Genomic DNA, 144,179 nt, shown 5'->3' with positions numbered 1-144,179 from the left:
ACAAAAGTTTGAGGTAATTTTTATTTTGGGTTTAATTAGATCACGTGATATTTTTGGCCAATAATATTGCATACAAATTTTTTTTAAAAAAATAAAAAATTTCAAATCGAAAAATAATTGATGTGTTTGAACCGCACAGGTCCAATTACCGTGTTTACAAAATATTTTTCGAAAATATTAATATTCATAAAAGTTATGAAACTTTTATTAAAAATTTATGAAATCTCAAAACCTAAAATTTTGTATTTTATTACACGCGCATTGGCCTAACTAACATTCAAGATAAAACATTTCGCTAAAATTTTCAGTAAAACAAAATTTTGAGGTAATTTTTATTTTGGTTTTCATTAGGTCACGTGATATTTTTGGCTAATGATATTGCATACAAATTTTTTGAAAATAAATAAAAAATTTAGATCGAAAAATAATTGTTGTGTTAGAACCGCACAGGTCCAATTACAGTGTTTACAAAATATTTTTCGAAAATATTAATATTCATAAAAGTTATGAAAGTTGTATTAAAAATTTATAAAATCTCAAAACCTAAAATTTTGTATTTTATTAGACGCGCATTGGCCTAACTAACATTCAAGAAAAAACATTTCGCTAAAATTTTCAGTAAAACAAAAGTTTGAGGTAATTTTTATTTTGGGTTTAATTAGGTCACGTGATATTTTTGGCCAATAATATTGCATACAAATTTTTTGAAAAAAATAAAATTTTAAATCGAAAAATAATTGTTGTGTTAGAACTGCACAGGTCCAATTACCGTGTTTACAAAATATTTTTCGAAAATATTAATATTCATAAAAGTTATGAAACTTTTATTAAAAATTTATGAAATCTCAAAACCTAAAATTTTGTATTTTATTACACGCGCATTGGCCTAACTAACATTCAAGATAAAACGTTTCGCTAAAATTTTCAGTAAAACAAAAGTTTGAGGTAATTTTTATTTTGGGTTTAATTAGATCACGTGATATTTTTGGCCAATAATATTGCATACAAATTTTTTTTAAAAAAATAAAAAATTTTAAATCGAAAAATAATTGATGTGTTTGAACCGCACAGGTCCAATTACCGTGTTTACAAAATATTTTTCGAAATTATTAATATTCATAAAAGTTATGAAACTTTTATTAAAAATTTATGAAATCTCAAAACCTAAAATTTTGTATTTTATTACACGCGCATTGGCCTAACTAACATTCAAGATAAAACATTTCGCTAAAATTTTCAGTAAAACAAAAGTTTGAGGTAATTTTTATTTTGGGTTTAATTAGATCACGTGATATTTTTGGCCAATAATATTGTATACAAATTTTTTTTAAAAAAATAAAAAATTTTAAATCGAAAAATAATTGTTGTGTTTGAACCGCACAGGTCCAATTACCGTGTTTACAAAATATTTTTCAAAAATATTAATATTCATAAAAGTTATGAAACTTTTATTAAAAATTTATGAAATCTCAAAACCTAAAATTTTGTATTTTATTACACGCGCATTGGCCTAACTAACATTCAAGATAAAACATTTCGGTAAAATTTTCAGTAAAACAAAATTTTGAGGTAATTTTTATTTTGGTTTTCATTAGGTCACGTGATATTTTTGGCTAATGATATTGCATACAAAATTTTAGAAAATAAATAAAAAATTTAGATCGAAAAATAATTGTTGTGTTAGAACCGCACAGGTCCAATTACAGTGTTTACAAAATATTTTTTAAAAATATTAATATTCATAAAAGTTATGAAAGTTTTATTAAAAATTTATAAAATCTCAAAACCTAAAATTTTGTATTTTATTAGACGCGCATTGGCCTAACTAACATTCAAGAAGATACATTTCGCTAAAATTTTCAGTAAAACAAAAGTTTGAGGTAATTTTTATGTTGGGTTTAATTAGGTCACGTGATATTTTTGGCCAATAATATTGCATACAAATTTTTTGAAAAAAATAAAATTTTAAATCGAAAAATAATTGTTGTGTTAGAACTGCACAGGTCCAATTACCGTGTTTACAAAATATTTTTCGAAAATATTAATATTCATAAAAGTTATGAAACTTTTATTAAAAATTTATGAAATCTCAAAACCTAAAATTTTGTATTTTATTACACGCGCATTGGCCTAACTAACATTCAAGGTAAAACGTTTCGCTAAAATTTTCAGTAAAACAATAGTTTGAGGTAATTTTTATTTTGGGTTTAATTAGGTCACTTGATATTTTTGGCCAATAATATTGCATACAAATTTTTTTTAAAAAAATAAAAAATTTTAAATCGAAAAATAATTGATGTGTTTGAACCGCACAGGTCCAATTACCGTGTTTACAAAATATTTTTCGAAAATCTTAATATTCATAAAAGTTATGAAACTTTTATTAAAAATTTATGAAATCTCAAAATCTAAAATTCTATATTTAATTAGGCGCGCATTGGCCTAACTAACATTTAAGATAAAACATTTTGCAAAAATTTTGAATAGAACAAAAGTTTGAGATAATTTTTATTTTGGGTTTAATTAGGTCACGTGATATTTTTGGCCAATGAGTTTACATACAAATTTTTTGAAAAAAAATAAAAACTTTTAAATCGGGAAATAATTGTTGTGTTAGAACCGCACAGGTCCAATTACCGTGCTTACAAAATATTTTTCGAAATTATTAATATTCATAAAAGTTATGAAACTTTTATTAAAAATTTATGAAATCTCAAAACCTAAAATTTTGTATTTTATTAGACGCACATTGGCCTAACTAACATTCAAGATAAGACATTTTGCGAAAATTTTTAGTAAAACAAAAGTTTGAGGTAATTTTTATTTTGGGTTTAATTAAGTCACGTGATATTTTTGGCCAATGAGATTGCATACAAATTTTTTGAAAAAAAATTAAAAATTTTAAATCGAAAAATAATTGTTGTGTTAGAACCGCACAGGTCCAATTAGCGTGTTTACAAAATATTTTTCGAAAATATTAATATTCATAAAAGTTATGAAACTTTTATTAAAAATTTATGAAATCTCTAAACTTAAAATTTTGTATTTTATTGGACGCGCATTGGTCTAACTAACATTCAACATAAAACATTTGGAGATATTTTTCAGTAAAACAAAAGTTTGAGGTAATTTTTATTTTGGTTTTCATTAGGTCACGTGATATTTTTGGCCAAATGATATTGCATACAAATTTTTTGAAAAAAAATAAAAAATTTTAAATCGAAAAGTAATTGTTGTGTTAGAACCGCACAGGTCCAATTACCGTGTTTACAAAATATTTTTTAAAAATATTAATATTCATAAAAGTTATGAAACTTTTATTAAAATTTATGAAACATCAAAACCTAAATTTTTGTATTTTATTAGACACGCATTGGCCTAACTAACATTCAAGATAAAACATTTCGCAAAAAGTTTCAGTAAAACAAAAGTTTGAGGTAATTTTTATTTTGGTTTTCATTAGGTCACGTGATATTTTTGGCCAAATGATATTGCATACAAATTTTTTGAAAAAAAATAAAAAATTTTAAATCGAAAAATAATTGTTGTGTTAGAACCGCACAGGTCCAATTACCGTGTTTACAAAATATTTTTCGAAAATATTAATATTCATAAAAGTTATGAAACTTTTATTAAAAATTTATGAAATCTCAAAATCTGAAATTTTATATTTAATATGGCGCGCATTGGCCTAACTAACATTCAAGATAAAACATTTTGCAAAAATTTTGAGTAGAACAAAAGTTTGAGATAATTTTTATTTCGGGTTTAATTAGGTCACGTGATATTTTTGGCCAATGATATTGAATAAAAATTTTTTGAAAACAAATTAAAAATTTTAAATCAAAAAATAATTGTTGTGTTAGATCCGCACAGGTCCAATTACCGTGTTTACAAAATATTTTTCGAAAATATTAATATTTATGAAAGTTATGAAACTTTTATTAAAAATTTTTGAAATCTCAAAACCTAAAATTTTGTATTTTATTAGACGCGCATTGGCCTAACTTACATTCAAGATAAGACATTTTGCGAAAATTTTTAGTAAAACAAAAGTTTGAGGTAATTTTTATTTTGGGTTTAATTAAGTCACGTGATATTTTTGGCCAATGAGATTGCATACAAATTTTTTGAAAAAAAATTAAAAATTTTAAATCGAAAAATAATTGTTGTGTTAGAACCGCACAGGTCCAATTAGCGTGTTTACAAAATATTTTTCGAAAATATTAATATTCATAAAAGTTATGAAACTTTTATTAAAAATTTATGAAATCTCAAAACCTAAAATTTTGTATTTTATTAGACGCGCATTGGCCTAACTAACATTCAAGATAAAACATTTCGCGAAAATTTTCAGTAAAACAAAAGTTTGAGGTAATTTTTATTTTGGGTTTAATTAGGTCACGTGATATTTTTGGTCAATGATATTGCATACAAATTTAAAAAAATAAAAATTTCAAATCAAAAAATAATTGTTGTGTTAGAACCGCACAGGTCCAATTAGCGTGTTTACAAAATATTTTTCGAAAATATTAATATTCATAAAAGTTATGAAACTTTTATTAAAAATTTATGAAATCTCAAAACCTAAAATTTTGTATTTTATTAGACGCACATTGGCCTAACTAACATTCAAGATAAGACATTTTGCGAAAATTTTTAGTAAAACAAAAGTTTGAGGTAATTTTTATTTTGGGTTTAATTAAGTCACGTGATATTTTTGGCCAATGAGATTGCATACAAATTTTTTGAAAAAAAATTAAAAATTTTAAATCGAAAAATAATTGTTGTGTTAGAACCGCACAGGTCCAATTAGCGTGTTTACAAAATATTTTTCGAAAATATTAATATTCATAAAAGTTATGAAACTTTTATTAAAAATTTATGAAATCTCTAAACTTAAAATTTTGTATTTTATTGGACGCGCATTGGTCTAACTAACATTCAAGATAAAACATTTGGAGATATTTTTCAGTAAAACAAAAGTTTGAGGTAATTTTTATTTTGGTTTTCATTAGGTCACGTGATATTTTTGGCCAAATGATATTGCATACAAATTTTTTGAAAAAAAATAAAAAATTTTAAATCGAAAAGTAATTGTTGTGTTAGAACCGCACAGGTCCAATTACCGTGTTTACAAAATATTTTTTAAAAATATTAATATTCATAAAAGTTATGAAACTTTTATTAAAATTTATGAAACATCAAAACCTAAAATTTTGTATTTTATTAGACACGCATTGGCCTAACTAACATTCAAGATAAAACATTTCGCAAAAAGTTTCAGTAAAACAAAAGTTTGAGGTAATTTTTATTTTGGTTTTCATTAGGTCACGTGATATTTTTGGCCAAATGATATTGCATACAAATTTTTTGAAAAAAAATAAAAAATTTTAAATCGAAAAATAATTGTTGTGTTAGAACCGCACAGGTCCAATTACCGTGTTTACAAAATATTTTTCGAAAATATTAATATTCATAAAAGTTATGAAACTTTTATTAAAAATTTATGAAATCTCAAAATCTGAAATTTTATATTTAATATGGCGCGCATTGGCCTAACTAACATTCAAGATAAAACATTTTGCAAAAATTTTGAGTAGAACAAAAGTTTGAGATAATTTTTATTTCGGGTTTAATTAGGTCACGTGATATTTTTGGCCAATGATATTGAATAAAAATTTTTTGAAAACAAATTAAAAATTTTAAATCAAAAAATAATTGTTGTGTTAGATCCGCACAGGTCCAATTACCGTGTTTACAAAATATTTTTCGAAAATATTAATATTTATGAAAGTTATGAAACTTTTATTAAAAATTTTTGAAATCTCAAAACCTAAAATTTTGTATTTTATTAGACGCGCATTGGCCTAACTTACATTCAAGATAAGACATTTTGCGAAAATTTTTAGTAAAACAAAAGTTTGAGGTAATTTTTATTTTGGGTTTAATTAAGTCACGTGATATTTTTGGCCAATGAGATTGCATACAAATTTTTTGAAAAAAAATTAAAAATTTTAAATCGAAAAATAATTGTTGTGTTAGAACCGCACAGGTCCAATTAGCGTGTTTACAAAATATTTTTCGAAAATATTAATATTCATAAAAGTTATGAAACTTTTATTAAAAATTTATGAAATCTCAAAACCTAAAATTTTGTATTTTATTAGACGCGCATTGGCCTAACTAACATTCAAGATAAAACATTTCGCGAAAATTTTCAGTAAAACAAAAGTTTGAGGTAATTTTTATTTTGGGTTTAATTAGGTCACGTGATATTTTTGGTCAATGATATTGCATACAAATTTAAAAAAATAAAAATTTCAAATCAAAAAATAATTGTTGTGTTAGAACCGCACAGGTCCAATTAGCGTGTTTACAAAATATTTTTCGAAAATATTAATATTCATAAAAGTTATGAAACTTTTATTAAAAATTTATGAAATCTCTAAACTTAAAATTTTGTATTTTATTGGACGCGCATTGGTCTAACTAACATTCAAGATAAAACATTTGGAGATATTTTTCAGTAAAACAAAAGTTTGAGGTAATTTTTATTTTGGTTTTCATTAGGTCACGTGATATTTTTGGCCAAATGATATTGCATACAAATTTTTTGAAAAAAAATAAAAAATTTTAAATCGAAAAGTAATTGTTGTGTTAGAACCGCACGGGTCCAATTACCGTGTTTACAAAATATTTTTTAAAAATATTAATATTCATAAAAGTTATGAAACTTTTATTAAAATTTATGAAACATCAAAACCTAAAATTTTGTATTTTATTAGACACGCATTGGCCTAACTAACATTCAAGATAAAACATTTCGCAAAAAGTTTCAGTAAAACAAAAGTTTGAGGTAGTTTTTATTTTGGTTTTCATTAGGTCACGTGATATTTTTGGCCAAATGATATTGCATAAAAATTTTTTGAAAAAAAATAAAAAATTTTAAATCGAAAAATAATTGTTGTGTTAGAACCGCACATGTCCAATTACCGTGTTTACAAAATATTTTTCGAAAATATAAATATTCATAAAAGTTATGAAACTTTTATTAAAAATTTATGAAATCTCAAAATCTGAAATTTTATATTTAATATGGCGCGCATTGGCCTAACTAACCTTCAAGATAAAACATTTTGCAAAAATTTTGAGTAGAACAAAAGTTTGAGATAATTTTTATTTCGGGTTTAATTAGGTCACGTGATATTTTTGGCCAATGATATTGAATAAAAATTTTTTGAAAACAAATTAAAAATTTTAAATCAAAAAATAATTGTTGTGTTAGATCCGCACAGGTCCAATTACCGTGTTTACAAAATATTTTTCGAAAATATTAATATTTATGAAAGTTATGAAACTTTTATTAAAAATTTTTGAAATCTCAAAACCTAAAATTTTGTATTTTATTAGACGCGCATTGGCCTAACTTACATTCAAGATAATACATTCGCGAAAATTTTCAGTAAAACAAAAGTTTGAGGTAATTTTTATTTTGGGTTTAATTAGGTCACGTGATATTTTTGGCCAATGATATTGCATAAAAATTTTTTGAAAAAAAATTAAAAATTTTAAATCAAAAAATAAGTGTTGCGTTAGAACCGCACAGGTCCAATTACCGTGCTTACAAAATATTTTTCGAAAATATTAATATTTATAAAAGTTATGAAACTTTTATTAAAAATTTATGAAATCGCTAAACCTAAATTTTTTATTTTATTAGACGCGCATTGGCTTAACTAACATTCAAGATAAAACATTTCGCAAAAATTTTCAGTAAAACAAAAGTTTGAGGTAATTTTTATTTTGGGTTTAATTAGGTCAGGTGATATTTTTGGCCAATGATATTGCATAAAAATTTTTTGAAAAAAAATTTTAAATTTTAAATCGAAAAATAATTGTTGTGTTAGAACCGCACAGGTCCAATTACCGTGTTTAAAACAAAAGTTTGAGGTAATTTTTATTTTGGTTTTCATTAGGTCACGTGATATTTTTGGCCAAATGATATTGCATAAAAATTTTTTGAAAAAAAATAAAAAATTTTAAATCGAAAAATAATTGTTGTGTTAGAACCGCACAGGTCCAATTACCGTGTTTACAAAATATTTTTCGAAAATATAAATATTCATAAAAGTTATGAAACTTTTATTAAAAATTTATGAAATCTCAAAATCTGAAATTTTATATTTAATATGGCGCGCATTGGCCTAACTAACATTCAAGATAAAACATTTTGCAAAAATTTTGAGTAGAACAAAAGTTTGAGATAATTTTTATTTCGGGTTTAATTAGGTCACGTGATATTTTTGGCCAATGATATTGAATAAAAATTTTTTGAAAACAAATTAAAAATTTTAAATCAAAAAATAATTGTTGTGTTAGATCCGCACAGGTCCAATTACCGTGTTTACAAAATATTTTTCGAAAATATTAATATTTATGAAAGTTATGAAACTTTTATTAAAAATTTTTGAAATCTCAAAACCTAAAATTTTGTATTTTATTAGACGCGCATTGGCCTAACTTACATTCAAGATAATACATTCGCGAAAATTTTCAGTAAAACAAAAGTTTGAGGTAATTTTTATTTTGGGTTTAATTAGGTCACGTGATATTTTTGGCCAATGATATTGCATAAAAATTTTTTGAAAAAAAATTAAAAATTTTAAATCGAAAAATAAGTGTTGCGTTAGAACCGCACAGGTCCAATTACCGTGCTTACAAAATATTTTTCGAAAATATTAATATTTATAAAAGTTATGAAACTTTTATTAAAAATTTATGAAATCGCTAAACCTAAATTTTTTATTTTATTAGACGCGCATTGGCTTAACTAACATTCAAGATAAAACATTTCGCAAAAATTTTCAGTAAAACAAAAGTTTGAGATAATTTTTATTTTGGGTTTAATTAGGTCAGGTGATATTTTTGGCCAATGATATTGCATAAAAATTTTTTGAAAAAAAATTTTAAATTTTAAATCGAAAAATAATTGTTGTGTTAGAACCGCACAGGTCCAATTACCGTGTTTACAAAATATTTTTTGAAAATATTAATATTTATAAAAGTTATAAAACTTTTATTAAAAATTTATGAAATCTCAAAACCTAAAATTTTGTATTTTATTAAACGCACATTGGCCTAACTAACATTCAAGATAAGACATTTTGCGAAAATTTTTAGTAAAACAAAAGTTTGAGGTAATTTTTATTTTGGGTTTAATTAAGTCACGTGATATTTTTGGCCAATGAGATTGCATACAAATTTTTTGAAAAAAAATTAAAAATTTTAAATCGAAAAATAATTGTTGTGTTAGAACCGCACAGGTCCAATTAGCGTGTTTACAAAATATTTTTCGAAAATATTAATATTCATAAAAGTTATGAAACTTTTATTAAAAATTTATGAAATCTCTAAACTTAAAATTTTGTATTTTATTGGACGCGCATTGGTCTAACTAACATTCAAGATAAAACATTTGGAGATATTTTTCAGTAAAACAAAAGTTTGAGGTAATTTTTATTTTGGTTTTCATTAGGTCACGTGATATTTTTGGCCAAATGATATTGCATACAAATTTTTTGAAAAAAAATAAAAAATTTTAAATCGAAAAGTAATTGTTGTGTTAGAACCGCACAGGTCCAATTACCGTGTTTACAAAATATTTTTTAAAAATATTAATATTCATAAAAGTTATGAAACTTTTATTAAAATTTATGAAACATCAAAACCTAAAATTTTGTATTTTATTAGACACGCATTGGCCTAACTAACATTCAAGATAAAACATTTCGCAAAAAGTTTCAGTAAAACAAAAGTTTGAGGTAATTTTTATTTTGGTTTTCATTAGGTCACGTGATATTTTTGGCCAAATGATATTGCATACAAATTTTTTGAAAAAAAATAAAAAATTTTAAATCGAAAAATAATTGTTGTGTTAGAACCGCACAGGTCCAATTACCGTGTTTACAAAATATTTTTCGAAAATATTAATATTCATAAAAGTTATGAAACTTTTATTAAAAATTTATGAAATCTCAAAATCTGAAATTTTATATTTAATAAGGCGCGCATTGGCCTAACTAACATTCAAGATAAAACATTTTGCAAAAATTTTGAGTAGAACAAAAGTTTGAGATAATTTTTATTTCGGGTTTAATTAGGTCACGTGATATTTTTGGGCAATGATATTGAATAAAAATTTTTTGAAAACAAATTAAAAGTTTTAAATCAAAAAATAATTGTTGTGTTAGATTCGCACAGGTCCAATTACCGTGTTTACAAAATATTTTTCGAAAATATTAATATTTATAAAAGTTATGAAACTTTTATTAAAAATTTTTGAAATCTCAAAACCTAAAATTTTGTATTTTATTAGACGCGCATTGGCCTAACTAACATTCAAGATAATACATTCGCGAAAATTTTCAGTAAAACAAAAGTTTGAGGTAATTTTTATTTTGGGTTTAATTAGGTCACGTGATATTTTTGGCCAATGATATTGCATAAAAATTTTTTGAAAAAAAAATAAAAATTTTAAATCGAAAAATAAGTGTTGCGTTAGAACCGCACAGGTCCAATTACCGTGTTTACAAAATATTTTTCGAAAATATTAATATTTATAAAAGTTATGAAACTTTTATTAAAAATTTATGAAATCTCAAAACCTAAAATTTTGTATTTTATTAGACGCGCATTGGCCTAACTAACATTCAAGATAAAACATTTCGCTAAAATTTTCAGTAAAACAAAAGTTTGAGGTAATTTTTATGTTGGGTTTAATTAGGTCACGTGATATTTTTGGCCAATGATATTGAATAAAAATTTTTTGAAAACAAATTAAAAATTTTAAATCGAAAAATAATTGTTGTGTTAGATCCGCACAGGTCCAATTACCGTGTTTACAAAATATTTTTCGAAAATATTAATATTTATAAAAGTTATGAAACTTTTATTAAAAATTTTTGAAATCTCAAAACCTAAAATTTTGTATTTTATTAGACGCGCATTGGCCTAACTAACATTCAAGATAAAACATTCGCGAAAATTTTCAGTAAAACAAAAGTTTGAGGTAATTTTTATTTTGGGTTTAATTAGGTCACGTGATATTTTTGGCCAATGATATTGCATAAAAATTTTTTGAAAAAAAATTAAAAATTTTAAATCGAAAAATAAGTGTTGTGTTAGAACCGCACAGGTTCAATTACCGTGTTTACAAAATATTTTTCGAAAATATTAATATTTATAAAAGTTATGAAACTTTTATTAAAAATTTATGAAATCTCAAAACCTAAAATTTTGTATTTTATTAGACGCGCATTGGCCTAACTAACATTCAAGATAAAACATTTCGCGAAAATTTTCAGTAAAACAAAAGTTTGAAATAATTTTTATGTTGGGTTTAATTAGGTCACGTGATATTTTTGTTTTCATTAGGTCACGTGATATTTTTACCCAATGATATTGCATACAAATTTTTTTTAAAAAAATAAAAAATTTTAAATCGAAAAATAATTGTTGTGTTAGAACCGCACAGGTTCAATTACCGTGTTTACAAAATATTTTTCAAAAATATTAATATTCATAAAAGTTATGAAACTTTTATTAAAAATTTATGAAATCTCAAAACCTAAAATTTTGTATTTTATTAGACGCGCATTGGCCTAACTAACATTCAAGATAAAACATTTTGCGAAAATTTTCAGTAAAACAAAAGTTTGAGGTAATTTTTATTTTGGTTTTCATTAGGTCACGTGATATTTTTGGCCAATGATATTGAATAAAAATTTTTTGAAACCAAATTAAAAACTTTAAATCGAAAAATAATTGTTGTGTTAGATCCGCACAGGTCCAATTACCGTGTTTACAAAATATTTTTCAAAAATATTAATATTTATAAAAGTTATGAAACTTTTATTAAAAATTTATGAAATCTCAAAACCTAAAATTTTGTATTTTATTAGACGCGCATTGGCCTAACTAACATTCAAGATAAAACATTTCGCGAAAATTTTCAGTAAAACAAACAAAAGTTTGAGGTAATTTTTATTTTGGGTTTAATTAGGTCACGTGATATTTTTGGCCAATGAAATTGCATACAAATTTTAAAAAAAAAAATAAAAAATTTTAAATCGAAAAATAATTGTTGTGTTAGAACCGCACAGGCCCAACTACCGTGTTTACAAAATATTTTTTGAAAATATTAATATTCATAAAAGTTATGAAACTTTTATTAAAAATTTATGAAATCTCAAAACCTAAAATTTTGTATTTTATTAGACGCGCATTGGCCTAACTAACATTCAAGATAAAACATTTCGCGAAAATTTTTAGTAAAACAAAAGTTTGAGGTAATTTTTATGTTGGGTTTAATTAGGTCACGTGATATTTTTGGCCAATGATATTGAATAAAAATTTTTTGAAAACAAATTAAAAATTTTAAATCGAAAAATAAATGTTGTGTTAGATCCGCACAGGTCCAATTACCGTTTTTACAAAATATTTTTCGAAAATATTAATATTTATAAAAGTTATGAAACTTTTATTAAAAATTTTTGAAATCTCAAAACCTAAAATTTTGTATTTTATTAGACGCGCATTGGCCTAACTAACATTCAAGATAAAACATTCGCGAAAATTTTCAGTAAAACAAAAGTTTGAGGTAATTTTTATTTTGGTTTTCATTAGGTCACGTGATATTTTTACCCAATGATATTGCATACAAATTTTTTTTAAAAAAATAAAAAATTTTAAATCGAAAAATAATTGTTGTGTTAGAACCGCACAGGTTCAATTACCGTGTTTACAAAATATTTTTCAAAAATATTAATATTCATAAAAGTTATGAAACTTTTATTAAAAATTTATGAAATCTCAAAACCTAAAATTTTGTATTTTATTAGACGCGCATTGGCCTAACTAACATTCAAGATAAAACATTTCGCGAAAATTTTCAGTAAAACAAAAGTTTGAGGTAATTTTTATTTTGGTTTTCATTAGGTCACGTGATATTTTTGGCCAAATGATATTGCATACAAATTTTTTAAAAAAAAATAAAAAATTTTAAATCGAAAAGTAATTGTTGTGTTAGAACCGCACAGGTCCAATTACCGTGTTTACAAAATATTTTTTAAAAATATTAATATTCATAAAAGTTATGAAACTTTTATTAAAATTTATGAAACATTAAAACCTAAAATTTTGTATTTTATTAGACACGCATTGGCCTAACTAACATTCAAGATAAAACATTTCGCTAAAATTTTCAGTAAAACAAAAGTTTGAGGTAATTTTTATTTTGGTTTTCATTAGGTCACGTGATATTTTTGGCCAATGATATTGAATAAAAATTTTTTGAAACCAAATTAAAAATTTTAAATCGAAAAATAATTGTTGTGTTAGATCCGCACAGGTCCAATTACCGTGTTTACAAAATATTTTTCGAAAATATTAATATTTATAAAAGTTATAAAACTTTTATTAAAAATTTATGAAATCTCAAAACCTAAAATTTTGTATTTTATTAGACGCGCATTGGCCTAACTAACATTCAAGATAAAACGTTTCGCGAAAATTTTCAGTAAAACAAACAAAAGTTTGAGGTAATTTTTATTTCGGGTTTAATTAGGTCACGTGATATTTTTGGCCAATGAGATTGCATACAAATTTAAAAAAAAAAATTAAAAAATTTTAAATCGAAAAATAATTGTTGTGTTAGAACCGCACAGGCCCAACTACCGTGTTTACAAAATATTTTTTGAAAATATTAATATTCATAAAAGTTATGAAACTTTTATTAAAAATTTATGAAATCTCAAAACCTAAAATTTTGTATTTTATTAGACGCGCATTGGCCTAACTAACATTCAAGATAAAACATTTCGCGAAAATTTTCAGTAAAACAAACAAAAGTTTGAGGTAATTTTTATTTTGGGTTTAATTAGGTCACGTGATATTTTTGGCCAATGAAATTGCATACAAATTTAAAAAAAAAAAATAAAAAATTTTAAATCGAAAAATAATTGTTGTGTTAGAACCGCACAGGCCCAACTACCGTGTTTACAAAATATTTTTTGAAAATATTAATATTCATAAAAGTTATGAAACTTTTATTAAAAATTTATGAAATCTCAAAACCTAAAATTTTGTATTTTATTAGACGCGCATTGGCCTAACTAACATTCAAGATAAAACATTTCGCGAAAATTTTTAGTAAAACAAAAGTTTGAGGTAATTTTTATGTTGGGTTTAATTAGGTCACGTGATATTTTTGGCCAATGATATTGAATAAAAATTTTTTGAAAACAAATTAAAAATTTTAAATCGAAAAATAAATGTTGTGTTAGATCCGCACAGGTCCAATTACCGTTTTTACAAAATATTTTTCGAAAATATTAATATTTATAAAAGTTATGAAACTTTTATTAAAAATTTTTGAAATCTCAAAACCTAAAATTTTGTATTTTATTAGACGTGCATTGGCCTAACTAACATTCAAGATAAAACATTCGCGAAAATTTTCAGTAAAACAAAAGTTTGAGGTAATTTTTATTTTGGTTTTCATTAGGTCACGTGATATTTTTACCCAATGATATTGCATACAAATTTTTTTTAAAAAAATAAAAAATTTTAAATCGAAAAATAATTGTTGTGTTAGAACCGCACAGGTTCAATTACCGTGTTTACAAAATATTTTTCAAAAATATTAATATTCATAAAAGTTATGAAACTTTTATTAAAAATTTATGAAATCTCAAAACCTAAAATTTTGTATTTTATTAGACGCGCATTGGCCTAACTAACATTCAAGATAAAACATTTCGCGAAAATTTTCAGTAAAACAAAAGTTTGAGGTAATTTTTATTTTGGTTTTCATTAGGTCACGTGATATTTTTGGCCAAATGATATTGCATACAAATTTTTTGAAAAAAAATAAAAAATTTTAAATCGAAAAGTAATTGTTGTGTTAGAACCGCACAGGTCCAATTACCGTGTTTACAAAATATTTTTTAAAAATATTAATATTCATAAAAGTTATGAAACTTTTATTAAAATTTATGAAACATTAAAACCTAAAATTTTGTATTTTATTAGACACGCATTGGCCTAACTAACATTCAAGATAAAACATTTCGCTAAAATTTTCAGTAAAACAAAAGTTTGAGGTAATTTTTATTTTGGTTTTCATTAGGTCACGTGATATTTTTGGCCAATGATATTGAATAAAAATTTTTTGAAACCAAATTAAAAATTTTAAATCGAAAAATAATTGTTGTGTTAGATCCGCACAGGTCCAATTACCGTGTTTACAAAATATTTTTCGAAAATATTAATATTTATAAAAGTTATAAAACTTTTATTAAAAATTTATGAAATCTCAAAACCTAAAATTTTGTATTTTATTAGACGCGCATTGGCCTAACTAACATTCAAGATAAAACGTTTCGCGAAAATTTTCAGTAAAACAAACAAAAGTTTGAGGTAATTTTTATTTCGGGTTTAATTAGGTCACGTGATATTTTTGGCCAATGAGATTGCATACAAATTTAAAAAAAAAAATTAAAAAATTTTAAATTGAAAAATAATTGTTGTGTTAGAACCGCACAGGCCCAACTACCGTGTTTACAAAATATTTTTTGAAAATATTAATATTCATAAAAGTTATGAAACTTTTATTAAAAATTTATGAAATCTCAAAACCTAAAATTTTGTATTTTATTAGACGCGCATTGGCCTAACTAACATTCAAGATAAAACATTTCGCGAAAATTTTCAGTAAAACAAACAAAAGTTTGAGGTAATTTTTATTTTGGGTTTAATTAGGTCACGTGATATTTTTGGCCAATGAAATTGCATACAAATTTAAAAAAAAAAAATAAAAAATTTTAAATCGAAAAATAATTGTTGTGTTAGAACCGCACAGGCCCAACTACCGTGTTTACAAAATATTTTTTGAAAATATTAATATTCATAAAAGTTATGAAACTTTTATTAAAAATTTATGAAATCTCAAAACCTAAAATTTTGTATTTTATTAGACGCGCATTGGCCTAACTAACATTCAAGATAAAACATTTCGCGAAAATTTTTAGTAAAACAAAAGTTTGAGGTAATTTTTATGTTGGGTTTAATTAGGTCACGTGATATTTTTGGCCAATGATATTGAATAAAAATTTTTTGAAAACAAATTAAAAATTTTAAATCGAAAAATAAATGTTGTGTTAGATCCGCACAGGTCCAATTACCGTTTTTACAAAATATTTTTCGAAAATATTAATATTTATAAAAGTTATGAAACTTTTATTAAAAATTTTTGAAATCTCAAAACCTAAAATTTTGTATTTTATTAGACGTGCATTGGCCTAACTAACATTCAAGATAAAACATTCGCGAAAATTTTCAGTAAAACAAAAGTTTGAGGTAATTTTTATTTTGGTTTTCATTAGGTCACGTGATATTTTTACCCAATGATATTGCATACAAATTTTTTTTAAAAAAATAAAAAATTTTAAATCGAAAAATAATTGTTGTGTTAGAACCGCACAGGTTCAATTACCGTGTTTACAAAATATTTTTCAAAAATATTAATATTCATAAAAGTTATGAAACTTTTATTAAAAATTTATGAAATCTCAAAACCTAAAATTTTGTATTTTATTAGACGCGCATTGGCCTAACTAACATTCAAGATAAAACATTTCGCGAAAATTTTCAGTAAAACAAAAGTTTGAGGTAATTTTTATTTTGGTTTTCATTAGGTCACGTGATATTTTTGGCCAAATGATATTGCATACAAATTTTTTGAAAAAAAATAAAAAATTTTAAATCGAAAAGTAATTGTTGTGTTAGAACCGCACAGGTCCAATTACCGTGTTTACAAAATATTTTTTAAAAATATTAATATTCATAAAAGTTATGAAACTTTTATTAAAATTTATGAAACATTAAAACCTAAAATTTTGTATTTTATTAGACACGCATTGGCCTAACTAACATTCAAGATAAAACATTTCGCTAAAATTTTCAGTAAAACAAAAGTTTGAGGTAATTTTTATTTTGGTTTTCATTAGGTCACGTGATATTTTTGGCCAATGATATTGAATAAAAATTTTTTGAAACCAAATTAAAAACTTTAAATCGAAAAATAATTGTTGTGTTAGATCCGCACAGGTCCAATTACCGTGTTTACAAAATATTTTTCGAAAATATTAATATTTATAAAAGTTATGAAACTTTTATTAAAAATTTATGAAATCTCAAAACCTAAAATTTTGTATTTTATTAGACGCGCATTGGCCTAACTAACATTCAAGATAAAACATTTCGCGAAAATTTTCAGTAAAACAAACAAAAGTTTGAGGTAATTTTTATTTTGGGTTTAATTAGGTCACGTGATATTTTTGGCCAATGAAATTGCATACAAATTTAAAAAAAAAAAATAAAAAATTTTAAATCGAAAAATAATTGTTGTGTTAGAACCGCACAGGTCCAATTACAGTGTTTACAAAATATTTTTCGAAAATATTAATATTCATAAAAGTTATGAAAGTTGTATTAAAAATTTATAAAATCTCAAAACCTAAAATTTTGTATTTTATTAGACGCGCATTGGCCTAACTAACATTCAAGAAAAAACATTTCGCTAAAATTTTCAGTAAAACAAAAGTTTGAGGTAATTTTTATTTTGGGTTTAATTAGGTCACGTGATATTTTTGGCCAATAATATTGCATACAAATTTTTTGAAAAAAATAAAATTTTAAATCGAAAAATAATTGTTGTGTTAGAACTGCACAGGTCCAATTACCGTGTTTACAAAATATTTTTCAAAAATATTAATATTCATAAAAGTTATGAAAGTTTTATTAAAAATTTATAAAATCTCAAAACCTAAAATTTTGTATTTTATTAGACGCGCATTGGCCTAACTAACATTCAAGAAAAAACATTTCGCTAAAATTTTCAGTAAAACAAAAGTTTGAGGTAATTTTTATTTTGGGTTTAATTAGGTCACGTGATATTTTTGGCCAATAATATTGCATACAAATTTTTTGAAAAAAATAAAATTTTAAATCGAAAAATAATTGTTGTGTTAGAACTGCACAGGTCCAATTACCGTGTTTACAAAATATTTTTCGAAAATATTAATATTCATAAAAGTTATGAAACTTTTATTAAAAATTTATGAAATCTCAAAACCTAAAATTTTGTATTTTATTACACGCGCATTGGCCTAACTAACATTCAAGATAAAACGTTTCGCTAAAATTTTCAGTAAAACAAAAGTTTGAGGTAATTTTTATTTTGGGTTTAATTAGATCACGTGATATTTTTGGCCAATAATATTGCATACAAATTTTTTTTAAAAAAATAAAAAATTTTAAATCGAAAAATAATTGATGTGTTTGAACCGCCTAGGTCCAATTACCGTGTTTACAAAATATTTTTCGAAAATATTAATATTCATAAAAGTTATGAAACTTTTATTAAAAATTTATGAAATCTCAAAACCTAAAATTTTGTATTTTATTACACGCGCATTGGCCTAACTAACATTCAAGATAAAACGTTTCGCTAAAATTTTCAGTAAAACAAAAGTTTGAGGTAATTTTTATTTTGGGTTTAATTAGATCACGTGATATTTTTGGCCAATAATATTGCATACAAATTTTTTTTAAAAAAATAAAAAATTTTAAATCGAAAAATAATTGATGTGTTTGAACCGCACAGGTCCAATTACCGTGTTTACAAAATATTTTTCGAAAATATTAATATTCATAAAAGTTATGAAACTTTTATTAAAAATTTATGAAATCTCAAAACCTAAAATTTTGTATTTTATTACACGCGCATTGGCCTAACTAACATTCAAGATAAAACGTTTCGCTAAAATTTTCAGTAAAACAAAAGTTTGAGGTAATTTTTATTTTGGGTTTAATTAGATCACGTGATATTTTTGGCCAATAATATTGCATACAAATTTTTTTTAAAAAAATAAAAAATTTCAAATCGAAAAATAATTGATGTGTTTGAACCGCACAGGCCCAACTACCGTGTTTACAAAATATTTTTTGAAAATATTAATATTCATAAAAGTTATGAAACTTTTATTAAAAATTTATGAAATCTCAAAACCTAAAATTTTGTATTTTATTACACGCGCATTGGCCTAACTAACATTCAAGATAAAACATTTCGCTAAAATTTTCAGTAAAACAAAAGTTTGAGGTAATTTTTATTTTGGTTTTCATTAGGTCACGTGATATTTTTGGCCAATGATATTGAATAAAAATTTTTTGAAACCAAATTAAAAACTTTAAATCGAAAAATAATTGTTGTGTTAGATCCGCACAGGTCCAATTACCGTGTTTACAAAATATTTTTCGAAAATATTAATATTTATAAAAGTTATGAAACTTTTATTAAAAATTTATGAAATCTCAAAACCTAAAATTTTGTATTTTATTAGACGCGCATTGGCCTAACTAACATTCAAGATAAAACATTTCGCGAAAATTTTCAGTAAAACAAACAAAAGTTTGAGGTAATTTTTATTTTGGGTTTAATTAGGTCACGTGATATTTTTGGCCAATGAAATTGCATACAAATTTAAAAAAAAAAAATAAAAAATTTTAAATCGAAAAATAATTGTTGTGTTAGAACCGCACAGGTCCAATTACAGTGTTTACAAAATATTTTTCGAAAATATTAATATTCATAAAAGTTATGAAAGTTGTATTAAAAATTTATAAAATCTCAAAACCTAAAATTTTGTATTTTATTAGACGCGCATTGGCCTAACTAACATTCAAGAAAAAACATTTCGCTAAAATTTTCAGTAAAACAAAAGTTTGAGGTAATTTTTATTTTGGGTTTAATTAGGTCACGTGATATTTTTGGCCAATAATATTGCATACAAATTTTTTGAAAAAAATAAAATTTTAAATCGAAAAATAATTGTTGTGTTAGAACTGCACAGGTCCAATTACCGTGTTTACAAAATATTTTTCAAAAATATTAATATTCATAAAAGTTATGAAAGTTTTATTAAAAATTTATAAAATCTCAAAACCTAAAATTTTGTATTTTATTAGACGCGCATTGGCCTAACTAACATTCAAGAAAAAACATTTCGCTAAAATTTTCAGTAAAACAAAAGTTTGAGGTAATTTTTATTTTGGGTTTAATTAGGTCACGTGATATTTTTGGCCAATAATATTGCATACAAATTTTTTGAAAAAAATAAAATTTTAAATCGAAAAATAATTGTTGTGTTAGAACTGCACAGGTCCAATTACCGTGTTTACAAAATATTTTTCGAAAATATTAATATTCATAAAAGTTATGAAACTTTTATTAAAAATTTATGAAATCTCAAAACCTAAAATTTTGTATTTTATTACACGCGCATTGGCCTAACTAACATTCAAGATAAAACGTTTCGCTAAAATTTTCAGTAAAACAAAAGTTTGAGGTAATTTTTATTTTGGGTTTAATTAGATCACGTGATATTTTTGGCCAATAATATTGCATACAAATTTTTTTTAAAAAAATAAAAAATTTTAAATCGAAAAATAATTGATGTGTTTGAACCGCCTAGGTCCAATTACCGTGTTTACAAAATATTTTTCGAAAATATTAATATTCATAAAAGTTATGAAACTTTTATTAAAAATTTATGAAATCTCAAAACCTAAAATTTTGTATTTTATTACACGCGCATTGGCCTAACTAACATTCAAGATAAAACGTTTCGCTAAAATTTTCAGTAAAACAAAAGTTTGAGGTAATTTTTATTTTGGGTTTAATTAGATCACGTGATATTTTTGGCCAATAATATTGCATACAAATTTTTTTTAAAAAAATAAAAAATTTTAAATCGAAAAATAATTGATGTGTTTGAACCGCACAGGTCCAATTACCGTGTTTACAAAATATTTTTCGAAAATATTAATATTCATAAAAGTTATGAAACTTTTATTAAAAATTTATGAAATCTCAAAACCTAAAATTTTGTATTTTATTACACGCGCATTGGCCTAACTAACATTCAAGATAAAACGTTTCGCTAAAATTTTCAGTAAAACAAAAGTTTGAGGTAATTTTTATTTTGGGTTTAATTAGATCACGTGATATTTTTGGCCAATAATATTGCATACAAATTTTTTTTAAAAAAATAAAAAATTTCAAATCGAAAAATAATTGATGTGTTTGAACCGCACAGGTCCAATTACCGTGTTTACAAAATATTTTTCGAAAATATTAATATTCATAAAAGTTATGAAACTTTTATTAAAAATTTATGAAATCTCAAAACCTAAAATTTTGTATTTTATTACACGCGCATTGGCCTAACTAACATTCAAGATAAAACATTTCGCTAAAATTTTCAGTAAAACAAAATTTTGAGGTAATTTTTATTTTGGTTTTCATTAGGTCACGTGATATTTTTGGCTAATGATATTGCATACAAATTTTTTGAAAATAAATAAAAAATTTAGATCAAAAAATAATTGTTGTGTTAGAACCGCACAGGTCCAATTACAGTGTTTACAAAATATTTTTCGAAAATATTAATATTCATAAAAGTTATGAAAGTTGTATTAAAAATTTATAAAATCTCAAAACCTAAAATTTTGTATTTTATTAGACGCGCATTGGCCTAACTAACATTCAAGAAAAAACATTTCGCTAAAATTTTCAGTAAAACAAAAGTTTGAGGTAATTTTTATTTTGGGTTTAATTAGGTCACGTGATATTTTTGGCCAATAATATTGCATACAAATTTTTTGAAAAAAATAAAATTTTAAATCGAAAAATAATTGTTGTGTTAGAACTGCACAGGTCCAATTACCGTGTTTACAAAATATTTTTCGAAAATATTAATATTCATAAAAGTTATGAAACTTTTATTAAAAATTTATGAAATCTCAAAACCTAAAATTTTGTATTTTATTACACGCGCATTGGCCTAACTAACATTCAAGATAAAACGTTTCGCTAAAATTTTCAGTAAAACAAAAGTTTGAGGTAATTTTTATTTTGGGTTTAATTAGATCACGTGATATTTTTGGCCAATAATATTGCATACAAATTTTTTTTAAAAAAATAAAAAATTTTAAATCGAAAAATAATTGATGTGTTTGAACCGCACAGGTCCAATTACCGTGTTTACAAAATATTTTTCGAAATTATTAATATTCATAAAAGTTATGAAACTTTTATTAAAAATTTATGAAATCTCAAAACCTAAAATTTTGTATTTTATTACACGCGCATTGGCCTAACTAACATTCAAGATAAAATGTTTTGCTAAAATTTTCAGTAAAACAAAAGTTTGAGGTAATTTTTATTTTGGGTTTAATTAGATCACGTGATATTTTTAGCCAATAATATTGTATACAAATTTTTTTTAAAAAAATAAAAAATTTTAAATCGAAAAATAATTGATGTGTTTGAACCGCACAGGTCCAATTACCGTGTTTACAAAATATTTTTCAAAAATATTAATATTCATAAAAGTTATGAAACTTTTATTAAAAATTTATGAAATCTCAAAACCTAAAATTTTGTATTTTATTACACGCGCATTGGCCTAACTAACATTCAAGATAAAACATTTCGGTAAAATTTTCAGTAAAACAAAATTTTGAGGTAATTTTTATTTTGGTTTTCATTAGGTCACGTGATATTTTTGGCTAATGATATTGCATACAAAATTTTAGAAAATAAATAAAAAATTTAGATCGAAAAATAATTGTTGTGTTAGAACCGCACAGGTCCAATTACAGTGTTTACAAAATATTTTTTAAAAATATTAATATTCATAAAAGTTATGAAAGTTTTATTAAAAATTTATAAAATCTCAAAACCTAAAATTTTGTATTTTATTAGACGCGCATTGGCCTAACTAACATTCAAGAAAAAACATTTCGCTAAAATTTTCAGTAAAACAAAAGTTTGAGGTAATTTTTATGTTGGGTTTAATTAGGTCACGTGATATTTTTGGCCAATAATATTGCATACAAATTTTTTAAAAAAAATAAAATTTTAAATCGAAAAATAATTGTTGTGTTAGAACTGCACAGGTCCAATTACCGTGTTTACAAAATATTTTTCGAAAATATTAATATTCATAAAAGTTATGAAACTTTTATTAAAAATTTATGAAATCTCAAAACCTAAAATTTTGTATTTTATTACACGCGCATTGGCCTAACTAACATTCAAGGTAAAACGTTTCGCTAAAATTTTCAGTAAAACAATAGTTTGAGGTAATTTTTATTTTGGGTTTAATTAGGTCACTTGATATTTTTGGCCAATAATATTGCATACAAATTTTTTTTAAAAAAATAAAAAATTTTAAATCGAAAAATAATTGATGTGTTTGAACCGCACAGGTCCAATTACCGTGTTTACAAAATATTTTTCGAAAATCTTAATATTCATAAAAGTTATGAAACTTTTATTAAAAATTTATGAAATCTCAAAATCTAAAATTCTATATTTAATTAGGCGCGCATTGGCCTAACTAACATTTAAGATAAAACATTTTGCAAAAATTTTGAATAGAACAAAAGTTTGAGATAATTTTTATTTTGGGTTTAATTAGGTCACGTGATATTTTTGGCCAATGAGTTTACATACAAATTTTTTGAAAAAAAATAAAAACTTTTAAATCGAGAAATAATTGTTGTGTTAGAACCGCACAGATCCAATTACCGTGCTTACAAAATATTTTTCGAAATTATTAATATTCATAAAAGTTATGAAACTTTTATTAAAAATTTATGAAATCTCAAAACCTAAAATTTTGTATTTTATTAGACGCACATTGGCCTAACTAACATTCAAGATAAGACATTTTGCAAAAATTTTTAGTAAAACAAAAGTTTGAGGTAATTTTTATTTTGGGTTTAATTAAGTCACGTGATATTTTTGGCCAATGAGATTGCATACAAATTTTTTGAAAAAAAATTAAAAATTTTAAATCGAAAAATAATTGTTGTGTTAGAACCGCACAGGTCCAATTAGCGTGTTTACAAAATATTTTTCGAAAATATTAATATTCATAAAAGTTATGAAACTTTTATTAAAAATTTATGAAATCTCTAAACTTAAAATTTTGTATTTTATTGGACGCGCATTGGTCTAACTAACATTCAAGATAAAACATTTGGAGATATTTTTCAGTAAAACAAAAGTTTGAGGTAATTTTTATTTTGGTTTTCATTAGGTCACGTGATATTTTTGGCCAAATGATATTGCATACAAATTTTTTGAAAAAAAATAAAAAATTTTAAATCGAAAAGTAATTGTTGTGTTAGAACCGCACAGGTCCAATTACCGTGTTTACAAAATATTTTTTAAAAATATTAATATTCATAAAAGTTATGAAACTTTTATTAAAATTTATGAAACATCAAAACCTAAAATTTTGTATTTTATTAGACACGCATTGGCCTAACTAACATTCAAGATAAAACATTTCGCAAAAAGTTTCAGTAAAACAAAAGTTTGAGGTAATTTTTATTTTGGTTTTCATTAGGTCACGTGATATTTTTGGCCAAATGATATTGCATACAAATTTTTTGAAAAAAAATAAAAAATTTTAAATCGAAAAATAATTGTTGTGTTAGAACCGCACAGGTCCAATTACCGTGTTTACAAAATATTTTTCGAAAATATTAATATTCATAAAAGTTATGAAACTTTTATTAAAAATTTATGAAATCTCAAAATCTGAAATTTTATATTTAATATGGCGCGCATTGGCCTAACTAACATTCAAGATAAAACATTTTGCAAAAATTTTGAGTAGAACAAAAGTTTGAGATAATTTTTATTTCGGGTTTAATTAGGTCACGTGATATTTTTGGCCAATGATATTGAATAAAAATTTTTTGAAAACAAATTAAAAATTTTAAATCAAAAAATAATTGTTGTGTTAGATCCGCACAGGTCCAATTACCGTGTTTACAAAATATTTTTCGAAAATATTAATATTTATGAAAGTTATGAAACTTTTATTAAAAATTTTTGAAATCTCAAAACCTAAAATTTTGTATTTTATTAGACGCGCATTGGCCTAACTTACATTCAAGATAAGACATTTTGCGAAAATTTTTAGTAAAACAAAAGTTTGAGGTAATTTTTATTTTGGGTTTAATTAAGTCACGTGATATTTTTGGCCAATGAGATTGCATACAAATTTTTTGAAAAAAAATTAAAAATTTTAAATCGAAAAATAATTGTTGTGTTAGAACCGCACAGGTCCAATTAGCGTGTTTACAAAATATTTTTCGAAAATATTAATATTCATAAAAGTTATGAAACTTTTATTAAAAATTTATGAAATCTCAAAACCTAAAATTTTGTATTTTATTAGACGCGCATTGGCCTAACTAACATTCAAGATAAAACATTTCGCGAAAATTTTCAGTAAAACAAAAGTTTGAGGTAATTTTTATTTTGGGTTTAATTAGGTCACGTGATATTTTTGGTCAATGATATTGCATACAAATTTAAAAAAATAAAAATTTCAAATCAAAAAATAATTGTTGTGTTAGAACCGCACAGGTCCAATTAGCGTGTTTACAAAATATTTTTCGAAAATATTAATATTCATAAAAGTTATGAAACTTTTATTAAAAATTTATGAAATCTCTAAACTTAAAATTTTGTATTTTATTGGACGCGCATTGGTCTAACTAACATTCAAGATAAAACATTTGGAGATATTTTTCAGTAAAACAAAAGTTTGAGGTAATTTTTATTTTGGTTTTCATTAGGTCACGTGATATTTTTGGCCAAATGATATTGCATACAAATTTTTTGAAAAAAAATAAAAAATTTTAAATCGAAAAGTAATTGTTGTGTTAGAACCGCACGGGTCCAATTACCGTGTTTACAAAATATTTTTTAAAAATATTAATATTCATAAAAGTTATGAAACTTTTATTAAAATTTATGAAACATCAAAACCTAAAATTTTGTATTTTATTAGACACGCATTGGCCTAACTAACATTCAAGATAAAACATTTCGCAAAAAGTTTCAGTAAAACAAAAGTTTGAGGTAGTTTTTATTTTGGTTTTCATTAGGTCACGTGATATTTTTGGCCAAATGATATTGCATAAAAATTTTTTGAAAAAAAATAAAAAATTTTAAATCGAAAAATAATTGTTGTGTTAGAACCGCACAGGTCCAATTACCGTGTTTACAAAATATTTTTCGAAAATATAAATATTCATAAAAGTTATGAAACTTTTATTAAAAATTTATGAAATCTCAAAATCTGAAATTTTATATTTAATATGGCGCGCATTGGCCTAACTAACCTTCAAGATAAAACATTTTGCAAAAATTTTGAGTAGAACAAAAGTTTGAGATAATTTTTATTTCGGGTTTAATTAGGTCACGTGATATTTTTGGCCAATGATATTGAATAAAAATTTTTTGAAAACAAATTAAAAATTTTAAATCAAAAAATAATTGTTGTGTTAGATCCGCACAGGTCCAATTACCGTGTTTACAAAATATTTTTCGAAAATATTAATATTTATGAAAGTTATGAAACTTTTATTAAAAATTTTTGAAATCTCAAAACCTAAAATTTTGTATTTTATTAGACGCGCATTGGCCTAACTTACATTCAAGATAATACATTCGCGAAAATTTTCAGTAAAACAAAAGTTTGAGGTAATTTTTATTTTGGGTTTAATTAGGTCACGTGATATTTTTGGCCAATGATATTGCATAAAAATTTTTTGAAAAAAAATTAAAAATTTTAAATCAAAAAATAAGTGTTGCGTTAGAACCGCACAGGTCCAATTACCGTGCTTACAAAATATTTTTCGAAAATATTAATATTTATAAAAGTTATGAAACTTTTATTAAAAATTTATGAAATCGCTAAACCTAAATTTTTTATTTTATTAGACGCGCATTGGCTTAACTAACATTCAAGATAAAACATTTCGCAAAAATTTTCAGTAAAACAAAAGTTTGAGGTAATTTTTATTTTGGGTTTAATTAGGTCAGGTGATATTTTTGGCCAATGATATTGCATAAAAATTTTTTGAAAAAAAATTTTAAATTTTAAATCGAAAAATAATTGTTGTGTTAGAACCGCACAGGTCCAATTACCGTGTTTAAAACAAAAGTTTGAGGTAATTTTTATTTTGGTTTTCATTAGGTCACGTGATATTTTTGGCCAAATGATATTGCATAAAAATTTTTTGAAAAAAAATAAAAAATTTTAAATCGAAAAATAATTGTTGTGTTAGAACCGCACAGGTCCAATTACCGTGTTTACAAAATATTTTTCGAAAATATAAATATTCATAAAAGTTATGAAACTTTTATTAAAAATTTATGAAATCTCAAAATCTGAAATTTTATATTTAATATGGCGCGCATTGGCCTAACTAACATTCAAGATAAAACATTTTGCAAAAATTTTGAGTAGAACAAAAGTTTGAGATAATTTTTATTTCGGGTTTAATTAGGTCACGTGATATTTTTGGCCAATGATATTGAATAAAAATTTTTTGAAAACAAATTAAAAATTTTAAATCAAAAAATAATTGTTGTGTTAGATCCGCACAGGTCCAATTACCGTGTTTACAAAATATTTTTCGAAAATATTAATATTTATGAAAGTTATGAAACTTTTATTAAAAATTTTTGAAATCTCAAAACCTAAAATTTTGTATTTTATTAGACGCGCATTGGCCTAACTTACATTCAAGATAATACATTCGCGAAAATTTTCAGTAAAACAAAAGTTTGAGGTAATTTTTATTTTGGGTTTAATTAGGTCACGTGATATTTTTGGCCAATGATATTGCATAAAAATTTTTTGAAAAAAAATTAAAAATTTTAAATCGAAAAATAATTGTTGCGTTAGAACCGCACAGGTCCAATTACCGTGCTTACAAAATATTTTTCGAAAATATTAATATTTATAAAAGTTATGAAACTTTTATTAAAAATTTATGAAATCGCTAAACCTAAATTTTTTATTTTATTAGACGCGCATTGGCTTAACTAACATTCAAGATAAAACATTTCGCAAAAATTTTCAGTAAAACAAAAGTTTGAGATAATTTTTATTTTGGGTTTAATTAGGTCAGGTGATATTTTTGGCCAATGATATTGCATAAAAATTTTTTGAAAAAAAATTTTAAATTTTAAATCGAAAAATAATTGTTGTGTTAGAACCGCACAGGTCCAATTACCGTGTTTACAAAATATTTTTCGAAAATATTAATATTTATAAAAGTTATAAAACTTTTATTAAAAATTTATGAAATCTCAAAACCTAAAATTTTGTATTTTATTAGACGCACATTGGCCTAACTAACATTCAAGATAAGACATTTTGCGAAAATTTTTAGTAAAACAAAAGTTTGAGGTAATTTTTATTTTGGGTTTAATTAAGTCACGTGATATTTTTGGCCAATGAGATTGCATACAAATTTTTTGAAAAAAAATTAAAAATTTTAAATCGAAAAATAATTGTTGTGTTAGAACCGCACAGGTCCAATTAGCGTGTTTACAAAATATTTTTCGAAAATATTAATATTCATAAAAGTTATGAAACTTTTATTAAAAATTTATGAAATCTCTAAACTTAAAATTTTGTATTTTATTGGACGCGCATTGGTCTAACTAACATTCAAGATAAAACATTTGGAGATATTTTTCAGTAAAACAAAAGTTTGAGGTAATTTTTATTTTGGTTTTCATTAGGTCACGTGATATTTTTGGCCAAATGATATTGCATACAAATTTTTTGAAAAAAAATAAAAAATTTTAAATCGAAAAGTAATTGTTGTGTTAGAACCGCACAGGTCCAATTACCGTGTTTACAAAATATTTTTTAAAAATATTAATATTCATAAAAGTTATGAAACTTTTATTAAAATTTATGAAACATCAAAACCTAAAATTTTGTATTTTATTAGACACGCATTGGCCTAACTAACATTCAAGATAAAACATTTCGCAAAAAGTTTTAGTAAAACAAAAGTTTGAGGTAATTTTTATTTTGGTTTTCATTAGGTCACGTGATATTTTTGGCCAAATGATATTGCATACAAATTTTTTGAAAAAAAATAAAAAATTTTAAATCGAAAAATAATTGTTGTGTTAGAACCGCACAGGTCCAATTACCGTGTTTACAAAATATTTTTCGAAAATATTAATATTCATAAAAGTTATGAAACTTTTATTAAAAATTTATGAAATCTCAAAATCTGAAATTTTATATTTAATAAGGCGCGCATTGGCCTAACTAACATTCAAGATAAAACATTTTGCAAAAATTTTGAGTAGAACAAAAGTTTGAGATAATTTTTATTTCGGGTTTAATTAGGTCACGTGATATTTTTGGCCAATGATATTGAATAAAAATTTTTTGAAAACAAATTAAAAGTTTTAAATCAAAAAATAATTGTTGTGTTAGATTCGCACAGGTCCAATTACCGTGTTTACAAAATATTTTTCGAAAATATTAATATTTATAAAAGTTATGAAACTTTTATTAAAAATTTTTGAAATCTCAAAACCTAAAATTTTGTATTTTATTAGACGCGCATTGGCCTAACTAACATTCAAGATAATACATTCGCGAAAATTTTCAGTAAAACAAAAGTTTGAGGTAATTTTTATTTTGGGTTTAATTAGGTCACGTGATATTTTTGGCCAATGATATTGCATAAAAATTTTTTGAAAAAAAAATAAAAATTTTAAATCGAAAAATAAGTGTTGCGTTAGAACCGCACAGGTCCAATTACCGTGTTTACAAAATATTTTTCGAAAATATTAATATTTATAAAAGTTATGAAACTTTTATTAAAAATTTATGAAATCTCAAAACCTAAAATTTTGTATTTTATTAGACGCGCATTGGCCTAACTAACATTCAAGATAAAACATTTCGCGAAAATTTTCAGTAAAACAAAAGTTTGAGGTAATTTTTATGTTGGGTTTAATTAGGTCACGTGATATTTTTGGCCAATGATATTGAATAAAAATTTTTTGAAAACAAATTAAAAATTTTAAATCAAAAAATAATTGTTGTGTTAGATCCGCACAGGTCCAATTACCGTGTTTACAAAATATTTTTCGAAAATATTAATATTTATAAAAATTATGAAACTTTTATTAAAAATTTTTGAAATCTCAAAACCTAAAATTTTGTATTTTATTAGACGCGCATTGGCCTAACTAACATTCAAGATAAAACATTCGCGAAAATTTTCAGTAAAACAAAAGTTTGAGGTAATTTTTATTTTGGGTTTAATTAGGTCACGTGATATTTTTGGCCAATGATATTGCATAAAAATTTTTTGAAAAAAAATTAAAAATTTTAAATCGAAAAATAAGTGTTGTGTTAGAACCGCACAGGTTCAATTACCGTGTTTACAAAATATTTTTCGAAAATATTAATATTTATAAAAGTTATGAAACTTTTATTAAAAATTTATGAAATCTCAAAACCTAAAATTTTGTATTTTATTAGACGCGCATTGGCCTAACTAACATTCAAGATAAAACATTTCGCGAAAATTTTCAGTAAAACAAAAGTTTGAGATAATTTTTATGTTGGGTTTAATTAGGTCACGTGATATTTTTGGCCAATGAGATTGCATACAAATTTCTTAAAAAAAAAAAATAAATTTTAAATCAAAAAATAATTGTTGTGTTAGAACCGCACAGGTCCAATTACCGTGTTTACAAAATATTTTTCGAAAATATTAATATTCATAAAAGTTATGAAACTTTTATTAAAAATTTATGAAATCTCAAAACCTAAAATTTTGTATTTTATTAGACGCGCATTGGCCTAACTAACATTCAACATAAAACATTTGGAAAAATTTTTCAGTAAAACAAAAGTTTGAGGTAATTTTTATTTTGGTTTTCATTAGGTCACGTGATATTTTTGGCCAATGATATTGCATACAAATTTTTTAAAAAAAAATAAAAAATTTTAAATCGAAAAGTAATTGTTGTGTTAGAACCGCACAGGTCCAATTACCGTGTTTACAAAATATTTTTTAAAAATATTAATATTCATAAAAGTTATGAAACTTTTATTAAAATTTATGAAACATTAAAACCTAAAATTTTGTATTTTATTAGACACGCATTGGCCTAACTAACATTCAAGATAAAACATTTCGCTAAAATTTTCAGTAAAACAAAAGTTTGAGGTAATTTTTATTTTGGTTTTCATTAGGTCACGTGATATTTTTGGCCAATGATATTGAATAAAAATTTTTTGAAACCAAATTAAAAATTTTAAATCGAAAAATAATTGTTGTGTTAGATCCGCACAGGTCCAATTACCGTGTTTACAAAATATTTTTCGAAAATATTAATATTTATAAAAGTTATAAAACTTTTATTAAAAATTTATGAAATCTCAAAACCTAAAATTTTGTATTTTATTAGACGCGCATTGGCCTAACTAACATTCAAGATCAAACGTTTCGCGAAAATTTTCAGTAAAACAAACAAAAGTTTGAGGTAATTTTTATTTTGGGTTTAATTAGGTCACGTGATATTTTTGGCCAATGAGATTGCATACAAATTTAAAAAAAAAAATTAAAAAATTTTAAATCGAAAAATAATTGTTGTGTTAGAACCGCACAGGCCCAACTACCGTGTTTACAAAATATTTTTTGAAAATATTAATATTCATAAAAGTTATGAAACTTTTATTAAAAATTTATGAAATCTCAAAACCTAAAATTTTGTATTTTATTAGACGCGCATTGGCCTAACTAACATTCAAGATAAAACATTTCGCGAAAATTTTCAGTAAAACAAACAAAAGTTTGAGGTAATTTTTATTTTGGGTTTAATTAGGTCACGTGATATTTTTGGCCAATGAAATTGCATACAAATTTAAAAAAAAAAAATAAAAAATTTTAAATCGAAAAATAATTGTTGTGTTAGAACCGCACAGGCCCAACTACCGTGTTTACAAAATATTTTTTGAAAATATTAATATTCATAAAAGTTATGAAACTTTTATTAAAAATTTATGAAATCTCAAAACCTAAAATTTTGTATTTTATTAGACGCGCATTGGCCTAACTAACATTCAAGATAAAACATTTCGCGAAAATTTTTAGTAAAACAAAAGTTTGAGGTAATTTTTATGTTGGGTTTAATTAGGTCACGTGATATTTTTGGCCAATGATATTGAATAAAAATTTTTTGAAAACAAATTAAAAATTTTAAATCGAAAAATAAATGTTGTGTTAGATCCGCACAGGTCCAATTACCGTTTTTACAAAATATTTTTCGAAAATATTAATATTTATAAAAGTTATGAAACTTTTATTAAAAATTTATGAAATCGCTAAACCTAAATTTTTTATTTTATTAGACGCGCATTGGCTTAACTAACATTCAAGATAAAACATTTCGCAAAAATTTTCAGTAAAACAAAAGTTTGAGGTAATTTTTATTTTGGGTTTAATTAGGTCAGGTGATATTTTTGGCCAATGATATTGCATAAAAATTTTTTGAAAAAAAATTTTAAATTTTAAATCGAAAAATAATTGTTGTGTTAGAACCGCACAGGTCCAATTACCGTGTTTAAAACAAAAGTTTGAGGTAATTTTTATTTTGGTTTTCATTAGGTCACGTGATATTTTTGGCCAAATGATATTGCATAAAAATTTTTTGAAAAAAAATAAAAAATTTTAAATCGAAAAATAATTGTTGTGTTAGAACCGCACAGGTCCAATTACCGTGTTTACAAAATATTTTTCGAAAATATAAATATTCATAAAAGTTATGAAACTTTTATTAAAAATTTATGAAATCTCAAAATCTGAAATTTTATATTTAATATGGCGCGCATTGGCCTAACTAACATTTAAGATAAAACATTTTGCAAAAATTTTGAGTAGAACAAAAGTTTGAGATAATTTTTATTTCGGGTTTAATTAGGTCACGTGATATTTTTGGCCAATGATATTGAATAAAAATTTTTTGAAAACAAATTAAAAATTTTAAATCAAAAAATAATTGTTGTGTTAGATCCGCACAGGTCCAATTACCGTGTTTACAAAATATTTTTCGAAAATATTAATATTTATGAAAGTTATGAAACTTTTATTAAAAATTTTTGAAATCTCAAAACCTAAAATTTTGTATTTTATTAGACGCGCATTGGCCTAACTTACATTCAAGATAATACATTCGCGAAAATTTTCAGTAAAACAAAAGTTTGAGGTAATTTTTATTTTGGGTTTAATTAGGTCACGTGATATTTTTGGCCAATGATATTGCATAAAAATTTTTTGAAAAAAAATTAAAAATTTTAAATCGAAAAATAAGTGTTGCGTTAGAACCGCACAGGTCCAATTACCGTGCTTACAAAATATTTTTCGAAAATATTAATATTTATAAAAGTTATGAAACTTTTATTAAAAATTTATGAAATCGCTAAACCTAAATTTTTTATTTTATTAGACGCGCATTGGCTTAACTAACATTCAAGATAAAACATTTCGCAAAAATTTTCAGTAAAACAAAAGTTTGAGATAATTTTTATTTTGGGTTTAATTAGGTCAGGTGATATTTTTGGCCAATGATATTGCATAAAAATTTTTTGAAAAAAAATTTTAAATTTTAAATCGAAAAATAATTGTTGTGTTAGAACCGCACAGGTCCAATTACCGTGTTTACAAAATATTTTTTGAAAATATTAATATTTATAAAAGTTATAAAACTTTTATTAAAAATTTATGAAATCTCAAAACCTAAAATTTTGTATTTTATTAAACGCACATTGGCCTAACTAACATTCAAGATAAGACATTTTGCGAAAATTTTTAGTAAAACAAAAGTTTGAGGTAATTTTTATTTTGGGTTTAATTAAGTCACGTGATATTTTTGGCCAATGAGATTGCATACAAATTTTTTGAAAAAAAATTAAAAATTTTAAATCGAAAAATAATTGTTGTGTTAGAACCGCACAGGTCCAATTAGCGTGTTTACAAAATATTTTTCGAAAATATTAATATTCATAAAAGTTATGAAACTTTTATTAAAAATTTATGAAATCTCTAAACTTAAAATTTTGTATTTTATTGGACGCGCATTGGTCTAACTAACATTCAAGATAAAACATTTGGAGATATTTTTCAGTAAAACAAAAGTTTGAGGTAATTTTTATTTTGGTTTTCATTAGGTCACGTGATATTTTTGGCCAAATGATATTGCATACAAATTTTTTGAAAAAAAATAAAAAATTTTAAATCGAAAAGTAATTGTTGTGTTAGAACCGCACAGGTCCAATTACCGTGTTTACAAAATATTTTTTAAAAATATTAATATTCATAAAAGTTATGAAACTTTTATTAAAATTTATGAAACATCAAAACCTAAAATTTTGTATTTTATTAGACACGCATTGGCCTAACTAACATTCAAGATAAAACATTTCGCAAAAAGTTTTAGTAAAACAAAAGTTTGAGGTAATTTTTATTTTGGTTTTCATTAGGTCACGTGATATTTTTGGCCAAATGATATTGCATACAAACTTTTTGAAAAAAAATAAAAAATTTTAAATCGAAAAATAATTGTTGTGTTAGAACCGCACAGGTCCAATTACCGTGTTTACAAAATATTTTTCGAAAATATTAATATTCATAAAAGTTATGAAACTTTTATTAAAAATTTATGAAATCTCAAAATCTGAAATTTTATATTTAATAAGGCGCGCATTGGCCTAACTAACATTCAAGATAAAACATTTTGCAAAAATTTTGAGTAGAACAAAAGTTTGAGATAATTTTTATTTCGGGTTTAATTAGGTCACGTGATATTTTTGGCCAATGATATTGAATAAAAATTTTTTGAAAACAAATTAAAAGTTTTAAATCAAAAAATAATTGTTGTGTTAGATTCGCACAGGTCCAATTACCGTGTTTACAAAATATTTTTCGAAAATATTAATATTTATAAAAGTTATGAAACTTTTATTAAAAATTTTTGAAATCTCAAAACCTAAAATTTTGTATTTTATTAGACGCGCATTGGCCTAACTAACATTCAAGATAATACATTCGCGAAAATTTTCAGTAAAACAAAAGTTTGAGGTAATTTTTATTTTGGGTTTAATTAGGTCACGTGATATTTTTGGCCAATGATATTGCATAAAAATTTTTTGAAAAAAAAATAAAAATTTTAAATCGAAAAATAAGTGTTGCGTTAGAACCGCACAGGTCCAATTACCGTGTTTACAAAATATTTTTCGAAAATATTAATATTTATAAAAGTTATGAAACTTTTATTAAAAATTTATGAAATCTCAAAACCTAAAATTTTGTATTTTATTAGACGCGCATTGGCCTAACTAACATTCAAGATAAAACATTTCGCGAAAATTTTCAGTAAAACAAAAGTTTGAGGTAATTTTTATGTTGGGTTTAATTAGGTCACGTGATATTTTTGGCCAATGATATTGAATAAAAATTTTTTGAAAACAAATTAAAAATTTTAAATCGAAAAATAATTGTTGTGTTAGATCCGCACAGGTCCAATTACCGTGTTTACAAAATATTTTTCGAAAATATTAATATTTATAAAAGTTATGAAACTTTTATTAAAAATTTTTGAAATCTCAAAACCTAAAATTTTGTATTTTATTAGACGCGCATTGGCCTAACTAACATTCAAGATAAAACATTCGCGAAAATTTTCAGTAAAACAAAAGTTTGAGGTAATTTTTATTTTGGGTTTAATTAGGTCACGTGATATTTTTGGCCAATGATATTGCATAAAAATTTTTTGAAAAAAAATTAAAAATTTTAAATCGAAAAATAAGTGTTGTGTTAGAACCGCACAGGTTCAATTACCGTGTTTACAAAATATTTTTCGAAAATATTAATATTTATAAAAGTTATGAAACTTTTATTAAAAATTTATGAAATCTCAAAACCTAAAATTTTGTATTTTATTAGACGCGCATTGGCCTAACTAACATTCAAGATAAAACATTTCGCGAAAATTTTCAGTAAAACAAAAGTTTGAGATAATTTTTATGTTGGGTTTAATTAGGTCACGTGATATTTTTGGCCAATGAGATTGCATACAAATTTCTTAAAAAAAAAAAATAAATTTTAAATCAAAAAATAATTGTTGTGTTAGAACCGCACAGGTCCAATTACCGTGTTTACAAAATATTTTTCGAAAATATTAATATTCATAAAAGTTATGAAACTTTTATTAAAAATTTATGAAATCTCAAAACCTAAAATTTTGTATTTTATTAGACGCGCATTGGCCTAACTAACATTCAACATAAAACATTTGGAAAAATTTTTCAGTAAAACAAAAGTTTGAGGTAATTTTTATTTTGGTTTTCATTAGGTCACGTGATATTTTTGGCCAATGATATTGCATACAAATTTTTTAAAAAAAAATAAAAAATTTTAAATCGAAAAGTAATTGTTGTGTTAGAACCGCACAGGTCCAATTACCGTGTTTACAAAATATTTTTTAAAAATATTAATATTCATAAAAGTTATGAAACTTTTATTAAAATTTATGAAACATTAAAACCTAAAATTTTGTATTTTATTAGACACGCATTGGCCTAACTAACATTCAAGATAAAACATTTCGCTAAAATTTTCAGTAAAACAAAAGTTTGAGGTAATTTTTATTTTGGTTTTCATTAGGTCACGTGATATTTTTGGCCAATGATATTGAATAAAAATTTTTTGAAACCAAATTAAAAATTTTAAATCGAAAAATAATTGTTGTGTTAGATCCGCACAGGTCCAATTACCGTGTTTACAAAATATTTTTCGAAAATATTAATATTTATAAAAGTTATAAAACTTTTATTAAAAATTTATGAAATCTCAAAACCTAAAATTTTGTATTTTATTAGACGCGCATTGGCCTAACTAACATTCAAGATAAAACGTTTCGCGAAAATTTTCAGTAAAACAAACAAAAGTTTGAGGTAATTTTTATTTTGGGTTTAATTAGGTCACGTGATATTTTTGGCCAATGAGATTGCATACAAATTTAAAAAAAAAAATTAAAAAATTTTAAATCGAAAAATAATTGTTGTGTTAGAACCGCACAGGCCCAACTACCGTGTTTACAAAATATTTTTTGAAAATATTAATATTCATAAAAGTTATGAAACTTTTATTAAAAATTTATGAAATCTCAAAACCTAAAATTTTGTATTTTATTAGACGCGCATTGGCCTAACTAACATTCAAGATAAAACATTTCGCGAAAATTTTCAGTAAAACAAACAAAAGTTTGAGGTAATTTTTATTTTGGGTTTAATTAGGTCACGTGATATTTTTGGCCAATGAAATTGCATACAAATTTAAAAAAAAAAAATAAAAAATTTTAAATCGAAAAATAATTGTTGTGTTAGAACCGCACAGGCCCAACTACCGTGTTTACAAAATATTTTTTGAAAATATTAATATTCATAAAAGTTATGAAACTTTTATTAAAAATTTATGAAATCTCAAAACCTAAAATTTTGTATTTTATTAGACGCGCATTGGCCTAACTAACATTCAAGATAAAACATTTCGCGAAAATTTTTAGTAAAACAAAAGTTTGAGGTAATTTTTATGTTGGGTTTAATTAGGTCACGTGATATTTTTGGCCAATGATATTGAATAAAAATTTTTTGAAAACAAATTAAAAATTTTAAATCGAAAAATAAATGTTGTGTTAGATCCGCACAGGTCCAATTACCGTTTTTACAAAATATTTTTCGAAAATATTAATATTTATAAAAGTTATGAAACTTTTATTAAAAATTTTTGAAATCTCAAAACCTAAAATTTTGTATTTTATTAGACGCGCATTGGCCTAACTAACATTCAAGATAAAACATTTGCGAAAATTTTCAGTAAAACAAAAGTTTGAGGTAATTTTTATTTTGGTTTTCATTAGGTCACGTGATATTTTTACCCAATGATATTGCATACAAATTTTTTTTAAAAAAATAAAAAATTTTAAATCGAAAAATAATTGTTGTGTTAGAACCGCACAGGTTCAATTACCGTGTTTACAAAATATTTTTCAAAAATATTAATATTCATAAAAGTTATGAAACTTTTATTAAAAATTTATGAAATCTCAAAACCTAAAATTTTGTATTTTATTAGACGCGCATTGGCCTAACTAACATTCAAGATAAAACATTTCGCGAAAATTTTCAGTAAAACAAAAGTTTGAGGTAATTTTTATTTTGGTTTTCATTAGGTCACGTGATATTTTTGGCCAAATGATATTGCATACAAATTTTTTAAAAAAAAATAAAAAATTTTAAATCGAAAAGTAATTGTTGTGTTAGAACCGCACAGGTCCAATTACCGTGTTTACAAAATATTTTTTAAAAATATTAATATTCATAAAAGTTATGAAACTTTTATTAAAATTTATGAAACATTAAAACCTAAAATTTTGTATTTTATTAGACACGCATTGGCCTAACTAACATTCAAGATAAAACATTTCGCTAAAATTTTCAGTAAAACAAAAGTTTGAGGTAATTTTTATTTTGGTTTTCATTAGGTCACGTGATATTTTTGGCCAATGATATTGAATAAAAATTTTTTGAAACCAAATTAAAAATTTTAAATCGAAAAATAATTGTTGTGTTAGATCCGCACAGGTCCAATTACCGTGTTTACAAAATATTTTTCGAAAATATTAATATTTATAAAAGTTATAAAACTTTTATTAAAAATTTATGAAATCTCAAAACCTAAAATTTTGTATTTTATTAGACGCGCATTGGCCTAACTAACATTCAAGATAAAACGTTTCGCGAAAATTTTCAGTAAAACAAACAAAAGTTTGAGGTAATTTTTATTTTGGGTTTAATTAGGTCACGTGATATTTTTGGCCAATGAGATTGCATACAAATTTAAAAAAAAAAATTAAAAAATTTTAAATCGAAAAATAATTGTTGTGTTAGAACCGCACAGGCCCAACTACCGTGTTTACAAAATATTTTTTGAAAATATTAATATTCATAAAAGTTATGAAACTTTTATTAAAAATTTATGAAATCTCAAAACCTAAAATTTTGTATTTTATTAGACGCGCATTGGCCTAACTAACATTCAAGATAAAACATTTCGCGAAAATTTTCAGTAAAACAAACAAAAGTTTGAGGTAATTTTTATTTTGGGTTTAATTAGGTCACGTGATATTTTTGGCCAATGAAATTGCATACAAATTTAAAAAAAAAAAATAAAAAATTTTAAATCGAAAAATAATTGTTGTGTTAGAACCGCACAGGCCCAACTACCGTGTTTACAAAATATTTTTTGAAAATATTAATATTCATAAAAGTTATGAAACTTTTATTAAAAATTTATGAAATCTCAAAACCTAAAATTTTGTATTTTATTAGACGCGCATTGGCCTAACTAACATTCAAGATAAAACATTTCGCGAAAATTTTTAGTAAAACAAAAGTTTGAGGTAATTTTTATGTTGGGTTTAATTAGGTCACGTGATATTTTTGGCCAATGATATTGAATAAAAATTTTTTGAAAACAAATTAAAAATTTTAAATCGAAAAATAAATGTTGTGTTAGATCCGCACAGGTCCAATTACCGTTTTTACAAAATATTTTTCGAAAATATTAATATTTATAAAAGTTATGAAACTTTTATTAAAAATTTTTGAAATCTCAAAACCTAAAATTTTGTATTTTATTAGACGCGCATTGGCCTAACTAACATTCAAGATAAAACATTCGCGAAAATTTTCAGTAAAACAAAAGTTTGAGGTAATTTTTATTTTGGTTTTCATTAGGTCACGTGATATTTTTACCCAATGATATTGCATACAAATTTTTTTTAAAAAAATAAAAAATTTTAAATCGAAAAATAATTGTTGTGTTAGAACCGCACAGGTTCAATTACCGTGTTTACAAAATATTTTTCAAAAATATTAATATTCATAAAAGTTATGAAACTTTTATTAAAAATTTATGAAATCTCAAAACCTAAAATTTTGTATTTTATTAGACGCGCATTGGCCTAACTAACATTCAAGATAAAACATTTCGCGAAAATTTTCAGTAAAACAAAAGTTTGAGGTAATTTTTATTTTGGTTTTCATTAGGTCACGTGATATTTTTGGCCAAATGATATTGCATACAAATTTTTTGAAAAAAAATAAAAAATTTTAAATCGAAAAGTAATTGTTGTGTTAGAACCGCACAGGTCCAATTACCGTGTTTACAAAATATTTTTTTAAAATATTAATATTCATAAAAGTTATGAAACTTTTATTAAAATTTATGAAACATTAAAACCTAAAATTTTGTATTTTATTAGACACGCATTGGCCTAACTAACATTCAAGATAAAACATTTCGCTAAAATTTTCAGTAAAACAAAAGTTTGAGGTAATTTTTATTTTGGTTTTCATTAGGTCACGTGATATTTTTGGCCAATGATATTGAATAAAAATTTTTTGAAACCAAATTAAAAACTTTAAATCGAAAAATAATTGTTGTGTTAGATCCGCACAGGTCCAATTACCGTGTTTACAAAATATTTTTCGAAAATATTAATATTTATAAAAGTTATGAAACTTTTATTAAAAATTTATGAAATCTCAAAACCTAAAATTTTGTATTTTATTAGACGCGCATTGGCCTAACTAACATTCAAGATAAAACATTTCGCGAAAATTTTCAGTAAAACAAACAAAAGTTTGAGGTAATTTTTATTTTGGGTTTAATTAGGTCACGTGATATTTTTGGCCAATGAGATTGCATACAAATTTAAAAAAAAAAATTAAAAAATTTTAAATCGAAAAATAATTGTTGTGTTAGAACCGCACAGGCCCAACTACCGTGTTTACAAAATATTTTTTGAAAATATTAATATTCATAAAAGTTATGAAACTTTTATTAAAAATTTATGAAATCTCAAAACCTAAAATTTTGTATTTTATTAGACGCGCATTGGCCTAACTAACATTCAAGATAAAACATTTCGCGAAAATTTTCAGTAAAACAAACAAAAGTTTGAGGTAATTTTTATTTTGGGTTTAATTAGGTCACGTGATATTTTTGGCCAATGAAATTGCATACAAATTTAAAAAAAAAAAATAAAAAATTTTAAATCGAAAAATAATTGTTGTGTTAGAACCGCACAGGCCCAACTACCGTGTTTACAAAATATTTTTTGAAAATATTAATATTCATAAAAGTTATGAAACTTTTATTAAAAATTTATGAAATCTCAAAACCTAAAATTTTGTATTTTATTAGACGCGCATTGGCCTAACTAACATTCAAGATAAAACATTTCGCGAAAATTTTTAGTAAAACAAAAGTTTGAGGTAATTTTTATGTTGGGTTTAATTAGGTCACGTGATATTTTTGGCCAATGATATTGAATAAAAATTTTTTGAAAACAAATTAAAAATTTTAAATCGAAAAATAAATGTTGTGTTAGATCCGCACAGGTCCAATTACCGTTTTTACAAAATATTTTTCGAAAATATTAATATTTATAAAAGTTATGAAACTTTTATTAAAAATTTTTGAAATCTCAAAACCTAAAATTTTGTATTTTATTAGACGCGCATTGGCCTAACTAACATTCAAGATAAAACATTCGCGAAAATTTTCAGTAAAACAAAAGTTTGAGGTAATTTTTATTTTGGTTTTCATTAGGTCACGTGATATTTTTACCCAATGATATTGCATACAAATTTTTTTTAAAAAAATAAAAAATTTTAAATCGAAAAATAATTGTTGTGTTAGAACCGCACAGGTTCAATTACCGTGTTTACAAAATATTTTTCAAAAATATTAATATTCATAAAAGTTATGAAACTTTTATTAAAAATTTATGAAATCTCAAAACCTAAAATTTTGTATTTTATTAGACGCGCATTGGCCTAACTAACATTCAAGATAAAACATTTCGCGAAAATTTTCAGTAAAACAAAAGTTTGAGGTAATTTTTATTTTGGTTTTCATTAGGTCACGTGATATTTTTGGCCAAATGATATTGCATACAAATTTTTTGAAAAAAAATAAAAAATTTTAAATCGAAAAGTAATTGTTGTGTTAGAACCGCACAGGTCCAATTACCGTGTTTACAAAATATTTTTTTAAAATATTAATATTCATAAAAGTTATGAAACTTTTATTAAAATTTATGAAACATTAAAACCTAAAATTTTGTATTTTATTAGACACGCATTGGCCTAACTAACATTCAAGATAAAACATTTCGCTAAAATTTTCAGTAAAACAAAAGTTTGAGGTAATTTTTATTTTGGTTTTCATTAGGTCACGTGATATTTTTGGCCAATGATATTGAATAAAAATTTTTTGAAACCAAATTAAAAACTTTAAATCGAAAAATAATTGTTGTGTTAGATCCGCACAGGTCCAATTACCGTGTTTACAAAATATTTTTCGAAAATATTAATATTTATAAAAGTTATGAAACTTTTATTAAAAATTTATGAAATCTCAAAACCTAAAATTTTGTATTTTATTAGACGCGCATTGGCCTAACTAACATTCAAGATAAAACATTTCGCGAAAATTTTCAGTAAAACAAACAAAAGTTTGAGGTAATTTTTATTTTGGGTTTAATTAGGTCACGTGATATTTTTGGCCAATGAAATTGCATACAAATTTAAAAAAAAAAAATAAAAAATTTTAAATCGAAAAATAATTGTTGTGTTAGAACCGCACAGGCCCAACTACCGTGTTTACAAAATATTTTTTGAAAATATTAATATTCATAAAAGTTATGAAACTTTTATTAAAAATTTATGAAATCTCAAAACCTAAAATTTTGTATTTTATTAGACGCGCATTGGCCTAACTAACATTCAAGATAAAACATTTCGCGAAAATTTTTAGTAAAACAAAAGTTTGAGGTAATTTTTATGTTGGGTTTAATTAGGTCACGTGATATTTTTGGCCAATGATATTGAATAAAAATTTTTTGAAAACAAATTAAAAATTTTAAATCGAAAAATAAATGTTGTGTTAGATCCGCACAGGTCCAATTACCGTTTTTACAAAATATTTTTCGAAAATATTAATATTTATAAAAGTTATGAAACTTTTATTAAAAATTTTTGAAATCTCAAAACCTAAAATTTTGTATTTTATTAGACGCGCATTGGCCTAACTAACATTCAAGATAAAACATTCGCGAAAATTTTCAGTAAAACAAAAGTTTGAGGTAATTTTTATTTTGGTTTTCATTAGGTCACGTGATATTTTTACCCAATGATATTGCATACAAATTTTTTTTAAAAAAATAAAAAATTTTAAATCGAAAAATAATTGTTGTGTTAGAACCGCACAGGTTCAATTACCGTGTTTACAAAATATTTTTCAAAAATATTAATATTCATAAAAGTTATGAAACTTTTATTAAAAATTTATGAAATCTCAAAACCTAAAATTTTGTATTTTATTAGACGCGCATTGGCCTAACTAACATTCAAGATAAAACATTTCGCGAAAATTTTCAGTAAAACAAAAGTTTGAGGTAATTTTTATTTTGGTTTTCATTAGGTCACGTGATATTTTTGGCCAAATGATATTGCATACAAATTTTTTAAAAAAAAATAAAAAATTTTAAATCGAAAAGTAATTGTTGTGTTAGAACCGCACAGGTCCAATTACCGTGTTTACAAAATATTTTTTAAAAATATTAATATTCATAAAAGTTATGAAACTTTTATTAAAATTTATGAAACATTAAAACCTAAAATTTTGTATTTTATTAGACACGCATTGGCCTAACTAACATTCAAGATAAAACATTTCGCTAAAATTTTCAGTAAAACAAAAGTTTGAGGTAATTTTTATTTTGGTTTTCATTAGGTCACGTGATATTTTTGGCCAATGATATTGCATACAAATTTTTTGAAACCAAATTAAAAATTTTAAATCGAAAAATAATTGTTGTGTTAGATCCGCACAGGTCCAATTACCGTGTTTACAAAATATTTTTCGAAAATATTAATATTTATAAAAGTTATAAAACTTTTATTAAAAATTTATGAAATCTCAAAACCTAAAATTTTGTATTTTATTAGACGCGCATTGGCCTAACTAACATTCAAGATAAAACGTTTCGCGAAAATTTTCAGTAAAACAAACAAAAGTTTGAGGTAATTTTTATTTTGGGTTTAATTAGGTCACGTGATATTTTTGGCCAATGAGATTGCATACAAATTTAAAAAAAAAAATTAAAAAATTTTAAATCGAAAAATAATTGTTGTGTTAGAACCGCACAGGCCCAACTACCGTGTTTACAAAATATTTTTCGAAAAAATTAATATTCATAAAAATTATGAAACTTTTATTAAAAATTTATGAAATCTCAAAACCTAAAATTTTGTATTTTATTAGACGCGCATTGGCCTAACTAACATTCAAGATAAAACGTTTCGCGAAAATTTTCAGTAAAACAAACAAAAGTTTGAGGTAATTTTTATTTTGGGTTTAATTAGGTCACGTGATATTTTTGGCCAATGAGATTGCATACAAATTTAAAAAAAAAAATTAAAAAATTTTAAATCGAAAAATAATTGTTGTGTTAGAGCCGCACAGGCCCAACTACCGTGTTTACAAAATATTTTTTGAAAATATTAATATTCATAAAAGTTATGAAACTTTTATTAAAAATTTATGAAATCTCAAAACCTAAAATTTTGTATTTTATTAGACGCGCATTGGCCTAACTAACATTCAAGATAAAACATTTCGCGAAAATTTTCAGTAAAACAAACAAAAGTTTGAGGTAATTTTTATTTTGGGTTTAATTAGGTCACGTGATATTTTTGGCCAATGAAATTACATACAAATTTAAAAAAAAAAAATAAAAAATTTTAAATCGAAAAATAATTGTTGTGTTAGAACCGCACAGGCCCAACTACCGTGTTTACAAAATATTTTTTGAAAATATTAATATTCATAAAAGTTATGAAACTTTTATTAAAAATTTATGAAATCTCAAAACCTAAAATTTTGTATTTTATTAGACGCGCATTGGCCTAACTAACATTCAAGATAAAACATTTCGCGAAAATTTTTAGTAAAACAAAAGTTTGAGGTAATTTTTATGTTGGGTTTAATTAGGTCACGTGATATTTTTGGCCAATGATATTGAATAAAAATTTTTTGAAAACAAATTAAAAATTTTAAATCGAAAAATAAATGTTGTGTTAGATCCGCACAGGTCCAATTACCGTTTTTACAAAATATTTTTCGAAAATATTAATATTTATAAAAGTTATGAAACTTTTATTAAAAATTTTTGAAATCTCAAAACCTAAAATTTTGTATTTTATTAGACGCGCATTGGCCTAACTAACATTCAAGATAAAACATTCGCGAAAATTTTCAGTAAAACAAAAGTTTGAGGTAATTTTTATTTTGGTTTTCATTAGGTCACGTGATATTTTTACCCAATGATATTGCATACAAATTTTTTTTAAAAAAATAAAAAATTTTAAATCGAAAAATAATTGTTGTGTTAGAACCGCACAGGTTCAATTACCGTGTTTACAAAATATTTTTCAAAAATATTAATATTCATAAAAGTTATGAAACTTTTATTAAAAATTTATGAAATCTCAAAACCTAAAATTTTGTATTTTATTAGACGCGCATTGGCCTAACTAACATTCAAGATAAAACATTTCGCGAAAATTTTCAGTAAAACAAAAGTTTGAGGTAATTTTTATTTTGGTTTTCATTAGGTCACGTGATATTTTTGGCCAAATGATATTGCATACAAATTTTTTAAAAAAAAATAAAAAATTTTAAATCGAAAAGTAATTGTTGTGTTAGAACCGCACAGGTCCAATTACCGTGTTTACAAAATATTTTTTAAAAATATTAATATTCATAAAAGTTATGAAACTTTTATTAAAATTTATGAAACATTAAAACCTAAAATTTTGTATTTTATTAGACACGCATTGGCCTAACTAACATTCAAGATAAAACATTTCGCTAAAATTTTCAGTAAAACAAAAGTTTGAGGTAATTTTTATTTTGGTTTTCATTAGGTCACGTGATATTTTTGGCCAATGATATTGAATAAAAATTTTTTGAAACCAAATTAAAAATTTTAAATCGAAAAATAATTGTTGTGTTAGATCCGCACAGGTCCAATTACCGTGTTTACAAAATATTTTTCGAAAATATTAATATTTATAAAAGTTATAAAACTTTTATTAAAAATTTATGAAATCTCAAAACCTAAAATTTTGTATTTTATTAGACGCGCATTGGCCTAACTAACATTCAAGATAAAACGTTTCGCGAAAATTTTCAGTAAAACAAACAAAAGTTTGAGGTAATTTTTATTTTGGGTTTAATTAGGTCACGTGATATTTTTGGCCAATGAGATTGCATACAAATTTAAAAAAAAAAATTAAAAAATTTTAAATCGAAAAATAATTGTTGTGTTAGAACCGCACAGGCCCAACTACCGTGTTTACAAAATATTTTTTGAAAATATTAATATTCATAAAAGTTATGAAACTTTTATTAAAAATTTATGAAATCTCAAAACCTAAAATTTTGTATTTTATTAGACGCGCATTGGCCTAACTAACATTCAAGATAAAACATTTCGCGAAAATTTTCAGTAAAACAAACAAAAGTTTGAGGTAATTTTTATTTTGGGTTTAATTAGGTCACGTGATATTTTTGGCCAATGATATTGCATAAAAATTTTTTGAAAAAAAATTAAAAATTTTAAATCAAAAAATAATTGTTGTGTTAGAACCGCACAGGTCCAATTACCGTGTTTACAAAATATTTTTCGAAAATATTAATATTCATAAAAGTTATGAAACTTTTATTAAAAATTTATGAAATCTCAAAACCTAAAATTTTGTATTTTATTAGACGCGCATTGGCCTAACTAACATTCAACATAAAACATTTGGGAAAATTTTTCAGTAAAACAAAAGTTTGAGGTAATTTTTATTTTGGTTTTCATTAGGTCACGTGATATTTTTACCCAATGATATTGCATACAAATTTTTTTTAAAAAAATAAAAAATTTTAAAACGAAAAATAATTGTTGTGTTAGAACCGCACAGGTCCAATTACCGTGTTTACAAAATATTTTTCAAAAATACTAATATTCATAAAAGTTATGAAACTTTTATTAAAAATTTATGAAATCTCAAAACCTAAAATTTTGTATTTTATTAGACGCGCATTGGCCTAACTAACATTCAAGATAAAATATTTCGCGAAAATTTTCAGTAAAACAAAAGTTTGAGGTAATTTTCATTTTGGGTTTAATTAGGTCAAAGTGTCGCGCGAACAATTCAATGTACGCAAAATAAAAAAATGTATTTTTGTTCTTTTAATTATTTTCGAAAATTTCTTTATCTTGAGCATTATTTATACGAAAACAGTTCTAAAAAAATTTAAAAATCAATGTCATAAATTTGTCATAATTCTCGGAAATATTAATGTTTGCTAAAAAAATTTTGCAAGCACGGCTGTTAGAACAGTGCGGTTTTATTGGTATAGTTATCTTTTGATTTAAAAAAAAAAAAAAAAAATTTTTACTTGTGTGCTCGGTCACGTGATCATATGACCGGCCCTATGTACGCAAAATACAAAAAATTGGTAAGTTGATTATTTTGAGGAGTCTAAGTTGGGAACCAAACCTGGGAACTCAGTACTGAGAGTTGTATCGCACTGAGCTAACTGCCACGACCTTTCAATGATGCATAATTGTATATATAGCTTAAGTAAGCACATGTAATAATAAAAAAAAACTGGATTTATTTGATAAATAAAATATGGTTCGAAAATATTTGATTATTTTTAACATAAATTTTTATAAATAAAAAAGATATGCATAAACATTAACTAAGAATATTACAAACCTTTGATTCTTAATAAACAAACAAGCATTTGTATATATAATACAAACAAAAACTAATATTTAATCCAGTTTTAAGTTGGTGATATTAGGATATAAATTATAGTAAATTTTTAATTCTTAAAATTGATTTTTATTAAATAAACAAGCATTTAAATATGATAAATAAACAAAAAGTATTTTTCTAATAGGTTTTTTATTTACTTATATTATAAAATACATCATACTAAATTTTTAATGCTTAATGTCGAACTTTAATTTTTAATGAACAAACCAGCATTTAAATATAAAAAACAAACAAGAATTATTTTTTAATTTATTTTTTAATTATAAATATTATAAGATAAAACCGACCAAAATTTAAAAACCTAATAACAATCTTTAAATTTAAATAAACAAACACCTATTAATTAGTAATTAGTGACAAAAATTAAATTTGTTTTTGAGTTACTAATATCATGATATGCAATTGACAAAAATTTTAAAAATTAATAACAACCTTTAAATTTTAATAAACAAACACCCATTATTAAGTAATTAGTGATAAAAATTAAAATTTTAATTTATTTTTGAGTTGGTAATATCATAATATACAATTGACCAAGATTTAAAAAACTAATAACAACCTTTAAATTTTAATAAAGAAACACCCTTTAATTAGTAATTAGTTATAAAAATTAAAATTTTAATTCATTTTTAAGTTACTGATATCATGATATACAATTGACCAAAATTTAAAAAATAAATAACAAACTTTAAATTTTAATAAATAAACGCTTATTAATTAGTAATTAGTGATAATTAAATGTTGTAAATAGAAGAATGAAAACATAATCTGATAATAAACAACATACTAAAATTTCAGATTTTTAAATTCTAAGGAACTAAAGATATCTTCTTTCAAAATTGGGACTAGAAAGAATAAAAATAATAATAATAATAAAAATAATATTAAGTATAATGACAATAACAATATTGTTCGAAATCTAAGATTTCGAACCATAATAATAACTAGATTTATTTGATAAATAAAATATGGTTCGAAATAATTTGATTATGTTTAGCATAAATTTTATTAAATGAAAAAAGATATGCGTAAACATTTACTAAGACTATTTCATATCTTTGATTTTTCACAGATAATTTCACATTTGATCTTACATCTTATAAATAAATATCTTACTATTTGTGGTGCGTAATATTTTTAAACGAATAATTTTAAAAATTTAACTTTTAAGAAAATTTTAAAAATTATTAACGTATCATATTATCAAATGTAATATGACACTACCCCTTCAAGTTAAAGTCATAAGACATTAGCTTAAATTGTTGGTGAGGGGTGAAGAGTGCACAGATAATTGCACATTTGTTCATACATAATATAAATAAATATCTTACTATTTGTGGTGCGTAATAATTTTAAAGAAAATAATTTAAAAAATTTAACTTTTAAGGAAACTTTAAAAATTTTTATCGAACCTGTTAAATTTTGTTAAATTGTTCTTCCGTTGATACAAGTTCGTTATCTAAATGTTTTTTAATCTAAGTTTATAAATGTTTGGAATTACCTCATTTTTACCATATCACAATATAACACGTCCCTTTTAAGCTAAAGTGATAAAACATTAGTTTAAATTGTTTTTGGGGATCCCACAGATGATTGCACATTTGCTCTTACATCTTATAAATAAATATCTTACTATTTGTGGTGCGTAATAATTTTAAAGAAAATAATTTTAAAAATTTAACTTTTAAGGAAATTTTAAATATTTTTACAGTATCATATTATCAAATGTAATATGAAACGTCCCCTTCAAGCTAAAGTCATAAGACATTGGATTACATTGTTGAGTGAGGGGGACCCCACAGATAATTGCACATTTGCTCTTACATTTTATAAATAAATATTTTACCATTTGTGGTGCGTAATAATTTTAAAGAAAATAATTTTAAAAATTGAACTTTTAGGGAAACTTTAAAAATTATTATCGAACCTGTTAACTTTTGTTAAATTGTTTTTCCGTTGAAATAAGTTCGTTATCTAAATATTTTTAAATCTAAGTTTATAAATGTTATAAGTTCCCGCATTTTTACCATATCACAATATCATATGTAATACTAGATTTATTTGATAAATAAAATATGGTTTGAAAATATTTAATTATTTTTAACATAAAATTTTATAAATAAAAAATATATGCATAAACATTAACCAAGAATATTTTATAACTTTGATTTTTAATAAACAAACCAGCATTTAAATATAACAAACAAACAAAAATTATTTTTTAAATCCTAATAACAATCATTAAATTTGAATAAACAAACACCTATTAATTAGTGATTAGTGACAAAAATTAAAATTTTAATTTATTTTTGAGTTACTAATATTATGATATACAATTGACCAAGATTAAAAAAATTACCAACAACCTTTAAATTTTAATAAACAAATACCTATTAATAAGTAATTAGTATTAAAAATTTTAATTTTAATTCATTTTTGAGTTGGTAATATCATGATATACAATTGACCAAGATTTAAAAAATTAATAACAACCTTTAAATTATAATAAATAAACACCTAATAATTAGTAATTAGTGATAAAAATAAAAATTTTAATTTATTTTTGAGTTACCAATATCATGATATACAATTGACCAAGATTTAAAAAATTAATAACAACCTTTAAATTTTAATAAATAAACACTTATTAATTAGTAATTAGTGATAATTAAATGTTGTAAATAGGAGAATGAAAACATAATCTGATAACATCAATCCGGTATAATGGTACAATTAAAATTTAATTCAAACTTTTTTCTAATTTTTTATTTTGTGAAACCACTACACTACACAATGTGAAAATGAGCGCCAACTTTTTTAATTTTTGGTTTTATGTTGTTCCACAGTAAAATAGGAAATAGGTTTGTCACAAACCTAATTAAAATGTTTTACTAAAAATAAAAATATTTTCCTTATGTTTTAAGGATTTTCCACATTTTTGTGCTGATTATGCGAATTTATCACGTAAACTAAAAAAAAAATCAGAGCATTATTGATTTTAACAAATCTATAACCAAAACATTATTTCTTTGGAAAACCAAAAACACTTTCCTAGTGATCATTAAAAAAATATAACACATTGTTTTGCTTACAGAGTTTATGAATTTTAAAATCGTCTATTTATATTTGTTATATCCACTCCCTGTATGTTTGTCAAGTTGCGATTACTATTGCAGATGACGGTTACTGAAATAAGAGTTAAGCAAAAAAGTAATCTTGTGCACAAGAATTTTATTTTCTACGATTTGAGCTTTTTTCTGTGATCTATTAACCCTAAGGAAATAAAACATGATTTAAAATCATATTAAACTAAATTATTCAAGATACATATTATATATTCTATTTAACTATTTGAATATATATATATATATATATTTAATATAAAAAGTCTTAAATATTTATTAGTTTAAAAATAGCTTTTAAACCAATTTTTCTTAACTAGTTTTAAGCTTTAACAACCTACCTTTTATAGGTTATTTACTTATTATATTAAAATAAATTCAATTTATTTTTGCTTTGCATGTGATAGCAAAACAATTAATATTATAAAAATAACAAAATTAAAAAAAAAATAAACGTTGTGTGATATGTTACTGCACATTTATTTTAATATATAGTGCGCTTAATCTAGAATTGTTATTTACACAAAAAAATAAAACAAATTGGGACACTAAAAACCTTTCTATTTCAAAAACAGTCATTATCAATTATTAATTGAAAGTTGAATATGAAAATAACATTACATCGTGTCTCGTTCGAAATATCAAAAAATTTTCAAAATGTCATATACATTTGGCATAAAATAACATTGTTATGATCGAAATAACACTGCCTACAAAAATTCTACAATTTTAGAGAATCGCCAAATAATATAAATAATTTCAAAAGTTTTAAATAGTTGTATAAATAACATTTACAAATAACCACACTAGCTATGTATGCATATAACACAATAGACATATTATTATCATTTCTATCAGCACCGTGTTGTGCTTTAATATTAAGTAAATACATGCATGAGTAGTTAAAAATGTTAGTACATAAGTCTATGTAACAATTTTGTTTTATTCCAACTGTGCAATTTAACGCATGAATCAATACCGGCACATTGTGGTATGAACTTTAATGTTAAGAATATAATATTGCTCAAAATAATGTAAAATTGTGATTTTTTTATTTATTTATAAACAATAAGTAACATATGGTTAAAAGAAGGCAAAACGTTTAGTGTGAATTATTTAACAATATCCATACTGCCAAAAATCATGCTTACAAGAAATAATAATTAATTTAATATGATATTTATATTTATACATTACTCACATAAAAAATACATACCATTTTACAATAAGGCAAATAAAAATGAAGTTAACATTTATATACTTCACTAAAAACACAAAATATTTAAAAAATGATTACATATTACCTATCGGTAGTAAATTTTATCTATAAGCAGTACCTTAAACATAGTAAATGAAGTTCTGGCACTTTTATCTAAAAGCAGCTGAAATAAATATCGTAAGCCCTACTAAATCTATATTGCTCAGCCCAAGCAAAAATGTAACACAAAATGACTAAATAAATAAAAAAGATTTTTAACACATGAATATTTTTCTAATAAGTAAAACATGCTAAATGGAAAACAAAAATTAAGTTTGTACAATTAATTTAAAGTTTTCTTGAAAAGTTTTTTTTTGAATTTTTAATGTTAATATCACCATTTTGCTACCACTATGTTTTTTCTTATTCATACTGTGTTAATAAAAATAACTTGATTTTATATTTTTATTGGTTTTAAAGCAAAAAAATGATGAGTGGTGTAGAATTTCTGTAAAACTTGTTGGAAATTTTGATGATAAATTTGTTTGGTTTTTCGTTTTTAGGTTTCTGGTCTTTACAGAATACATTATTCGTCAGTTTCTGAAATAAAAAAAAAATATATTAGATAATTTTTTTAAAGTGTAAAAGTTTTTTCAATATAAAATTTATAACCTATAATAGTTGCAGTTTAATAACCTATACAAGCTTTGGTTTAAAATTTCATAATATTTATAACACCATTTTTTTTAATTCTATACTTTTTAAAAATAGTGAACCATAATGCTAGCCTAACATGCCAAGTAAACAATAACATGCAATATATATAACACCCACCTTTAGTTTTGTTAGTAAGTTTCACTGTTAAAATCATCTGATCCTAGTAAATAAAAAGCAGGCAATAAGGAAGATTATTTTAAAGACATGCATTTTAACAAAAGAAATGTAAGTTTTTCATGCTTTTAAGAATTTCGCATTATAGTGGAAAATTTATAAGTTTAAGAAATTTCAATAGAGTTCAAAATAAATCTCACATTTGCATATATCGTATATTTCATCGGTATCATCACTTTCTATTTAATATATCTGATATTTTATTTAAAATTTTTTGCAAAATAATATTTGATATCAAAAAATAAAATCCCAAAAAAAACTTAAAAAAAAACAATTTTATGAAGAAACTTACATCTAAATATGCTGGTAACCAAAAATTTTTATTCTAAATAACAAGTTTAAAATTATTTGACATGTTGAGTCAGATGAATAATATAATGTAATGATAATATAATCATAATCAAATAATTTAATTAAAATGTTATAGTTTTCTGTTTTAATATGTGTAACCTACTTATTTATAGCATTATTGCATTAAACATTAAAATGCCACCCATATTTCAAAAATATTTTATGTTTTATTTTTTATCCAGACTTACTTCTTTGCGATGGAGGTATAAGATGATCGGGAAGGTGATCTGGAAGACCTTTTCCTTGAAGTCGTATATTGATAAGATGAAGAGCGAGGCCAAATTCCTCCTCTGTAAGTTGGCCATCCTGATCGTAGTCTGCCAATCTCCAAACTTTAACCAACGCAGTGTTTGGAAGTTTGCTCTTTAACATTTCCTGAAAAAAGAATTTTTGTTAATTTTTATTGTTAAATGTTTTTGTTAAAATATTGCAATTTGCATATAATTAATGAGTTTTCGTAATAGCCTTATCCTTACAAAAGACTAAAAATTATTTATCCATTTTTTTATTAATATAAGTAGCTATTTGAACTAAAATTGATTTAAATTCAAACCACAAAAAAATATGGGGACTTTAAAGTGTAATGTATTAAATCACAGCGTCAAAAACTAACAGATAAAATACCAGAATTAAAACTAAAGATTCAATATTTTCAAACTTTTTTAAAAATGTTTACCTTCTTGGCTTCGCTTCCCTTTATCTTTCCATTTTGAGGAGAAAGAGTCATGAAGATTTCACTGTACTCCGGCATCTTCTTTCCAACAACCCAGTCGTCCACACAGTCAATACCCTCGTTTACCCCCTCACCCCATGTATTTGTAAAGGGGTTGTCACTACTTTGTGTAAATGCACCCCCTAAAAAATTGATTAGTTTTATTTAGAAAATTTTAAATGCATTAGTTAAAAAACTTACATTTATTCACATTTTGCCAAATTCTTAAAATAAAAAACTAAAACAATCATAAAATTTAATAAATCTAATACTAATATAAATAATGAAACAAAATACCTAGTAGGTAAATTAACTTAAATTTAAAATTATATTTAATGAATACTTAAAGACCACACCCTAAAAATTTTATATAAAATTAACATAAAACAAAAACTCTGCCAATCTTGCTTAAATATTACCTTTAACAGCAGGGCCATCAACCTTAATTTTCTGAGTAGTTTTTGCTTCTTCTCTTTGGATAAGTTTCATTAGTTCAGCAATGTCTTTTGATAACATTTCATCAACCTAAAAACAAAAAAAAAATATTAGAACAACACACAAAATATAGTTGACCAACCAAATAAGAACAGAAAGCCATTTATTTGCTTTTAGTTAAAGAAATTGGAAATAAAATTTCCAACACAAAGTCATAGTTATTTATAAACACACTTCCAGTATCAAAGAACAGTACATTTTGTAAGGAAGCCAAGTTTAATAATAATTAAATAGTTATCAACCAGTAACCATTTTGGCCTAGAGGGACCTCATATTAATAATATTATCATCTGTCAACTATCAGTGACTGCACACACTTAAGACCCAAGCAAAAAATGACACTTATCTCTTTAACTGTTTATACTATTGACCACTCAATATAGTTATACATATGCTAAAAGGGTTGTTTTCATTTATTTGAAGGAGAATAAAATCTTTAGAAACATCTATTTTTACATAAAGTTTAAAAAATCTGAAGTTGCAAAACACAAAATGCTTTGTTTCTATATATTAAAGAGTATATAATAAATTATGTATAAAACTTGGACTTATTAACAATAAAAAATTACATAATTATAAATAATGGAACAATAAAATTACCTTTTTAATCATGCCGTCACTCAGTCCCCGCAACTTAGTAAAATCAGCAAGTTTCAATTTCCTTCTCATTTCATCAACATTTGGAAAATCACCTTTTAACAAAAAAATATAATAATTTAATTTTGGAGAAAATATACTAAATTTGTAAAAGAAGAAATCTTAACTCGCTAAAAAGTAAAGGTCAACAATATTTTAAAATCGAATATGTATTAGTGATATGTCAGATAGCAGTTGCTGTATGGAAACAAAAAACTAATAGCTGTTGCTTTAAATTTATACTAGAGATCAGCAATATAGCTAACCGTTACAAATTTCAATTTAGGTACAATTTTTTATCTAAAAACATAAATTATATAAATTTAAAATATTAATCCTACTAAACAAATTAAGATTTAATACATTAAATTTATAGTATAAATTTTAATAAGAAGTTATTTTCGTAGTAAATGTGTTAAACTAGTTTAGATTATTTTTTTAATAATTTTCAATGGCTTTATTTTTCTGTATTTAAGTCTAAACAAGATGTGCAAATTTGTAAGCTGGTTGTCAACTGTATAAACACTGGACAAAGCTCTTTTATTAACATTTGTATAATGACAACTAAACTGTTTGTGTGGTAGAGACTCACAGAGGACAAACGTAAATTACACATATTGATATCAGAAACTAATAAAAATAAAATCCACCTACCAAGAGAAGTGTTGTATTTGTTAGCTAACTCCACATAAATTTTGTCCAGGTCATTTATAAGTTTGTTTTTGGCTTTTTCCTTTCCAAACATGGAAGGCATGTTGTCGTGCAGATGGCTAATAATGTAAGCGTGAACCTGGTATAATAAAAACAAAATGTATATAAACAATTTTTAAAAAAATTTTCCACTTAGGAAATGGACAGCACTAAAAACAGGAAATCTAAAATGGACTATAAACTTTAACTTTAATTTTTACAGCTGTTATTTCGAACATTTATCTTTTAGCACTTTAACCATTAACACAATGTAATAAAAGTGTGTGTACATGACTAGTAGGTTATAAAATCAACACTTAGCAAGTAAGTGAAAACAAGCTTAGTATAAACAATTAACACATCCATTACAACATCATAAAACAAGCCAAATATTTATTTTTCTAATTAATTAACTGAAACATCGTTTAACGTATTCACAGAAATTTCCCTTAAAAGGTGACAACAAACTTTAACACGTGACCTAACTTAATTAGCTGTCATTTTCAAATAACAATTAGCTACCTGGTGCATAATTAAGTCATAAATTAAAATTACCACCTTTTGACTAAAAAGTTTAAAGTCATAAAAAGGCCATTACACAAAATTGTTTTTTAACACACATTTTCATATATATATAAATTATATTTTGTTATTAAATATATACCAAAAGTTTCAAGTTTTTTACCTTAGCAAGTCTAGCTCTTTTGATAAGATCGTTCAATTTTCTTAAAGCTGCATTTCTAGGTAAACTCTGAATATCTTCAAACAAATCGTTTCTCTCTGCTTCAAATAAGATTCGATTTTCGTCGAACAACAACGGTTGATCCCAAAATGAACCAATATACACTCTTACAACTTCAGGTGTGGTAATTACCTATAGGTAAAATAAAGTTTAACAAAATTGAATATTAACTTTATAATTTTTTTGGAAGACAAAAACTGTAAAAAGTAACAGTATATATACCAGAAATGTCAATGGATATTGAATATTTTTACTTATCTTTGTACTGATTTAAAAAAAATTGTGTCTACATTTATTAAAATAAACACAATCACAATTTTGGTTACAATATGTTAAAATATTTAAAATAAATTACTTTTCCTAGAGACCACATCAGAGCTCCGTACACCCTCATAAGTTGTTGAGTGTTCACTTGGTCAGCTTTGTTTAGAACAACTCTAATCTTTGAGTCATATGTTTTCACTGCATTTAAAGCTTCGTGAAACTCATCAGAGATATCGAGTTTGTGGGCATCAAATAGCAAAATAATGCGGTCCACTCGCTCAGCTAACCATGTCAAAACCTGGCAAAAAAAACTTTTTTTGGTTAGTTTATAGTTACTAGATCACTACAATAATAATATACCTTTAAGGCCAATCATACCAAAAAATTAGCAATATTCGTCTTGCAAAAAATATTGATATCATAAACCATATTTAAATGTAAAAAATAGAAACAAATTTGTCCAGTACACCGGTTTAAAAATGATTTAGCGTAAGTCTTTTGGCAATTGCAAGCTTCTGTTGTAGCAACCAAATTATTTTTAAATTTACAAACCTGAGAAAAGTTATATCCTCGATTAACTCTTTGCTTCTCGCCAGACAAAATACCAGGAGTGTCAATGATGCTGATGCTTTGCAACACTTCGTTTTCCATTTGCGAGCATTGTAACCTTGACAAAAATGCATTTCCAAAAGAAGACAAAGCAGTGAATGGCTTCGATTTATCAATAACCAAAGCATTTCCAGGGATCACGCCTTCGTTGATCACACCAGTAGCCTTGTCTTTATCTCCATGCATGATTGCAATAAAACAGTCAGTAGTCGGCTCCGGCCCGATTCTCATCCCAGGAAAGTCTTTCTCCAAGAGATAACGGATAAAAGTGGTTTTACCGGTTGAATATTGCCCAACTAACAAAATCATTGGCTTGGAATCAAAGTCAGCTTCAGACAGGGGAGGAGAGTGATAATCATGAAATTTGTAAGCGTCTTCCAAAGGCTTCAGTCTGTTTTTGTACAACTTTTTTAACCCAAATGCAACATTTTCAAATATTTCCGGCTCCCTTTCCTTCTGATCCCCTTTGATCCATCGCAACATTTTTGTTTTTGAATGCTTTTTGAAGTCAAAATTTAAAAACTATAACTTATTTATTTAGATTCTAAAAACTAATTTAAATAAAAATAAATAGTTAAATAACATGAGACATTTTCAAGATAAAGTAATATTGAATATAAATTTTAATATACAACCTTCACTATCAACAACAAATTTTCTACCTTATAAAAGACATATTTATTTAAACTAAGTCTTTTAAATGTACAATCTAAAGTTGTAACATGTTAAACAAAAAAAAACAGCTGGAACTGACAACTGCATGACACTTCTTTAATATTAAGTTTGACTGATCTTGTAAGTGGATTGCCAGAATGGGCACACAAAACTCTGTACTGCTGAACAACCAGCTGACCAGTTTGCCATTGAGCAGTAATAAGTATCAAAATAAAATAACAAACCTTTATTTATTGCTAGTCAGTTAGAGTGTAGTCACCTGACTTTATAAAAACATTAATATGACGTAATTTTTTCCACAACATTTTACCAGTTTTAATAAACAGACGTCAGTACCTAGTCGCTCATACAAAAACATGTATTACACCATACTGTCAAAGGCTATACTAAAAAAACAAACTAAAAATATAAAATTACACACTTTTAAACAATATATTGGTCAGTTGCCAGCTGGTTAAACCATTACCCAACCCAGTAAATGACATGTAATAAAATAACGCAAACGTCACGAGTATCTGATGTTATCAACATTGCAGCAGGGAAGCTTACTGCTTTGAAACGCATTAACCGAGTTGTGGCAGCTTATGATTAAATTAGATAGGGCGTGGTTTAAATATTTGATTCTTGCCCACTAAATTTTATCAACACAAAAAATCATTAATAAAAAGCAAAAAAATACTAAAATTTAAAAAAAGTGAAAAAAATTATGATCGTTTGGCTGATAAATTGTTATGAGATAGCAAAAAAACAAAAAAATATTGCGACATAACGAGCACAATCTTTTAGTTTCAAGTTACTAGTAAGTTTTTAATTGTTAGGCAGGTAACCCATATTAAAATATTCGTTTTGCCTCTAAGTTAAATTACATAATCTTAAAGCCCCTGGGACATGCATTTTGCAAACGTTAGTAAAAGTATATTTTTGCATTTACGACAAAAGTTTATATTTTTTTGTAATTTATTTACAAAAAATATCTTAATTTTTTTTCAGTTTTGGAAAGTTACAGTAATTTAAAAATAAATACTGTTAAAATCCCACGAACCGTTGTGAATTTACTTGTGACGTCAGAAGTGGCCTAACGTGGCCATTTTGGGAAGAAAATAAATTTTTGATTTAAGCGCGTGTACAGAAAAATTTTTATTTTATCGGCGTTAATATGTTTTGCCAAGAAGAAAGCAAATATGATTCAGTTTTTTTTAATGAATCTCTTTTGGAAAATATAACTTTTTTCGAATATATGTTATATTCCAAGTATTTTGAGGCCAAGTTGGAAAAGGTAAACAAATCTGATATTGTTAGCACACACGTGTTTGAGAATTTTAAATCAAGTTTGCGTGAAAGCAGGCTGTAAAATATGAACTAGTAAGATGTTTATAATATCTGTGAACTTATTTAAAATACTTAAATCAGTTAAAATAAATACATATTATAAGTAGCTTCTGCTTTTTAAGAAACAATTTAAAAAATATTTAGTATCACTTAGCCTTACTGCTAAACAGCGAAGCTAAGCCGTCTTTTTTGTTTTTTTATTTATTTAATAATAAGTTTTTATGTAAATAAAGTGCCATGTGACAACTGTGTTTTTGTATAAGTTCAGTTTTCCAATCAGTATGCTGTAGAAAAATCAGAAAACTGAACAGTAAAACAAAAGTGCTTGCTTGCAAAACTGCTCACACCTAGGCTTTAAAGGTGTTTTCCTTAATCCATGGGTTTTAGAAACAGCCTATTTCGTTTAGAACAAAAAATTATGGTGTCATGCAATTAAGGAATCTTATCACAAGTTAGTTTTTAATTTAGATTTATTTAAAAGAATGCTTTATCCTTTTTTTACTAATTATTAGAAGTATAGGCATGTGGTCTACTGACAACTTATGCGATGGGGTTAGGGCTATTTAAAAAAAATCTTAGAGTTATTAAAAGAAATAATAAAACATGAGGATGTTTGAAATATTAACATAAATATTTAGAAAAAAGGGAATTTTACAACGTGATGATGTTTGCCACTCTTTTAAAATCGTATCGTTTGCACAAACTGAATCATTTGACGCACAATTTTTGATTCCCGGGAATTCGTGGAAACTAAACATTTTGCCTAATGCATCAGCATTCTTACGGCCCCCGACCAGATATGTTTTCACTGTAATTTTTTAGTTTTTATTAAATACAAAATATTTAAACGAAACTTTTTAAATTTAGACTAAATAAGGTACTTTTCTTGCCATGACTCTTAATATTTTGTCCTCTGCGTATTTCTTTGTAATTATTGTTAACGTCACAAAGGATTTGTTGTGACAATTTTAATATTTTCATATTTTAACGTCATAACAAAATTTTTTTTCTAAATTTTTTTTTCGAAGACCCAACGATTTTATCAAAGTCAAGTTACTTTACGATGTCCCAGGCGCTTTAAGTAGTTGTAATTGCTATAATATAAAATGAATTATTTATTTTAAAAAACAGTGAGGTTGGGAAAATAGGCATGAAAACACCCTACTAATCAGTTTATTTATATTTTCTTAAAATAGAGTTGAATTCAAACCTCATTTAAATGGCTGCGATAGAGATAAACGCATAAAACGCTATTATTACATTATTTTATAAATAAACTAATAACAGAATTGGCTTTGCCGCCTTTTTTTGTATTCAACCAATTAGCAATTTTACGTTATAACTTGTCCAATAAAAATGCATTCTACCAAAGCTAAAATAAAGCATTGTTCTATTGGATTACAATTTGCATAAAATTGGCTATAAAAGGGCTTGATATTTTCAGATCATTCACATCATCTTTTGAATCTTACAAATATCTTCAAGAAAGCTTAAAGACTTCCACGAAAATGGCTGCAAGCAAAGGACCAAAGAAGGCAATCGCTAAGACTCAGCCTCAGAAAGCCGAACTAAAGAAGAAGCGAAGAAAGAGATCAAAGCAAAGCTTTGGAATCTACATTTACAAAGTTCTCAAGCAAGTTCATCCCGACACTGGGATTTCCAGCAAGGCAATGAAAATTATGAACTCGTTTGTGAACGATTTGTTCGAGCGAGTAGCTGGCGAATCTTCCCGCTTATGCCACTACAACAAACGTCGAACCATCAGCAGTCGTGAAGTCCAAACTGCAGTTCGTTTACTTCTTCCTGGTGAACTTGCCAAGCACGCTGTTTCTGAAGGAACTAAAGCAGTTACAAAGTACACAAGTTCTAAGTAGATTTCTGCTCTTAGATAACAATCAAACGGCTCTTTTCAGAGCCACCCGAATGGAAAATAAAAAGAGTTAAAAAAAAAAAAAATTTAAAAATAAAAACGTTGTTGAAACAAAATTTTAAATATTAAGAGTTAAATTTATAATATTGTAAACCGCCTTGTCAAACTTTGTTATTTTTTAGTTAAAATGGTGGACAACATTAATGTCTGTTTAACCGCCAAAATAATTTAACCATTGTAAGTGGTTAAGCAAAAATGTCGTCACAATGCCTTAACTGTATTGTTACGTTCAATTTTTACAATGGAAATTTTAAAATGTCAGACTAATACGAAACACAACATTTATTTTTTTAATGTATTCAGCTTAAAAAAACATGCTAGCCTACAAGTCTTGCAAAATGATACAGTCCTATGTAATTGCACTATTTCCGTGTAATGACCAAGCAAAATTAAAAAAACACGACTTTTTATCATTTTTCAATAATGAACAAAAATTGTCAATACAAGTCTTGCAAAAATGATACAGTCCCATGTAATTGCACTATTTCCGTGTAATGACTAAGCAAAATTAAAAAAACACGACTTTTTATCATTTTTCAATAATGAAGAAAAATTGTCAATACAAGTCTTGCAAAAATGATACAGTCCCATGTGATTGCACTATTTCCGTGTAATGACTAAGCAAAATTAAAAAAACACGACTTTTTATCATTTTTCAATAATGAACAAAAATTGTCAATTTTAAATCATACCAAATTATTTTCTATGTTATAATTATGTACATACCCATTGAATTTTGGTCTAGTAAAGTGAAATAGCTATCTCGAAAAGCTTTAAGTAATATTTAAACTTGCAGTTTAGTTGTAACTATGCACTTGCATAACATATAATTATGCATCTGTGCATAGACTAAAAAGTACCAAAGACAAGAGTTTTAAAATTAAAAAAATATTATTTAAATGAAGAGTTGCTTACTGTAATGAAGACGATAATATATTTTAACAAAACAGCAATAAAAATTATCTAGCATTTACGTAATAACTAACTAAAATAGAAAAAATATAGCGTTTTATGCTAATGTTATCCAGAAAGTACACTTAATGAAGCAAAAAAAGGGTACTAAATTTTGCATGGTTTTATTTGCAAACGTTTACAGGCAATTCACGCCTATTTTATTTCCTGGGAATCAAAACTAGTTAAAATTTGGTGTAAATTGCTAATGTTAACTGCGTACATAGATTTTTAAATATTGTGACTGTGGTAATACAGATATTTACTTGAAACCAACTATAAAAAAGTAATTTTAAGGGCATTTAAGTAAGAAGCTTATAGTGTACGAGTTTTTGTTAGAGTTCGAGTATTCTATCAACGATGAAAGGTAATGTCTCATAGTTAATTAATTAGATTTTTTATTTTATATCATTAAACTAATTTAAATTTTATAACTTTGTCGCAGACTTAACTTCAAGCAAAGAAAAAGCAAAAAGGGAAAAAAATAAATTTCTCAACAATAACCCTGAACTAAAAGGTAACAAAAAACGCGACACTATTTTCAAAATCATTTTGAAAGTATGCAAAAAAATACATAGCATTGCAAAATTTTACAGAAACGCTCGAGACAGTTAAAAACTCTGTGCAAGGATTAAAGATACAGCTGGTAATAGATTCAACCAAAAATGAAGCAAGCTTGTCATCGAAAAGGACTCTACAAAACTTGTTAAAATACTATTTTGAGTTTGACCAAAAAGTAAATTTGTCTAAAATACTTAGCTATAAGCGCTGTTAAAACGAAATGCCTTAGTTATTACTATTAATATACTCTAACTTAAAGCAGATTCTATATTGGTTTATATTGCTTACAGCTACCACAAAGATATATTGGAGATGAGATATTTAAAAGTGAGGGGGCTTGTGTGTTCAAGGAATTTATAAGAATTGCCACGAATAATGGAGAAAACTATCCAATGGAAGGGTAATTTTACAAAAAATATATTTTTTTTGACTAAGCCTATTTAACGTCTCAATCGATAACCAAATTTATATTGTTGCAGGAACAAGTTTGACTGTTACAAACTGTTGCTAAATATTTGTCGAAATTATTCGGATTGCAGTAGAGAGCTTGCCAAAGAATTCGGACAAGTTGGATTACTTAATCAACTGTTAGAAGATCTCGAAAAGCTTAAGGCCATCTTCAAGTTGAACGAGGTATCATGCTTTTCAATCACGTTTTATTTACTTGTTGACAAGATTTGCATTAAAAAATGTTTAAAAAATGCACAACAACTGTTTTCTGGTGTATTTAGAATCTCAGTTCTATCGTTTTGTTGATTATGGGGATAATATACAACTGTGCGCTTCGCAGTAACAACACTGTTTACTTTAAACAAAACGAAGCGGTTAAAACAATCTCGTGGTATGCCAAGAATACAGGCGACATGTCAGAGGTATGAGTTATTTCATTACCAGTTTAAATAAACTTATTGTTTAAATAACAAAATGCTGCTTTGATATTACGTGTTTTCAATATAACAGGAGTTTCGCGAATTGAAGACAATTAGTCTTGTTACTCTTGCTAACATTGTGGACAAACAACATGGTGGCGACATTTTTGCTATTAAAGAAGTCATTGACAACGTTTTAAGGGTTATATTTTAATAACTTAACCTATAGACCTTTTACGCAAGCAGTTTTTGATCTTAATAATCTTAAATTTTAAATGTAGCTATTGAAAGATGCGCTGACTTCAAGCAATCGCGAATTCAAAGGTTTCTCGGTCTTGGAGCTAACTAAAGTGGTGACAAAGTTGGCGAACAATCATCAGAACAGCAAACTGCTTGTAAAAAAGGGTGTACTAACAAGTTTGTTGGATGTTTTAACTCAAGGTAAGTTGTACATATATACTTTTAACAAAACATTTTCTATAAATATTTAGGTTATATTTGTCTCACTGGGCTGTTAAAGAATATCATTTAAATTGACTTAAGTAATAATTTCCCCTGTAAAATTTTTATGAAGGCTTAGATGATGAAAAAATAGCTGCAGCGAAATCGATATGGGTATTGGCACTTACAAATACAAACAAAGAGGCCGTTTACGCCAACAAACAAATAGTTAAACTTCTAGAAAAATATTCCAAAGACAACTCTGTGCCCAAGTAAGATTTTACAAAAATGTTTTATGTCATTTTATTCAAAAAATTATAATAATAATAACTTTGTTGTGTGTTGTAGAAAACTTAGCAAACGAGCTTCTAGTACGATGTGGGTTCTTAATATGTGTAAAAATGCGTCTAAAGATGCAAAAGAAATAGCTTCAATAGAAACAGCACAGGTAAGCTATTAGCCTTTTAGTATTATGATATTGTTTAAAAATTGAAATTAAATTATATTTAGAGCGCGAATGAAAAGCCAAAAAAAGGCCACGTGATGTTAAGCTATCAATGGGATTCACAAAAACTTATTATACGGGTAAAAATATAGGGATTGTATTTATTATTATACCCTTGCGTTTTTCTAAACTTTTTAACAAAAATTGTATTTTGCTTAGATTAAAAAGGAGCTAGAAAAAGCGGGTTACGGTGTTTGGTTCGACCTCGATGACATGGCTGGTAGTACCCTTGGTGCAATGGCCTCTGCTGTAGAAGGTAGTGACGTTATTCTAGTCTGCATGTCACAGAAGTACAAAAACAGTGCTAGCTGCAGGTTTATAACACATTTTTTACTTCTAATCATGTTTACATAATAGTGGTTTTGTAATGCATCACTTCTGTTGTAAACACCTTGTGATTGGCGCAATTTCTTACACAACAATTGCAACACAAGCTTTATGTAACAAACAGCTGAATATTTGCTATAACAGCAGACGTTAATATGTATTAAATAATAAATTAACATTTTGATAACTATATTTAGAACAGAGGCCGAATATGCTTTTACCCTTAAAAAAGATATCATTCCACTAAAAGTTGAACCTCACTACATGCCCGATGGGTGGCTTGGTGAGTTTTTGTAAATCTTTGGCATCACATTATATTTTTTTTGTAAGAATTAGTTTGTTAAAGATACATAATGTAACGAATAATGTTTTGTGTATAGGAGCAATGATTGGGTCAAAATTGTACTTCGACTTTAGCGACAACAACATGTCACCTCTATTTTCAAGTCTGGAAAAGGAAATTGGTGAAAGAGGAAAACTAGACGAGGTAAATGACATTAAACCTTATAAAACTAAACTTAACTATAGTTTTCAATAAATTTTAATGTATCTTTTAATTTTAACTATTGTTTAGGTTTCTCGGCTTGCAAGGCCACAAAGGCCAGTTGAACATGAAAAGAAGGTGGAGGAATGGAATAAAGATGACATTGTAAAGTGGGCGGAAAAATATCACCTAAAGTTGTAAGTATTTCAAACCAGCGCTTTTATGTAAGCTACAATTCTTCAAAAAAGAAATCAAAATATGCCAACCTCTAAAACCTTTGTTTTAGGCCTAACTCAATAGAACTAGATGGGGAGATTCTCGAGTTTCTCCAAAAGCTGAAAAAAGACGCCCCACATTTTTTTTATGAATATGCACGGGACAACTTTAAAATGAACGATATCAGAAGTCTTATGCAGTTTGATAAAGCAATTGAAAACTTAAGTGTATAACGACGTTTTGTAACTAAAATTTGTATGTTATTTGTATAAAATTACCCATCTTATCTTTTTAATTTTTAACTACATTAATATTAAAATTATTTTTAGGGCATTGACCTTAGAACATATGCATAAGTAATTTAACAAATAATACTCCAAAACCAACTGCATTGAAATGATTTTATGTACAATTTATATGTTACTGCAACAATAATCTCGCTTGTATATCAGACTCAAACAAAATTGGTAAACTTTGAAATCGCATCAGCCACATGGCGTCAATTGCGTTCTTCTGTGTTTACTTGCTTCAATCTCCTATTGGGTGACGTCATAAGCATTGATTGTCGTCATAGTCTAAAGAATTTAAATTATTTTATAAAGCAAAAGATTAATTAACAATCGCAGTTACACTTTATACAAGTTATTAAAATTAAACATTTATATAACAAAATGACAGTTTAAATGATGCATTATACACAAAAACACATGCAATTAGGTGATAGGTAACATTTAAAAAAGCAGTTTATATTGGTTGAGCAGGTTAGTTTAACATTTTATATGGGTTGAAAATGTAAAACAGTTTACCTGAACAAAAGTTACATCATTTAATTTAAATTTCCTTTAGGAAGTATAGTATTTTCAAGCGGAGAAGTAATTTCTACAGAGGGTCTCTTCACATTTGGGCGACTCAAATTGGTGTGAACGACTGATCTTCTACGCTGAGAAGAAGCTTCTTTATTTACATCACCAAAAAAGATATCTTGTGTATTTACAGCTGGTTTTCCCAAGCTAGTATTGCTGACCTTACGGTGATACATTGCTGCAGGCTTACTTTCAGTAGCCTGTACCTCATGATAGTACGTAGATGACCTTCTTCGATTTTGTAACGCGGATAAGACTGAGTCTTGTGATGTAAAACCATCGTTTATCTTACTGTTACTTATTCTATGTTCATCTAGTGGGTTCATTGTAAAACTGGCTTTGCGAGAAGGGTAATACAAAACCGAAGACTTTCTTCTGCCCATATATGGACTTAACTTTTTGGCCTCATTACCATTGGGTTGAAAATTAATTTCAGATAATCGCCTGGCAGATAATAAGTTTAGGTTTTCTTCGTGTTGAGGCAAAATTTCCTGATTTTCGCCAACGTGAAAATGAACCAGTGAAGATTTTCTTCTGTTGTCCAAGTGATGATGCGAAATTGGTCCTGATTCAAACATCTTATTGTCATTTTCCATTGCATCCACGTGAAAATGCACAACTGACAACTTTCTTCTTCCTTGTTTCGCCTGATTGCTTATTTCGACGTTTGATTTTGGACCAAAGCTGTTAATACTTGCAGTAGATAGTTTACGCTGGGGTTCATTACGCTCTACAGTAGTTGACGTGTTAAAGTTGTCGTTGCTAGAAACCTGCTTATTTAACCTCGATGTCTGCCTTATTTTGTCTGTATTATCAGTCTGTCTCGTTTTAAAATCATTTGTGTCTGATTTAGTTTGACTTAAAGCTTTAGGCAAACTATTTTTAGTTTTTGTTGACTTTTGTCTATGCAAAGACGACTGTCGATCGTTACCATGTCTGTGATCAAAAGGCGATTTTATCTTAGAGAAAAGTGATTTAACCCTTGAAGATTTTGGTGGCACAGATGGTTTAACTGTGGGCTTTTTATCACGTGGTTGCTGGTGTTTAGGTAAAACAAGTGTAGGTTTTACATTTGATCTGGAATTAGTTCGGTTGTTAGTGTCGTCACATGACCCGGAAATAGTAAAGTTATTAGGATCGTCACGTAGTAAAGAATTGGTTGGGTCATAAGTATCACCACGTGATCTAGAATTGCTTGGGTCGTTAGTATCACCACGTGATCTAGAATTAGTAGAATTATAAGAATCATCACGCGATGTTAAATTGGTAGGGTCATTAGTATCACCATGTGATCCAGAATTAGTAGAATCATAAGGACCATCACGTAATTTAGAATTAGTGGGGTTATTAGTATCACCACGTGATTCAGAATAAATAGAATTATAAGGACCATCGCGTGAATTAGAATTGGTAGGGTCATTAGTATCACCACGTGATCCAGAATTAGTAAAATCATAAAGACCATCACGTGATTTAGAATTGGTAAAGTCATTAGTATCATCACGTGATTTAGAATTAGTGATGTTATTAGTATCACCACGTGATCCAGAATTAGAAGAATCATAAAGACTATTACGTGATTTAGAATTAGTGGGATTATTAGTATCACCACGTGATTCAAAATGAATAGAATCATAAGGACCATCACGTGATTTAGAATTGGTAAAATCATTAGTATCATCACGTGATTTAGAATTAGTGATGTTATTAGTATCACCACGTGATCCAGTATTAGTAGAATCATAAGGACCATCACGTGATTTAGAATTTGTAGGGTCATAAGGACCATCACGTAATTTAGAATTAGTGGGGTTATTAGTATAACCACGTGATTCAGAATAAGTAGAATCATAAGGACCATCACGTGATTTAAAATTGGTAGTGTCATTAGTATCACCACGTGATTTGAAATTGGTAGAATCATAAGGACCATCACGTGATTCAGAATTGGTAAAGTCATTAGTATCATCACGTGATTTAGAACTAGTAATGTTATTAGTATCACCACGTGATCCAGAATTAGTAAAATCATAAGTTCGGTCACGTGATCGAGCACTGGTTAGTTCATTATTATCACCACAGGATGCAGAACTAGTAGAATCAAAAAAACCATCACGTGATCTAGATGTGGTTGGGTCAAATGTATCACCATGTGATTCAGTATTAGTAGAATCATAAGGACCATCACGTGATTTAGAATTTGTAGGGTTATTAGTATCACCTCGTAATCCAGAATTGGTAGAATCATAAGGACCATCATGTGATTTAGAATTGGTAGAATCATAAGGACCATCATGTGATTTAGAATTGGTAGAATCATAAGGACCATCACGTAATTTAGATTTGATGGGGTTATTAGTATCAACATGTGATCCAGAATTAGTAAAATCATAAGGACGGTCACGTGATCGAGCACTGGTTAGGTCATTAGTATCACCACGTGATCCAGAACTAGTGGAATCATAAAGACCATCACGTGGTCTAGAGTTGGTTGGGTCAAAAGTATCACCATGTGATCCAGAATAAGTAGAATTATAAGGACCATCACGTGATTTAAAATTGGCAGTGTCATTAGTATCACCACGTGATTTGGAATGGGTAGAATCATAAGGACCATCACGTGATTCAGAATTGGTAAAGTCATTAGTATCATCACGTGATTTAGAACTAGTGATGTTGTTAGTATCACCACGTGATCCAGAATTAGAAGAATCATAAGGACTATCACGTGATTTAAAATTAGTGGGGTTATTAGTATCACCATGTGATTCAGAATAAGTAGAATCATAAGGACCATCACGTAATTTAAAATTGGTAGGGTCATTAGTATCACCACGTGATTTAGAACTAGTTGAATCATAAAGGCCATCACGTGATTTAGAGTTGATTGGGTCAGAAGCATCACCTTGTGATCTAGAATTATTAGAATCATAAAGGCCATCACGTGATCTAGAGTTGGTTGGGTCATTTGTATCACCACGTGTTTTAAAATTGCTAGAATCATAAGGACTATCACGTGATTCAAAATTGGTAGGGTCATTAGTATCACCACGTGATTTAGAATTGGTAAAATCATAAGAACCATCACGTGATCGAGCACTGGTTAGTTCATTATTATCACCACAGGATCCAGAACTAGTAGAATCAAAAAAAACATCACGTGATCTAGAGGTGGTTGGGTCAAAAGTATCACCATGTGATTCAGTATTAGTAGAATCATAAGGACTATCACGTGATTTAGAATTTGTAGGGTTATTAGTATTACCTCGTGATCCAGAATTGGTAGAATCATAAGGACCATCATGAGATTTAGAATTGGTAGAATCATAAGGACCATCACGTGATTTAGATTTGGTTGGGTCAAAAGTATCACCATGTGATTCAGAATTAGTAAAATCAAAAGGACCATCACGTGATCGAGCACTGGTTAGGTCATTAGTATCACCACGTGATCCAGAATAAGTAGAATTATAAGAACCATCACGTGATTTAAAATTGGAAGTGTCATTAGTATCACCACGTGATTTGGAATTGGTAGAATCATAAGGACCATCACGTGATTCAGAATTGATAAAGTCATTAGTATCATCACGTGATTTAGAACTAGTGATGTTGTTAGTATCACCACGTGATCCAGAATTAGAAGAATCATAAGGACTATCACGTGATTTAGAATTAGTGGGGTTATTAGTATTATCATGTGATTCAGAATAAGTAGAACCATAAGGACCATCACGTGATTTAAAATTGGTAGGGTCATTAGTATCACCACGTGATTTAGAACTAGTTGAATCATAAAGGCCATCACGTGATTTAGAGTTGGTTGGGTCAGAAGCATCACCTTGTGATTTAGAATTATTAGAATCATAAAGGCCATCACGTGATCTAGAGTTGGTTGGGTCATTTGTATCACCACGTGTTTTAAAATTGCTAGAATCATAAGAACTATCACGTGATTCAAAATTGATATGGTCATTAGTATCACCACGTGATTTAGAATTGGTAGAATCATAAGGACCATCACGTGATTTGGATTTGGTGGGGTTATTAGTATCAACATGTGATCCAGAATTAGTAAAATCATAAGTTCGGTCACGTGATCGAACACTGGTTAGGTCATCAGTATCACCACGTGATCCAGAACTAGTGGAATCATAAAGACCATCACGTGATCTAGAGTTGGTTGGGTCAAAAGTATCACCATGTGATTCAGTATTAGTAGAATCATAAGGACCATCATGTGATTTAGAATTTGTAGGGTTATTAGTATCACCTCGTGATCCAGAATTGGTAGAATCATAAGGACCATCATGTGATTTAGAATTGGTAGAATTATAAGGACCATCAAGTGATTTAGATTTGGTGGGGTTATTAGTATCAACATGTGATCCAGAATTAGTAAAATCATAAGTTCGGTCAGGTGATCGAACACTGGTTAGGTCATTAGTATCACCACGTGATCCAGAACTAGTGGAATCATAAAGACCATCACGTGATCTAGAGGTGGTTGGGTCAAAAGTATCACCACGTGATCCAGAATAAGTAGAATTATAAAAATCATCACGTGATCTAGAGTTGGTTAGGTCATTAGTATCCCCATGTGATCTAGAGTTGGTTTGATTATAGAAACCATCACGTGATCTAGCACTGGTCGGGTCATGAGTATCACCATGTAATGCTAAAATATTGGGATTATAAAGAGCATCATGTGACCCAGTATTGGTTGGATCATCAGCAGGGCTGTGTGAGCTGGATTGGGTTTGATTATAAATAAAACCATGTGAACTTAAATTGGTTGGACCATTAAGACCATCAAATGATATTGGTTGAGTTTGATTAAAATTATTATCATTTTGTTGTCCAAAACTGGGTTGAGCTTTGTAACCCTGTCCGGTAATAGATTTTGATGCCTTCCTATTACCAGAAAGATCATTAACATTACCTGATTGCCTATTTTCTAAAAGTATGTTATTTTTCTCACGTGAACTTTTCAAGTTTTTATCATTTGCTATTTTGTTTCCAGAATCATAAAGATGAAAGTAATCACCATCGTCCCTTGCATTATATATCGGAGTGGTAGCATGATCTTTTAGAGGTTTTAATACAAGTTTGTCAGCATTACTAAATGAGATTGATGAAAGCAAAGGCTGTTGTTTCAATATAGTGGGCATAATTAGTGGCTCTGCAACTGGGTTAAGTGCGGAGTTTTTATTTTTAGATAATTCTTCATTTTTGTTTGATTCTAATGTCATTGCTTCTGGATTTTGATTTAGAATTTCAGCAACTCCTTTCTCAGATTTAGCATGACTAAACTTTGGAATTGCCAAATAAGAAGGACTATCTAATTTTCGAGCTGCATTAACAGGATGAATTGTTGTTTCTGTTACATTTTCTAACCTGGAATTCAATTTATTTGAATTTAACATAAGTTCAGGTTCATCAAAGTCAGTTATTTTGTCCTCATCGTTGTCAAGCTTACTGTCTTGTGGCAGAAAGTCTTGTTCGTCAGCTGCTTCGACATTTTTGTCAGACATTAGATTCACAACAACGTGTTGATTAGGAATAAAACCAGTAGGCCTACGAGCACCATGCTTAAATGCGCCTTTAACATAACAAAAATTTTCAAATAATAAAATTGAAAATATAACAAAAATATTTACTGTAAAATTAAAGTGTATAATTTATATTTATTTTATTAATTATACTTTAAAAATGACAACACAAGCATGCAATGCAAACATGAAGAATGCCAAAACAACAAACAAATGTTGCATTTTCTAACCTGTTGCAAAACATTTATCTAACCTTCCTCCATTTGCTTATTTCTAAAAATAATTATTTTATTTATTTTTTTTTAATTTGCTGTTTGTATATTTACGAAGGGAAGTTTGCATTTATGCTTGTGTTGCGTTTTTTTTTTTTTACGATTTGATACCTTTTCGCACTGATTTAGAACTTTTTTCGTTAGAAAGAGAATTTGATTTGTTTCGAATACACCGTTTCCTTCGTAAATATACAAATTTTACAATTATATTTATTTTCAAAAAAGGACATGATTGTATGTTTTTCAAAAAAAACAAGATTAATCTATTTAAAAAAAGTGGCAAAAAAGAATATTTACACACTATTCTGTTTTCTTTTAATTTAAATGTTTATAAAACACAAATTTTACAAATATTAAACCAATATTATTACAATTTTATATTTAAAATAATAAAAGTTGACTAAAGCCTTACCTGCAGCATTGATATATTAACAAAGCAGTGACAATAAGCAGCACAATCATGGCAATGATAAAAGCGTACATAAATCCTGTTTGAAGTCCAGAATCACAATCCCCTGTTAAAATATAAACATTTATATAAGCTTGTGTATAAGTATTGATCCAAAATATAACTAAATGTATAAATGATAACCAATACCTTTAGTATATTTTTAGTAAAACTAAGATCTTAACTAAGTTTTTTGCCAATACCATGAGCAGCACTAGGTGAACCCCCTATTGCGGGATTAATCCCAGAAACATCTTTATCTTCTTCCTCAACCTCAATATGTTCCACACCTCTTCCTTTTCCAATCACCAAAATGTTAGGGGGCAGGCTTTGGGTTGTTGTTGTCATGGTGATTGTAGAGATTGTTGGGATAGGTATAGGTGGTGGTAAACCTGCAGGAAGGATTGCTCCATAATTTCCATCTTAAGAATTGAAATTTTAGGTAATAATAGTTTAATATTGTTTTTAAATAATAAATATTGCAAATTTTGTATAAATGCAAGACGCAAGGTTTTATATTTAGTTGTTCTTACTTTTTAAGCTTACTTTTTTGTTTACCAATTATTTCTATATTTTTAACTATATATTAATTTCTGTAAAAACACCACAAACACAGAAAATATCTTTCTTACCTGTATGTTTTTTTAGTGTAAACAAGTTTTCAGCCAACTTCTTTTTGTCATCAGAGTCAACGTTGGTAACAAAATAGTCAAGATCTTGCCCTTGTTCATTAGCGGGAACAACTTTATAAGCTGACATGGGTGAGTACGAAACACCATAAGGAACTCGAGCTTTAAAAGTTCTGGAATATTTATTGATTTAATTAATTTTTAAAGCTTAAAAATACACTACTAGTTAAAAAGCCTAATTGAACAGTAAGTTCTAGTTTAAAAGTAACTTATTTTTATCCATTTTAACCAAATATTACATATATCAATTTCCATAGTAATGTTGCAATAATAGGTAGACTCCCAGTTAGATTTTTTTTTTTAAATCTTACTTTATTTTTGGACCCAATTTGGCCTTAGCCAAAAACAGATCATGAATACAAGCATATTTGTTCACATTATCAGTAGTAGTAGTGGGCTTCGAAAAATCAACAACTTCAGAATTAACTTTATAAAAATCCACAACATGGCCTAGTGATTGATGGTGGAGTGGACAATTCATTTTCTTTACTGAGTACTGAACATCTTCATTACTTGAATCATTGTGAGCCAATAAATAAGATAAAGTTGTCATGGTAAGAGGAGGCTTTAATCCATTTGGAACAATGTTTCTGTTAATTTTGTTTAAAAATTTTAAAAAAATCTTTGTTTTAAAATTTGTAAGAGTTACTTTTTAAATAGAAACATTTACAATTTTATAAAAAATTCATTTGTGTGTGTTTGTAAATTTAAAGCAATCTGCAATTTATGATATTTTTATGGTTTACCAAAAGTTCTTATAAAATTTATTTTTACTCTAAATATCTAAAACACAACTTGAGAAGGTGCTTAATAGTACAAACCTTCCTAAAACTTGTTTATCATTAAAATCATTTTTATTTTTAGTCATTCTTTGTCCAAAAACTGTCCAATTTCTACCAGGGGGAACAGGTTCCCATATTTGTGTAACATTTTCAACTGAATTCAATTCATCTAAAACCCAAATCATTATATCATTGTTACATTTTTTTATATTGTTTTAAAAGTAATTTTTTAATCAAAACTAAAACATACAATTGGTATAAAAAAACTGTACCTCTATTAACAATCGTGGCATTCGGAAATGTGTTGCTGGTTTTTGTGGCTAAAATAAGTTTTTTTTTCTTGAACGGTTTAGTTTCAAACACAAAAGTTTCTTTAATATCATCTCCAAACAATCTTCCAGATAAATCTAAAAAATATTCCTTGATTAATTCGAGCAAATTTAAATGGCAGAATAATCATCATATTTAATAAAAAGAAAGTTAAATACTAAAATATAGAAACTGTAACTTAAAAAATAAAAAAATAAATTCAAGATTAAAGCTTTACCTGATCCAGTTGGTATTAGTTCATAAACCGATCTGTTTGGTTTGCTCTGGTTGGGACTGACCACATAATATTCAATATTTTTGGATTGTTGCGTTTGCTTCTGTGGGTGATTGCTGGTTATTCCCCAAATTGACATCTCCCCATATGGGGGCCCTCCATGAGACCTTAAAAAACAATTGTATACATTTTCGACTCACTTTAATTTTAAGTAATATCAGATACATAATGTCATTTACTGTTCAGACAATACCAACTTTAAAAAAATAATTGCAATAACCTCGACTTACCACAACTTGCGACCAACTTTGGCAGGTCTAAGGAAATGTTTGTGGACACATCTAAAGTCATGGCTTTGTGGTGGTTTGGTGTTTGACATTGTAATGTCACTTAATGCATGGTAGTTGTTTGGGCAACTAAAACAATACCAATAAAGTTAAACAAATAAATCAAATTTTATGTTAAAAGTACAGCAAAAAGAAACTTTTTCTATATCTAGGTTGATATAAAACCTGTCAACTATTTGATCAGCTCTGTAAGTGCCAGCAAAAAAAATTATCAGTTTACCTTACATTGCCAATACATGCCATTATAGCTAAATATACCCAAAAATTTTGAAAATTAATTTAAAACTTACTTCATTTTCCAGAAAGCTCCTTCATCACCCTGTTCTTGTTCAACATCATTATAATAATAAACATCCTCAGGTGGATATATCTGGCTGAAGTAAATCGGGTATTCTAAACTGCTACCAGATGCATTTCTAAATACAAATAATTACAAACATATTTTTATTAAAGTCAGAAACAAACATTTTTACAAAAAAAAGTAGTTATATTTTTAAAAAGTTTTATAAGATTTTCTTCGTGCCATAACGTAGTAAAAAAAAACTAATTTTATAATTAAAAACAGTTATTTAATGAATGTTTAATAAAAGACAAAAAAACCTACCCTGACACAGATACTACTGGGTTTTTAATATCATGATCAGAACCAAGCTGGCCAAGTGAATAAGACTTTCCATCTAAACCAGTTGCTTTAGGTTCAACAACATTAAAACCATCTGAAAACAGGTAAAAAATCTTAAATTTAAAATTATAGTCAAAAATTTGCCAATATTCTTGGTAAAAAAGACTGATAAACAAATATATTGTTAAAGCTATATTAAACTAGTATTTAAAGGAATTAATAAATAACAAAATATGGAAAAATATTTATATAGTACTGATTACTTCAATTTAATAGATTTGATAGTAAGGAGGTGTATTATTTCTTACCATTTTTACTATCCGGAATATTCCAAACTTGGTCAAATTCTGAAGATTTTCTATAACTTGTAACAAACCCACTTCGAATATCAAAAGCTGTGTATATTAGACCTAAGAAACAACAAAATACAAAGTGATATTCAAAAAAATAAAATTTTAGTAATTTTTATATACCAATAATTGCTTAAATTGCATTTTAAAAAAAAAACTATTTCAAAAATCATGATTTTACAATTTAGCCTAAGAGCTTTTAAAAATAAATTGCCAAAATATATAGTGTAAATACAAATTAACTATTATCTAACAAAATTGTATTTTTTATAAGATTAGCTTATAACATAGTAAAACTAAATAGTCTTTGGGTGGTTTAGGTTAAAGCAGATTATACCAAAAATGACCTGTTTCATTTGTGCAGGTTTTAAATCCAATCGTTGAATCAGATTGTACACCCCCAGATACAAATCCATCTATTAACACACTATCTCCATTCATGGCAACTTTTTTGATATCGATAATGCCACATCCCAAATGATTGCTTATCCATAGCAAGCAGTCTTCCATTTTAAGACAAATTTCACGACACTTTACCACTGAGCTGAGAGCTGAAAAAATAAAATTAATTCAAATCAAAACTTTAATTTTGGTTTTAATTAAGTTAAATTTACTTACCAAAAAATTGGATATCTTGTATTGTATCAGCTGACACTCCAACATTCTTAGTGAGAATGCAATTTTCATCCACTACAAAATAAATTACAATTAGGATAAAAAAATTCAATTTTGTAAAATAATAAAATTAAAAAATAAAAACAACAAAGTACAACTACACTGTTGATATACACATCTCAAATTTTTAATACATATTTTATAAACATGTTTTATTTTAGCACCAACCATTTCTTTTTGAACATATAAACTCCATAAATGCTCCTGGTACATGTAAAAGTTTGAGTTTTTTGATTGGTTGATCTCTAAGCACATGATAGCAATAATCAACTGCCTTGTTTGGTATAAAACTCCAACCCATACATTGAGGATTTCTTTTGCAAAAACCCTAAAATCGAAAAAAAAATAATTAAAAAAATAACAAAATAAGTTATAATATAAAGTTCAAGTTAGAATAAATATATATCGATGGCGTTTGTTTTTATTGTAGCAAATACACATCTTAAAAACATTTATCACTTATTTAAACAATATTTAAATACAATCAAGTTTTATATAAAATGTTAACCTGGCATTTTAAGAAGTCTGGATTTTCATATGTATCCAATGAGATAACTGAATCACCTTCCAATATATAATCTCTTTTAACAATGCAAGCTGCAGCCAAAATTTCTAAAAAAATGGAAGTAACAGTAAAAATCATTAATTTAGTTTTAAAAACTGTATGAAACATATTATTTTACTAACTAACCAGAATTTAAAACACTTTTTCCAGGATTAGTAGTTCGTCCTTTTGTGTTTGGTTTAGCATGGCAACTGGTTTGACTTTCTTAATACAGAAGTTATTTAAATTAAAATTAAATACTGAACAGATATTAAATATAAATACTTTAGAACAACAAAAAATTGTTTGTTTTTAATTACCTGTCTCATTTCTTAAAGCATAGTTTTTGGTTAATGTTACTTCTGTTCCCATAGTTTTGTAAAAACCTAAACTAACTACTCCACAATCTGTTGATGATGTTTTTACTATATTTACATCTTCTCCTTTTGCTTTAAATTCCCTTTAAACATAATACATAATAGTGCATTGCTTTAGTTATATAAAATAGAAGATTTTGGATTGTATTACTTTTTGTTTAGTAACTTTAATATTGTGTAAAAAGATAATTAAAAAGTTGATTTGTTTTTGTCAGGTATTTTAATTATTATTTATTTTTTTATCTACTTTGTAATAAAATCATTAAATATTTTTAACACTAAAGCTATTCTCTTACTGAAGTTTAGCATCTGCCAGTGTTAACAAATCCTTATTAATACAAGCAGTTTCATCGAGACTGGGTGCAGTTGCAGCAATGTAGTTAGATAAGGAGATATAACCAACTGGACAAAAGTAACTTGTAAACACTCCAGATTCATCATCTAACTTTGCCAATGGGGAAACCAAAGCTTTGGAATTATTTGATGATCTAAAAAAAATAAAAATCAGCGTAGAAAAACAGAAATAAAATATTAATTAAATAAATACAATGAAATTTGTCTTAACAAGCCTTACCTAGCAACATAAGTGGTAGGTTTTTCATTCTTGGTATTTCCATTAACAAGCACTTCACCGATAACTTTAAAATCAGGATTATCATGCATAATATCATCATCAGGTAACAAAGTTGTTAAATCACCAGAATTTAATGATTTAGTGACGTGCGGTTGAGCTGACACTTTAATTAAGTCAAACTCTTGGTTTTGGGTTTTTCGATAAAAATTGGAGTTTCCTTTTCCTAAAGGCATATATAGTATGGTAAAAAAAATATTTCTTTAATATTGAATTGTAAATTCAACGTTTTACAATGTAAAAAAGTCAATAAATTTAAACTTACTTTCATCATATGGTCTTATAGCAATCATAGAATCCCCTTTTGTGTTGGCATGACTTGTTGCTCGAAACAACCCAAAGTCTTGGTGGTCACTAGAGGGAGCTGGAGGCAATGACCAAACAGAAGCTACACCTAGTGGCGGACTGTTTACCAACCTAAATATATTAAAATTTTGTTTAAAAGAGAAACAAGAAATTTAACCTTTTAACTATTAGTATGAGTTTATAGCCCATCCTACTGTAAAAATTTTAGTTATCGTATTATGGTCGAACTCTTAAACAATATTTGTCTGTGATAATTTACTTGCACACCACAAACATTAGTTTTTTTTTATAACAGTTATTATTTTGCAGAGGTATTTATGTATGTTGCTTACTAAGCCTCAGTAATCATAGATTTTACTTACCATAACTTTTCAACATATATTTTTTTAAATTTTACTTACCATAACTTTTTACCGGTTGCGGTGGGAACAACAAAGTCCTTGTCCACACATCGATACATGTTTTTATCACCAGGAAAACCTCCATGTTCCTCTGCAGGAATATCTAAGGCAATATCACCTACTGACGTGTACCTGAAATTATAACAAACTTCATTTGATAACAATAAATATATAAAGTGGGGAGGTATATCAGAAATATATTTATGTTATAGGAATATAAAGAGTTTTAATTTTTTTTTAAATTTATTTATCTTCAATGTGGGAAGGTCGACTTCACTACCTAAAATTAGAGTAACATTCATTACCCTGACCCAGTCTTGATGGTTCTGATCACTACACCAGGCTACGTTTTTTCAAATTATTTTGCCTGTTAAACAACTTATGTACCTTTAAATACATTAAACTAAATCAACTTACCCATCTGGGCATTCCATGTGCCACAGTGACCCATACTTTTTGTTGTCGTCATCATCTATTGACCAATATTGAGATAATTCATTAGGTGGAGCTAGAGGTTTTCCAGATAAAGATCTACAAATTTATTACAAATGTAATACTTATTACATTTTCGTAATTTTGTTTTTAATAATTTATCCTAAATTAGAAAAGAAATAATATTCCTTAAATTTTATTTGAAGAATTACCTTGCCATCACTGTTTTTGTTTGCGGAGGTTCTGGGTATTGGCCGTCTTTAGATCCATATTGACCAATACTATAATAATTTTCATCTGATGGTAGGTCAGTTTCCCATGATGAAAATTTAGGATTTTTCCAATTAAAATTCTGAATCCAGTCGCCATCTCCAGTTTTTAATTCCAATTCCGACAAAATTTTTTTGCCTCCTAATTTTTCCACTAAAAATGCAACTTGTTAAAATTAATATTTAAAGAATAATATTAAGGTACTAACCAACAATTTAAAACAGTATGTTCAAGTTTACACAATCTACCTTGAAGTGGTTTCTTTTGTGGACAAGAAGGGTAGTTTATACCTAAAAAAATAGCATATAATTTATAGAAAAAACATAATAAAAATATAACACTTAAAAAAAATTACCTTCGATTTTCTTTAAAACATAAAACTCTCTGTCTTCCACTGGAAAGTTACTGGAATCAACAGCATATGATTGTCCATAGTTAAAACCAGTCTGACAATATTTTGGTGCTATTGAACGAACTGAATATTTAACTGCATTGGATCCAGTAGGTAAATGAACCCTGAGCCAAAAAAATTTAGTATTTTTGTAACAAGTTCACAGTTCAATTTTCAATATTAAATATATATACTAACAATTTTACCATTTTTCGCTTGTGGGCTTTCCTTTAGTTAAGAAATCCTTGTGGACACATGGTAGTTTATCTAAATTTGGTGGATTTTGGCCTATTTTAACTACATCTGACAATGAATGATACTGCTTTGAACACTAAATTATTAAAAAAACATATTTTTAATAAAACAATTAAACTTTAATTAGCACAAAAAAAATATAATAGGAAAAAAATTTTAATTGAGTAGCATATTTAATCCAGAAACCTACATTTAGACTCCAAAAAGTAAAGTTTAGAAGCATATTAGGGTTATGTAAACCATGGTGGGCAGTTGCACCTTCCACATTTCCAATTAGTTTAACACTGGTTGGTGGCACAATTGGATCTCCTTTAAGATTTCTGTAAATACATCATAGGCTAAAATCACAGATTTCGACATAACAAGGTATGTACAAGCATTTAAAAAAAAAAGAATATACCGTAATTTAAAAAAAAGAGAAAAGTGACAACTTACATAACTGCTGGAATTGTCCCACTATATTGTTGGGTATTAGATAAATGTTGTGTGTAAGGCTTCCAATTGGACCTAGTCGGTTGTGCCTCAAATACGGTTAAAATTTCATTTCCTTTGCTAAAGAGATTGAAACGATTTGGTGCATCCAACATGCCAAGTTCCATTGCAAACTTAGAATTTGTATACAATATTCCACCACCAAGCGTTGGTTTTCTATCAAGAATATTTAGTAAAGTTGTTGTGGTTGTTGTTGTTGTCGGTTTTATTGTAGTGGTTGTTGTTTCAGGTTTGGTTGTAGTAGTTGTTGTTGTAGGCTTTGTTGTAGTGGTTGTTGTTGTAGGCTTTGTTGTGGTTGTAGACATAGTTGTAGTGGTTGTTGTAGTAGGCTTTGTTGTAGTGGTGGTCATTGTAGGCTGAGTTGTAGTGGTTGTTGTTGTAGGCTCTGTTGTAGTGGTGGTTGTTGTAGGCTTAGTTGTTGTTGTTGTTGTTGTAGGCTTTGTTGTAGTGGTTGTTGTTGTAGGCTTAGTTGTAGTGGTGGTTGTTGTTGCAGGCTTAGTTGTAGTGGTTGTTGTTGTAGTAGTTGTTGTTGTAGGCTTAGTAGTAGTGGTTGTTGTTGCAGGCTTTGTTGTAGTAGTAGTTGTTGTAGGCTTTGTTGTAGTGGTTGTTGTTGTAAGCTTAGTTGTAGTGGTGGTTGTTGTTGTAGGTTTAGATGTAGTGGTGGTTGTTGTAGACTTTGTTGTAGGCTTTGTTGTAGGCTTAGTTGTAGTGGTTGCTGTTGTAGGCTTTGTTGTAGGCTTCGCTGTAGTGGTAGTAGTTGTTGTAGTTTTCAATGTAGTAGTGGTTGTCGTAGGTTTTGTTGTAGGTCTTGTGGTTGTTGAAAGCATTGCTGTTGTAGACTTTGTTGTTGTAGATAATGTAGAAGCAATATTTGGCAAAACAATAGAAAGATCTATTAGTTACAAAAATATTTTAAATCAATACTTGAGATTCTAAAAAATATGCTTTATTGTAAACAAAATAAACTGCTTGTAATTTATTACCACCATAAGCCATATCCATTTCCACTTCATCTCCAGCGTTGTAAAAAGTTGGACTGTTAATATTACTACCATAGTTAGAAAATCCCATACCTTGATGTTTTCTTGAACCAGACATCATTTTCAACCATTCACCTCCTAAGTTTAGAAATATTATTTCATATACAAAATGTTAATATTGGTGATACAAGTCTAATTTTAAAAAATGTCAATATCCACACTTAAATACTTAAAAAATATTTACAAAGAAAAAAAAACCTGCAGGTTTTCTTAAAACATAATAATCATTTGTAACAGGTAAATTTGAGTTTATTGCAGCATAAAACTGATGCCTTTTCCCTTCGTTGTTTAAAGGCAAGATTTCATGAACAGAAATCGTATCATTTAGGTTATGAGTTGATACGTCAGGAGATGATCTAAATAAAACAAAAAAATAATATTTAAAATGCATCATTTTATTACAAACATTATAGTTTATTTACAAACCTACAAAGTTAACACACAAGTAAAATAAACATTATCAAATACGCAAAATAGCATAAAAAGTATAAAAGTATATTTCTTTAACAGTTAGGCACAAAAATATATATAATACTTACAATATGGCAGGACCCAGAGTTGCCTTTTCTAGGAACATATCATACACACAATCAGCTTGATCTTCTGGCCTAGATGCCCACTCATCATAATTAGCAACAGAACTCATTGGATGGTAATAAGTTGGACAGCTCACAACACTGAATGATATGTTTGAAGAAATGTTTTGGTCAGCGTCATGATGGTTTTCATATACATTGATTTTTCCAATCTGCTTCAAGCCTGTCGCTGGTACAACACCTTGGCCTTGTAGATTTCTAAAGAAATGGTAAAAGTTTTTCTTTTTTTCCTAAAATAAAACCAAATAATGCTAAGAGAAATAATTCACCAAAAAAAAAAAAACAATGCCCAAAATTGTTCTTTTTTTTATTAAATTGAAAAATTTGAGCCCAAAAAATATATTAAAATAAAAGCTTAGAAACAAAAAGTAAAAAACGAGTCACAATTATATTTAAACCTTAACACTGTGATGCCATCAGCTCTTTCCCTATTTCCGATAATAGATTCACCAATTCGTTTCCATCTGTTACCCAACAATCTGCTTTGTAAGATTTTATATTTTGTGTTATTTTTTCCAGCAATAAAATCTAATTTTTTCTGAAGTTGGTCAGTGTCTTTGCCTTCCAATATAATATATGTACCAGTTCTCTGATCATAGTCAAAATGTAAGTCTATAAAAACAGTTTGTTGAGCTTGGTAAAACAAACTGATGGATAACTTTAGAATAACAAAACCATAAAAATTTATTTACAAAAATACAAATAATACTAATGCAAATCGAAGTCAACCAATCTACTAGTAATAGAAATGACAACGAGCAAATCTTACTTAGAGTGTTGTTACATATTTTGAACCCAGTAGCACCAAAAGAAAAAGTATGTAGTTTAAATTCTCTCATTAACAGCACCGATTTTCTAATCAATTTACAGTGAGTTGTGTTAAATGACCAAATGTCACAATTTTCATTGTTAGTACAAAACAATGTGCAATTGTGAAGTGATGACGTTTCTGTTCATTAAACAAAGATAAAATAATTAATTTACAGATTATTTAATGAACTAAACCAAAAATTTTTATTTGTGAGAATGTTTATAAAGAACAACCAAAAAAAATATTATCAAAAATGCTGCATTTGAAATTTATATGCTATAATAATTAAAATAAATAAAATAATCTACCTAGGGTCTTAACACCAGGTATATCTGGTAAAACTAATGATGCTTTCATAAATATACAAGTTCCATTGAAATCTCCCGACAAATCTAGATTTTAAAAAATAAATTTAAATAGATAACAAAATACAGCAGAAGTAGCATATTGTTTTAATATAAAGTTTAACACATACAAACTAACCTTTGCTGTTATCCCCTTTTATTCCTAGATAGCTTCCAGCAGATCGAGATATAGTAAGATGACTCAATAAGGTGTCATTTGAAACGTGATAACACAAACTGTTGTTTGGGTTTTCATTTGGTTGAAAACTCCATGATATACATGATGGTGTTGAAGCACAGGCCATCTACAAATGTTAAGAATATTATGAAACTAATTTTTTATTAAGTTCAAATTTTCATGAGGAATTGTACAAAAACTTCCTGTGAAATTAGTTTTAAGTTAGAATTGGTTACCTGACAATCTGTAAGGGTATAATGATCCTTGTTTAGTTTCCCTTTGATAACAAAGTTCTTTTTCATCATAAAATCTCTTCCCTGTAGGTCTAAAACAAATTTTTTTAAAAAAATATTTGTTTGTTAAATTTTTAATTTTGCACAATACTATGAGATTAATTCTTTATAAATTTAATTATTTTTTCTTTACCAGTGGCATATCTTGGTATTTTTCTAATTGAAACTCTGCCAGGAATTCTATTTGGGTAGAACAGTCCTGGTGTACATGAATTATTTTTGCCTAAAATGAAAATTGTTATCAAAATAATTATAATTCAAACAAATTTAATTTTACAAACAGCAACAATACTTGTTCCAAAAGATTACAAAGATAAATGTATAGTCATTAAGTAAGCAGTGAGTTTCACTTGAAATCATAGAATTAAAATAAATGTTAAACCTGTAATTTTCTTTAAAACATAATATTTTTTGTTCTTAATTTCATTTGGATGATTAGCAGTAAAATAAGACAAACTTCTTCCACTTTGACAAAAATCTGGCTCTATTCTGACTACTTGTAAACTTGAATTTCCATTTTTGTAATTCCTAAATATTGTTTTTTAAATATTTATAATAATATTTAAACTGGTTTATATTCACATTTTCTCAAACATCTAAACATTTAAAAACTTTACTGATTGCTTTACAATTTATTACTTACTGCATTTGTTTTTTAATGTTGTTATCAAAACATTAATAAAAACAGAACTAACCATAGAATTCCACCTGGTCTACCTTTAGTCAAATAAATAGCTTTTACACAAGCTTGTTTAATATGCTCAGGTCTTGTTTGGTTTAATGTAACAATATCACTTAGAGCATGGTAGCCTTTAGCACATTGAAGTCTCCAAAATGATAAATTTGTAGGTTCTGTTAAATTCTCTGTTTTAAAGCCTTCGACATTTCCAACAAACTGTAATCCAGTAGGGTAAGACAAAGCATCACCTTGGACATTTCTAAAAATTTATACACCAGAATGAGTTTTTTTCAAATATACCAATATTTTTAGTTTTAACCCTCATCTTTTTTACCCACTTTACTGTTAAAGTTATTCCTGTAAAATTAAAATCAGTAGTTCCTGCTACTCCAAGATTCCACCAATGCTTGCTCCAGTATTCAGGCTGGTGCCAGGCAAAGGTTTTAATAAAAGTATGGTTTACCAAATAAAATGCATGGTTGGATTGCACGTTATCTGTAGGCCTTAATTCATATTCAGAAGGTTGCTCGATAGTGTAATAATAGTAACCGTCATTGTCTATAAATAAATTTGTTTATTTTATTTGTATGTTAATTCAATTTTTTTTAGCTTAGCATTACAAACCATTAAAAAAATTTTGGCCTAACAAAATTAACAGCATGCTTGATGCATGCCCAAATTAAATCAAATAAAAATAAAATTGTTTTTTTATTATAAAAAAAACTTTAAACAAATTAAGTAAATATTTATGGTTTTTTACTTGGCTTATTACTGACCATTAAATTTGCCAATAGGTAAGGTGTGAATATGAAGGTGTTCTGAGCTTGGTTTATACAAACTGTCGACAGTTTTAAAGAAATGGAAATTAAACTGGGAGGCTGGATTTTGAGGCAAATTTTTCCACAAAGAAACTTGGTCATAATTATCATCAGTTTCTGAGCTGATAAGAAAAATTTAAACACATATATTACCCGTTGCAATATTAAAGCTTAGATTTTAAATTATAAGTGTTTAATTTTATATTTTCACCGACTTACTATAATTTAACACCAAAAGTTGAAGGTACAACAAAATCTTCAAGAATACAACGATAATGACTGACATTTAAAGAAACAGATCTGTCTGATCCTAAGTCCCCAATAGATTTATATCCTAAAAAAATTCTAATTTTTAAAAGAGTTATTAAATAACAAATGTTTAAAAATATTAATTACAAAAAATTTAAAATAAATAAAATTACATAACAAATTAATACCAAACCTTTTGGACATTCCATATGATAAAAAGACAATTGGGTAGGTTTGTTTCTGCTATATTTTTCATATACTTCATGAAATTCTTCAGGCTCAATTAAAGGTTTTCCAGCAATTACTCTTTTTTAAATATAAAAGTTAAAACTTTATTCTTAAATGACAAATTCAACTAAAACAACCAAATCAAACGCAATGAATTTAGGATTAGAAATTAAAAATAACAATGTGATATGACTGTATAAGTGCCAACACTAGATATAAATAAATTTAAAAAAATATTTTTAATTTTTGCTAAATTCAACTTACTTTCCAACTGCAATACCAGGAGGGGCTTTTCCCATTCCCGATCTTCCAATTTGACCCAAAGCAAAGACATCACTATTGGGTGGTAAGATAGGCTCAAAAGATCGAAATTTTCCATTTGTATTTGAGATAGAGGTGGTTACTTTCATGCCAGCATGGTAAGGGTTTACTGCTAATGAGTGCAATAAACCAGCATCTTTGGACCTCTCAGCTAGTTTAAACATAAAAACCATAATTACATAAATTACATTTATAAAAAAATATAATTACAAAACCAAACTTTTATACAATTTTTTTATGTTATAGTTTGACTGTGATAAAAAAACTCCATTATTGTATGTTTTAAAAATATCGTTTTTTACCAACAACAAAATAAAAATTGACCATTTCAGAATTTAATTTTAAATGACAATTACTTACTTGGTTCAGTTTGACAAGATGCAAAACCAACAAAGGCCCTACTATTGTTAACCAGGTATATATTCCCTGTACTTGTAAGGTTAAGAATCTGTTCAACTGTGAAGTAATAACAGGAACCATTGCTTTGATGCCACAAATAACATTCATTTCTACACCCCAGGCGACATGAGTAAATAGAACCTAAACAAAACAATGTTTTAACAGCTTATGGAAAAATGCTTAAAAAAGGTTTATTTAATATTTATCCTTATTTATTGTACTTTGTATCATTAGCAATTTTACCTGATTTTTTAGTAGCTGTTGCCAATGCCTCAAAATTGAGCCCAGCTTGGGCTAAAATACACATCTTATCATTACCTTTGACACCTACATAAAATTTAAATGATTTAAAGACCAATATAAACAATGGTAAATTACACAAATTTAAAAAAATAAAGTTCTAAAAGCAATAAATTAAGTATTGCTTTATAACTTAATCAATATTAAGTCATTTAATACAATTCATAAATTTAAACCTGTTCTAAACAGTGAGTTAACAAATTGATTGCCACATATTTGAGTTGGGTTAATTTGGCAGGATTTCAAACAAGACGATTCGTCATCAGTTAAACCATATCTTCCAAATCTGTCACCGCACCAGCATTCACCCCCGTACTAAACATTTGTTAAAGTTAATTTAATTTAAACATAAAATATATATAAAAAACATTTTTTAATTTTACTTGAATTCCATTAAGCTTTTTAAAAACCATTTAATTAAGTTTTCCAATTATTAGTTACAAGGATAAAACCCTTTATGGACAAAGCCACATTTCATTTTTTAAATCATAATCAAATGAAAATCTTTTATCATTTTAAAAATAATTAATATTATTATGTACAAAAACGATTGTAAATAAAACTTAAATAAATATTCTTACCTGAAGACCAAAATAATAATATCCCTTGTCTAAACAAGACTTTTTACAGGAGTTTTCATCATTGTTGCTAGATAAATACTTTGGCAAATCACGCCTTCTTCCATCATTAAAACAACCAATGTAACCTATTAAGTATAACGTTAATAAATAGTTTTTACCATTAAACCAAACCTGAAAAATTTAAAAAAATGTTTAAAACGTAAATAAAAGTTGTCCATAGATCACATATTTTTAAAATTAACTATTTTTAATGAATTCAGTTAAATGCTTTTCAAAACAAATTTGACTTGCCACTTTTGCAATCTGTGAAGACAGTGAATGCACCTTCTGCATACTCAAATAATACGTTTTTAACAGAAGTGTTTTGCATCACATGATAGCATTCAGCTTTGCCATTGGTTAAATTCATAATTGCTAATAGAGCGGGAACATAACTCCAAACCACACAATCAACATCAGATAAACACAACTCCTATTTTCAAAAAAATTAAGTAATATAAAAAATACAAATTTAAATAAATAAAATCTTTTTTGATGTTTAAGTTTTACTTAAAACAATTATGTAACAAACTAAGAATCTAAGCCAAAACTTTATTTTTTTATGTATTTTTTAATATAAATTGTGTATATAAAAATATCAATATCTATTTTAGCAAGTTTCGAATGTGTTTACCTCACAAATATCTTTATAAACGAATCCACCTCTGCCTACTGCATCAATTTTTGTTCCCTTTAACACGATGTCACGTTTCTCATAACAACCCCACCCAGATAAACTCTCACCTAATTAAAATTTAAAAATTACTTAATGCCAAAAAATATATCTCCACATAGATAAATTTTTTTTATTTTTAATAAGTATTTTAAATTGGTATATTAAAAATTAATAAATTTAGTAAGGTTTAAAAATAAAGTTTTAACCTGCAGACAACATTTGAGAAACAGATCGCAAAATAGGAACTGGTTTCGTTGTTGTTGTAGGCCTTGTTGTTGTTGTTGTAGGCCTTGTCGTTGTTGTAGGCCTTGTTGTTGTTGTAGGTCTAGTAGTTGTTGTTGGCCTTTCAGTTGTTGTAGGCCTTGTTGTTGTTGTGGGCCTTGTTGTTGTTGTAGGCCTGGCAGTTGTTGTAGGCCTGGCAGTTGTTGTAGGCCTAGCAGTTGTTGTAGGCCTTGTTGTTGTTGTAGGCCTTGTTGTTGTGGTAGGCCGTGTTGTTGTGGTTGTAGTGGTGGTTGGGTCAATGCAACTTGCATCAACTTCATCTAATATATAGCATAAACTTAATAACAATATTCAATAAAACAATAAGTTATTCATTGTTTTAGTTGAGACAATAACAAATTTTAAAAATAGATTAATCTCATTAGACTTCAAGGTAAAAACACAATATTTAAAATACCAGGATGTTGTTTCAAAGTAAAAAGATCAAAGGGGGTAGGTTTTGCAGACAGTTTAATTATTTTTAAAAAAGTAAAATTTCTTCCAGAGCATTGAGGTTCAATCTGATGAATTCTAAACTGCTGATTGTTATATTCCACAGTTCTGTAAAGCAAAAAAAAAATAAAAGCTAAACTGATAACAAAACCTCAATAAACTAGACAAAGCTTACCTATTAAATTATTAAGACAATATATTTAATCTAAATTGATTACAAAATCCTAAAATTTTATGCGAAATAAAAAATTAAATCAAGTATTAAGCTAAATATTTTGTTCAATATTCACCCTAAATCTTTTCCTAAGCGAGCAGGCACCACAAATGCCGAATGAACGCAAGCATATTGATCCAAATTAGGTCTAGTTTGACTTGCAATTGCACCAAGAGCATGATAGTTAGGTGGACAAGTTAACCTCCAGTAAGATGTATGTGTGTTGGTTGCTACAATCGATACATCTGTAGGTCTGAGTAATCCATCATGTTGAATTGGCCTAAAAAGTGAGAAGAAAAAATGTTTGAGTTACAACTTAATAAAAATTTTTAAAAATTAGTTAATTCTTTAATATACCTAAACGCAGAAATATGGCTAGTAGTTTCAGTATAAGGAGTGTAAGTACTGCCCAGCATCTTCCACCTATTTTTGTATTGGGAATCAGTTAATGACCAAGTTTGCCCATAACCAACTGCTTGAGAAGAAATGACTGATTCAGGATTGTAATTAGCTTCAAACATCATGTTTTCGAATGAACCTAAAAAGCAAAGTTAGGCATTGTTATACCATAGTTAAATCTCCTTTAAATGTAACTTTTAAAAGTTTAAAATCAGTTGTCTTCATATAGCCGAAAATGTTGATCTCCACTTAACTATTAAGACCAAAATTCAGACTTGTTAACTTTAAGTTTTGTTAGATTTAAAATACTTACCATGACTGTTTCTATGGGCTTCTCTGTATACCCGATATTTGCCTGAAAAAAGGTTTTCATTACCAAATTCATAGTTTTTGTTCATAGTTTTATAACATTAACCAGTTTTAAGTAGCCTAAACCTGTTTATGAATTTTTAATCTTGAAAATAGTAAATAAATTAACTAACTTTACTTTAAAGCAACATAACATCATGTAAGTTTTACCTATAACAATTTGTCATATTCTTTAAACTACAAACTGCTGACACAAATGAAAATTAATAGTCAAACAAAGTCATCTTAATAATTGCAACAAAGCTTATACTTACTGCTTTCAGGTAAAGCACTGCTGCAAGTTGAGTAACCGGTATAAGAGTTAAATTCCTTTCTTAAAGCAAAGTGGTTATATTTTGTCAGCCTCAAAATCTGTGACATAGTAAAATGCATGCATGTTGATCCATCATAACTCCACAAGACACAATTTGACTTATTTTCTTGGCACAGATTTGCACAAGCTTTTACGAACACGCCTAAAAACAGTTTATATGTTTAAATTTAGTTTATTAATTTAAGAATAAAATTTTGATTAATATTAATTAAATATATTTACCTTCAGTAATGGTAGCGGAACTGTCATCAATACCAAAAATATAAAATTTGCCAATCACACACATTTCATCATTAAAAGGAGCCCCTAAAAAATTGGGATAAAAAGTTGAAAAAATGTGAAACAAGTTATAAATAAAGTATTTTTTAACAAAAAACGAACTACCTGTTCTATAAATTGTATTTTTAAAGTGTCCACCACAGTTATCCGTCGGTTTACTTTCGCACGCTCTACTGCATTCTGAACCATTAGTTGTACTCTGGTTATACAAACCAAAACCATTACCGCACCAACATTCCCTATGGTTCTAATAACAAGTAATAATGTTTTTATTTATTTTTTACTAAAGCAAAGAATTTTAGTAAGGCGAAAAAAAATACAAATTAAAACAAAATAAGTAAAAACCTGTAGGCCTGCAAAAGCATATTTTTGTTCCTTGCATTTTGAAATACAAGTTGATTTTTGTGCAGTAGAAGCATATACATTTTTTGGTAAATCTCTTTTAGCAAAATCTTGAAAACAACCAACAATACCTATAAAATAAGTTTAAACTTTTTTAACTACAATATTAACATTTTAAATTCCAGTGTGCATTCTGTTAATATATGGGACATAGGCTTGATTTATCAGCACTAATTATCAATACATATTTTCGGTGTAATACCTACTTATTTTTAAGTTACCGAAAACCTAAGCAGTCTAGCAGTAGAGGTAAAACTTAAAAGTGTTATTTATAATCCAGACAATAATCTTGTTTTATATTCAAAACATAAGTAACCTGTAACATTTTATGTTAAAAAAAATAAAAATAAATACCTAGACTGCAATTCGTAAACCCTGTCTGTGAATTCACATAATACTGAAGAGGGATGTCACTTAGACTCATATTGTTGAAAACATAATAACATTTTGCCGGAGCTGGTGGATCTAATGATTGAGGAACAAAACTCCAAATTGCGCATTCTTTATCTTGTGAGCATTTATCCTGTTTAAAAAGTGAAAAAATCTACCTTTAAGTCTATTCGTAATGTTAAATAATCATGTTTACAGCCAAAATTTGGAGTAAATCTAAGTTCCAACCCTAGCCTTAAGTTGTCTTTGCCAGTCCTGGCTGGGTATAATTAGCCAGACATTACCCTAATTTATTAATTTACAATTTTAATAGGTATATGCTTGTCAACTTTTTTTAATCAAGTTTGTGTGATACTGCACAAGAGTGATGCATACACACTATTTTTTTAAGCAAACTCACATCACAATAAACTCGTATATTTCCTGGATAACTTGACCACATTTCTTTGCCAGTAAAATAGAAGTTTTTCTGCTTGCTGTAACACCCCCAGCCAGATATAATATCTCTTATATCTTTAAAAACAAGATTTTGAAAACAAAACACTTTAAAAAAAACAATATAAAAGTAAGACAAGCAAATTATAACTTAACTTAGACAGTTTATATTACACTAAGTTTCCAAGTATTTATACAGGCAGCGTCGTGTAGTGGTAAGAACACTTGCTACACCACCATAAAGTCATGGGTTTAATCCCCACTGCCCCTATGCTGTAGCGCCCTTGAGTAAGACGCTATAAACAGTATAAACTCCTGAGGATAAAGATATATACAAAAAAAAATAATAATTTACTATCTCCAAATGCAAGTTGTTGAGTGTTTGACCGTCCAGCAATTCCAAGCGAGTGTTTATCAACTGAAGTTAAAACTCTATTAATAGTACCAGAACTATGGCCGTGCACTGGGCGGCTAACAGAAGACGTCAAAGTTATGGAACTAGACGAATGACCTTGACTGTGAACTGGTTGATGTACTGTTGTTTTTCGGAAACCACCAGAATGCATTCCAAGACTGTGGATGGGTTGTTGAGCTGGCCGTAAAATCTTTGTAGATGACATGTGGTTATGAGAATGAGTTAGTTGCCTGACCGGGGCTATTATTCTAGAACTCGTAAGGGTCCCATGACTAGAAGAAGAAGCCACATGGCTAGGCTTTCGAACAGTTGAAATGGTGTTTGTAAAGTGTCCGTGTCCGTGACTGGGTTGTTGTATGGAGGACATTGAAGAGCTATGACCAGTTTGAGTATTTTTACCATCAACATAAACTGAACCACTGTAAGAATAACCACCTCTGCCTACCCCACCACTTATGTGAGAAGATTGACCTAAACAATAAAGGATACTCTTATTGCATTTAGTTTAAAAAATAGGAAGTTTTAAATTAATCTACTGCAATGCTTTTATGTTTGGATAGGTAAACTATACCTGATAAGGAAAAGGCATTGGCATGTGTACCACGAAATTGAAATGTTTGACTAGCCAGTTTTCTTTCGAGTTCTTGTTGATGACGCATAGCTAAATAATTTCTATACATCATTACACCAGAATTCCATATACTGTATATTTTAGAGTAAGTTGTCTCACACTCTTTTAATGAGTAAGCTGTTTAAAAAATAAAAGTTATCCATTACTAATTACAAAAAATTAAAAATTGCTCAATATTAACTTTTGTTGCATCAGTAGAACACATTAAAGGTAATTATGTAAAAAATTAAGCAGGATATTAGGTTTGCATAGATTTTTTTTTTTTTTTTTTTTGTATATATCTTTATCCTCGATGTTGGAAAGTCGAATGCGCGACTTAAACATAGAGTAACATAAGTTACTCCGACCCAGTCTCAAGTTGCCTGTGGCAGTTTGGGATATTATAGAGACTATAATTGCCCGGTAATTATGCTGCTGATTAAGTGCTGGCTCAGCAGGAGTTTATACCGTTTATAGCGCCTTACTCAAGGGCGCTACAGCATGAGATCAGTGGGGATTGAACCCATGACCTCATGTGTGGTGTAGCAAGTGTTCTTACCACTACACCACGCTGCCGGCTAGATTGCAAACATTTAAGTAGGTGAAGAAAATTTACCCTACCAACATATCATTTTAACCTTATTCCCATTAAAAGCATATAATATATTTGCTGCACCTTTTAACATAGAATTTGTTTGCTTCTCCTAAATGTATTTGTGTTAAGAAGATTAAAAATAAGACTTTAAAAATTTACCTTTGCTTAGTTTAAGTAAATATCTATTCGTTGGTTTGGTATCAGTATTTGTAGCAACAAAGTAACCAATAAAATCACTAAAACAATTCCGTGGTATTGACCATAAATATACTTCTTTATGATAACTAAACAAAGTTTAATTGCGAAAACCATGTTAAATGAAAAAATTACTGTGCAATTGCTTAAATATACCATAAAAATAAAATAATTGGAATACTATATAGGCAAAATCTTTTTACAAACATAGAATAAATAAGTTTAAATAAAACTTATGATGTCGTAACAATTACTGCCAATTATGAAAAAAACTTACTGTCGATTAGGGTAGTCATCTGGGGCAGGTGTAAGAAATTGTTTATGAATACAAGCATATTGTGATCTGTCTGGCATCTCGTAGGAAGCTATATCACCTAAGCCATAATAACCTTCTGGACATTGCAATCTAAAATGAAAAAAAGGTGAAAATAAAAAAAAATAAACTAGCCCTAAAAAATTTCAATTAACCCACCAAAAAGGTGGCATTCATTATATAACAGCTAATTAATTGCTTTTTAGTAATTGCAAGTTTGAGAGATATTAAAACAAATCATTTAACAATATAGTTTATCTTATTTAGTAAAACTTGTTGCTAAGGTTTACAAAAATACTTAAATCATTTACTTCCACATCCAAAGTGTAGTATTTCTTCCCTTCTTGAAATCAGAAGTTTTTGCGTAACCCTCGATCCCACCAATCTTTTCAATTAAAATTGGGCTAAGTATTGCTAAACCCTTTTTCTCCCTACAAAAAATATTTAAATCATACATTTATAGTTTTTATTAATAAAGTTTTTACAATTTTCAATGACAGCGTAGTGTAGTGGTAGGAACACTTGCTACACTACATGATATCCTGTGATCAATCCCCAGTGAGCTTATGCTGTAGTGCCCTTGAGTAAGGCGTTATAAATGGTATGAAATTCTGCTGAGCCAGCATCTTATCAGCAGCTTAATTATAACCTATATAATATCCAAAAACTGCAACAGGGAACTCGAAACTGGGTTGAGGTAACTGTTGTTACTCTATGTTTAGGTCGCACATTCAACCTTTCAACATCAGGAATAAAGATAAATACAAAAAAATCTAACCTAACTTGATAAAAACTGTCATTACAAAAATTACTTACCGGACTAATCTAACCTTTCCCTTTCTAGATTGCTGACTTGCAGTTTGAAGCCAATCACCAACTAATTCCTTGTCTTTGGCAGAATAAAATCGATTTAAAACAAAATTATCTTTTCCTGTTAAAAAAAATATGAAGCTTGTTATTATACAGGTTAGGAATAATTTTAATAGAAAAAGTGTCGACTCTGCTTAATTATTTTATACAAAAAAACACTCTGTCAATTTTACCAAGAACTGTATTCTTGTAAATATAAATCGAAGTTTTAAGATCAGCATCAACAAGCTTGGTTTCAAATGATGCCATATAGTTTGTATCGAAATATATGTTATCTGAGTTGATGTCTATAAAACAAACAAAAATTTACCACTACTGAATATATTTAAAATGTCTTTAAATTTGTCTAAGTCAATTAGTGTATTTTACACAATATATGTTAAAATTTAATTTTATAAACAGTTACATTAAATGTTACAATATTAGTGTATTTTATTTATTATACAAACACGTTTATGTTTTTAAAAGGTTTATAGATATTAATATCTCCAATTTAATTAATACCTACATGAAACATTGGATGCATTCTTAAGAGTATACAACACAGAACCATTCACATCGTTGCTGTTCGGAAAAATCTTTATGTTATAAAAATGAAAATCTGACAATGGATAGTTAGTTGATTCCGGTCTTACTATTGAAACATTTGAATTTGCAGACGAACCAGCCCTAAAAAAATTAAAACGGCTTAACAAATTTAAAATATTTTTAAAATAGGGGTAACAATCTATAAATATTTGAATAATAACCTTTATAATTAACAATACACTGTTATTGTTAAAATTATATTATCTCCTATTAATTTGAACATATTTTTGTATATTTAATATTATGAAAATTGCAATACTTTGGTAAATATATAATATACAGTTCACAAAGATTTCTTTAGGCAAAAGATACATACCATATTTGTTGATATAAATCCGTGGGCTTGAACAAATTGTTGCCAATGCATCTATAATTATTAAGTAAAGGTTTTGTACTTCTTGAAGTGGTGGCAAATCCACCGACTGCCTGGTAACCTTTAGGGCATTTTAACGACCAAAATGTTGATGAATTATCTGGTAAGGACCACTCATGTTGAAATGATTTTGCTTTAACTATTGACTCATCCGATAAATCTCTGTTTAACAAAGTATTTATTTAATTTAAAAATAGCAGTATGGTCGAAAAACAAATTGTTATCTTTTTCTAATTTTAAGAAATTTAATGAAATTTAACTTACTTTGCAACAAAGTATGTAAGCGAATTCACATCTTGGTTGTCAGCTAATCCATATTCTCCAAGTCTACACCAATCTTGCATGTTATTTGATTTCTCCCAGCTGTAAAACTCTCCGTTAATGTTAACTTGCAACTGCCATTGACCATTGTTTAAAGGTGATAGAGATAGAGCAGGACCATAAATTTTAGAAAAATATGTGAGCTCTATAAAAATTAACAGAAATATTTATATCATTGATATTCGCTATAAAAAATCCAAATCATATACCAGTACACAAAAAAAATTAAAGAAACATAGACCTTTATATTTATTTTATATATATATATATCGACCGATAACATGGTATAGTTGTCAGAACACTTCCGACATTACATAAGATCCAGGGTTCAATCTTTAGTGATCTAATGTTGTAGTGCCTTTTGGTAAAGCGCTATAAATGATATAAACTCCCGCTGAGCCAGCATCTAGATAGCAGCTCAGTGATCATTCAATTATATATATATATTTTTTTTTTTATAATATCCCAAATTGCCACAGGCGACTTGAGACTGGGTCGGGGTAACTGTTGTTACTCTATTAAGAATAAATATATATACAAAAAAATTTTTTATAAATTTTTTTAAGTTAGCTTTTTCACCTTGGGTTTCATCACAAGAAGCAAACCCAGTAAAAGATAATTCGTCTTCAACGAGTTCAACAGTAAAGTTTGAATATTTTGATAGTTTGGCAATCAGCATGCAATGTGTTGTGTTGTAGGACCACATCAAACAGGTTGTGTTACTTTTAGATACACAAGACTGTCGACAGTTGAATGCAGACGTCTCTGTTAAGCAAAAACACATTTTTTTTAATAATTTATTTCTGATTTTTTTAAATGTTAACATTTGATTTCATAATATTTCAAAACTGAAGAAATAACAAAGTAATGTAATAAACTTCTATTAAAAAATAAACATTTCATTTATGCACATAAAATTTGACCGGCAGCGTGGTGTATTGGTAAGAACACTTGCAACACCACCAAGAGGTCGTGGGTTTAATTTCCACTGCTTTTATGCTGTAGCGCCCTTGAGTAAGGTTCTATAAATGGTATAAACTCCTGCTGAGCCAGCACTTAATCAGCAGCAAAATTACTGGGCAATTATAATCTTTATATTATAAAATAACACATTAAATTTTTACACTACAAAATAATGATACCTGCATAAACAAATGCTGTTGAAATAGTGTCAATTATTTTTACTCCCATTCTGCCCAACAAACACATTCCATCATAATTTTTTACACCTAAAAAAAGTTTGTTAGGTAATACTTTTTTTCATAAATATTACCAACTTAATTTAAATCATATTTATTTGTTTTTCGTTTATAATAAAATTTGAAAAAAATAACAGTTCATATTATGTTAATACAATATCTTAACTATAACATTTTTTAATCTTAGATCGTTTTTAAACTCACCGTAATCTTAAAATAATAATATCTTTTTTGAAAAAAAAAAAAAAGATTTGATAATATACAAACCAGTGTTGTACAGTTCCAAGTTATGCATACTTCCACATGTTTCACTCGTACTAGACTGACACGGAATGTTACATTCCGATTCGTCAGATTTCCCGCCAAAACCAAAATAATTACTGCAATGACATTCACCACCACCCTGTTTCAGTAAAATAAAAAATATTTAGAAAAAATTCAAAAATAAAATTTTGAGCTAAACAAATTTACTATGATTTGAAAATTTCTAAGTTGTTCTTCTTTGTTATTTGATGCTTAAAATTGTTTAAAAGGTATTAAATTTGGATAAAATATGAAAAAAAAAACAAACAAAAAGTTGTTTTAAAATTTTGCAAAAATGTATAGTTTAGTAGCCTATTATTCTAATAATTAACTTCTATTAATGGTTTACATTATTATAGTTTTTTTTTTGTATATATCTTTATCCTCGATGTGGGAAAGTCGAATGCTAGACCTAAACACAGAGTAACATCAGTTACTCCGACCCAGTCTCGAGTTGCCTTTAGCAGTTTGAGATATTATAGATTATAATTGCCCGATAACTATACTGCTGATTAAATGCTGGCTCAGCAGGAGTTCATACCGTTTATGTTGCCTTACTCAAGGGCGCTACAGCATGAGATCAGTAGGAATTGTACCCACGACCCAATGTGTGGTGTAGCAAGTGTACTTACCAACTACACCACGCTGCCGGTAACCTACACCACGCTGCCGGTGATTCTAATAATTAACTTTTATTAATGGTTTACATTATTATAATTAATTATTTATCAACATTAAATTATAAATTAATTTTTTGTCAAAAAAAATCGAATACCAAATCTTAAAATAAAGTTACCATGACTGAAAAGTAGGTGAAGTTTTCGAGTTTGCAAGACATATCACAAATTAAAGAATTAGCCCCATCTGTCATTATTTCTTTTACTAAAGAGGATTCATCATGGTTTATATCATAAAAACAACCAATTCGTCCTGTAACAAATAGAATCAATATTAGTTAATAACCACAGTTTATATATTTACTAAATAGGCTATTTAAAATAATATTAGAAAACTTTTAAAAATATATTTTTAACAAATTTGACTCTTTATACTTTACATAGCCTACTAAATAAAATATTGGTAACTATGTTTTTTTAAACCAACAAATTGGTGTATCATTATTTTTTTTTGTATATTTCTTTATCCTCGATGTGGGAAGGTCGAATGTAGTAACATCAGTTACTCCGACCCAGTTTTAAGTAGCCTGTGGCAGTTTAAGATTATAGATTATAATTGCTCGGTAATTATGCTGCTGATTAAGTGCTGGCTTAGCAAGTGTTCATATACTTTAATCAAGGGCGCTACAGCATGAGAGCAGTGAGGATTAAACCCACAGCCTCATGGTGGTGTAGCAAGTGTTCTTACCACTACACCACGCTGCCGGTCGCATAACACCATTATATTGTTTAATTTTTTATGTAACTTAAAAAAAAATAAAATAAATAACCTTTAGTGCAAGTTCTAAATCCAGTTGTTGCCTGATGTGCATACCTCACAGTAACATTATTAACAGGTTGCGAGTTATTAGTAAGATAACAAGTAGGGTCCCCTGGTTTGTGTTTTAACCAATCAGGTTCAGAATTATCCGGACTAGGTTGCAGTATATTTGGATCAAGTATTTCGTGGTAAGCCATGCTGTCACCTGGATCAAAACTCCAAATTGCACAATCATCATATGAGAAGCATGCATTCTAAATTCAAAAAATGTATTATAATAATTAATCTAAAAAAATCATAGTATCGGTATATCACGCAATAGCTTAGTGTAATAGTTAAAACACTTTGCTTAAAGAGAGTTTTAAGTTTAACTATTTTTGTATCCAGCAATAACAAATTATAATTTTTGTACCCAGCAATAACAAATTATAATTTTCCAAATTTTCCTATTTTACTTTAGACTTGGTTGAAGTACCAAAAGTTACGTTATGTTTAGGCTATAAAAACGACATTGCTTAGATAACATATCAAACTAAAAATAAAAAAATTGAAACTAAAATTTAAAAAATCTGCCGTTTACATTTTACCTCGCACGACTTTTTGTCATATTTTGTTAGATCTTCTTTCTGTTGAGCACGAAAGCCCACCACAATAATATTTTGCTTTGTAAAGCATCCCAAACCACTAACAGCATCGACTAAACATCACACATTCGTTTTATTATGCGACATATGCAAAAAAATACAGCAGAATTTATTTAAAATACCAATTATAAAATAACACATACTTTGCGTTTTAAACATGCGCGATCTACTACCAAAACAGGGACTTTCCCTTTTTTAGTTTCAATTTTAAATATTGTTATTTCATTTAATTTATTTACATTTAGAAAAATTGTTTCACAAAAGTTTGATGTATTTTTATAAATCTAAATGTTAACCTTACCTGTATTTTGATCTTCCTGCGCTTTACATGTTATCAAAAGTAAAAGAAAAACAAAAGTCTATAAAAATACAACTTTTACATTTTTTTAAAAGTTTAAATAGTTTTACATTTACATTATCATAAAATACTAAAGAAATCAAATTAACATAAAAAAATAATATTTTTAGAAAACCGTACTTGTAAATCTTGAAGTTTGAACTTGATTCTATTTCTTTTCATAATTTTTAATAATATTTTATCACTATAAAAACATGAAGATTTAAATTAAGTATACGGCTGCCCAAACTGGAGTTAGTAAGGCAAAGAAATTTAAAAGTGCAGAAATAAATAAAGATAATTTCCATCGGCGGACATCCACTATTTTAGTTTATTGTATTAGCATTTAAATCTCCAGGTCTGATTATAAATTTCTTAGAATTTAAGGAGAACCAAAATGTTAAAAATAAATTGTAAAAAGCAAAGTTAATTCCAATTACCTTTAAAACTTGCTTTTGCCAAGTTGTTTTTAATAAATACAGTTGTTTTTACCGCATGAATAGATAAATAGTTGTTTTTTACAACATACTATTGTAACAATCGCTGTATTATAATCTATAGTTTATTATTGCGAAAAGATCCACATACAACCGTTCACAATTTTACATCACCTATACTCATACAAATACATTCGAAACAGTTAAACCAATACATCACGTGATTAAGAACACGTGATAAAGATAAGGGGTAACATATCGGCAATATGTGACCCACGTTAACGTAACAACAAGATGGCAAATTCGTTACACTATCAATTGTTTTGATGTAAATAGATATAATATTACCTTTATATATGCATAGAATATTTTAAAAATAATTTTTAAGCCAAGTATTGCGCAACATAAATTAGGATATTAGGTAACTTCCTTAAAATGCCACAAACTTAAATTTGTGGTGATATGTCAATAATAAATAGTTTTAAATAAAAATAAACTTTGTCGTGTGTTATAAAATATTGAATATTTTATTTAAAATTTTGCCATAAAAAATTAATAAAAATTATAGTTTTATACATTGGCATATAATTAAAAAAGAATAAAATAAAGTTTATCAATTTTTAGAAATTAATTTTTATTGTTTAACAAAACTTGTAAACAAAATTTTAGGTTGTTTTTTTAAATAAAGATTACTAAAAATTCATGTCAGTCAAAACTATTTACAAAACAAAAATTCGTTGGAAAATCTTTTCCCGGCTTTTAACCTGATCTTTCATGGATTTTACGCCAATTACAAACAATTTAGATAACCGCTTTTTTAGAACTCGATACGCTGTTGTTTTAATTCCAAATAAGTAGATTTTAGGTTAAAAACGCGGCATGGTTTTGCCTAATGATGCTGCACAATTTTAAGCTTATTTGACAAAAATTCTGAATGCATTTAATATTTTTATTCATAATATTTACGTCTAGAAACGGCAATAATACATAAACAAATTAAAACCATTGTTTATTATAATAAAAAAATAGGAATTATATGACCTTAACCAAAAACTGTTTTTTACAATATGTAATATCAAAGCTAATTGCGTGAAAGCTAATATAGTAGATAAATATAAACATATTAAGTAAACTACAAATAGCCATTAGGTTAAAATAACAGTAAGCCGAATTTTTATTTAAGCAATTTTTTGAAATAAGTTTCAATAAAACGATTTAACGTTAGACAAAAATTTAACAAATTTATTTCTTATATGTATTCTGAATATCTGTCTTTTGGTTTGCTCGTGCTTTTGGTTGCGGTATCTCTTTCGGAGTATTGTATAACTCCGCCCGATCTGTATTTGTAGGGTGCGGTTTCGTGAATTTCCTCTCTGGGGCCCGGAAGACACACGCTGGCAAGACCGGCGAACAAAGCTAGAATCCCGCTAAGGTAGCAAACATAAAGAGTCGCGCCGACTTCGAAGCGAAATATGTTGTCCTGCGACCCAATGTGGTTGTACTCTTGAATTATAGCGAACGTGTACCACAACGCCGATGCCAGTGTCAGAAAACCTTTTGAACAAACGAAATTTAAAAAAAAATTTATAAAAAAACGCTATTAAAAAATAGCATGGCTCAAGGACGAATAGCGTTGCGTTGGTGCGACTTCAACCCGAAACCTTTCGGCTCGTCGTTGTACGATGCCATGACCAGTTTACCACACTACATGTTTCATTATTGTGTAACTTATAACTTGTCACCAAAAATGATTTTTAATTTAACAACCTTAAAAAAATGAATTTTTTATCATCTTACTTGCTGCGAGATATAAAAAGCCGCTAATATGCATTATTCGTCTTTTGGAATTTAATTCATTGTCCATGAATTTTGAGCATTCCATCCCAAAAAGTAAACCGAACAACCCAATAGTTGAAAACAATCCAGCACCACACATCATGGCTCTTATGGCGGTCAAATAATCTAGAAAAAAAGTCAGTTTAAATTTTAAATAAAATAAAAACACAATCAGGCTAAATCAGTCAAAGATTTTATTACTTACTTGGGGCGTCAAAAACAGAGTTTTGTTCTTCGCACTGATATTGGCCGCTGTACAGTTGCAGGCATTCCGCAAAAAGTCCACGCCATGCCCAAGCCGCACCCAAAACCGAGGCACTGTTGCCCCCTGTTACCGACCATTGGGTCCATCCTATCGACGTAAAAATGCCAGCGGTGGCAAGTAATCCAAAAATAAAACAAACCAATTGCATCTTGCTTATTTAAGAGTCTCCTGCTTATTAGGACTTTAAATCAGACAAAAAAAAAGATATATACCTAAACTTTACTTTTTAGTCTGACTGTATTTTCGAATAACAGCTTGTTTTTGCAGAATTTTGGTAGTTTGTTTTTGCAGAATTTTGGTAATTTTGGTAGTTCTAGGTAGCTGATCACTTGAGTGTAACTGTGGTTTGAAACCAAATGAGTTCACCCATTACAAGTTTAACCAATCAGCAAAGTTCTTTTTTTAAACCGTTAAAAGTAAAAAAAAATTCCAACCACAAGACTATTTAAATAAATGCTTGTTGTTTTTATTTAAAATTTAAAATAAAATGAACCAAAAAACAGTTACAGTTTACAATTGTAATTCAACGTCGCTTTTATAAAGCCTTTGCTAAAAAAGTTTACATATTGATTTTATATAAAAAAAATTTTAACTTTAAAAAACACGTCATGTTGCCTAATAAATATCTTAAACTATCGCAATTTACTTTTAATATTAACTATAAATATAATGGGTAATTTTTAGCAAGTTTTTTAGATTAAAAATAATTAATAAGTTATAAATTTATTTATTTAAAAACAAACAATTTTAATCGTCAAAAATGTAACTTTTTACATAATAAAACATAGTAAACAAAAATGTTATATATATTCGGAATCAGAGTGCCCTTTCTTTTTACTAAAGGAATATGAGTTTTCTCCACGGTTATATAAATACGTCTGGTTATCATTTTCGTCGTCGTAGTCTTTTTTTCCTGGTATACAAATACAAAAGAAGCCAGCCGCTGCTGATAACAAGCAGCTAATATAGCCCAAATATAACGTGGCCCCCAACTCAAAACGAATAGTGTTGTCTTGCGAATAAACCGAAAAAAAGTCGTAGACTACGATTGATGTATACCAGGCAACAGACGCAAGAGTGAGAAGGCCTTTGATATAAAAAATATAAATTAAAATTATAGATAAGTTCCACTTATGGCCAAAACAAAGTAATAACTTTTTATGATACGGTAATCAGGATTATGTGTACAATCATATATAGTTGCTGGCATTGATAATGTTCACCCAACCAAATACACATATACTTTTCAAGAAAAAAGTCCATATTTTAAAACATAATAATGTGCGTAAAATAACTGTTGTAAACTCGTCGTTATCACTTTACCTGCAATAAAAAATAATGTTCCTGCAATGCGCATGATCCGTCGTTTTGCGCCAAGGTCGCCGTCCAACAACTTCGAGCATTCCATGCTTATGAGCACACAAAAACAACCAATCACAGATGCCACACTTGCAGTTACCATAAACGCTCGTAAAACAGTAAGATAAACTAAATAAAACAAGCAAATGATTGTTAAAAAAATAATTTAGTTAAAAAAAATTAAAGAGGATAAATTGCACAATAGCTCCACCTAGTAACAACAGTGTTATATTTACAACGGTCGCTCGTGACGTCACTTTGTAAACACAAACGAAGCGTTACTTTTGTTGTCATGTTAAAGATAAAATGTTTCATGTTTTTGCAATTTAAAAGTAGTTAACTGTAATCTAAAGTAAATCGTGATCAATTTGTTATTACGTCCTAGTTTAAGCTGGACATTTTTTGTATTTGAGGGTACGATAAACATTTAAAAACTACACCAATCAGAAACTGCAAATTTCAGCATTGAGGAGGGTCAAGGGTTAGTTTGTATTATCAACGACTTGTTAAAAATGTCACGAGTTGCGAATTCAACTTCTAGACAATATAAAAACAGAGAGGATTTTTCAAAAAGAGTCACCAACAACCATAGAGATCCACATTTGATCAAGCAAGATGCGGTTGAAGATTATGGAAGTGAGGAGAGTGACTCTTATACAGAGTCGGACTTTAGTCACTCTTCGGATGAGGTAGAAGTAGGATGGCATGAAGAACCAATGAGAGCTGGGGAATTATTTTATGTAGAAAACTCTCCAACAAAACCAGAAACAAGTCAGCAAAAATCACCCAGATCTGCAAATCGCATTCAAAATGAATCTCAAACATTTGTTGCACCTAAAACTGTGGCTTTAAAATCAGTTTTTGTGTCTGTAAATGCAGCTGCTTCTTACGGTCGAAAAATGGCAACAAATTTACTTGCAAGCATGCTGGGCATCATAACTTTGGATATAAAACCAAAGGGTGTGTCACGATCTCCAACAAACGATAAAATTGTTGTCGATGTTCTGGTTCCAGGCGGTGCAACGCTCAGAACCGGGCAAGTTAATCTCGGGGATGTTTTAATTGCAGTTAATGATGTGTGTGTGAATCTTGAAAATGTTGAGCTTGTTTTGAGAACAATTTCACGTCCAACCAACTTGAAGCTTACTCTTCAAATTGAGGAGCAGGTTACATATAACCACATTCCAAGAGGAATTCCTGGATCAAATTCGTTCCTTAGAAAAGAGTCAATCACTACAGAAAATGAAGAGGAGACCGAAGATAGTGTCGTGACAATTTTATCTCCGAATCCTAATCGTGTAAAACGTCCGAATTCATTGGAGGGACCTAATGCGGTGTTCTACTTGACTACTGTTAGCTCTGAAACAGCTAAAGCTGATGACGATATTTTGTATTCCTACCCTGCGACTGATACAAGTAATTTGCCTTCCAAAATAAGTTTAATTCGGGGTGTGTTTTTGACTTTGGCTGATATTATGAAAGACACCTTTTCAGGCAATGTTCTGAGCTCAACAATAATGCTAGAAGACAATATTGTACATTGTGCATATCATGTTATCGGCACAGAAGTTTTGGTCATTTGTGTACCTGCATCATCGTATTCACTTCCACAGACACATCACACTATATGTAATGCAGTAAGACTGTTACAAGTTATGTATGGTACCATTGAAATTGCATTCCAACCCGAACACAAACATAGACTTGATCATTTGTTTCACTTTATGCTTATGCTAAATACAAGCACCTCGGATAGTCAAGTAAAGTCTTTTAATTGTAAAGTTCCTGGTATTAGAACCCTAACACTCTCGTCAGAACTAAAATCGCCAATTAATGCTGCACTGGCAGAGTTGGAATCTTGTGATTTCGATGATGGGTATAATAACCAAACATACCAGCGCCGATTGTATACAGTTTGTGGCTCTTGCATTTTCTATGATGGTTATCTCTTAACAAGTCATTTGACAAGCGATGATTTAAAAGATGCATATCTGTTTTGTTACAATCATGGCCTGTTGGATTTCTCAGGCAAGGAACGAATCGGACAGCTTCTAATTTGGAGAGAAGTTTTTCGTTGGTCCGATAAAAAAAGCGGTAAACCAAAAAACAAAGCATACAGAGTTCCTGAAAGTAGATACTTTTGGATGATCGTCGGATTAAAACACAACCTTTTATGTGTTTTAATGCAGTTAAACGGAAAACTATTTCCAACTTCACATACCCCTAGACCAGACTCTTTGTATGTTAACCAAGCTCGTGCAACACTTATAAATTTAGAGGCAAACCATTTTCAGGATTGTCTTGATAAAAGATTAGTGACCACTTCATCTCCACATCTTGCTTCAGTCCAAGAATTTGTTGAGCAAAATTCAAAATCAATTTTTAAGCAATCGAAACCACCTACTGGAGCATCTAACCAATCAAAAGGGTTTAAAATTAATTTTAGCTCGCCCCTACGGAATAAAAATACAGAACAGAACGAATCAAAGTTATCACCGAGAGTGAAAGCTAAAACCAAGTTTGGAAACAGTACGGCTAAAAGTCTGTTTCGTGACAAATCGTTTAGCTCGCAAGGCAGTGACAACAGCAATAATTCGATTCGACAGGCAGAGCAAACAACAACAGATAAAGCTTTCTCTTTAGAAGATATCAGAGATGCTATTGACTCTGTAGGCCCAGATGGTGGGCAAAATGTGACAAACATAACATCAGGAGTCAATAATTCACTTTTTCACTACCTCAACTTCGATCACACTCAAGGAATATTAATATCGCCTACACAGCACGATGAAGGAATTGTAGGCAGTGAACTTCAGAAAGTTGTAATTGCCAATTTTAAGAAATACTCGCTGCTTATTCACCAGCGCTTTTGCGACAACAAAAATAAACAAGAACAATGTTACGAAGAAGGTGCTTCGTTTCATTGCGTTGTGCCTTCTTACAATAACCCAGCAAAAAAACAGGCGCCGTATTTAAACTACTGGGTGGTCGGAAGGCAAACGTCAAACCCCTACAAACGGGAAATTTATGTTTGTTTTCAAAATTCGGCAAGTCAAAATTTAGTTGAGTTATGTTTTAAAATGGCGACGTGTGAAATGTAAAAAAAATTTTATAGCGATTTTTTTTCTATTTTATACCTGATGCTTATATTTTGTTCTCTTTAACTTACACCAAGGCTTTAAAAGATAAAAATATGTACTTCACACCAAAAATTAAATGTTCTACACACATTTATGCGCGTTTTGTAACTTTTTTACCTAAGTTTGTATATCTTTTTTTATAATTTTTCCATGTTAATACATATTTTTCCATACTGCCAAAGCGTAAAATATCCGTGCTGTATTCGCAAAAAAAAAACAATTTATTAAATATAATAAATGTGTATCGTTGTGTACAAATTTATCATATTCTTTTACAATTTTTTGTACTGTTATTAAAGTTATATAACCTGCGTTTTATATATATATTTTTTATTACCGATTTCATATACTTTTTTCCCTACTTGCAGTAGCTTTTTTGTAATGTTATTTTCGTACATGAAAAATAATAAACTGTAATACCGTAAAAAGGTAGTTGAAGTTTTTAGTTTTTAAGCAAAATAAATTTAGTTCTAATAAACAAATATTAATCAGAAAATGGCGCAATAAAAAGTTAAATTTTTTAAATTTAGCTACTAAAAAAAACGCGAAAAAAAAATTTAAAACTAAAATAAATTAACTAATTTTTAAAATGAAAAAAAAATTATAAAACGTAATTTAAAAAAAAAATAAAAATATACCTGGCAACTCAAAGAGAGGTACTAAGTAATTTTCGCACTGATATTGGTAGGTCATAATCTGCATGCATTCGCACCAAAGTCCTTTAAAACCCCAAACCGTATGCAAAAGGGTTTTGCTTGCAGCAGCACTGGTTACAGACCATTGATTCCATGTGCAGGTTACTATAGTAGATATAGTTGATAGAAAAGCAAGTATAAAACTAGCAATCTGAAGATTCGACATTTTTTTTCATTTACCTGTGTTAATATGATGGCGACTTAAGATCTGTCCGAAAATATTGCAAAAAAAAAATTTAATAAGTTTTAAAAATTAAATTTTTCTCAAACTGGTTAACATAATAAAACAAAATGAAAAAAACTTTCTGGTAAGTTATTTTAATAAAAAAAATCGACGTTCTTTTTGTGATTTCTACTATAAGCTCTTATGTTTTACTGTTATATATATCACGTAATAAAATACAAGCCCTGGTTAACGAAAATACGTGGGCGATGTAAAACACGGAAAATACAAATTTGCAAACAATTTACATAATATGACAACTTAGAGTGACTTGCTAACATCTCACATGACATAATAAACGGGGGTTAACGACTTAGATGTCTTGATCACGTGATAGTCAAACAAAATTGCTTTAATTCAAACAATTATGACGTAGCTCTAAGCTTGAATTTTTTTATTTAAAAATAACTCTTGTTTAAAAATTGATTTTTCTTAAATTTTTCTTATAATTATTTTTTCTTAAATGTGTTATATAACCTTATTAACAAAATATGTTGTACTTGATGTGACAGAAAATCTAAAATATAGCATAATAAAAAAACTTCCTATTTAAAAAAAAATTAACTTACGAATTTTAAAAAACTATTCTGCCTTTTCATTGCAACTTTATTTAAAGTAAATTAAAACGTTTATCTAAATTGTTATTAAACACATAAAAAAATACCTTTAAAATATTATTAAGCAATTTTGTTCAGTTAGATTTTTACCTTTCAAGTTAAAACAATGCAACGAGTTTATTACAGTAATCTATAAAGTATTTTCAATCCACGGTTTACGCATTTATTTCTAGATTTTTCATTTTATCACCCTTTAACCATTTACAACTAATGTTGTAAAAAGATTAAATTAACCACTAACAATGTTGTAAAAAAATAATTTTTCTAAATCTAATTTTTTTTCGACTGATTTTTTTAAACGCGCGCTTCATTTTAAATGATTCAGAAATAGAAAAATTTTAATTTATAGGCAAACATAATATACATGATGCCATTATTCCAAAAAAAACACATGTACTAATCTTATGTACATAGATATTTATGGGTTAGTTTATAAATCCATTAAGGTTACTTGATTGATGATTCATTATACTAACACAGTATTAATTGGGCTTAAGTTCGTTATTGTAAAAGTGCAATATAAGACTAGAACAAATTTACTAGAAGTATTTTATGGTTTAAAATAAATCTGTTTATTATTTTACAAACAGACAATGTCACAACAATAGCAAATATGTTACCCTCTGTTTTTAACAACGTATCGGTAATCGTCTATATTCGGTAATTTGCAAACAATGTATTAGGTCGTTAAAAAACTCAATTATGGAATTTTCGCTCGTCGTTAAGCATTAAATCTAACCACATTTGCGTCATCACTAATCTAAGTTAAACGTTACCTTGGCAATGCCCATTTTATTGGCACTTAAAAGTTCAATGTCTAACTAACAAAAAAACAATTATTAGACGTTAAAACCTATTACGATTTGTACAAACACGGATCACGTGGCTATAATTTTATTATATATAGATCACGTGAGTATGAATTATGACGTCATGTTGAGAACTTTGTTTTTGCACGCAACGTGGCAAAGTAAATTTTTATATAAATTTGCTTTCGCCCGTTTGGTACCCTTACCTAGTAGTGCTGTTTTATGTGACTTAATATTATAAGTTTGTTACTTGTTGTCTCGAGTAGATGACATGTCTAATACGGTAAAAAAATTTGTATTATACTTGGAAAATGCAGAACTTGTTAAACGTTAAAGAATATTATTAAGTTTTAAAAATTTACAATTAGCTAAATAAAAATAAAAATTTTACGTATACTAATGCGAACCGAAAACAAATAAAATTATTGTTACCATAAATAATCGTTTATACTTCAAGAATTTAAAATTTGTAACTCACAAAACTACGATCAAGAGTTTAACCACGGCTTAAATAAAATTCCAAAGCGTGTGTCCTCAGCATGAGGCCTTTAAAAATCGGGAAACGAATAAAACATATTTTGGTTTATCAAGCAAAGTTTTAAAGTTTTAAATTTAATATGTTAACAAAAACTGTAGAACAAATAATTACTGCCTAGAGTATTGTTACCCAATTTTCAACATTAAAGAAAACAGTCCATTATGGTGGGTAGTACTAAAATACGGGATGCGGGAAGTTGCGGGGTGCGGGAAATACCGAGGCCGTATGTAAACGTTAATAAAAAAACGCTGAATGCTGAAAAGGACGAACTTTTTATACCCTCCCCTAATCTTCCCTTGTGCTTTATATTCAATTTCGCATCATTTCTTAACCTTTAAAGTTAATCCCGCATCACCCCTTAGCCCTTTAGATAAAAACAGCAAACATCCCGCAGAAAAGTACAAAAATTCCGTTCCGTCCCGCATTCCGCGAATTTTCGTTAACGTTTACATACGGTCCCGCACTATCCCGCATCCCGTACTTTAGTATTGTCCATTATGATTAGCGATTAATTGCTTGGTAGAAAAAGGGCGGTAACATTAAATACGAAACGAGTTAAAAGATGCGCTTAAAAGCTTGATCGAATAATTAAGCTACAATACTTATTAAAATTTTTCCTTTTTTGCAGTAAATGAAAATCCTCTAAATTTTTATTGCTTTAAATGCCAACCGCGTTGTCTAACGAAAAACCAAAAATTCCGTTTAGACCTACGCCCAGGAAAAAATGACATTTGTAATCGCGTAAGTAAATTAAATTTTTAGTAAATTAATTCGATACCAACTATGCGTTTTATGCTATTCGTTAATGCGGGTTCAAGGGATAATTGCTTTGGAATAGTTCAGATGATAGAAGAAAAAAACTTAAGTAAGATATATAATGCTTTAATGAATTAGTAGTCCATCATCTACAAAATATTTATTAATTGAAGCAAGAAAATATGTGTAAAAATGACATGCGCTTATAATATATTTGTTATTACTATGCTTGTATCATTATTTTTTTAAATATTAACTGCCAAACACCAAAACTGTGTTATAATTTTATCTTTAAATTTTTAGTTTTATTGAAAATGGATTGCCCTAGTTGTAAATCGTAGAAGTAGAAAAATTGGCAATCGAAGGGTTTCCAACTTCCCGTCGTTTCTCAAATGTAGATTTGTTATAGACAAGACAAAGGGGAAGGAGAAGGAAAGAGAAAGAAAGGGAGAAGTCGTTGAGCGTGTGATAGCAACACAAGAACGGAAGTTTTTGATTTTTGTTGTGATGTTGTTCACATGAAACTTTATGTTGAAGACAATTGCGATTTTAAATTATAGTATAACGCATGTAAGCAGTTTTTATGCAAAAGCAATTTAGAAATTTGTAAATAATTCTTTAGGTCGTCAGTACAATCATTTTATTTTAAATATATTTTAACTTGCAATGTTTCTGAAGGACAATTTTTCATTAGGGAGTAACTATTTTATGTATATTAATTTCAAAAGTGGTAGTTTGAGGAATTAATCTGGTAGCGTATTATACTGGCCATGACACTGAGTTTCAAATTAAAAAAGGTTAGGTGTTCGAGTCATATTTAACTACCAACTTTACACCCTTAGTGTTTATTAGTAAATCTAACGCATGCAAAAGACACCTTATTCATAAAGTGATAATGAAATAAAAAGATTTCAGTTAAATATAAAAAAGGCTTGGCTATATATTTATTGTTGTTCATTGCAATTACCAAAAATTAACTGAACTTTTATTTTGTTTTGATTATTTCGCCAGAATGTTTATGGTAAGTCGCCGGGCAAACAAAATACGTACTGAGTTTTCATGGAGGTGTCTATATAGGTGACGCACTATTTTTTTTCTTCAAAACATTACGTATTTCCTATACCACACTATTGTATTACTAATGTGCCTGATAAGGAATAAAAGAACATAGTCAGCTATATTACCGATAGCAAAATCAGTCAACTTATTATAAGCAAATTGCTGCTAAATTTAACTCATAGAAAGTTTTGTGTTAGGAATTAATTAATTTAATTTAAGTTTAGAAAAATATGCGTAAAAGTATTAGAAAAAGATTAAGTCATAGTTTATAATTAGGTAGTTATGTGGTAGCATATAAATAAACAATGACAAAATTATGAAGTGTAAAAACCTAATGACTATATATAAAAACAATTTTTAAATGGTGCAACCATGCTAAAACCGAGTTAAAAGAACTGTTTAATTATAAGGAAATATCAGATATCCTATTCAATTAAACAGTAGCGTAATACTATTTTAATTTAATCAGTCACATTTACTGATACGACGATAGTTTAGATTATCAAGTTACTACTAAATAATTTTAAAAGGGAATATATTTGCTTATTTTTATAAATATACATTCCCAGAATGCTTAATGGTATTATTATTATGGATGACTGTTTGGCGACTAAAACGGTATTTAATTGTTTTTGATAAAATGCCTTAATTAGTGGCTGGATATAAACTATGGTAACGCAAGTATTTTAAGTATAAAAACGTGAGTAATATGTAGGTAGGCGTTCTTTAAACTTATTTCAAGCCTAGGACGACAGTTAAACCAAACATTAAAATATGTTATAACAAGTAAATTACTTAGTAACAGCCTGGTATAGAGCAAAACATGTTAGTTTTCGGTTTTCAGCACCTAAGTGCTAAACAACGCTTACCAGTGTAAAACTAGCCCTTGCTTAATTTAATTTCCGTTTTGGATGTTACTGGCGTTTATGAAAGCAATACCAGGAAGCAAAGCGTGACTAAACAACAAGCAAAGCTATTTAAATGTAATGGTTAATGTTGTTGAGATAAATATACAGAAACACATAGATTGTTCTCAGATTTAAACTATTATAGTTGCTTTAATAGGCCAGCAATAATGTCATTTTCATTAGAGAATAATTTTTGTTCTCTGTAGGTACTACAAAGATAGAAATGTAAAGTTTGACTGTAGCTTTTTTGTACTGTGTGAATTTAACGTCAATTGTCAGGAGAATAAAAACAGGATTTAGCCTTCAGTTCTATAAAATTGTACTAATGGATATTTACAATATTTAATTAGAACTTGACCATAAAACAATAGGTAACGCCTTAAATATATAAACTATACTATGTTATTCCATTGGGTATAGCCAACATTCAAATGTAAATTTAACATTTACAACATTTTTTTTATTTCAAACCAATTAAAACGAATTAGGAAACTATAACAAATACTGAGTAAGAGTTAAAATGGGCCTAGCAGTCAATACACAACGACTATATTTAGTTAATCACAAATTTAGTTTTTAAAACTAATAAAACCATACAAGTATTGGACATGACAGCCATATTACTATGTCAAATATGTATAACGCTTGTTGGATGTTATGTCATTGCTTCCTACAAAGCTAATACATATAGCGAGTAAACGTCATGATTCGAAAGAACGTTATAGCCTAAAATTTAAAAAGCTAAAAATAAACGCTATATAACAGCTAAGAAGTTACTTGTTTAGAAGCAGTTTGTTTATTAGTTGCTATTAATCAGATACTATGACTCGTAGCCATTGTTTTATAGGATTTTGAATTTTATTACATATTTTGTTAACGTTTTGCAGGTTGTAATTTGTTATACAATTACAATAGAAATCTAACCAATAAAATAAAAAGTGAATTCTTAAAATGGGAAACGCTTGCGGTAGTAGGCGGGAAATCAGGTTAGTGCTTATTGGACTGGATCTAGCCGGAAAAACATCAGTTCTAAACCGACTTCGATTCAACGAGGCGGGTTCGACCACGCCTACCGTTGGTTTTAACTTCGAAACTGTGAATTTTAAGAATGTGGACTTTAACATTTGGGACACGGGCGGCCAGGATAAAATCCGCGACCTGTGGCGACATTACTACGAAGAGGTTGAAGGCGTTTTGTTTGTGGTTGATTCTACTGACGACCAACGAATTAATGAGGCTAAAGAAGCTTTACATAGAGCACTACGTGATATAAACCTACAGGACGCATATTTATGTGTTCTAGCGAATAAGCGTGACCTCGGTGACAAATGTATGGCTGTCGAGGACATTAAAAGTCGTCTGCAACTTGAGACCTTGCCTGCCTCGAGGAATTGGACTTTGGTTGAAATTAGTGCATTAAAAGGCACTGGGCTGGATTCGGTATTAGAATGGGCGTCAAAACAACGACAAAAATAGTTTTTAATCTTATTTAAACACCCTTTCTATTATTATAATGCATTTTTCTTCAATCTTTGTTTTTTTTGTACTATAAAGCGTTTATTTTATTTGGGGAATTCCACAATGAAAATTGACAACAAACAATAACAAACGCCAATATATTTTGTTTAAAAATATGGTAAGAACCGTTTTATATCTGATATAGAAAATACTTACTAACAGTTATTCAATTTTAAAATATGAAAATTTAAAGAGTCGCAATAGCCTAACAATCGTGATATTAGTTTTTGAAAAAATTTCCATGAAAGGCAACGTGCTGTCAAAATTAGCCTAAAAATGTCACTTTATGAGTAAACCAATTCAAACTTTAATTTTAGGCAATGCAAAGTCCACGTTATTATCTTTTTAATATTGCTTAAGTTTTTATTTTAATAGCTTGGTAACTTTACTGTTTTTTAATTTAACTGTAAGTAACTAGTAGCAATGTCACCTTTAAATTATAAATAAACATAAACTTATGTATGTTTTGTCTTAATATTTTGGACTACTAATATTTGAACAATCACTTAGCCTACCTATATTTTGCTACAAAAGCTATCCACCCTAACAGGTACAAAATTTAGTAAGATTTGTCTATTACAACTATAGCAAAACCCAATTTCAGAAATCAGAACCCCAAAGAAATACAAAACTTGATAATTTTATTTTTATTTTTTAACAAACATGTCGCAATGTCTTTGAAAAGAGAATGGCGCTAACATAAGAGAGAAAATCACCCAAAAACCAAAACCTCTACTGGGGCAAACGTGTTTTTTTATCACATTTCAATTGATATTGCACAGATGAATTTGATGCCATATATTACAAGAAAAAGCTGTTAGTAGAGTTCCAATACTCAATTGCAAAGCAAATTTGGTTTAGAAAACAACATGTTTTTGGGACACAAAATATTTATTCCCACTACTGGCTTTGGTTAAAAAAAAATCCAAGAAGGGTACCAATGTAGAGAATATAATATACGAGTTTTAAAAGATGGGATGTAACAAAATTCGCGCAGTGTGAGAAAAAATATACACATCGATCGGAATAAATTATAAGGGGCTCATATCAGTATTTACAAATGGTACAAGGAAAGCGACCGGGTCACGTGACCGGTTGCTCAATTTTTATTTGTTTAATTTGTTTTGTTGCGAACGACAGCGCACACGTATAAGAAAAGCGAGTACTAACCGAACTATTTATTAGCATAGCACCAAGAAAACTACAGTCTCACTTGCGTCATCAACTTCGGCGTGACGTCATAAAGACCGTGACGTCATCACGAAACTGAATATTCCCAAAAAAACGAGAGAAGGGAGGACTACACAACGTTTTTTAAAAGGTCGATTTTTGTACAATTTAAATAGAATTTTGTAGATAAGAAAAAACAGTGCAGTTTTTGGCCTCTAAATTGATTTTTTAAACAATATGGCTGCATTTCAAAGTGCAACTCCGTTACGAAAATAATTCTATACAGAACTAACCAGAATGGCAAAAATCCAGGGTAAACATCGGAAAAAACAACGGTAAAATTCATAAAATAGATGAGTTTTTTTCAGTATACAAATTAAGGCACATATTCACCCGTATAGAAAAATAGAGTGCGCCATCACGTGAGTTTGGATTAAAATTTGCGGCTCCACGCCGGGGCGGCAGAGGGTTTGTTGCCACCCGAGCCACCACCTAAGCTGGGAAAGTCGTCCATATTTCCCTAAAAATTAGAAAAAAAAAATTTTAAAATTGTATCAAAAATAAAAAATTTTTTTTTTTTTAAATTTAACAAACCTGGTCCCAGGGAGCATCTCGTACAGCGAAAGCAGGAGCTCGGTCGTTTCTCGATTGTTTTGGATTGTTGAACTTAGAGTGGGAGTATCTCTTCGCTTCCTCTTCTTCAGCAACATCTTGCATCTGAAAAGTCAATATTTATAAATTTAAAATGCAAAAAAAATTAGTAATGTAAATTATTGAAAAATTTTTTACATTATTTTTTTGACATTTTATTTAAAAATAAAAACTTACAAATTCCTCCTCCAAATTAAGAATATGGTCGATGCACTCATCCACCTTATCTTGTGATCCGGTTACCGTGACAATATCAGCATCTTTGGGAAATCTAATGTCAACCTGGATACAACAAAAAAAATTTTATTTTAAGATAAAAAAGAAATTAAAAAAATTATTTTGGTAAAACTTACATGAAAATCTTCCATGATCTTCTTTATTCCTCTTCCCCTTGCTCCGATAAGCCTTGGATGAACTCTTCGATCAATGTGGATGTCCTGGCTGACGTGAGACTCAAGTTCGTTAACAATCCTCATGATGTCATCACGTGCTGATTCGGCATCTTTTTCCAAGCCAACAATCTTAATTTCATCCTAAAAAAAATTTTCAAAAATGTAATTTTTTTGACATTTATTTAAATTGATTTTAGAGAAAGCTTTTAATAAATTTTTATATAAATTTACCTTGCTTTCCCCATCTCGATCAGGGAACTGAATATTGACATTATTTTTGGTCCTTATTTTTGTGATAGTTTCACCTTTTCTTCCGATGATTTGAGGATGGTAATGAGCTGACACTTGTAAGGTTAATGAGAAGTTTCTTAACACCTAAGAAAAAAAGTTATCAAATAAAAATTTTAACATTTTTCTCTTGAGAAATTCCTACGTTTTCTTAGTTTGTTCTTAGTTTGTCTTAACCTAGTAGAATTTTTGCATAAAAATAAAACATTGGTTAGAAAAAATAATCAGGGATTTTAACTTTTTATCTTACCCTCTGTTCTTCCTCTGCTTCAATCTCCTGGACTCTTTCCATGACTCCTTTCTTTGCATCCTCGACCTTGGAGACTGTTCCAGTGATCTGAAAGAAAAAGTCTATTAAAAAAATTTAATTTTTCAAAAATGTAATTAGTTTTACAGAAACTCAATTTAATTTTCTACATATCTTAAATAACTAAAAAGATTAACAAATTTTATATCAAATGAAAACACTAATGAAATTTAATCTTACAGTGATAAAGTTGCTGTTCTTGTCAGCTGGGGGAACTGAGATGTTGACGTCGTACTCCTCCATCAACTTCCTTACTCCGGATCCCTTTTGTCCGATGATGTAGCGATGAAGTTGGTACGGAACTTCAATCTCTTCCGAGATCGGAACCAATGCCTAAAAAATGGAAAATAAAATATAAATCTCAATTCTTGAAATATTTAATAAATGATTTAACAACTAACTTACAATAAGAGCAATTTTAGCATCAGCACATTTATCCTTGTGTCCAGTGATGAGGATCAGATTCTTGTTAGGAGGAGTCTCCTCTCCACTCACTCCGTTCTCCACCGGTGCCTCGTCACCATTCTGTTGTTGAGGTGGAGCTAGAGAAGGACAAAAATTGTTGTTTAAAAAAGTGTTTTCGAAAAAAATTTTAAAACAAACTTTTTTATTGTATATAAAAAAACAGCTAGAGTTAAAAAAAATTTTTTATTAAATTAATTACAATTAAATAAATCAATTAATTAACATAATCAGGTTTTTATAGTTGAAATTTATATTTTTTCTATTTTTTTTATTCAAAACCAAAAACATATTATTGCTTAAAAACTAATTAAAAAAATTAGGAATTAAATTTGGCCAGAGATTCTAATTTTTGATATGAGGAGCTAACCATCACCGTCTCCTTTGTATTGTTTCCTCCTGACTTCTTTTCTTTTATTAAACTTCTGTCTGTTTTCTGATTGTGCGCCAACTAAATTATTTTAACTTTTTAAATAATTGATCTGGCTTATATTTATAAACTATACTACAAAGCGCTGTTATTTTTTATCTAGGCATCGTTTGACCTTTTCAAATTAGATTTGAAAACTATTAAAACTAATCTATTTTGTCATTTGAAGGTACCAAACATGTTTTTGTACCAATCTAACAAATGCATACGTTTTGTTTTTGCTCTAATATGCTTACTAACTAATTAGTAGCTACATAATATTATTGTAAGACAATATTATCTACTAGAGGCATTAAAATCTAGTCTAACGTACTTTTACTAATATATTTATACAGAGTAAATGTATAAATCTGCAAGCATTAACAAATACATCTAATACTACTTTAATATTGTTTTCATGAAAATAAATCATAGGAAAAAATTGCTATTCACAATGTAAAATTTCTACCATTTTTTTGATTATTTAAAAGGTCAAAAGTTATTTTTTTTAATTTTTTTTACCTCGATCAGGGAACTTGACTTGCACGTTGTAGAAAGAAGTTACACTTTGAACGTTCTTTCCTTTCGGTCCAATCACAGTTCTGTGATATTTTTCGTCAATCTCACATTCGATTGTCACTTGATTTTCCTGCAAATCAAAGATTTTAAAATTTTTTAAAATAAAATTTTTATAAATTTTTTAAAATAAAATTTTTTATAAATTTTTTAAAATAAATCTTTTTTTCAAAACTCACCAAGTCGTCCACGATTTCCAACATCCTCGTCTTTGCTCCTGACACACACTCTGAAGGACCTTTGATCCTAACAGTGGAGGACGTGTCTCCCATTCTTGGAAACGAGACAACAACACCTCCAAAATCGTCAGCGATGTCACGCAAGACTGCGGCACGACGAGCCACGAAGAATTTGTGCAATTTGGGATCAATTTCCATTTCAGTTTCAACAACATTTTCCTTAAAGAAAAATATTAATAATCAAAAAGGGCAATTGAAAATTAAATAAAAAAAATATTTTTTTTAGATAACTAGTAACTACACTTGTACATTTTTTTTTAGGGTCTTTTAAAAGACACAAAAGTCTAATTTTAATCTCTTTTTCAAAGTTTAAAAATTATTATTTCTAAATAAAATATTTACCATGGATTTAATCTTTTGCAGAAGAAGTCCTTGAGCTTTCTCAGCATCATCTTTACGACCGATGATCACGATCGTTTCTTTATCCTGATCGCTCTGGGACGGGAAAATAATCCGAGCTCCGGTCTCATCCCTTACCTAAAAGTTAAAAAAAGATTAGTTTGGACAATAATCGATTTTATAGAAAAATTAAATTTGGTAATAAATAAAATTTTACCTTTTTAATATTGGCTCCAGCACGTCCAATCAAAAATCTGTGAAGCTCTGGTTTACATTTTATCTCAACAGTGTAACTTGCAAGTTCCTAAAAAATTATTTAAAAAAGTCAGTATTTTTATTTAAAAATATTTAAAAAAATAAAAAATCTTTTTCGAAGTTTGTTCAATTTGTTTTTAATTTATTTTTAATGTATAAAAAATTAAAGACAAACCTTTTGTTTGGCCATTTGTACCAATTGTTCCTTTGCCTTATTAACGTCATTAGCAGGCCCCCTAATGGTGACCTTATTTGACCCCGAGTTTCCAGTTGGAAAGTGGATTTGAACCCCACCACATTCGTCCATGATTGACCTCACGAGTCGACCTTTGGCTCCGATCAAGGAATTGTGAATTTTCGAGTTAATCTCAACAGTTTCTTCAACAATGTTTGCCTAAAAAGTTAAAAATAAATATTTAAAAATTTTAAGATAAGTATTTTAAGATTAAGGAAATTTTTTAAGATCAGTAATGGTAAAACGATAAAAAGTAATGGTAAAAAAAACATTGGTTTAGAATTTCGCAAAATTTTTGATTTAATAAATATTTAAAATTTATAAAATTTTTTAGTTATTTCGTTACAAATCTTTAACTAAAAAAAAAATCGTTTTTGATATTTTTATTACCTGTTCCTTTTCAATTGCCCTGATTAGTTTTCTTGCTTTTTCGCAGTCGACTTTCCTTCCAATAATTGTGATCACTTCATTTTCAGAGTTTTCCGTTGGTAGCTCAATCTAAAAAATTCAAAAAAAATATATTTAAAAAATTACTTCTAATTTTAATAATATATATAAATGAAGGAATCCAAAAATTATTTATTTTGTTACCTGGGTGTTGGTCTCTTCTCTGATTTTCCTGATATTGGAACCTCCTTTGCCAATGATATTTTTGTGATATTGTTTGAAAATTGGAACCTCTATTCTGTAGTTCTTTTCAACCTGGAAATATAAAAAATGGTAAAAAATAAAAAAAAAAAAAATTTATTATATAATAGTATAATTTCTTGCTATGCTGTTAACCGTCATTTTTTTAAAGTCTGATTTTTTTATTTTTAGAAACACAGTTTATAAAATTTTATGTAACTATCTTACCATATCGTCATTCATTTGTTTTAAGTATTTAAAACATTTTTCAACTCCATTCTTTGGTCCACGGAGACTGACGACATCACTTTTAAGGTTGGCATCCGGAAAACTAATATTAACCTTAAAAATAAACCAAAAAAAAATTTAACAAAAATAAATCTATTGTACAAAAATATTATAACACCAAGTGTTATATATAGCTTAATTAATCAAAAATGGCTATTTAATAAAAAATTGCCTTTTTACTCATTTTAAAATCTATTTTTAATCATACAAATCACTAAACTTTTCTATGTTTAAAATTGAATTATTTAATTTTTTTTGCAAATTTTTTGAATCTAATATTTTAGTTGCTTTTACCTCTGGAAATAGATCCCTGATCACCTTTATTTTCTCTCCTTTCTGTCCGATGATTGTTCGATGAAATCTGTGATCAATCATCACATCCTTGTTCCTTTCATTTTCCTGTTAATTAATCAACATATTAATTTGCATATAATAGGCACAGAAAAACGCAGTTTTTAATCATTCGAATTTAAAAAAGAATGATACAGTTGGTGTTATTTGTTTAACATGCTTTTTTGCTTAGGTAAAATATAAAAACCCACTTAAAAAATTTAAATTTTAGATTTAAAAATGAATGCTGATTTAGAAAAATTTTAGTTACTTTAAACAAAGGTGAAGTTAAGAAAATTAGTCCTGTATTAAAAATTAGGACTTACCATTCTCTGACTCATCACAAGAAGTTGCTTCTTAGCTTCCTTTACACCTTCTGGATCACCCTCAATCCTGATCAGTGAACTCCCATCATTGTCAGAGGGAATGCGAATGTTAACCTAAAATTTAAACAATTTTTTAAATAAAAAAATTTCGGCTGATGTTATGATTGCTAGACAAATAACTGCTAGACAATGCCTCATGGATTAAAACTAAGGCAAAAAATTTGCCTTTTCTTAGGGTAAAAAGTATTTTTATTTTTATTTATTGTTACAAACCTTGTATTGATCCCTGAGCTTGTTAATACTTTGTCCACCTTTTCCAATAATATTTTTGTGATATTTCGGGTCAATGTTCAGTTCAGCAAAGGCCATTCGAGATTTCTGAAAAAAAAATTATTTTAAAATCAGCCTGAAAAAAATTAAATAAATTAAAAAAAAAATTTAAATCTCGACTAAGTTTGAGTAAACTTACCAGTTCAGCAACTTGAGCTTCAAGTTGTTGTTGAGCTTGGTCAGCTTCACTTGGAGGTCCCTCAATCACAATCTTGTCACTATTTTCCTGAAACTCAACATTCACCTGCAAGAAAAAAAGGAATCTAACTTAATGTTGGTTTTTTTTAAAAACAATACTTAAGCCTAAATAGAGTTGGCTATTAAAATTAAATAGGTAAATAATAACTTTATACTTTATTTTATATCAAATACTCAACAGTTAAACATATAACGTTAATAATTACAAGCTTATCACTTTTACTTAAACAAATACTTACATGTGGAAGGGTGGCGGTGATGTTCTTGATGTTAACTCCTTTCTTTCCAATAATAAATCGATGTAACCAAGCATCAGCTGTGATCTCCCTTTTCACTACACTGTTAGCCTAAAATAATTTATTTAAAAACCTTTTAATTACATATTTTACGATTATAAAGAGGTAAAAATGCTGATAAAAAAAGGTTTAATTTGCATTTTTTATGCGGCTTTGCAAAAACTGGCAACATTTAAAAAAACCGATGACATTAAAAGTGAAATTTTAAAATTTCGATATTTTTTACAGTGAAAAATTTATTTTTATTAATTGTCTTACCTTAGCATACACAATGGTTAAAGCTTGTCCAAGTTTTTGGGGTTCACCTCTGAGTACAACGGTTTCCGATAAGTTGTCAAGTGGAGGAAGTTCAACTGATACTTCACTCTCCTCCAAAATGTCCTAAAACATAGTAAAAAATTTTGAAAGTGCCAACAATTTAAAAAAAAAATTTTAATTTTAATACAATAAACAAAAAAATAAAATTTTTTTTTTTTTTTTACCTGAAGAGTTTGTCCTTTTGGTCCCATAATATATCTATGCTGAGATTTCAATATCTCAACACTGATGGTCTTGCAGTTCCGTTTCTGAAACAAAAAAAATGGTAAACACTAATGCAGCAGCTAAATGTTATGCGGTACATACCGGCACCAAACAAAGCAAATACAGACTGGCTTTATTTACCAAATGGCAATAAAAATTTAATACTTAAAAAAGTAAACACAAAGTAAGACAACTGTTTTTAAGGTACCAGTGACATCAATTTTCTAATAACAAAAAAACAAACCTTTTGTTGGTAAATTGCCATAAGTTTAGCCACAGTCGCAGTCACGCCATCTTTTTCACCAGCCACGACAATCTCGTTGTTTTGCACACTAGGTGGTGGTATGTGGATGCGAACATTGTGTTCTTTAGCCAATTTGTTGGTAATCGAGTGTCTTGGTCCTTGGATGAATGGATGGTACATCTTTTCAATAGGAAGGCGCTCCATAGCAAGTTTAGCCTTGTTTAAAAGTAGATTAATGATTTACATTGTGTGGTTATTGTTTTATGAGGCATAACCCATGACATGACAAAGTTAAATAAACAAATTAATATCCAATAATAAAAGCATTGGCATTTCAAATCACTGTTGAAAAATATTAAAATAATATTTTGCAAAAAACAACAAAAAAATCCTGAATCAGTTAAAAAGAAGTTTTTATATTTTATTTCTAAATTTTTATTTAAAAATAATTACTTGTTCCTCCGAGATAAGTTGGATCTCGTGTAAAGCTTTGTGGATCCCCTCCTGGGTTCCGGAGATTACGATCCCTGTGTTCTGATCCTCAGTCCTCGGGATGTTGATCTTGGTGGCAGTATCCAACTCTAGTTGCTTGAGTCGGGATCCTCCCTTGCCCAAGATGACACGATGATGATCCTTAGGGATGTTGATCGTTACACGAGCCTGGTAATGAATTTCAAGATTAAGAAAAGTTTTTTTGATTAAAAAATTATAAAAACCTTTGTTGAAATAATTTTTTTTAGTTATTTTTTTACTAATAAACATAGGTTTCTTCCAATTGAAAATAGGTTTTGATAGAAAAATCTTGATAAAAAATATTTTACCTGAGTTTGGAGTCGGTTATAAATCTCCCTTCTTGCCCTCAGTACATCGTCAGCCCGTCCAGACACTAGGAGCGACAGAGAGCCATCTCGACAAGTTGAAATCTCGATGATGGTCTTGGTGAGTTTCATGATGTCCATACAAACTTTGTTCTGATCTTTTTGACCCTGTCCAAACTCCGACTGCTTGTAAGCTCGCTCTTCCATTGGGATATGGAAAATCTAATTTGCAGAAAAAAAAGTTTAAAAATAAAATTTTTAATTAAATAACAAATAATAAAAACAATTTGAAATAATGACCTTACATTTAGTAAACAATAATTTATTTAGTTTTTTCACACAAAATAATAAAGGTAATGCCCAGTCACTGTATAAAGGAAATTTTTTTTCAACAATAACACAAGCAAAAAGATTATTATTAATCTTATAAAAAATCAAAATTTAAAAAAAATTTTTACACAATATTAAATGCAAAAAAGCCTTGTATCGCAAAATAAAAATTTTCACTATAATTAAAAATTTTTATTATTTGAAGTTTTTTCACACCACTGAAAAAAATTTAAAGAGCGAAAATTACCTGAGTTACAGTAGCAGACTTAATTCGTTGGATCTTAGGGTTGAGCCACTCATTCTCAGCTGGGTTGGAGACAATGTCAGCAGATTGCTCCTTGGAGAGAGGAGGAAAAGCTTCCGAGTAAGTAGGAGCAACATCATGGGAATTCATGTCGTTTGCTAAAAAATTAAATTTGGTTAGTAAAATTTCATAGCACCTTATAAAAAATAAAATCAAAGTTGTCCTTAGTATGTGTTTATACATTCAAAAATATTGCTTTGTTTATTGTTAGGTTTAAAACTAAATAGTTTATCGTATTGGATAAACATGTACCAGAAGCTGAAGAACTGCTCTGAATTGATTCGTCGGAATTCATGGTCGATATTCGTTCCAGTCGTGCACAGCTGTATCCTTAAAATAAATAAAAAATAAATTTAGATTATTAAATTTTCTTGCTAATTTGTTAGTGCCTGTCACCCACTGATACGTCACATAAGGTGTCAAAAATAAAGCTCAAACATGACTCACTTCTATCACAGTGAGCAGTGAGTGGTATATATTTAAATTTGTTTTAAGTAAACAAAAAAACTCATCTTTATGACACAAAAAAATCAAATTTTAGATAATCTACTAAAAATTTGTTACAGAGTCACTTACAAAATTAATTAAAGGCCAATCATAAAGTCATGTGATCCAATGCCTAACAACATTTAAAACCGAAAATCGTTTAATAATTACATTTAGACTTTTAAAGAATAACAAGAGTGACAACTGTATTGTTGTAATAGCTCAAAAGTGCATCACTCGAAAAAAAATCGATACATTGTAGGGCAAAACTCGACAGGAAAAAATTAAAAGCACTTAAGAGCCGGTACCCTTTAAACACTTCAGAAAAAGGGCTACAAAGTCATGACCATTGTGAATTAAATCAATTGTTTAATACTTTAAATAAGGGTTTTAATAAAAGCACTTGATATTTGAATATTATCAATATATTTATAAGCTAACACCCTTTAAAATAGTATGCTAAAAATTTGATATGTTGATTAATAAGGTTTTTTAATTGTAACTACCACTATTCAAGTGTTATATTTAATTCATGGTAAGTTAAAAGTTAAATCCCAACTTTTGAGTAACAGTAGAAATTTGTACGAGGCTTGCTTTTTTGTTCAAAAACAACTTCATTAAAACATCAAAAATTTTAATCGTATTTTAACTTACAAGATACAACAGTGCTATCCAAAAATCTGTCCGGATTTCAGAAATTGTAAAAATAACAGCTTGTCTGTTGGAGATTGTTTAAAACAAATTAAAACAGATAACGTTTGAAATGTTAAGCAAATGTGAAACACAGCTAAAATAAAACATAAAAAATGTAAAAATAATACGCTCTGATATTAGTTAATAAGTTTTGTTTTAAACTAATACAAATACTAAATTCTAACTAGTTATATTCATAATTTAAAATTCAACAAGTTATGTTTATCGGTAAGATTATATTTTTATAACTTCAAATTTAAATTTGCGAAAGCACAGAAAATACAAATTTATAAAATGATAAATGGAATTTCCTGATAACTATCTGTTTAAAAAATGCTAGCCATCTTTCTGTCTTTTTTGTAAAATATTCTAAGAATATGCACAAAGTTTATGCATAGCATTACATTTTACAAGGAATTCCTTTAATTCATTTTATAAGAATATTAAAATATTTTGCTGACTTGGCAACAAAAACGGGTTTCACTAATTCGTATTACGCTTCAAATCATATGAAAACGATTAAAAAATCTAGATATTTTAGTAGACGCAGATTAAATTAAGCTAACCTAGTTTTTTTTAAACAAATTTATTCGTAACAGTTTAGTTTTGACGAGAACTGCTTTGTCTAACTGAATCTATCTGTTGGCACAACGTAAAAACTTATCGTGACACGTCTACACGTTTTATCAACAGAATCGCTCTACTCAGCTGGTTCGACTCCGAGTCATGAACGTAGACGCGTGACGTAGCCTCTCGAACCACGCTTCAATAGTTCTCTCGTTTTTGTAAAATTAAAAACATTCCGCCGCTACTAATTAAAACATTATTTACTATTCTTTTAAATGCTGCACTTATACAAAATATAAAGTAAAAATTGTTATATTGTTAATGTGCTAATATCTGAGCAAAAAACTTTGTTTTACTCTGTGAAACGATAAAAATACGCATCCGCGGATGAATATAAGCGATATGAGAGAGGCCCTGCAACGTGTTAGCGGACATGACGTCACGAAAAACAAAGTTTACGTCTGATTCTCTCCGGCTATAACCGACAAAGCTTGGACGACCGAATTAGATGGATAGTCGAGCTAAAAATAATTATTTACTGCATATTCATTAAATATAATTACCGGGTTTTAGACAATAAATTAAAAGCGTTCATTTTCGATACTGCTGTCGGCATTTTTCACACTTCAAAGCCTTTTGTTTTTTTTAAACACAACACTAGCACAGAAAAAATATTGGAAAAAAACATATATAAGTTTGATAATCAGTTTTAATATCTGTATTTACTTCTAATTTATTTTTTATTGGGTGCAACAAATATGTGAATTACTAATTAATAGCAGGTATTACAAACTTATCTTTAATTTTATATAAAAATATTAATTATTATTTTATCACCAATTTACAAAAAAAAAACAATTAAAGCAATGAAGAAATTATAAAAAATTTACAAAGCTAACTTCACAGTACAAAAAAAACGGACAATACAACACTTTTTTTTATCTTCAGTTTTTTAAACTGTGTTGAAAATAGAGCTGAACAATTTCTAAAAAGATCTAAATTGAATGATTTAAATTCATGTTTTCAAGCCTCCTAGTCAAGGGAAAACATTTTTCTGATTTTTCTGGCAAGCGTGGATATTTTTCAGAGTTTATTTCGAATTCATTTTCTTGTTCTTTTAGCCAGAATTTAACTTTCTCGGGTAGATTTTCGTCACTTGAATTTAAACTGCTACTATGATTGCTATGGCTGTTGCCAGATTTATTTAGTTGGTCTTTTGTGTCACTTTTGGTAGCTAAAACATGAAAAAATTGAATAAGCTTTAAACTTTAACACATGACTAGTTACTATACCTTTACATTAACATACTGACAAAAATTATTTAAAATCAAACTCAAAAAATTTTTTTTAAACACATATTAGTTAACAAGTGTAGTCAAATAATAATAAAAAAACAAGCTTAAAAAATTACTTTGAGGAGGAGGCACAACATCTTCCCATCTGTAATTCTCCACATCCACTTCAAATTTGAGCCAGGGATGTTGGAGGACATCTGACATCTTGCATCTGTGCTCAGGAACAGGTTGCAACATCCACTGGATTAAGTCCATCAAAGCTGGATAAAAATAATAAAATCAAAAAAATTTTTTAATATCCATATTTTTGTTTTAAATAAAAATCACCCCCTACCTATGGATAAAACAAGAGGCGGTTTTAAAACAGCTTCTACAGTCTCCTCAATATCATGAAAAGGATTTTCCCCGAACACTAGGGTATAAAGAGTCACTCCTAAAGCCCATATCTCCAACTCTGGACCCTCATAACTTAAAAAAAAAATAAAATGACCAAGATTGCAATTAGTTTAATCAATATTGAAATTTAAAAACTTGTTTATCATATTAAATGCTCAACAAAATCTCATGTTAAAGTTATCTTACCGATTTCCTAATAAAACCTCAGGACAGCAATACTCAATAGTTCCACAAAATGTTCCAAAACTTTTACCAGGTTTATAGAAAGCGGCACTTCCAAAATCTATCGATAAATATTTACATACTTGGGTACCGCCGTTAAAAAATAGTAGTGTTGAAAAAGTATTAAACCAAATTGAATTGATTTGATAATACCAAATTTTTACTGACTTACCAATTAATTTGCAACAAAATGACTCGTCAACTATAATATTTTCATCTTTAATATCTCTATGTACAACACCCTGTGTGTGAAGATAATTAACTGCTGATATTATCTAAAACAAAAACAAAACATAGTTAGATAATACAAAAAAAAATTGGTTGTAATAAAAATATTTTTTTTAAATAAAAGAGAGTTTACTGTTCCACAACATAATTAACAAGCAAAATATTTTTATGTTACACAATAAAAAAACACCTTAAATAAAAAAAATATATATCATTTAGTAACAAACTTATACAAAATGGTCTTGTACCTGTCTGTACATGTAGCTTGCAATTTCTTCATTTATTTGTGGTTCTCTGTCGATAAATTCAAACAAATCCATTCCATTTACTCCATGCATGGGCATAACCATAGTAAAATATTTGTCGTTTTCAAAATATTCCAGCACCTTAACTATGTTGGGATGATCAAACCTTTAGAATTTAAATTTAATTAATTTAAAAAAGAAAACTTGCAAAAATTAATAATGGTCCATTCTCAGTCACATAGTGTAAAAGTTTAAAAAAAAGTGTCACGTACGTCACATGAGTTCGTTTGCTGAATTAAAAAAAATTTATGTTTTTTTTCACTTACTTATATTTTGTAATGATACCTTAATATATTTTGTTTGTTTAAAATATAGTATCTCTCAACTGACATTTTAAATATTTTTTTTGAAATTATCTTGTTTGCAAAATATTGTATATATATATAAATTATGTCACGTACGTCACATGAGAATGGACCTAATACAAAAACTTATTTGTAATAAATTTATATTATTTCATTTTCCATTTAAAAAAATTTCAAAAAGAAGAATATACATGAACAAAAAAAACATAAAAATGTTATAATACTTTACTTACTTTGATAAAAGAGCAACTTCCAATGGAATTTGCGAATCTGAGACGTAATCATCAACCCAACATTCATCCAAAACTTTTTCCTTTCGAATAAATTTCACAACAACCTACAAAAAAACAAACTCAATTTTAAAATCTATAATATGACCATCATGTAAAATAATAACAAACATCTTTACACCTTATTCAATTGACTTTTAATCCACTTTCTTTATTTAATTTTTATTTACCTTTTGTTTATTTTCTTTCTTAACAGCCAACCTTACGAATCCAAATGCCCCGTTTCCAACAGCACGAACTAAGTTATATCTTTCTCCAAACTTTCCCTGCAGAGCAAACCAATCCTCGCTTCCCTCAGTGGGTTCCATGAAGTTTAAACTATTTGTTGTTTGTGACTGCGCAACTTGCTTAATGGCAGCACCAAGTGACTAAAAAAAGGGGGATATTAGTAGAAGTACAATAGACATCAAAATTACATGGTATTTGCTTAGAAACCTGAATCTAAAACCAATTCCCTTCCCTACATAAATATACTTCAAAAATTATAATTATTTTAAAAAACAAGTGAAAAAGGGAAGAATGTTGAACCTATACCAAGGTTTATAGATTAGCTTACATAATTAAGAGTGCCGCTAACAGCAGATGCATTTAAAGAAGGCATTGTCGAGTTGAAACTACTGTTCAAGGTTCCGTTTAACGTTTTGTTGGTAAGAGCACATAGGCTTAACCACATGCAGTATACCTCACATTTTTCTATGAAGCGGATCTCACATCGCACAGCTAAGTTTGGACAAAATTTAATAAAAAAAAATTAAATAAACTTGACTAACTACAAAAGATAAGTTTTTGGTATATATTGACTTAAAATTGGATAGTTTCCTATTAATTATTAGCACAAGTTAAACAAACACACAAGGAATAAAAATGGATTAATAAAATTAATATATTTACGTATCAATGATCCGTTGTTGTGTTTGGCATTAGTCTCGTAATTTCCTTCCTCGATATTAAAACTAATTCTTGATTTTGTTTTATTAAGCGACATTAAAGGAGTGGATGTTGCATTGTTTAACATCTTTAAATTAACAAACTGATTTTTGGCCGACTTAATTTCAGGGTGCACCTCAAAAACTTCATTTTCATTCAACCTCAGTTGACTAAAAGGAGAAGTTATTCCCTCTAGTGGGGAAACACCGCTTTGCGACTGATAGTCAGATGAAGAGGAGGGAGGTGACTTATCATTGTCACCCGGAAGAATCTGTTGTTCCAAGGAGTCGGATGAGAGGACAGCCGAATCAAGACTTAAATTCGTATGAAAATCTAAAGATATAAAATAATTGCAGAAATAAATCTGTACATAATAAAGCTTAGTGGATGAAATATAACGACCAATTTCTAGGCCTACAAAATAAAGAAAACTGCCATTTGTGGCGCGCTGGTAAATTATCACAAACAAATGTAAAGTGGAAGATGTGACCATATTACAACATCCTGATTGTAGGGCAAGCTATCAACTAGGTTTATTACCCAAGTTACTTGTAATTAACAAAAATAATATTATAAATACAATGGCAAACATTTAAAATTATCCAATAAATTTAAATATTAAATTAATCCCCATATTGGCTGGGTATTAACTTACCCTTTTCATTTTTATTAACTTGTTGAGCTGCACTTCCATTTAAAAGCATGTTGATCTTTTCTAAATTATCGGAATGTGATGTTTTTCTTTCTTCCTTTCCTTCATTTAACGTTAATTCCACCCAAGAACTTTCCACAATTTCTTTCAAAGATTTTGGGGTAAAGTTTGTTTTTTTCATTTTTTCCGGGGTATTTTCGGGCGTATATTGGCCGAGTAAAAGTGAGTTGATATGACTGAGTGTGGAGACATTTGAATGATTGCTAATATCGTTGTTCGGAGTAGGTATGTTAACAAAACTACACTCATTGAAATCTATTTTCACTGAGTCATGCAACGACTTAGCTTCATTATCCCTATGGTAAAATAAATTAATAAAAAATTGAAAAAAAAATGTTGACTATTATGTAAAAATTGAAATGCTTTATAATGAAAAAAATCTTAAGGTTTTACAAAATATTTACAGGCAGCGTGGTGTAGTAGTCAGAACACTTGCTACATTACATGAGGCCGTGGGTTCAATTCCCACTGCTCCTATGCTGTAGTGCCTTTGAGTCAGGTACTTTAAAAGGTATAAACTCCAGCTAAGCGAGCACTTAATCAGTAAGTTGATTATTAGACAATTATAATCTATATATTTCAAACTGCTAATGTCAACTCATGTCGGGGTCGAAGTAACTGATTTTATACTATGTTTAGGTCATGAAAACAACCTTCTAACAACGATAAAGATATATATGAAAAAAATGTATATACATATATATGCACGAGCTTGATGCTAATGAGAAAAACTTACTGGTTAGAAGTGGTTTCTCTGACTATATCTTCACAACCTTCATGAATTGGAACAGAAATTTCTTTGTTTGTTTGAATATCTGGCAACAAATCTGAGATTTTCTGCAAAATAAGACAAACAAATAAATATAAGTAATTCGAATTTTTAAATAATTTAAAGCAAAAATTTAAATAAATAAAAAATATATATAAATTTTATATATATATACATAAAAAAATTTTAAATTTATATAGATTATTTGCTTACCATTTTTGTTAAGTCATTAACGTTATAACCAAGCAAAGCAAGTGAAAAGTTGTTGTTTATTTTCTTGATTTTTCCGTTTTTGTCAAAGGTAAGCATTCCACTTAAATTTGAAAAATACCAAACTGTTGCATGTATTACGATATCTAAAAAAAAAAAAATATTTTTTTAAATCTTTAAAAACATTGAAATTATAAAACAAATGTAGCTAAAAAATAAAAAATCGTTAGATATTTTTTGTTTGATTATGTTTACATATAGCAGGTTTAAAATAAAATATGTTTATACCATTCTCAGAGTTAAATTCCTGTGATTGAATGTATACAGAGATAGGAAAACTGCCTCCATTTGAGCATACACCAGTAATTCTTTGTTTTCTAATATCCTGTAAAAAAATTATAATTTCTAACTGGCAAATCTTTACATACATTAGAACATATTTTCTTGATTCGGCTCACATTTGAAATTCTTGTACCACCATCTGGTAGTTTATAAGATGGCATTAATGATAAAACATCAATATCTTTAAGAAGTGATGGATTTGTGTAACCATAAATTAAAGCAAAATTATCGTCACAACCGCAGATTTTTCCCTAAAAAAATTTTTCATCTGAATTTTTTACTTTATAAAATATATTATTAAAATTAAATAACTTAAAACTATTAATTTTATTTAGTTAAGTGTTTCTTTTATATTTTATCAAATAAAACAAAAACTATTAGCAAATATAATATAACAAAGCCAAATTCAGTTTAAAATCTCAATTTATTTTACCTCAGCAGTAAATGAAAAGTTTCCCACAATTCGACTGACTTGTTCAATCACAACCACACATCGAGGTTTCTCTGTTCTACCCTCGTACCTTTTGATCCAAATCGACACCGCAAAAGTGTCACCTTCCTTGTTAATTGCTTCCATCTAAAATAAATGAAAAATCTTTTTTACATCACTATTTTGCCATCAAGTCCCCATTTAAAGCAGAAATTGGTTTCTATGTAAGATTAACTGCAAACATTTTTATTGTGAGGGCAACCACAATAGTTTAATACATAATACCCCCTTTGCTAACAGCAAAAATTTCTATTTTTACATAAACATAACAACTCACTACTTTGCCCGATGTAACAACAATGTTTCCTTGATTTTCATTAATGTCGTGCATAAGAACAAACTTTTCACTATTTGATGGTTTGGTGAACAGTTTGTTCATTTTCATGTTGACCAAAGACTTTGAAGTGTAATCAAACATCTTGCAAGCTTGCTTGTTGACTGTTAAAATCTGCAAAATACATTTTTTTAAAGACCCAATTAATTTGTTCTATATAACAGGGCTGGCTATATAGATGTACATTACAACCTAATGACAATTTTATTGTTTCAACTAAAACTAATATTGCCAGGTTAGATATGATTGACGAGTTTAAGATTTATTTTGGGTATATTTAAGGACATTCAGCGCATTGTTCAATAAAAAAAAAGACAGTTGACATTGACAACAATGAGAATTAAACCCGAAAGTTCCTGCTTCTAGTTAGTTAAATTTTGTTTCAGTTAGTCTTAGTTAGTTTTTAAAAGGTTAAAAAAAATATAAAATACAACAATTTTTCATTAAAAAAGACAAATGCTTGTTATTTTTTGTTGCTTAGAAAAAAAATTATTTTCACGAATTAATTACAGCTATAGCCCAACTTACCACAGAAGATTGATAATCAATAGTTAACACAGCTCTGCTATTCTCCACCTTGTTTAAATGCTGGCTTGCATTTAATTTATCATTTTGTTGTTGGTTGTTAGAAAATAGATTAGAAAATGACCAGGAAGATCCTAGGGATAATCTTGAAGAGGGTCTACAATAAAAAGTTACTTAAATAAAGGCTTAAATAAGTATATATATGTATATATATATATATATACTTTAAACTTAAAAATTATAGGCATGTTTATAAAAAAATACTAATCACTAAATTAATTTAATTATATATATATTTATATACCTGGAATGATCAAAAGATTTAACTGATGAAAAAGATTTTTCAAGATCAATAGAAGAGTTTCCATTTAGTTTCAAGTTGTTTGAAAAACTGTAAGAGTTAAGCTCGTCCCCTAAAAAAGCAATATTTAAATTCTTTTAAAAGTAAATAATAGGAAGCCTACCAAAACCAGGTCAAGATCCGAACAAATACACTAAAACTGTTAAGTTAGTAAATTTCAACAAATACACTAAAACTGTCAAGTTAGTAAATTTCAAAAACTTAAGTATTTGTCAGTAACAAATTTAATCAAGATATTTTCCTAAACAATCATATATATATATAAATAAAATAATTTTAAATTATTTTACAAAAAAATTTATTAGCATTGTGGTAATAATTTTATTATAACATTACTATGTTTTTACACACTACTTTTACTACATAGTTAGTTGATCTGTTTTATAATAATTTATATATATATACATTAAATAAAACTTATATACCTGTAAAGTGTGTTATTGCTTTTGCTATTAAATTGTCTTTCCTCTCCTTCCTGGATTTGCAGTTGTTCGGAAAAGATTGATTATGTTCGAAAGAATTATTCCCAGTCGTCATTCCAAACATAAAGTGATTCTGTTTTTTCTCTAAAATTTTATTAAAATTTTTTAAGCTGAAAATAAGGACAAATTAGGACATAAATATTTACTGACATATGAGACAGATAGAAAGTATTTATAAAATATACAGGATAAAATGGACCAAATGTTTTTCAAATGCCTATTGAATGGACGAATGAATCAAATGGTTATTACATGGAACAAAAGAATCGCATAAATAAATTCCTAACCCATACAGCCAGACCAAACCTTCACCCATCTGCCCTTTTAGAATTCTTGAAACATGAGATCCATTCGATTCTGTATATTTTATAGGTACCACCAGGGCAGTAGATGGATGTATGTTACAAAAACCGGCAGCGTGGTGGAGTGGTAAGAACACTTGCTACACCACACATGGGTCGTGGGTTCAATCCCCACTGATCTCATGCTGTAGCGCCCTTAAGTAAGGCGCTATAAAAGGTATGAACTCCTGCTGAGCCAGCAATTAATCAGCAGTATAATTATCGGGCAATTATAATTTATAATATCCCAAACTGCTACAGGCGACTCGAGACTGGGTCGGAGTAACTGATGTTACTCTATGTTTAAGTTGCGCATTCGACTTTCCCACATCATGGATAAATATATACTACCAGCGTGGTGTAGTGGTAAGGGGGACCAGAAGCTTCGGCCGTGAGAAGCTTCGGCCAGAAGGTTCGGCCTGCAAAAAACGCGGCGGTCGGTGACGAAATTGCACCCTAAAATGTCAGTTTAAGACCATATTTTACCGATATTCAAAATAAAATTTGACAAAGGGTATAATACATAAAAAAATTTTAATAAGTTGTTACGATAAATATATATGTTAGTTTTTAGAATATTTATTTTTTTTTAAATTTTTGTTTCACAAATGTATTTTTAAAACGGATTGATGACGGGCGCTTATGGCCTGCACAATTTTTCATCTAACTGCGGGAAGTCCACGGCGTAAAGCCCGCGTTTAAAGTCAACGTAAGACCGTATTTCATCAAATTTCAAAATAAAATTTGACAAAAAGTATATTATATAAAAAAATTTTAATTGGTAGTTACGATAAATTTATATGTTAGTTTTTAAAATATTTATTTTTTTAAAGATTTTTGTCTTAAAAACGTAATTTTAAAACGGATTAAAGACGGGCGCTTATGGCTTGCAAAATTTACTTTCGGCCTGCGTAATTTTTATCTATCTGCGGGAATCCACGACATAATCCCCGCGTTTGATGTCAACGTAAGACCGTATTTTATCGAAATTTAAATTAAAATTTGACAAAAAGGCTGATGTTTTAAAAACTAATTTTAAACCGGATTAAAGACAAGTTCTTAAAACCTTCAAAATTTAACGCGCTCTTGGGTTGCGAAATTTTAATTTTACTGATTTACAATATTTTACAGATATTTAAAATATAATTTTGCAATAAGTACAATCTGTAAAGAAATTTTGTGTGGTTTTAAAACTTAAGATTTATCTTAGTTTAACTGTTCCTTTGATGATTTATATATCAAAAACTAAATTTAGAACGGAGAAGATTTTGCCCTAAGTTATTAGTTTTCAACATGTAAAAATTGTTTTCAATAAATCAAATTTTGGTATTTGTAAATTAGTTTTTTTTTTTTTTAATATCATTTTAAGTTTTAGGTTTTTTTAAAACAAGGTTGTTTTTTTGTAAATAAAGTTTGTTTTTTGTTAAGTAATTGTATTTTTTTTAAATTAAATTTTGGTTTATATAAAACAAATTTAGGATTTTTTGTTTGTTTTTAGTTTTAATGGTTTAAGAGTTTTCGATTTGCTATTTGGCACCAAATTTAAAAAGTAAAGCTGGTATAAACTGAATTTTTAGTCTATTTTAAATTAAAAACTGAAGTTTAAAACTAGTGGTTAAAAATAAATTAAAGTTTATAGCTGGTGTTAATTAATAAACTAAAGATTGAATCTGTGGGTAAATAATAAACTAAAATTTGAATCTGGGGGTAAATAATAAATTGTATTTTAAATTTGGAGCTGTTAATTGAAAAAACTTGGAATTTGATAACATTTTTTATGTTGTTGGGGCTAAATAATAAACAAAAGTTTTAAACTGGGGGTAATTAATAAACAATAGTTTGAATCCGGGGGTTAATATTGCTTTGTATATTAAATCTGGGATTGTATATTAAATAAACTTGGATTTTTTTACATGGTGGATTTGGTACAAAAAAATAAAGTTTATCTTTTAAATAATTGTTTTAAAGCAATTTCCCCTTTTTCCTAAAATTTTATGCTTATGTGTTTGTTAAGTTTTTTTTTATTTTTTAGAAATGCGTTTTATTCCAGTAGGATTGAAATTATAATTTAACTTTTTCGTAATTTTGTTTGAAATACTTTTTCGTAATTTAGTTTTAAAATTTAAAATCAATGTGATGTACGCTAGGACGAATTTTTTACCTCAAAAGCGTCCGTCTTTAATCCGTTTTAAAATTACGTTTTCGAAAAAAAAAATAAATATTCTAAAAACTAACATATATATTTATCTTAACAATTAGTTCAAATTTTTTTACCTATTGTACTTTTTGCCAAATTTTATTTTAAATATTGGTAAAATATGGTCTTGCGTTAAAGGTATATGCGGGCTTTATGCCGCGGACTTCCCGCAGTTCGATCGAAGATTTTACAGGTCGAATGTAAATTTTGCAAGCCATAAGCGCCTGTCTTTAATCTATTTTAAAAATACGTTTTTGGGGAAAAAAATTCAAAAAAAATAAATATTTCAAAAACTAACATATATATTTATGGTGCCAACCAATTAAATTTTTTTTATATACTATACTTTTCGTCAAATTTTATTTTCAGTTTCGATAAAATACGGCCTTACGTTAACATCAAACGCGGGCTTTAAGCCGTGGACTTCCCGCAGTTAGATGAAAAATTGTGTAGGCCATGAGCGCCCGTCATCAATCCGTTTTAAAAATACATTTGTAAAACAAAAATTAAAAAAAAATAAATATTCTAAAAACTAACATATACATTTTTCGTAACAACTTTTTAAATTTTTTTTATGTATAATACTTTTTGTCAAATTTTGTTTTGAATATCGGTAAAATATGGTCTTAAACTGACATTTTACGCGGCAATTTCGTCACCGACTCCCCGCGTTTTTTGCAGGCCGAACCTTCTGGCTGAAGCTTCTCACGGCCGAAGCTTCTGGCAACCGTGGTAAGAACACTTGCTACACCACACATGAGGTCGTGGGTTCAAACCCCACTGATCTTATGCTGTAGCGCTCTTGAGTAAGGCGCTATAAACGGTATAAACTCCTGCTGAGCCAGCACTTAATCAGCAGCATAATTACCGGGCAATTATAGATTATAGTTTCTATAATATCCCAAACTGCCACAGGCAACTCGAGACTGGGTCGGAGTAACTTATGTTACTCTATGTTTAAGTCGCGCATTCGACTTTCCCACATCGAGGATAAAGATATATCAAAAAAAAATATATATATATATTAAACAAAAAAAAATTATTTAACAATTTCGACAGCCAAACCAACTGACCAAGCGCACTCTATGATTACTAATTACCAGTAGTCAGATAGTCCTAAATAAAAATAAAATAACATCATGCCATGCCACCAGCTTAGTCTGGCATCTAATTACATAAACCTGTCAAAAATTAGCTTTCTAGTTTGCTAGTTTTCAGCTTTCTAGTTTTGCCGTCAAATTTTGTCCTAGATTTTTTTTATAATTAACTTAGTTTTTAAATACGTTATTTACCAAAAAAGTTGTCAATTTTATTCTTTAATATATCTTCTTCATTTTCCATGATTATCCTTTCGTTGTTTTGCCTTTAAGCAATTAAAAAATACCTATATTTTGCTTATAAACGATCTACCACAACGTACAGAACGTAGGAACGTGAACAAAAATATAAATAAAACAAAAATAATTCCCGCCATTTATCCAGTGTTTCCAAAAAAAAAATTTATTTACTATTTTTATGAAACATTTTTTTGGATTTTTACAAGCTAATACATTTGTTTAATTTTTAGCAACTAAAACAACAACATTGCTAACATTTAACAATTTCCAATATTATATTTTTTAGTGAAGATTTACACACTAAAGCTTAAATCCACTTGAAATAAGTTAAGTGCTAAAGTGAAAGGTTTGTACAATTCTATAAAAGTTATTTAAAAAAACTAAACAACAAATTTAAATGTGTAAACTAAAAGGAAATACCTTAATTTGTGTAAACTAAAAGGAAATACTTAAAAGAGTAAACTTTTTGTAGGTAACTTAAAACTAGGTTGACGTAACGATATATAACGTCATTGAATTGGTCTGCCATAAGCGGATACGATTTTTAAAGTCAACCGGTTTTGTTTTAACTTAATTTAAAAAATGTTTGGAAAATCTAACATTTATTTTTGGTAGCTCACTTTTATTAATGTTATAAAACCAATACGCTAAAACAAGTATTTAAAAATGTTAAAAGGCTCCGGAAAGGCCACATTTGTTGGCAAAAATTTACAAAAATTAAGAAAGATTAGGTTACATTAAAAAAAAAATTTATGTTACATGTGGTAATAAAAATGTTTTAAATTTCAAACAATTAACACTTAGAGCAGAACTTTTAAAAAAATATTTAATTGCGACATTTCAAAAGTTCATGCCATTTTCTGTCTGCATTTATTACATGACAATTTTAATAATTGCTCGAAGCCCGAAACTCGTGATATGATTACGTTTGTAATAACTTATTGCGCAAGTTAATTAAATGTTAGGAGGTGCTACACAAGAAATTCCAAAATTAAAATAGGTTGCACGTATTATGGGCGTTTTTCTATATAAAAGAACATAACCAAAATGCTTATAATTTTGCCAGCAAACTAAGTGCTGTAAGTCTTCGCAGATTAGTCCGGTCAATACTAAAGTACGGGATGCGGGATAATGCTGGATGTATGTAAACGATAACAAAAAAATCGCGGAATGCGGGACGGAACGGCATTTTTGTACTTTACTGAAGAATAAATGCGAATATTAACCTAAAGAGTTGGGATAACGTTTACATACGACCTCGGTATTTTCCGCACCGCGCAACTTCCCGCATACCGTATTTTAGTACTACCCATTATTCCTTTAAAGTTTTGCAATATCAGTATTTTAAAAGTATATTTTTTTAAGTAGGTTTTCGGTAGGCTATCCAAGTTAAGATAAATTTTCAATATGAGTTTTTTCGAGGACTACGACGGTGAAGGTGACGATTTATTTGGCTTTCTTTCCCCGGGAACTGACCACAACTCTTACGAAGATAATTCCTACAACCCGTTTACAAATTTGTTCGGCGGCATCAGGACCGAAAACAATGCCTACGATAACATATTTAACAGCTATGTGACGGACAACGGCTACGACAGCAACAACATTATTTTAACAAACAACAATATTGAGAATATTTTCGGAGAGTACGAAAGCGAAGACCCACCAGATATATTAGGTGGATTGGATAACGACAACGCGAACAACAATGATTACAGTTACAGTCTCTTTGATGGATTTCCAACATTTGAATTTAGTACAGAGGATGACACGAAACTTTTTTTCCCCGATTCCTTTCGGAGCCCAAGTCGATTTTCGGGAAGCAGTTTTTTCGTGCCAATCAGTGTCAACAACGGAAATGACTTTGACAATTCTACAAACAGAACTATAATACGTTACGTTAGAAGAACGTGTGGATTTCCAGCGTTTTGTAACAACTCGGTTACGGAGGTGTGTTCCAATACAACAATTTTAACTGAATGTAGTGAGTGTAGTGTTGGTCTGGCAGCCTTGTTTGCTACTGCCAGCATTATACTAGGCTTACTTATATTAGTCGGAAATTCTTTGGTTATTTGGAGTGTCTTAAGTGATAAAGTAAAAACAAAGCGAAACAAGATTAAAGCTTCTCTGGCCTTTGCTGATATATTTACAGGTATGTATGTAAATGTTATCAAAAAATTCATGCTACTAAAAGTTATATCATATATGTTTTTTTAGCAATCAACCTACTCGTAGTAGTAGTCTACAACTTTTCTTGGTCTATTGTTTCAACACCAATTTTCATCGAGAAAACACAGTTGTCTTTACCGGGATCAAAGCAAGCAATTGCCGGGGGAATATTTTACATGCTCGGGTTTACAGCTTCGTTGTACCACTTGGTATTTCTTGGATTACAGCGCTTTTACGCCATCATGTGGCCAATAAAATACAAGCAGCAAACTACTTTTTGGTTTAGTATTGGAATGGTGATGGTTTGGATTTTTTCGATAACTACCGCCACATCGCCACGTGAGTATATGAAAAAAAGAATAAATATAGTCACTTAATTCTTGTTTATTTACAGTTTGGTTTACCGGTCACGCTACATTTTCTTACTTTTCCGCCGTATTTCTATATTTGCCATCGCCAGAATTGTTTGATTTCGAAAATCAAATCTCCATAACTACATCGACTGTAATGACACTTGCCTTTACACTTCTTCCTTATGTTCTTATGGTAATAATTGTTAAAAATAAATTTTGCTAATAAGAAGAATAAACCTTTTTCAACCTACAAATTTTGTTTAGAGCATTCTCACAATCGCAACCGCATTTTTGATTCATTTTCGTTTTAAAAAGTCAAAGGCTGTGAGAAGCAATTCCAAAGCCACAAACAAATTAGAGATCTCGGCTTTTAAAACTGTTGCCCTTATGCAATTTGGATTTACCATAACTCTAGGTAAGTTGAAATCACCACTTTTAATTTAACTCAAACTATTCCTGGACAAATTTTTTTTTCTAATACTTTTTTTAATTTAGCTCCCCTAGTTATAGCACAAATATTGTTTCTTTTGGATTTCTTTCGCTGTGATGAAATTGCGATTCCTTTTACTGTTTGTGCTTATCTGACAATGTCTAACAGGTATACATAAAAAGAATATTAAAACGGCATAATATAATTAATAATTTTTTATAGTCTAGTGAACGTTCTGATCTATAGTGCAAGGGATAAAGAATTCAAAGAGAAAGTCAAATACATTTTCACTTCAACAAAATCTAAATTGGATGTAAACCCAAATTCACCAAGTAATTCCAAAAATGTTGTTCCATCAAAAAAAAGCGAACAAAAATAGAAAACAAATTTGAAATGTTTTTTAATATTTTTTTTATTTTAATGTTTTAATACATTTATTAAGGTTATATTTAAAAAAAAAAATTTTTTTTTGTTTTGTATATTTTTGTACAATCACTACAATAAAATAAAATTTGTGGAATATTATATTATCAACGTTAGACACTACGTTAGGTTCTAAAATGATAGCAAGAATTAATTAAATTGTCAAATATGGATATTGTAGGCTTAAGTGGTTTATATTACGCATTCGAATTCTTCGAAACAATATTAACTCACACCTGCTACCACCCACGATATAAACTCCAGCGGAGCATATAGTTTTCTTTACATAAACAATTTTTACGAGAACTTTTTAAAGTTTTCGTCCAATTTCTTGATACACTATATTAGTAATATTTTTTAATAAAGGTCAAATACGGAGATAAATATTTTAGAAAAGATTTTTGCTGTAATGTTATATTAATATGCGTTTAACTAAAGCAATCTAGCGTATATTCTAGTTCCCGTTTAAACGTCACACACCTTAAAATATGATATAAAAATAACATGACATTTTGGTTCGTGTCTAGTATTGCTAGTGAAACTACAAAAATATAGATCGACATCTAGTCACTAAAAAGACAGTTTTTATTAAACATTTTTGTCTTTTAAAATAAATTTATATAAAATTACGACAAGAAAAAATATCTAGACTTGTCTATTTGAATAATTATACTATTGTCATTTGTTACAATGAATTGTATTGCACAAATTTGCGGATTTCCAGCTTTTTGCAACTACGCTGCTATTGAAGTGTGCTCTAATACAACGACTTTAACTGAATGTAGTGAATGCAGTGTTGGGTATGCTGCCTTGTTTGCTACAGTTTGTATTATTTTGGGGCTGCTTATCTTGATAGGGAATTCATTGGTGATTTGGAGTGTTATTAAAAATGTGATGAAATCAAAACAAGATAAAATTAGGGCGTCGCTAGCTTTTGCTGACATTTTTACAGGTCAGCTTTTTAAATTAATTTATACAGCAAAAACGTTTTTATTAATCTTAAAATGTTTATCTTTAAGTGTATTTTTGCCATAACGCTATCTATATTTAAACTTTTTCGAACTTTTAAAAGTTTTTAAATATTGCAGCTATAACTCTATTGGTAATAGTAATGTACAACTTTTCTTGGACCATTGTTTCAACCCCATGCTACATCATAAAAATGAGAATATTGTCATGGGGATCAAAGCAAGCAATTGCCGGAGGAATATTTTACATACTTGGGTTAACAGCTTCGTTATACCATTTACTATTTCTTGGACTGCAGCGCATCTACGCCATTATGTGGCCTTTAAAATACAAATATCAAACTGCATAAGCATTTTACATCGGCCTTGCTATAGTTTGGATTCTTTCAATTACAACTGTTATAACACCACGTACGTTTAAAAAAAAATAAACTACATATTTTAAATATGAGTACAGTGATGTTTTTATTTAAATTTAATTGTTATCATTATTTTAGTCTGGTTTACGGATCAAGTAACATTTGCTTACAACTTTATGGCGTTTTTCTATTTGCCATTAGTGTTCAATTTTAGAGGAATTGCTGTTGCCCTGACAATAATTTTTACTGGAGTGCCATTTCTACTTATGGTAAAAAAATTTAAATCATATATAAATTTTAGTAAACGTTATACAACTCACCTTTAGCTGGTTACCAGCTAACGATAGTAAATAAATTACTTTATCATCATAATAATATTAACTACTGCCAAACCTATAATCCAGTCAATAAAAAAATTAAATATGCGTTACTGAGGGCAGTAAACTACTTAAAGGCCAAGTTCTAAAATTGCCCTTCTTGAAAGATAATTAAAAATAATTTATTTTAGACGGTCATATCGATTGCAACAGTCATATTACTTCGGTATCGATTTAAAAAAGCAAAGCAAATAAAGCAGGGTAGCAACCTAGCAAAAAAAGGTATTAAATTGGAGATAGCCGCCTTTAAAACTGTTGCCTTGATGCAGATTGGATTTACCATAACTTTAGGTAAAAAGAAAGAAAAATCTTCTAAATTATTTAAAAACGTAAACACGCTTTAAATAAATGATAAATTATATTTTTAGCTCCATTCACAATTGTGAATATACTAAATAATCTTAGTTATTTTCGATGTAATGAAATTGCAATCCCATATACAAGTTGTGGTTTTCTTGCCGTATTCAACAGGTAAACCTTTAGATTAAAACATCATCTTAAAAACGGTTTAGATATTTTAACAAATATTTCGTTTTTAGTTTTGTGAACGTTTTGATCTACAGCGTTCGAGACGAAACATTTAAAAAACACGTTAAAGAAATTTTTACATCAACCAGATCGACGAGTGGCGTTACACCCAAGATACCAAAAAATTCGACCCC

At 27.7% G+C, this 144,179-nt stretch overlaps 6 protein-coding genes and 1 pseudogene across 8 annotated transcripts; 3 read left to right on the top strand and 4 right to left on the bottom strand.

The window, feature by feature from the left end:
- Positions 1–51,609: 51,609 nt before the first annotated feature.
- LOC145751288 (EH domain-containing protein 1-like) lies at positions 51,610–58,276 on the bottom strand. The gene is made up of 10 exons (XM_082567402.1): positions 57,674–58,276; positions 57,213–57,419; positions 56,801–56,989; positions 56,080–56,215; positions 55,390–55,481; positions 54,714–54,819; positions 54,259–54,437; positions 53,771–53,957; positions 53,372–53,410; positions 51,610–52,940 (listed from the first exon to the last, which is right to left on the bottom strand). Coding segments are annotated over exons 1-10 (1,677 nt in total). The 5' UTR covers positions 58,214–58,276; the 3' UTR covers positions 51,610–52,938.
- A 2,966-nt stretch (positions 58,277–61,242) lies between these two features.
- On the top strand, positions 61,243–61,608 carry LOC145750456 (histone H2B 1.1-like). Its single transcript, XM_082566495.1, has one exon. It carries the CDS (start codon positions 61,243–61,245, stop codon positions 61,606–61,608), a length of 366 nt encoding a protein of 121 aa, XP_082422621.1.
- Positions 61,609–66,407: 4,799 nt separating this feature from the next.
- Positions 66,408–100,766, bottom strand: LOC145751410 (uncharacterized). Of its 3 annotated transcripts, XM_082567542.1 has the most exons (82): positions 100,670–100,766; positions 100,493–100,550; positions 100,135–100,244; positions 99,558–99,801; positions 98,907–99,040; positions 98,075–98,210; positions 97,751–97,837; positions 97,188–97,373; positions 96,552–96,753; positions 96,231–96,449; positions 95,835–95,995; positions 95,500–95,613; positions 95,273–95,387; positions 94,768–94,887; positions 94,421–94,549; positions 94,108–94,232; positions 93,315–93,491; positions 92,684–93,214; positions 92,294–92,406; positions 91,858–92,026; positions 91,447–91,574; positions 91,207–91,348; positions 91,045–91,128; positions 90,764–90,964; positions 90,454–90,495; positions 90,099–90,279; positions 89,818–90,021; positions 89,493–89,635; positions 89,020–89,355; positions 88,772–88,881; positions 88,390–88,570; positions 88,099–88,223; positions 87,694–87,832; positions 87,461–87,544; positions 87,179–87,358; positions 86,762–86,969; positions 86,463–86,575; positions 86,240–86,354; positions 85,979–86,142; positions 85,541–85,760; positions 85,219–85,461; positions 84,906–85,051; positions 84,657–84,746; positions 84,467–84,555; positions 84,192–84,357; positions 84,017–84,100; positions 83,667–83,846; positions 83,296–83,509; positions 82,841–83,095; positions 82,500–82,657; positions 82,245–82,379; positions 81,205–82,153; positions 80,960–81,089; positions 80,721–80,845; positions 80,479–80,639; positions 80,372–80,413; positions 80,066–80,276; positions 79,839–79,952; positions 79,422–79,553; positions 78,980–79,131; positions 78,658–78,880; positions 78,380–78,571; positions 78,027–78,166; positions 77,854–77,931; positions 77,671–77,774; positions 77,331–77,490; positions 77,106–77,177; positions 76,835–77,038; positions 76,446–76,547; positions 76,120–76,231; positions 75,806–75,931; positions 75,459–75,584; positions 75,172–75,335; positions 74,897–75,031; positions 74,664–74,793; positions 74,154–74,432; positions 73,786–73,955; positions 73,357–73,575; positions 73,118–73,220; positions 72,817–72,884; positions 66,825–72,483; positions 66,408–66,593 (listed from the first exon to the last, which is right to left on the bottom strand). In XM_082567542.1, the coding sequence occupies exons 1-81, from the start codon at positions 100,709–100,711 to the stop codon at positions 66,845–66,847; spliced, it is 18,594 nt and encodes a 6,197-aa protein (XP_082423668.1). In that variant the 5' UTR covers positions 100,712–100,766; the 3' UTR covers positions 66,408–66,593; positions 66,825–66,844. The 3 variants fall into 3 exon arrangements, with proteins under 3 accessions (XP_082423668.1, XP_082423671.1, XP_082423669.1); XM_082567545.1 differs by lacking the exons at positions 66,825–72,483; positions 72,817–72,884 and adding an exon at positions 72,664–72,706; XM_082567543.1 differs by lacking the exon at positions 90,454–90,495.
- Positions 100,767–104,715: 3,949 nt separating this feature from the next.
- On the top strand, positions 104,716–107,916 carry LOC145750105 (protein inturned-like). Its single transcript, XM_082566048.1, has one exon. The coding sequence runs from the start codon at positions 104,938–104,940 to the stop codon at positions 107,524–107,526; it is 2,589 nt and encodes an 862-aa protein (XP_082422174.1). The 5' UTR covers positions 104,716–104,937; the 3' UTR covers positions 107,527–107,916.
- Positions 107,917–114,037: 6,121 nt separating this feature from the next.
- On the top strand, positions 114,038–115,144 carry LOC145750257 (ADP-ribosylation factor 4 pseudogene; annotated as a pseudogene).
- Positions 115,145–115,312: 168 nt separating this feature from the next.
- LOC145751599 (vigilin-like) lies at positions 115,313–125,899 on the bottom strand. Its single transcript, XM_082567781.1, has 29 exons — positions 125,765–125,899; positions 124,877–124,954; positions 124,568–124,722; positions 123,994–124,212; positions 123,626–123,832; positions 123,173–123,388; positions 122,889–122,972; positions 122,665–122,787; positions 122,350–122,457; positions 122,052–122,156; positions 121,856–121,960; positions 121,583–121,696; positions 121,221–121,325; positions 120,867–120,980; positions 120,603–120,713; positions 120,402–120,509; positions 119,952–120,170; positions 119,739–119,825; positions 119,525–119,659; positions 119,123–119,341; positions 118,890–119,016; positions 117,902–118,038; positions 117,677–117,829; positions 117,440–117,526; positions 117,133–117,276; positions 116,863–117,042; positions 116,687–116,791; positions 116,453–116,575; positions 115,313–116,378 (listed from the first exon to the last, which is right to left on the bottom strand). The coding sequence occupies exons 2-29, from the start codon at positions 124,917–124,919 to the stop codon at positions 116,292–116,294; spliced, it is 3,720 nt and encodes a 1,239-aa protein (XP_082423907.1). The 5' UTR covers positions 124,920–124,954; positions 125,765–125,899; the 3' UTR covers positions 115,313–116,291.
- Positions 125,900–127,239: 1,340 nt separating this feature from the next.
- LOC145751600 (PAS domain-containing serine/threonine-protein kinase-like) lies at positions 127,240–138,530 on the bottom strand. The gene is made up of 21 exons (XM_082567782.1): positions 138,394–138,530; positions 134,507–134,647; positions 134,025–134,133; positions 133,724–133,877; positions 133,139–133,309; positions 132,805–132,948; positions 132,488–132,622; positions 132,318–132,414; positions 132,033–132,175; positions 131,787–131,887; positions 130,994–131,346; positions 130,303–130,671; positions 129,968–130,131; positions 129,582–129,779; positions 129,355–129,458; positions 128,760–128,922; positions 128,456–128,558; positions 128,248–128,344; positions 128,000–128,133; positions 127,782–127,925; positions 127,240–127,604 (listed from the first exon to the last, which is right to left on the bottom strand). Exons 1-21 carry the CDS (start codon positions 138,440–138,442, stop codon positions 127,366–127,368), a joined length of 3,312 nt encoding a protein of 1,103 aa, XP_082423908.1. The 5' UTR covers positions 138,443–138,530; the 3' UTR covers positions 127,240–127,365.
- Between the last annotated feature and the right edge of the window lie 5,649 nt (positions 138,531–144,179).

This window comes from Corella eumyota, chromosome 4 (assembly GCF_963082875.1).
Source record: "Corella eumyota chromosome 4, kaCorEumy4.1, whole genome shotgun sequence".
Lineage (NCBI taxonomy): Eukaryota > Metazoa > Chordata > Ascidiacea > Phlebobranchia > Corellidae > Corella > Corella eumyota.
This window is presented reverse-complemented; position numbering and strand designations above follow the sequence as displayed.

What these genes read in the sequence shown, in the direction of transcription:
- LOC145751288 (XM_082567402.1), bottom strand. Translation starts at nt 58,213, where the DNA reads ATGTTGCGATGGATCAAAGGGGATCAGAAGGAAAGGGAGCCGGAAATA. An exon ending in CAAATACAACACTTCTCTTG is followed by an intron (nt 55,482 to 56,079) that starts GTAGGTGGATTT and finishes TTTTGTTAAAAG; the next exon opens with GTGATTTTCCAAATGTTGAT. An exon ending in TGATGGCCCTGCTGTTAAAG is followed by an intron (nt 54,438 to 54,713) that starts GTAATATTTAAG and finishes TCAATTTTTTAG; the next exon opens with GGGGTGCATTTACACAAAGT.
- LOC145750456 (XM_082566495.1), top strand. Translation starts at nt 61,243, where the DNA reads ATGGCTGCAAGCAAAGGACCAAAGAAGGCAATCGCTAAGACTCAGCCT.
- LOC145751410 (XM_082567542.1), bottom strand. Translation starts at nt 100,711, where the DNA reads ATGAAAAGAAATAGAATCAAGTTCAAACTTCAAGATTTACAA. An exon ending in AAATACAATTTATAGAACAG is followed by an intron (nt 91,129 to 91,206) that starts GTAGTTCGTTTT and finishes CCAATTTTTTAG; the next exon opens with GGGCTCCTTTTAATGATGAA. An exon ending in TGCTTTAAGAAATGAGACAG is followed by an intron (nt 77,932 to 78,026) that starts GTAATTAAAAAC and finishes TTCTGTATTAAG; the next exon opens with AAAGTCAAACCAGTTGCCAT.
- LOC145750105 (XM_082566048.1), top strand. Translation starts at nt 104,938, where the DNA reads ATGTCACGAGTTGCGAATTCAACTTCTAGACAATATAAAAACAGAGAG.
- LOC145751599 (XM_082567781.1), bottom strand. Translation starts at nt 124,919, where the DNA reads ATGAATTCCGACGAATCAATTCAGAGCAGTTCTTCAGCTTCTG. An exon ending in AACTTATCTCGGAGGAACAA is followed by an intron (nt 123,389 to 123,625) that starts GTAATTATTTTT and finishes CTTTTAAACAAG; the next exon opens with GCTAAACTTGCTATGGAGCG. An exon ending in AGAACAGCAACTTTATCACT is followed by an intron (nt 117,527 to 117,676) that starts GTAAGATTAAAT and finishes TTTTTCTTTCAG; the next exon opens with ATCACTGGAACAGTCTCCAA.
- LOC145751600 (XM_082567782.1), bottom strand. Translation starts at nt 138,442, where the DNA reads ATGGAAAATGAAGAAGATATATTAAAGAATAAAATTGACAACTTTTTT. An exon ending in ACTTTTCATTTACTGCTGAG is followed by an intron (nt 132,623 to 132,804) that starts GTAAAATAAATT and finishes AAATTTTTTTAG; the next exon opens with GGAAAAATCTGCGGTTGTGA. An exon ending in TTAATGACTTAACAAAAATG is followed by an intron (nt 131,888 to 132,032) that starts GTAAGCAAATAA and finishes CTTATTTTGCAG; the next exon opens with AAAATCTCAGATTTGTTGCC.